Genomic DNA, 144,179 nt, shown 5'->3' with positions numbered 1-144,179 from the left:
TATGTTTGTTCTCTCCTTCTGTCCAATGAGGGGATTCTTATCTGGGCTGGCTGGAGGAGTGAGAGACAGCCAGGCATTGAAATTCACTCCATCCAAGCCATCAGAATGCACTGCAGATGCCTAGAATTTCCTCACTGCTAATCTCATTGGGAGAAAGGAGCTGAGGCTGCAGACTGCATGTTCAGTCACGCGTCCCTTGGTCACAGGGACACATTCTGAGAAATGTCGCCAGGTGATCCTGTTGCTGTGCGTGCATCACAGAGGAGACTTACACAGACCTAGAAGGCAAGCCCTACTACACATCTAGGCTATGGGGGACAGTGGATTGTGCCTAAGTTACCCACCTGCACACTGCGCTACATAGCAGGCAACTGTAACACAATGTGTATCGAAACCTAGAGAAAGCACAGAAAAGACACTTGATGATCCCATATAAATTGTTCAGTCCCATTACAATCTGATAGGATCACTGTCACCTATGTGGTTGATCGTCATTATGTGCTGCCTGACTACATAGAGACTACTGTTAATAAAATAAGTAAGAAGGGCCAGTGCTGTGTCATAGTATGTTAAACCCCCATCTACAATGCCGTCATCCCATGTGGGCACCAGTTCAAGTCCCGGCTGCTTCACTTCTGATTCAGCTCCCTACTGATGGCCTGGGAAAGCAGTAGAAGATGGCCCAAGTCCTTGGGCCCCTGCACCCAAGTGGGAGACCCAGAAGAAGCTCCTGGCTCCTGGCTTCGGATTGGCCCAGCTCGGGCCTTTGCAGCCATTTAAGGAGTGAATCAGCGAATAGAAGACCTCTCTCTCTCTCTCTCTCTCTCTCTCTCTCTTGCTCTCTCTGTCTGTAACTCTGCTTCTCAGATAAATGAATAAATCTTTAAAAAAAATATAAGCAAGGATAATAGCAGTAAATGTTTCTAGAGGGCTTATTATATATCAGGCATGTAGTAAATGTCTTGCCCTCATTCTTCTTCTTCTTTTTTTTTTTAATGAAAAATAAAGCATCTTGGAGAGCAGACAGAGCGTATGTGGAAAGCGCTGATGGCCCTTGCTGGCTTTAACGCCAGAGTAACCCTGACTTCTAGGGTCTTGGTTATAACAACAGTTTCAATGGCGATTGAAAAGGGAGCCAGGAGGTTGATTCTGGAGAGCTTGAGAGTCACAATAACAAAGCTAATTTTCCCTAGAGGTGTCCTCAGAGTAAAGATGTTTTTACGGCTGGGAGTTCATGGCCATAAAGCCTAAACGTCACCAGCTCCTGTGGTGTCAGATCATATGGCCTCCTCCTTATCGCCAGCAGCTCCGACACTGGCACAAAGCATCTTATGCAACTTTTTTTTATCCTTTTTATCGCTTTTCCCAGCCAGTATTATGATAAGGTATCTCAAACAAAGCCAATGTTACAGCTTCAAAGCTTTTCACCTTTCGTCCTTGTGGTTTTCTTGGGGGGGGGGGGGAGGTGAGGTGGGGAGCTGGAAGGTCAGTAGCAGATCATAAATGATCTACTGGGGTATGTCCAGTTTGCTTGATGACCCCTCCCACCGCAGAAGCAGAGCGCATGGTTAGAGCACCCACGTTCTCCATGAGCTTCCTGGCAGCCCTATCACAGAGTGAAATTCTGCAGCCCTCTTTTTGGAAAGGAGAAGACGGACCTTCTGAGCACTGGGACTCTGGCTTGGCTCGTTGGAAGTAGGGCACTACCAGGGCTGGCGCTGCGGCGGAGCGGTAAAGCCACCGCCTGCAGTACCAGCATCCCATATGGGCGCCGTTTCAAGTCCTGGCTGCTCCTCTTCCGATCCAGCTCTCTGCTATGGCCTGGGATAGCAGTAGAAGGTGGCCCAAGTCCTTGGGCCCCTGCACCCACGTGGGAGACCCAGAAGAAGCTCCTGGCTCCTGGCATCCGATCAGCATAGCTCTGTCTGTTGTGGTCATCTGGGGAGTGAACCAGCTCTCTGCCTCTGCCTCTCTGTAACTCTGCCTTTCAAATAATAATTTTAAAAAATGCTCAAAGTAGGGATGAATATATAATATCTTAAAAAAATAGAAGAAGGGCACTACAGCCATGGGCTGTGTGGTTGCTGCTCAAACCCTTTGGCCGGAGCTTCTGTGGGGTGAACATGGGAGCTGCCTCCCCCACTCTGTGCATTAGCCCCACCATGTGCCAGGTTCAACCCACCAGTGTGGATTCCACGCAGCAGCTCGCAGACTCTTGAGATGAATCCTGTTGAGGCAGGCAGTGAGATGCTCCTGCAGCTGCCCAGGCACTCTTGGACGAGGGCACCGGCTGTAAGAATGGGGCAAGTTTGGGACACATGTGAAGACCAAGTTGCTAGGACTTGTGGCTGGCTTGAGAGTAGGCAGGGAGGGAGCAGCAGGTGTCCAGAATGACTTCCAGGCTCCTGGCCTGAGTACGCCAGGTGAAGAAGGACTGTCTATGTGGGGATCCTCCAAGAGCCGGACCGTGAGGGCGGAACCTGGAAGAGGACCAAGAATGGTCCCGTGAGAGCCAAGGCTGGAGTTCCTGCCCAGGCAGCCAGAGCCTCCGCCCACAGAGCATTCAGGACCAGCCCTGAGATAACAATCCCCTCTGCCCAGAGCCTTCCGGGAAGGCCAGCTAGCCAGGCCCCTGCTGCAGCCGGGGTACTGCACTTTCTAGATTGGGTTCCTGGAAAAACTGTTCAATTATTGATAAGGCGCCCTCCTGACATCATTGCAAGACGAGGAGGCTGTCTCCTCGCTGCCCTGCAGATCTGAGCCCTCCAGCTGGGCGGCTGCCGGGCGGGGGAGGGGATGTGCAGTCACAAGAAAACACTCCGTTCAGGAGAATAACAAGAAAACGTCATAACTCACATCCCTCAACACTCGCCACGGTGCCAGGCAGGGCGCCTAGCGACCGTGCTCTTCTTAAAGAACGCTGAGAGAGGGCCTACCGTGACTCCCACTTCACAGGTAAGAACACTGAGGCAGAGAAGGCTGCCCCAGGTCTCCCGGCTTGGAAATGGCAAGACGAGATGTGAACCCCAGGGGTGTGGTCCCAGAGCCCGTGGTGTCCCTGCTCTGCTGACTACCTCCCGGTGTTAGCCCAGCTGGGTAGCAGGGTGACACCCCCTTTTCTAGCTTAAAATAAAGTCGTTAAATAGGACCATGTGGGAGACATTGAATGAAGCCATTAGAAGCTGAGAGCCCCCACTCTCCTTGATTTACTAACCCGCTGTGAAATGAGGAAGCTTGTCATGTCTATTTTATAGGTGAGAAAATTGAAGTCGAGAGACATGAGAGGTTTTACCTGAGCTGTTTGGAAAACAACAGACCCGGAATTTGAACCTTGGTCATTTACCTTCAAGGACACTGACTTCTCCAATTCCACTGCATACCGTGTGAGAAGTCTTCAAAACATTCATGGAAAATGAAAATTATCTTTTCAATGCTTTAAAAAAGTTTTTATGAGAAACAGAGAGAGAAAGAGCTCTCCTGTCCACTGGCTCCCTCCCCAGATGGCCACAATAGCCAGGGCTGAACCAGGCCAAAGCCAGGAGCCCACAATGCAATCCAGGCCTCCCACATGGGTGGCTAGGATCCAAGCACTTGAGCTGTCACCTGCTGCCTTCCAAGATGTGCATGAACAGGAAGCCAGAATTGAAAATGTAGCCGGTGGGGCTGGTGCTGTGACATGGCAGATAAAGCTGCCATCTGCAGAGCCAGCATCCCATATGGGCTCCGATTCAAGTCCCAGCTGCTCCACTTCTGATCCAGCTCCCTGCTAATGCACATTGGAAAGCAGCAGAAGACGGCCCAAGTGCTTGGGCTCACGTACCCACTTAGGAGACCCAAAAGAAGCTCCTAGCTTCTGTCTTTAAACAGGCCCAGCTCCAGCCATTGGGGAGTGAACCACCAGTGGTTGGAAGACATCTCTCCCTCTCTCTCTGTAACTCTGCCTTTCAAATAAATAAATAAATCGTATAAAAAGAAGAAGAGCCAGGACCTGAACCCAGTGAGTGTCCCAAGTGGTATCTTAACTGCTGTGCCAAACACCCATTTTACAAATTGTCTCTTTTTATAAGGTTTATTTTATGCATTTGAAAGGCAGAGTTACAGACAGAGGGAGAAACAGAAAGATCTTCCACCCACTGGTTCAGTCCCCAAATGGCCACAAGGGCCTGGGCTGGGCCAGACCAAAGTCAGGAGCCAGGAGCTTCTTGCAGTCTCTCACGGGGGTACAGGGGCCCAATTGCTTGGGCCATTTTTCACTGATTTCCCGGGCACATTAGTAGAAAGCTGGATCTGAAGTGGAGCAGCCAGGACTCAAATCGGCACCAGTATGGGATACTAGCATTGCAGGCAGGGGCTTTACTCGCTATATCACAAGACCAGCCCCTGCAAATTATCTTTAAATTCCAGTTTTCCACAAGCTTTTTGAAATGTCCTCACCAATATGGATTTCCCAAGTTCACTGCAAAGAATATTACCACTTCAAAACAGGAGTCACATGCTACACCGTGCACCTGATGTAGGGACCTCCATCTGAGGGTTTTTAACCCCATGGAAGGCCCAGTGAAAGATCCACTCTGCAGACAGAACATAGACTGCTTTTTAAAAAGATTTATTTATTTATTTGAAAGGAAGAGTTACAGAGAGGCAGAGGTAGGGGAAGAGAGAGAGAGGGAGAGAGAGGTCTTCCATCTGCTGGTTCACTCCTTAGATGGCCACAATGGCCAGAGCTGCTCCAAACTGAAGCCAGGAGCCAAGAGCTTATTCCCAGTCTCCCACATGGGTATAGGGGCCCAAGGACTTGGGCCATCTTCCATTGCTTTCCCAGGCCACAGCAGAGAGCTGGATCGGAAATGGAGCAGCCTGGACTTGAACTGGCACCCATATGGGATGCTGGCACTGCAGGCAGTGGCCTCACCCACCTCTTTTGTGTTCCTCGTTCTCCCATCCTGAGTATGTGTCTTTCTTTTTGTGACTTTAGAAGACACGAACTTAGACCTTAGAGCCATTTCTCTGGCCTTCTGTCAGTTTACTGCCTTGCGAGATTCCATCGCTTCTCCTGGTTTTGCTGTCTTCGATGTTCTTTCTTTATTCTTCCTCCATTGCTTCTCGGCCTTTTGGCTAAGATCAAGTGTAGTATCATTCTTCCTCCATCTCCTCCTTGCTTTTTTCTTTTTTCATGCAACCCATGGTTATGGAGCACCTCCTACACACTGCAAGGCTGCAGAAAGACCAGCACAGTGGAACAAAACAGGCACCTGTTCAAATCCCAGCTCCGATTCTTACTGGCTGTGCATCCTTGGGCAAATCGCTTCACACACACACACACACACACAGCCTCTGCCACCTCCCTAACACTACCACCTAACCTATGTGTGGTATGGACTCAGAACTGTGAAAATGCATCATAGCACACCGTCGGCGCTCAGGTGGGAGAAGCAAGCAGGATGAGACACAGCCCCTGCCCCTCAGTGTCTCCCAGCCTGGAAAGGGCAATCGGGCCGAAATAAACAGAGCAGCCTGTGACCATGGTCACAGCCTGAGGACCAACGGGAAGGAGAAAAAAAATGCCACAAAAGTGCCTTGGGTTATAGAGAACAGCCTAGAAACACATTCTGTCTCTCTCTTGGAGGGGTCAGGAAGATGTTTTTCTAGGCCAGATCCAAACCTGCCCTGAATCTGCAGTAAAATAGAGCAGAAGGTGACGGACAGGAATTGAGGCGGAACCACCTGTGATGGAGGCCACTCAGAAGCAGTGGCAGGCACCCTAGGGCTGCTGCTCCCTACCACGAGCAAGAGCCAGCCATCCAGGTCAGCCCCGAGTCCCAGCCCTGCCACCTTTGGCTGCGTGACTTTTGGAACGGTGCCGCATCCGCCTAAAGCCTCGGGCCCATTGTCTGTAACACACAGCCAACAAAAGGGCCTATCATCAGAGCTGCTCTGAAGATGAATTCAAAGAATCATATGCACGATCAAGGCGCAGGGAATACGTATCCGAAGGACGACCTTTTAGCTTTTGTTGTCTTTCGGTAAGCATGGGTATGTCTGTGGCCCCTCCTAAGAAAGGAAGATTTTATTGGGCAACTTGAATTTTGGGAGCTCCTGAAGGGAAGGCATTTGACAATTTTATGCTTTCATTGTTCAACAGAGGCACCTGTCAGAACTCCGGATGTTCTGAATCCATGGATGCCAGCCAGATCTGAGAGAGCCAGGCCTCTTGTATCCAACAGAGTCAAGTTCAGGGACGGCGTCCACCTGACCCAATCTCGTGCCAATCTTGCTTGGTGGGTTCAAGGCAGATTTCACAGGGAGACGATCCATGAGTGCTGTCGTTGGTAGCAGACATCAGAGGAGGAGGAGCACCCCGGACGACAGGCTCAGAGCTTCACAAAGCACACACACATGCATGCACACACACACGCACGCACACACACACACATGCACAGAAGCTCTGCTGGGCTCATTCATGCGGTCAGCCCATGCATATGCATGAAGTCAGTGTGCAGTGACCAATCAAGGGCCAGTTTCTGGGCAGGAAAGGAGAGCGCCCTGTTCACACCCACCTTCTGCCTCTCTCACGTCTCTGAGCCTCAGTTTCTTGATTTGTGAGATTGGAGATAAGATAATGAGGGTTGTTAGACATAGGGAATTAGAGAAGGGATATGAAAACAGCCTAACACGGTGCTGTGACAGTGGTAGGGGCTTAGCAAATGCCAGACAAATTGGAATCTGCTGCAGCCTACAGAGACATAAAGACCTAACGAGTATTTATCGGTATTCTGCAACATGCCAGCCTGGTGTCAGGTTCTGGGCATATGGAGATGAATAAAACATGCCCTTTTCAGGGGCTATATTGCAGGTCCACGCACTCTGCCCTCCACATCTCTGGGTTCCACATCCATGAATCCCACACCAAGCCTGGAGTGAAAATATTAAAAATAACCATCATAATCTGTACTGAACATGTACAGACATTTTTTCCTGTCATTATTCCCTGAACAATATGAGGATACTTCACAAAGTTTGTGGAAAAGTGGGGTTAAAAACTAAGTTTATTTTGGTGCCAACTTTTTTTGAAATCCATGCAGAGTCTTCATAATACACGTTTCTAAGAACTTTTATGAAGACCCCTCACTCAATGCAAATATTTACCTAGTATTTACATTGTATTAAGGATTATTATATAATCTAGAGATGATTTGAACTAGACGGGAGGTTAAGTGTAGATTATAGGCAAATATGTCATCATTTTATGCCTGAGATTGGAGCATCCACATATTTGGGCATCTGAAGGGGGTCCTTGGATCGTTCCCCCATGGATACTACAAGAAGACTCAGTTTTACTTTATGTGTATGGGGGGGGGCAGACATACACAAACATCAAGGAAGACTTCACAGAAGTGAAACTTAAATCAAGCTTGAAGAGGTTTGCAATCATTTACTCCTAAGCTAATAATGTCCCCTTTGGCTATTTCTTGTATTTGTAAGAGCATGACTTTAGAGAAAACTTAGATTCAGTGCTCCATTGCCACCTTAATGAGTTAAAAGACCCCAACCCAAGGGTAGAGGGATGAAGGGCAATGTGAGGTTTCCAGCTCGGCCGACACAAACCTGGTCACACCACATCTGTTCCTCTCCGTGATCCCCGCAGCTGGTTACTATCTCTGAAACCCCAAGCTGCACTTGGCCTTCAACTCTCCAGGCCCAGGGGGAAGGCAGCCTCTCTGAGCATCCAGTTAAGAAGCCATGTTCCAGAAGTTCTCCCTTTGCCTGTGCAGACCCCCATGCTAGCGTCTTGCACCCATGTGGACAGAATCTGCGGTGTGCTCCTTTATCCCCTGGTTCCTGGTTGAGCTCAAGCAATGGGGGGACCAGGCAGGAGACGAGGGGTTAAATGAGGTTGGGGTATTTCTCCTGCCTCCTCTTTGCAGCTCCCACCAGAGTGTCCCCGTAGCGTTTTCCGTCTCAGGGTCCAGGTCAGTACTCCACGGCTCTCTCAGTCACAGGGGAGGTGATGGTAGCTGGCTATTAACAGCCCAAGGGAGCTGTATTCTATCTTGTGGGTGCCCCACACCTTTGAAAATAGCTGCTTTTTTTAACTCCTCAAATCGCCTAATTTGAGCGTGCCATCTGTTTCCTCTCTGTCTCCGACTGACACCTCCAGGTTCTCAGCCTGGAGACGGCTTTGCTCGGTGCATATATTTTTCTGGACCAGTGGAAAATAAGGCTGGAAATTTGGCTGTGGCAAGGTTGTCATTTCAAAGCTTTGTACTTCCTGTTTACTATTTACGGGTTCTTGGGCAAAGTGGCTTTTCAGGCCTAATTTGCGATCAGGAGCCTCGGGGGGGTATGTGCACAGAATTCACATGAACCATCACGACCTATTTATCTACCACACACAGTGATTCTCTGGACAAACTTGAATGACACATGCCAAGGCCACAGGACAACACCTGGCACACAGGAAATGCTCTTATCTACTCCGCCCACTGGACTGACTCTGTTCTTTAATGATCCCCAGACACCCCCTCAGCTCGGTAGCCTTGTCCATTTATGATGCTTATAATGCGTAGAACCGTCATTCACACGTTTTTGAGCTTGTGCTGTGTGCACGGTGCGTTAGTGTCCGTTTGGTACAGTGAATAGCCGTTTGGCCTGCTCCTCCATGCGCTCCTCACCTTACCCCTTCCTAGTCTGCAGCCTTGAACCTGTTGCTCTTGGAGCACGGAATAGGTGTGTCATTCAAGTCACTTCCGGCTTTGTTCCCTCACGAGCTTGTCGTCCTGAACCTGCTGCGGTTGGAACACGCGTGGTGCTCTGCTCACTCCCACCTTACTCCCTCACTATCTGCAGCCTTCACTCAGTTCCTCACACCCCTGTTAATGCCTTGGCTTCCCCATCTGTACAATGCATCTAAGAATACTGCCTTCCTCTTAGAGCCACTGTGAGGGTTTAACGTGCAGGATGTGTACAGCGCTTTAACACATGTATTGTCATTATACCCACGACCCCATGTAAGCCTCATAACAGCCCCAGAGCTGTATGTGATTGTCACAGCGTTGCAGGGCTGACGACAAAGCCTGGCTTGAGCACACTGTCACAATAGCCAAGGAAGAGTACTGGGGGACAGAATTCGAGAAGGGTGTTACAAATCTGTTAACAATGGCTGCTGTGTAGCAGGTTGTTACTATGTGCCAAGAGCCATGACATTATCCTCGCTTCAACCCAGGAGGATGAAGTGGGGAAACCATGGGAAACTGGAGCACCAAGGGTTAAGTTACCCGCCCAGGTTCATGCTTAGAAAATGGTTGAGGCAGGATTAAATTCTGATCTGCCCCACAGCCATTCATGCTCTGAAAAGACAAGAGTAGCACACTTGGCAAGTGATAGAACTCAGAGACCTGCAAGAGAACTGTCTAAGGGCTTCAGCTTCGGGAGCTCCACTCTGATACAAACCAGGCTGGCAGCCCGCGCCGCAGTCGTGAGCGAGTACTTAGCGCTGAGCCTGGCAAATGCAGCATCTGATGTAATCTAGTCCATTACTGGATGCGCAGTAGCTCGTGTTTAAAAAAAAAAAAAAAAAAAGGAAAAAAGAAAAGGCCTATAAAATAGGCAGGGAGGTGGCAGCTGCTTTACCAAAGCACATCAGGAAGCCAGCGGGGAGAATGACCTGTCCTGGTCACCGCCAATCCCAGTCCCCAGGAAGAGGATGAGGGACTCTGACAATGCCTGTTACCAGCCGTGCCTAGCTGGACAAAGCATCATCACATGGCCTCAGGGAAGCCCATCTGGGTGCCATGTCCCCCCTGGCTCTGCCTGCCCTGCCATGGGGCAGCAGGAGACGCCCCCACCCCCACCTCACCCCGTTTCCTTCTCTCAAAGGTTCACTCAGGAAAGAGAGAAGGAGGAAAAGCAAGCGGGGGGGGGGGGGGGGGACGGACATGGGCCTCAGATATCTGACACCAAACAGGGTGGGATAGAGACCCTGTGAAAGAGAGTGGGGGCAAGGCTAATGAGGTGGGGGCCCTCCAGGTGGAGCAGCCACCAGGACCATGGCACAGCCAGCTCCATACGCTGAACTCTGGCTCGCGCGCCTTCCGGGACGCGCAGCCCTGGATCCCACTCTTCGTTCAGTCCCAGGGACCAGCCTGTGGCCACTATGGCTGTGCCCTGGGGCCCCGCCCCAGGGCACTGATGATTGGGCCAGGAGAAGCGATCAGCTGACCCGGAATGGACCAATCAGAATCTTGCAAGAAGGAACGGGACCTCCCAGAAGGGCAGGCTTTTTCTTTCTTTCTCCCTTTTATTCTATTTCCTGCACGGCTGTATCCCAGATTCTTAAAATAAAGCCTGGCATTTAGTAGGTGCTCATGGTATATTTAGCTGCGCCTTTTTCTTCGCATTGAATCAGGATTCAGCCAACTGGTCTCCCTGCAGCTGGCACTGAGGGCCTCTTTACCTGGGAGATGATGGGCAGTTCCATTCTGCAAAATGGGCTGAGAGCCCGCAGAAGGGAAAGAGTGGGAGTCCGAGTCAGGAGAGGCGCGGAGGCGAGGGGGCCGGGACAGGCTGCCGGGACGCATCCCACTGCGCTTGTGGCAATGCTCGTCTCCTGTGAGCTGCCTTGAGTAGCTCACTATACGCGGAACCAAGGCTTTCTAATCAAAGTAACACGTCTCTCTCCGGAAGGACTGGTGAAAATCCCTGTGGACTCCTGGGGTTTCGTCGGCTGAAGGGACTGGGAGCACGAAGGACAACCGTAGTCCATCTCCAGATACCTTGGCTGACTCGCCGAGTGAGACGCACTCTCTCTGGGACCGTGGTGTGGGGGCCAGCTCGGGGGTCTGCCGGCCCGGCTCCCCGTCTTGGCTCTGTCTCATTTTCCCTACAGCCTGACAAGCTATTAGCCTTTTCTGAACCTCAGTTTCTTCCTCTACAAGTGGAGATTATAACAGCCCCCATCCTCATACCTGGAAAATACCCAGCCTTTTGTACAGTTCTTAGCAACTCGTCTGTCCTGGAGAGTCATGCATTGAACAGACAGGACTCATGATGGTTGCTGTGTCCCATTTCCTTTTTTTTTTGTTTTTTGTTTTGTTTTTTTGTTTTTGACAGGCAGAGTGGACAGTGAGAGAGAGAGGCAGAGAGAAAGGTGTTCCTTTGCCGTTGGTTCACCCCCCCCCCCCCAAATGGCCGCCACAGCTGGCATGCTGCTCTGATCCGAAGCCAGGAGCCAGGTGCTTCCTCCTGGTCTCCCATGTGGGTGCAGGGCCCAAGGACTTGGACCATCCTCCACTGCACTCCTGGGCCACAGCAGAGAGCTGGACTGGAAGAGGAGCAACCGGGACAGAATCTGGAGCCCCAACTGGGACTAGAACCCGGGGTGCTGGTGCTGCAGGTGGAGAATTAGCCTATTGAGTCACGGCGTTGGGCCCATTTCCTTTTAAAATGATTCATTGTGTGCAGTCTGTCCCTGGCTCCACAACGAGAACATGGACAGATCCACGAATTTCCTAATCACTGTGAGGTAGGCAAAGGTCCTGTGGTCACTCCAAACCGGGGACACTGCCTCCATTCATCATTTCTGTCTTTTTCCTTCTTCCACTAGAGCCTCAGCCAGCAGGAGCCTGCACGTCTGACGTGTCCTCTCCTTCCCTAGCTTGCTAACCTAGTTTCTGGTCCCTCCAAGAATCACATGAGGAAGAGGAAGCGGGACAAGGAGAGGAGTCGGCTGGGGCTGTCACGGGCTGGCTTTGCCCTCTGCTAACCTGAGAGATATTTTCACCTGACAGTTTCCCTCCTGGGTGCTCCCAGGGAGTTCTGCAGAGAGCCCTGCGATTGCAATTCCCTTCCTGCCGGGAGGCTTTTCACTGGGCTACAGGCTCCCCACCTCCCTTCTTGCTTCGCCTTCCAAGAACGTCCTTCTGGATAGAATCCCTTTCACAGTGACTCCAGGCTGAATTTCCTATGGCTGTCCCAAGTGCGACCTCCGCTCCCATGTCCTCTGTCGTGGCTGGCTCTGACCTGCCCTCAAGGTCATGACTGTCTTTGCTCTCCACAGCCACCAGCCACTGTAGGTTCCTTGAGCTTGCGTCAGACCACGCCCACAATCTCTTCACCCCTCCCCCCACCTCTGCAAAGCCCTCTGAGAGTCCTTTTGGCCCTGGGCTTGAGGGCGGAAGCACAAACTCCTTTCCCGAAGCAGTCTTTACGGGAGTCTGCCCTCCATGCCCGCAACCCAGCCCTCTGCCACCCTCTGGGGAGGTGAAGAGCTTTCAGAGGGGTGCCGCTGCTTCGGGCAATTTTCTTGAACAAATTCTGCACTTGCCCAACAGGTGTGAGACCACAGCTTCTGTACCTTGGTGTCTCAATTAAAGCTTCCACGTCAACCTCCTGTTCCATTAATAATAAACTGACTCGTGCAAGCAGCCTTCCAGCTCCCAAAACGTTGCCGTGTGCATGCTCTCGACTATTCAGCACAGCCATTCTACTGGGGGGACTGTCACTGCTTTCCCGCTGTTTGTGGCACAGGGAGGTCCCTGCCCAAGATCACAGAGCTGGGAACTTTTTGCATCCATGCCTGCTTGCCTCCTTTTCCCAGCAGCTTCCCAAGAAGGGAGCCATCTGAGGGCTCTGTCACCTTGCTCTGTGTGGTCTGGCCCCCGGGGCCTTTCCTGGCCTCGGGGCATTCCTTCTTCAGGGGATGTCCCGGGGGCCTGCCTGGAAAGGCGGCAGCCTCCTCAGTGCAGAGCTAAAACACAGACGTGACACTTCCTTGAAGCGGATTGCATTGCGGCAGCCAGCCCTGTGACTGGCAGCTGGGCCCAGAGAAGCAGCCAAAGAAAAGGCTCGCTTCCTTTGCACATAAAGCATCCATTCTCAGCCATGCACACTGGCACAGACACTCACAGCCCAGAGTCTCAAAGAACCCAACAATAAAACAACACAGACAAGAACAAGGGATTTTTTTTTTCTTTCTAATTGCAAGACGCAGATGATGCTCAATACCTAGATATAATTTTCAGAAAGAATGAAATTTTTATAGAAAAGGCCGATATTCCTTGTGCTGGCTTTTGGGGGCAGGTGGCGACGATTGGGGGAGGAGGGATAGGGACAGCGTCAATAAAGACAGCTTTATAGGCTGTGGCTGCTTCCGCATGGACTGGAAATGCCCCAGCCCCTTCACCCCCTGTTTCTCATCCTCCACCCCTCTTATCTCTCCCTCTGTCCATCATTGATATCTTGTAGTGGCCAGCCCTGGGCTAGTCAGTGAGATGAGTGGCATTTAAACCTCCCTTCCAGGGGCTTCTAACAGAGAGGAGACAGGCCACAAAAGCCAAATAGGAAAACACGGGATAATAGAGCGAAGATGGAAATATACAGAGAGAGCCGTGGGACCAAGATTGGGCAGGGACATCCGAGGTGGCTTTCCAGATATTTTACTTCAGGGAGCTGAACCATCAGAACAAAGTCTATGTTCCACAGGGAATGGGGTGAATAAGCTCACCAGGGAAAGACAGAGAGCTGCCTGGAGGAGGTAGGCTCCTTAGGCAGTCATTCCTGCAGGGGAGACAACTCCAGGCCAGGGGAGCGGTGAAGGCAGAGAGAGAGTGTGTGAAGGGCACTGGTAGGACCTGCTCATCGCTGATCCCTTCGAGCCCCAGAGTGGTTATAGATATCTCCTGGATTAATGAAAGAAGGATGAAGGCATAAGGGAGGCAGGGAGATGGGAGATGAGTGTGAAGAGCAGCCATGAAGCAGGACTACACTCCCATCCATTGCTGTCTACACAGTGTCAGGCCTTTACACAGATCGTATGACTCAATCCTTCCTGCCAGAGGGAGAGAAATGGCCAGGATTCGAGAAGTGAAGAGATTGTTCTAGAAAACACCTAGAACATGGGCTGGCGCTGTGGCACAGTGGGTTAATACCCTGGCCTGAAGCGCCGACATTCCATATGGGCGCCGGTTCGAGTCCCAGCTGCTCCTCTTCTGATCCAGCTCTCTGCTATGGCCTGGGAAGGCAGTGGAGGATGGCCCACATGCTTGGGCCCCTGCACCCGCATGGGAGACCCAGAAGAAGCTCCTGGCTCCTGGCTTCGGATCGGAGCAGCTCCAGCTGTTGCGGCCATCTGGGGAGTGAACCAGCAGATGGAAGGACCCCCCCCCCCCGTAACTCTGTCTCTCAAAAAAATAGATAAAATCTGAAAATTTGAAACTCAGAGAAATTAAATAGGCCACTTCGTGACTTCCACATGTGTGCATGAAAGCATGGGCCTCTCACCGCAATCCCCTGACCTGTGCCAGGGAGAAAACATGGGACTGAAGCCTGAACCTGCGCTGCTGTCCCTGACTTTTCTGTGTTCCTGTGAGTCTTGTGCAGCCAAAGCGTCTTCTTGGTGTGCACGTGGCTCTGGCACGGCGAAGTGTCCAAATGCACACCTACCACTTCATTCAGGGCTCAAAGACACAGTGATGTACCCGGTCCAACAATGAACATTCCTCCATCTCACTCAAGCGTGAGACACAAGCGTGCCTGAAGGGTCAAGGTAAGGGCTTTTCAAGGTAAGGGCTTTTCAAAGGCCGTGTTTACAGTATGCTGTCATCCAAGCTGTCTTGGGAATGTAATGACCCCCAAAAGGTGCAGCTGTGCTGAGTTCTGCCAGCCTGCTTGGGACGGGTCCGTTGCTGGCCTGTGCAGTAATGGTACCTGGTGTGCCGTCAGCTTGGCGTCCTTTTGTCCTTGGAGCACCTGAGGTCTCCTGTCAGTGGCCAAAGCATCCAGATTTTATCTGAAACCCCCACCCCCACCCCACAAAACGAAAGAAAAATGTAGTAAGCCTCACTCTGGTTTTGTAGATACCGCCTGCAGGTCCTCCACCACTCTGGTCTTTTCACAAGGGACCTTTGAGCTCCAGAAGTGGTGGCTCCGTTGCAGAACTGGAACGTTCTCTCCGGGACAAAGGCAGCTTCAGAGCTGAGGTCTTTCTCTTGACAACCCGAACGTCCATGCTCAGTGGAATATAACAACCATGGCTTGGATGCCCTGGTCCCAGCCTGACAAGGCGCTAAATAACACCCAAACATTATCCACCACATGGAGAAAGAAAGCTGGGAAAACCAGACCCCGTCATCCTTTGTCTCTCGTGAACACATCTTCCTGTAAGAGAGTAATCTGGGGAGGACCCAGGACTTGGCATTTGTGTGCATTCGTTAAGCCTCCAACCTGGAAGCACATCCCGGGACTAATTATTTTTTAACTAACTAATCAGCATGTTTCATTCATAAATTGGGATTTATCAGTATAGCACATGAAAGGAGAGAACATATTATTATTTTAATTTGGTTAATATGCAAAACGCACTGTGTTTGTAATGACCTGCTTTCGCTGAACACAGGCTGGCTGGAAATAGTAGCAGCTTTCTCTAATGAGGGTGCTGGCTCCCGGCCCCAGCTGCTCAGCACTAGACACTTGGTTTGTTCCCCATGACCTATCAACGCACGTGCTCCTCCCTGAAAAACCAAGGGCCTTGTGTTTGTTCTGCTGATAGAACCAGTTACACCCGCTTTGTGAGTGGGGAGAAAAAGCCTGGGGGCTGGGGAGACAGTGGCACTGGTGAGAGGGGATTCTTTGTTGCCGGTTACAACACACACACACACACACACACTCACATACACACCCTGAACCTGTCAAGAGTAAAGGCCAACGCCATTAATGGGAGATTCCACAGTAATCTAGGGACTCTTGTCTCACTCCAATGCGCCTGCTGTCCCGTGTGCAGCTTGTCTGAAATGCAAATAAGTCCTCTGTCCTGAAGTCCCCTGATAAAGGGATTTGTTCATCAGTCTGACCTGTGTATCCCATTTGCTTCTTGCCTTGGAACTGCTCTCGCACTCCCTGATTCAGTCACCGAGCCAGGGCCCTGGCTTCCCCTAGTCTGGCAGGAGCCTGGAGGATCTCCCCAGCTCCTCCAGACCTAGGTAGGGTCCAGCTTCAAAGCAGAAGCCTCTGCCCCTGTAGCCTACAGAACTGGCCGGGCCTCACCCAGGCGGCAGTGTGGGGAGGGCGGGAGCAGGAGCCACCGATGGCCTTTCCATGACACAGGGAGCAGGGTCCAGCCGCATTCCTTCTGTGCAGCCCTGGAGCCAGCCTGCCGAGGCCTACGCCCAGGGACATCCTGATGTGGCACATTCTAGAGCCAGGCGCTGCTTTTGTGTTTCAAAGAAGGACATTTCCTCTTCTGGGTGGTTTTTGTTTTTGTTTTTTTTTCTTTTTCTTAAATTTTCACTAGCGGAATTATTTGTAAGTTACAACAGGAAGACACATATTCATTGGAGAAAATTTAGAGAGAGCTGAACACTATCCATGAGAAGTAGATCTGCAATCCCACACACAGGAGACAAGTGACAGGCACACTGAGGCGTGGGGCGCTTCCTCCCAGCTCCCTGTGCACAGCCGTTGACAGCAGCCTGGGCGTCCTCTTTCTGTGCAGTTCCAGATAGGAAGCAAGACTAAAGCGGAGTGGGAAACAAAATCACTCTGTGTTTTCAACGTGTTCATACCATCATCGGTGTCAGATGACAAAAGGCCAAAGGCAGTGCCTGTGACGCTGTGGCTCTTGGAGAGCATCCTGCGATTATTTGGATCACTGCATTCAGAAATCACGACAGAAGTCTAAATCCGTGCACCTGAGGCCTGCTCAAATGGCTCTCCTGACTCCCTAGCCCTTACTACACCCAGGGGCCTTGTACATGCACGCCCTGCTTCTGTCATGCTGAGATCATGAGATCACGCTACCTTCACATTGTGTATTCTGACTTAATGTTCTTTTGTTGGCCTTCTTACAAATCAATAAGAATTCTTCCCCAACAAGATTTTTAATGGCTTCCTAGCAAGCTACAACTTAACCATTTAAACTTATATCCATTCTTGAACATTTTAGATAGTTCTGGTTTCTCTTTCTCTCTTTCTTTCTTTCTTTCTTTCTTTCTTTCTTTCTTTCTTTCTTTCTTTCTTTCTTTCTTTCTTTCTTTTTTTTTACCAATATGAACAACATGACACCAAACATCTTTCTGGGTGAATCTTTGTGATTATCTGAGGTTATTTCTTTTGGATGAATTCCTAAAAGGAAAATTACTAGGCCACAGGGTAAGGACATTTCAAGTTGCTCAATTTGTTTCCAAAGAAGTGGTTCTGATGTACCCTGAAAAAACACTTTCATTGTTTTACTTAATATTTAATTGCACAAGTAATTCATGGAATGTAGTCTCTTTGTAAGCAATTTTTAAAAAGTAAGGCCTTACATCTCTCAATCACCTCCTCCAAGCTCTGAGCACCTGGGAGGAAGACCGCTTTCAGTGTAGCAGAAGTCCTCTAGCAAAGAATTTACTTTGTTGTCTGTATTCTTATATAAGATTGTTTATGAACTAATGAAAATTTGCATGTCTTTTGCTATAGAAAACCTGGTGTTTTTGTGAGTGGATTTTCTTTTGCATGTTGCATATGTGTCATGTGACTTGTTAATTTCCTTCAGCTCTCTCTGTCTTGCAGCTTTTCCTATATGCATATAAATCTACCTCATTGTTCTAACTCTATACATTTCCATTGAATAGAGATAACTCATTTACTTAGCTGTTTTCTCTATGCCTCCCTCTTTGAACCTTCCAGATTTTTAAAAATCTTTTTCCGGAAGATTTATTTATTTATTTGAAAGGCAAAGAGAGAGAGTGAAAGAGGAAGGGAGGAAAAGAGAGAAAGACTTTTCATCTACTGGTTCACTCCTCAAATGGTTGCAACAGCTGGGGCAGGGCCAGGCTGAAGTCTGGAGCCAGGAATTCCATCCGGGTCTCCCATTTGGGTGGCAGGGAGTCAAGCACTTGGGGCATCTTCTGCTGCTTTCCCAGGAGAGTTAGCAGGGAGCTGGATGGGAAGCTGAGTGTATAGGACTCCCAGCACTCCAACTTTGGGATGAGTTGTCACAAGGGGCAGCCTAACTTACTGTGCCACCACACGAGCTGGTAAGTAGGATGTCCCCCAAAGGTCTGTTTTCCGTATTCATTCATTAGCTCATTCACCTGTTTCTCCTCTGGAGCCAGTGTACTCCCTGACCCATAGTGCATAGTCCACGAGTGTGGATTAGATGAGCTCCACTGCCCCAGCTCCGCCCTCTCGGGGCCTCAGCCCGCGACACCTGATTCCCTTCAGCACCTGCCAACCGTGCTCATCTTTCCAGCTAGTGCTCACATGTCCACTCTTCTTGGAAACCCTCCCCGGGGCTGAGTGAGGCAGCCTCTCTTCAGTGTCCCCATGGCACCCTCTTTATCAGTTTCCCGTGCTTGTTGCCATTTGAGATTGAGCCAGCTCGCTCCTGTTACAGTGAACAGTCTCTGGCTCTCCATGGAGCATTTGTGTGTCACCTGACAAATGTTTGCGGACGACTCACTGAATGACAAATACACAGGGATGTCGGTCTGTCAGCTTCCAAAGGGAATGGCCCAAGGGCATGCAGCTTCCCGGGTAGACAGCTCAGTAGAAAAGGCCATAAAAAATCAGATGGGTAATAATCGACTCTCAAAGGCGATCCGATAAGAATGATGAATGGCTGATAAGCAAATCGTAAACTCTCACCTGCACAAAAAAGTTAGAACCACGTTGACCTTCCTGGGAAGTGTTCAATATTTCTTCAGGAGATCCAGAAGCTGTTTATGTCCATTTATCTTTCTAAATGCGTCCCTGGAGAGGACAAACAGTGGCAAGAAAGTTGCTCAAATATCTGGAACATGGTGACTTTATTGTCATAAGTCTCTGGGTAGGATCTCAACTATGAAAAGAAATTATGGAAAAAATACTGGAAATAAACATATCGAGATGTTAAGAATGATTGTGTCAGTGGAGTTGGGATGATATGTGAATTTTTTTTCTTCTTTTTTTACTTTTATAAGCTTTTTTGCATCATTTTACCATATATATAAATTCATTTTTAATCAGAAAAATAGATATAGCTAAAAGAAATTTTGGCAAGTACTCCAAGTCTCTACAGAGGAAAAAGTAAATATTCTGATATGCATAGACATATGACAGGAGAAAATAATTTTGACAGAAATAACACAAACTATCGGGGCTCAGCTTAGAAGGTCACTCATTCAATATTACTTGCATGCCCTGTGATGAGCCAGAGACTGTACTTAGAGCAGAAGATACCCAGAGTGGTAAACAAGGCAGGTACACGTCCCACCCTACGTCCAGTCTAGTAAGAACCAGTAACGTCCAGTCTAGTAAGAGCCACAGATTCAAGCACTGCCTGGAGCCAGACAGCAAAGAGAAAAGAGCGAAATTCACCAGCAGACCCACTCCCGACACTTGCTAGCATTTGTAGGCTCAAGGGAAAAGTGTGCAGGGAAGCCCACCTACCATATATCTAAATACTTAAAAGTTACAAATCAATTTTAATCAAATTTAAGTAACTCCTAGTCTCTTAGCTTGACAAAATATATTTTCATAATGATCTGGAAGTTCAAGTTCAAATTTAGAATTATCAGATGCCTAGGGCTTCCTTGCCTCATGATAATGATGTAGGGAGAACTGGTTCCCAGCCCAAGGTCCCCACCCCCAACATACCATCTGTTCTCTTTCCTTGCTTGGCTGAAGTTCACACAGCAAGAGGCTTCGTGCAAGTGGATGGACACCCTGGCCTGCATATCCAGTCTCATTCTTCCCTCACCTATGCACAAACAATTCGTTTCCATGACCATTCTTTGAGCCTTGGCTTTGTACCTTGGCAGTGCTCTTTGCCCAGAGAGAACTAACGGGGGTGGGGGGGGTGGGGTGAGGGGTGGGAGTGGGGGTGGGAGGGCGGTGCTGTGGCTCAGTGGATAAAGCCACCCCCTGCAATGCTGGATCCTACATGAGTGCTAGTTCAAATCCCAGCTGCTCCACTTCCAAACCAGCTCACTGCTAATGCATCTGGGAAGGCAACAGAAGATGATCCAAATCCTTGGGCCCCTGCCATTCATGTGGGAGACCTGGATGAGGCTTCCGTCTGATCCAGCCCCAGCCATTGAGGCCATCTGGGGAATGAACCAATGAATGGACGATCTCTCTCTCTCTGTAATTCTGCCTTTCAAATAAATCAACCAATCTTTAAAAAAAAAAAAAAGAAATTAACTAAAATTGAGGTCTCTGAAGGCTCTGGAATCAGGCTCAGGACAGCAGAGCACAGAATTCCAGGCTCTCGTGGTCCTAGCAACAAGGCCCAGAAGGAGCAAGGCGGGAATTCCTTGGCACACAGAATCCTTGCTACAAGAGGAAGGCACATTTGGAAGAGTCAGTGTGCAGCTCTCAGAAGTGGGAGGTCAAGGGCAGAGGCCATGCTCACAGGGGTCTTTGGACAATACGATCAGCTGGCCAGGGAGGGACCATGACCAACTGGAGAGCAAATGACCCACCTTATGACAGCAACAGCTGCTCAATTCTAGCCCCAAATTATCATTCATGGGAATAGAGACCCAGATGGCTACATCTTCCACCTTTCTAAGAGAGGACTCAAATCTGGATTTTCATGTGAAATCACATGATTTTTACATGTTAACAAATGATCATAATCATAACAACGTTAACTAATGTCCATAATAATAACAACAAATTATTCTGCAGGCCAAACTAAAAACATGCTAGCCTTCATATCTGTGGAGGATTGGTTTCAAGACCCCCTGCAAATACCAAACCTCATATGTTTACATGCTGGTGCCTTCTAGGAAGTGTCATAGTATCTCTACAGAACCCATGGACATCCTTCCGAAAACACAGTATCTTCTCTGGGTGACTTATAATACCTAATGCATTGTAAGCACTATGTAAATAGTCATGAAACTGCATGGTTCATAGAATAATGGCAAGGACAAAAGTGTGTACATGCTCTATATAGACATCATTCTTTTCCTGAATATTTTCAAAACACGGTTGGTTGAACCCACAGATATGGCGGGTCGGATGTATCTGAACCATCGGTGTGTGAGTTCTTTGGCATAAAGGAAAATTAAAATTCTATTTACATGTTGCTTGATCACTGTTTTGTTTTTCTAAAAGGATATGGTCTGATTCATTCATGCCTCTTGAGCCCTGTAAGTAAGTGGCAATAGGTCTCCGGGCTAGTATATGCATTGGAATTTCACGCATCTTTTATTGCCCAACAGAAAGGCAATTTCCTTGCCAGTCCTGCCGGGAACATCCCCATAAGACCCCGGGAAAGACCTGATGGATGGAGCTGCACGTTTTCACTCCTCTTCTCTGACCTGCCGTCTTAGCCTCAGCCCACAGCTCTCACTGTGCTGCACATGCACTGCTGTCATTGTCCCCTCACATAGCTGTCACTCGGAAAATTATCTCCGTGTCCGCAGAGCCTATTGCAGAGCCTGCGTGTGTAGACATCTAGCACATTTTGTTTGCTTGGTCCTCTGTGGTGACGCACATCTCCCCGGTCACGAATGAATAATAATCAGAGCTGATGTAGCTTGGACATTTGCTGTGGGCTGGCAGCTAGGCTAATAGCATTACGCGTATGACCTCATTAGAATGCTCTCAACCCACTCCTTGGCCATTCTTCTCCTCGCTTTCCAGATGTAGAAACTGAGGCTCAGAGAGACAGAGACCTGCTCACAAGTCCCTGATGGCAAATGGCAGAGGTGGGACTTGAAGCATCCTGTCTGATTTGAAAGGCCTGTGTCCCTTACCAATAAGTTGGTGCTTCACTGCCTGTCTTGGAGTCACTTCAGTATAGCATGTAGAGGGACGGCCTCTTATTTGGTTCCTAGGCATTTGATGGACTCAAAAGAACCCCATTTATTTTAGCATGTAGAAGGGAAAGAGTTAATGACAGCATTTGTTTATATCATGTCCCATTGATTTTTTTATTTACATTGGTGACACAAACTTTTCCTTTTAGCCTATGAAAGTAGAAAAAACTGAGTATTTACAAATAATGTTGGGTGAATAATAAAGTAGTATAACAATACAACAAAATCATGTATCTGAGTATATAATAAATACCAGAATTTGGACAACATTGCCTCAGAAGCTACTACATATGGATTAAAAAGAAATACACACACAGAGAGAAATTAATTTCTAACTCTCACCATGTACCTCAAAGTTTGTAGAACCTTGCTTCAAACATATTATCTGGGCTCTGCCTAATGAAGACTCCAAGCAGTTGCTAAACGTCTTCATTTGACGTGTGTTTATTTCATTTTCCCCTTTCTATTTTTGGAACCTAAATGGTTGAATGGATTAAAAAAACTGCCTCTAAATAAAAAATGAGCCAGGGGCCTGGCGCTTTCCTCTGCCTCATTTCGACTCCGAGCAAATGGTGAATTACAGCAGCCCTGGACGCAGTGGTTTCTAACTACCAAGCTGCCAGGCTTTTAAATAATGGCAGTGCAGAAGTGTGCTCACAACGCTACCTATTTCCCTTGCTAAATTATTTATGCATTGATTATATTTTACATGGGCTGTTGAACGCCAAGGTACGTCTGGGGGGCTAGGTCATTTCAAGAAACCCTTTCTTGAGCATCAACTCAACTATATTAGAAATGGGCACACTCAATTATGTGTGACGCTGCTCATTCATGGTGTATAATTACTGCCTCTACAGTTGTTTTTGGGTGGGGCAAACTTTATATGTAAATGTGTGTGTGTGTGTGTGTATGCACGGAGTGTTCAACGGCTTGAAGGCCAGCCACTTCATTAAGAAGCTGTTTAGCATTGACGGTATATCAATAAAGACTAGCTTAATGCAATCGTGGAACGATACCTAAGATGACTTGGCCAAACGAAGCTATTACCCCGTATAATGTGTTTTACACAAGATTGAAATGGTTTACAGAGTTTATAAAATCACTCTCCTGGATTTACACTGACTGATTTGCCAGGAGATTGGCCGTGCAGAAGCGTTATGCCAGTAGTAACTTCACATACGCTATTAGGTGTGGGAGGCGACAACAGCCCAAGAGCACAATAACACCCAGAGTACTATTTGTAAAATGCTCCAAAACATTGGAACAGTTGTGACTTGTTGCTAAATCCAACCCAAAATGTATTACTTTGGATCTACTGATGACTTGTATAGGAAAAAGAAAATAATGATGAATTCAATCTTAGTTTGACAAACACTCATTAAAGGCCTACTGTGTGCTAAGCATAATGCCAGCCATAGGGGACAGACAAAAGTCAACAGTTCCTGACCTGGGCAAGCAACTCTAGTGGGTGGGGCCTCAATAATGAATTAGGTGGTCAAGTGCCTGCCCCAACCTAGGAGAAGACACCCTCCTTGGCTGTGGGTCGTGGAAGACCACTGAGGGAAGGACATTTGCATAGGCAAACAGAGCAGGTGTCTTTGGCAAATAGACCTCAAGTCATTGTGCAATAAGGATGGGAGAGGCTTGTCAGCCCCTCCAAAGACTTTCCCTTCCCTCTTTGCCCACAGAATCCCAACCTTTGTTGATGGTTTGGGTTGGGATTGTTCAGTTGCTGGGAAGGCAGGCCCAGGTCTAGTCTAGACTGAGGCATGTGGCCCAGGTAGATACACCAAGATACACCAGGAAGTTATGTTAGCAGGACTTTGGAAAAGACTTTCCCTCCCTGATCACAGGACAGCTCAGGATGAGAAACTCCAGGCTCCTGGCAGCTCTCTGCGTCTTGCTTCTGAGGGCACTGTGGAAGGACTGGAATTGTGGCAGGCATCGTGAGACCCTGAAGAGAAGGCCAAGAACATCCGGAGAGTCCACCCCAGAGCCCTGACGCCCTTGATCTACAAGCACCAGCCACTGCCCAGCCCTGGCCTTCTTGATGTGGGACAAAAATCGCCTCGAACAGATTCAGGCACTGTGGCCTGTGCATTCTGTTACTCATGGCCAATAGCGTTCATAACCGGCAGTGAGTCTGAGGAAGCTCAGGGTTTTCAGAGTGCTTGGAGCAAGACCGCCTGCCGAAGAGCTGCAAGAGATCAGAAGGGAACTCCACCTTGACATCAGGCTACCAAAGGCCCTGAGGCAGTGTTGAGGGCGCCTGGCAGGATTTTCCAAAGGTTTTGGGCCCTTTCTCTGTGGGGTACGTGAGATGACTGCAGGTGGCACACAGGCAGCTCCGTGAATCACACCGTGAGAAATTTAGTCCTGTCCCGTTTCTTTCAGTCCCTCTAATCACATAAAGAAGGCTTTCCAAAACTGGGCTACAAAGTCTATAATGCCTCTGTCCAAGCTTATCAATCTCCCCTTTTGACAAAGAGAAAGGTCTCAGACTCAGGGCCTAGGAGAAATTCAATACCGTTAATTTGTTCCATTGTTTTAGTTTTGGTAATCACCTTTTGGTTATGGAGAGTTGTTAATTTTCCATTTGGAGGTATGAATCAAATTTCCTTGAATGTATACAAGAGTATGTCAAAAAGTTTGTGGAAAACTAGAGTTAAAGGAGAAATTTATTTTTGGCACTCTTTTTTTGGCAACCTATGCATGGTGTTTTTCATAACTTGCATTTCTCATGAACTGTTGAAGACCCCTTACATTTCTCTTACTTTAAAAAAATTATATTTATTCAAAGGGAGAGAGAGAGAGAAATATCATCCATCCATTGGCTCATTCCCTAAATGCCAACAACAGTCAGAACTAGGCCAGGCCAAGGCCAGGAGCCCAGCCCTCAGTTTGGTTCTCCCACATGGGTGGCAGGGATCCAAGTACTTGAACCAGCACCTGCCGCCTCCTAGGATTGTGCATTATCAGATAGCTAGAATCAGAAGGGGATCTGGGCCTTGAACCTGGACACTCTGAGATGGCACATGGGCACCTCAAGTGGCATCTTAACTGCTGTGCTGTACATTTCTTTAAGAAGATGTTCCTTAAGCCGGCGCCACGGCTCACTAGGCTAATCCTCCGCCTTGCGGCGCCGGCACACCGGGTTCAAGTCCCGGTCGGGGCACCAATCCTGTCCCGGTTGCCCCTCTTCCAGGCCAGCTCTCTGCTGTGGCCAGGGAGTGCAGTGGAGGATGGCCCAAGTGCTTGGGCCCTGTACCCCATGGGAGACCAGGAGAAGCACCTGGCTCCTGCCATCGGATCAGCGCGGTGTGCCGGCAGCAGCGCGCCAGCCGCGGCGGCCATTGGAGTGTGAACCAACGGCAAAGGAAGACCTTTCTCTGACTCTCTCTCTCACTGTCCACTCTGCCTGTTAAAAAAAAAAAAAAAAAAAAAAAAAAAAAAGATGTTCTTTGAAGGAAGCCAGTGTGCAGAAAGGTAGTCAACAAGTGACAGTGCAGGAGCTACTCCAATACGGCAAAGATAGTGTTTCTATAATAAACATCACTGAAGTTTGAGAAATAAATACAATTGAGGAAATCGCAGAGCACTCAGAGTATGTAAGCAATGGAGTAATGCGATTAGATTCCCCTCTCAGAAGGATTCCAAAGGCCAAGTATGTACACTGAAGATGGCCTTTGCAAAAGGAAAAAAAAAAAAATCAGGTAAGGAGTGGCCACACTTGAGCCAAGCAGGAGATGGAGAGGAAAAGGGAAAGCTAAAGAGAGAAAACCTGGTCATCTACTACAACAGGATGGAGAAGGAGGAGTCGGAAATGGCCCTAAGTTTGGCTTAGGTGACCAGCAAAATGAATCATGGTACGATTAAATGAGCTAAAAAATGAGGGAGGAGACCTAGGGCTGGGAGGGAACAGGATGGGTCCAGTTGGTCACATTGAACTGAAGGCCCCTGGTTAAGCCCAGACAAGGATGCCCTGTGGATCACTGGTTTTCCAAGTGTGTTCATCAAACAACAGCATCAGCATCACCTGGCAACTTGTTAGAAATGAAAAATTCTGGCTCCACGCCAGACCACTTGAGTCAGAGTCTCTTCTGGTTTAACTAGTCCTCCACGTGACTCTGATTCACGCTATAATTCAAGAACCACTGGGCAAGGGAAAGAGCTCTATGTTAAGATACCTGGACAAAACATTTATGTTCATTTATTTCATTTTTTTAAAAGGTTTATTTTATTTATTTCAAAGACAGAGTTACATAGAGAGGCAGAGACAGAGAGAGAAAGAGAGGTCTTCCATCTGCTGGTTCACTCCCCAAATGGCCGCAACTGCCAGAGCTGAGCCAATCCGAAGCCAGGAGCCAGGAGTTTCTTCCAGGTCTCCCACGCAGATGCAGGGGCCCAGCGACTTGGCCATCTTCCTCTGCTTTTCCAGGCCGTTAGCAGGGAGCTGGATCAGAAGTAGAGCAGCCAGGAAATGAACTGGTGGCCATATGAGATGCGGGCACTACAGGCTGGGGCTTTATCCCATTGTGCCATGGTGCCAGCCCATTTATTTATTTTAAAGATTTATTTATTTATCTGAAATGCAGAGTTACAGAGAGAGAAAGGGAAAGACAGAGCGAGAGATCTTCTATTCACTGGTTCACTCCCTAAACAGCTGTTATAGCTAGGGTTGGGCTAGGAAAAAGCCAGGCAGCTAGGACTATGAGTGGCAGGGGCCTAAGAACTTGGGCCATCTTCCGCTGTTTTCCCAGGAACATTAGCAGGGAGTTCCATCAGAAGTGGAACAGCCAGGACTCAAATGAGTGTTCATATGAGATGTTGGCTTAACTTGCTACACCACACCAGCTCCTGGATTATTTCATTTTAAAGATTTATTATTTGTTTATTAGAAATATACAGTTACAGAGAAAGAGAGAAGGAGAAACAGAGAGAGGGGGGTCTTCCATCTGCTGCTTTACTCCCCAAATGGCCACAACAGCCAGGACTGGGCCTGAACAAAGCCAAGAACCAGAAGCTTCTTCCAGGTCTCCCACGTGAGTGCAGAGGCTCAAGAATTTGGACCATCCTCTGCTACTTTTCCAGGCACATTAGCAGGGAGCTGTATTGGAAGTGGAGCAACTGGGACTCGAACAAGAGCCTACAGAGGATGCCGGTGCCCCAGGCAGCAGCTTAACCCACTGCACCACAGCACCAGCCCCTCCTGGGTTATTTTAGAGCAGGCCTTTACTTCAGCCTGTTTCTTCGGCTGTGACATGAAGACGTTGAGTTGGCAACAAAGACCTCTAGTAAGTCACTAAACCTAGCTGAGTTTCAGCCCCCAGCCCCCAAACAGCATCTTGCCCTTCCCCACAGTGATGGAACCCTGGTTTTTAATGAAGTACCTGGGACTCCAGAATAAAGGCCGTACTATCCAACGTCTTTTGCCACCAGTGTGGCCACATGGCCAAGGTGTGGCCAATGACAGCAGAATGGAAGTGATCGGTGTTGTCTTCTGAAAAGTTTCTTCAAAGAGAAGAATTGCATCCCTCTTCATCTTTTCCTCCATCCTTTGGTCTGGAATGCAGATACGATGGCTGGAGCTTGTTTAGCCATTGTGGATTTCGATGTCGCATTTTGAGGAAGGAAGAGCAAAGGGACACAAGGAAGCTGGGTTTCTCAGGACTCCCTGAAACCAGCCACCAGCTCTATAATGACTCACATTGTTTTTTCACATGAGATAGGAACTTCTGATTTTAGCCATTCTTATTTTTTTTTCCTGTGCTCTCTCATTCTTTTATCTGATGATTTTATGAGAAAACAGAATCAGAGTATCTTGGGACGTGGCCTGGGACTCTGGATTTGATAAGCTCCCCTAGAGACAGATACACTCGAAGTTTGTAGTGGGGTGCTGACAAGTCAACTTTTATCATTGTGCTCTAGGAACGTATATACTCTAATAGCAAGACATTTAGACACAATGGGAAAGGATTATTTTTAGTTTTTTTTTTTAAACACACAGAGATGGTTTTCTTAGCTGTTTTTAATTTTTCTTAAGGGTTCAGAATTGAAAACCTTTTTGTAACACAAATTCTTGCCATAAGGAAATGGTCAGACACACTGGGCCTATGTCTGTGGGTTCACAGCTCTGCTGGGGCTAGAAGTTTGATGTCTGACTCCAGGCTCTCCGACCTCCAGCCTCCCCAGCTTCTCTGCAGGCTCTGGAAAGCTATTCTTTGCCCAGCGTGACAGGTGCAAATCCTCCAGCCTAGGTACAGAGTGTGAGACGGCAGCTGTTGGGCAGCATGGCCCTGGGTTTGATACAGGAAGCCACGTGTGCCTATTCCAAACGGCAAGGGGTAATCTGGGTCAGCAGTCTGGCCACATAGGTGGCGGGAGCCACGGAAGCATCCAAGTCAGCCCATGTGACGCAGGCCACAGTTCGGAAGGTCAGCCTCCCGTACCAGCTCGCCTCCATCTTTGCCAAGACAGGGCTATTTCGAGAGAAGCCTTTCTGAAGTCTGGGACTTTTCCAAACCAGTTATTCAACAACAATGCTTCGGAAGAACTGGATTCACCACTCTCCACAAAATGGCTTGTTAACATGGACTCTGTGTTAATGATCAGACCTTGAATAGGAAGGCGTGGAAAACAGTGGTTAAAATACAGAGGGCTTACACAGGTTGCAAAACAACAAACAAAAGGAGACAACACAACTCAGCAATTAGTTGTTTACAAAAAAAATGGTACTTTCTAAGTAAGCATGCACACTTTCCAGGTTAGAAACAGGGTGAAGTTCAGAGGTAGAATTTAATAAAATCTGCTTTTAGGGCCTTGATTTGATTTCTGCCCAGCTTGCTTTATAGCAGTGAGCTTGCAGGTATGAGGACATTGCAAAAGTTATGCCATCCTTCTCTCTCCTACCTTTGCAGGACCTGCCTTTGAATATTATTTTTTAAGATTCATTAAAATATATATTGCACCACTACATTAGAATGCTTATGAATGTTGCCAGGCAAAATAACTGCTGGTATTAATCTCTTGAGGGACTGAACCATATACCTGCCCAGACTTGTCCTCATTACAGCTCCCCAACCAAAACCAACATCAAGGACACCGTGTCCTTCAATTCAATTACAGAGAGCTCCTGGGCCACTAATTCTGATAGGATCAACTGCTTCAAATACTTCTACATTCAACGAGCATATACTCAGGAACTTGACAGTAGTACCTGGTGGATTTTGCAAAAACATTTTTGTATACTGTGTCCATGTCTCACAGAAATGAAGTGAAGCCAGCAGCTGTGTTGGACCACTCCAGGGGGTGGCATTCACATGCCACATGTGCGTGGCACCTTATGGAGTTGACAGTGCACACCCAGGTGGTGGCCCTGATCATTGAGGTCATTAGACAGGCTCTGGGGAGCTTGGGTGTAGACTGTTGGGAGAAGGCTGACACTGTCGAGGGCATGTACATCTACCTAGGCTGGTAGAAGACATTAAGGCTGAGTTCATCCTGTGTGATTATGGGGTGAGATTTATAGCTACTGCCAAGGCTACTGAAGGCGATACTAAGATCCTGCTTCCTGGGAGGCTCCACGTTTGAGGTGTGGTTGACCTCAAAACCCAGAGGGGACTGGGTAGTAGCCAGCCAGGTATGGGAATTCCCTAGCCTAAGACATCTCCACCAGGAAGTGTCCATCTTTGCTGCATTAGACAGGAAGGGAGTTTTCCTTTTAGTTTAATTTTTAAAAAAATTTTTTAAAAATCTGGTAGCATCTCAGTGTTTGGGTAGAGCTTGCTTTCCCTGCAGCCTGAAAGCTTCCTGGGGAACACGTTTCACGGGAAGGGCTCTCTTCTGCCAGCAGAGTGTTCAAGCCAGCACTCATCTGCAGCCGTAGATGCCTTTGGAGAGCCTAAATGGAGCTGCTGAATTGTTGTCATGGATACCGCAGGACAGTTGCTGAAACCAGAATGTTTTCAAGGAGGGCAGCCCTGGGTTGGGTATCCTAGGTTTCTAAGTAGGCAACTGACCCAAGAGAATTGATTTTCCCCTTCCTTCTCTGTCCCTGGTCCCCAAGCAGGAACCAGCAATCCTCCTAATTTCAGTCCAGCCCAAACCTACTGCCAGCAGTTGATGGTGCCTTCAAAGATTAGACTGACCCGGCAGCACCAGACGGTGGCTCTGGGTGTGCCTTCTACAAACCAAGACAGGTTCCTGGATTCCTTTGTGCATACAGCTGCTTCTAGGCAAAAGACGCTTGTGATGCAATTCTCTGCCCTTAGTATGTTAAGAAACTAATACTGTGAACTCCTCCTAGGAGTTCAGCCCTTACCTGTAGCTCCTGCAATTCACAAATCTAGAGAGGGAGGAAATCTCACACACATTTCATCCCTAGGAAACCCATGGCTTGCAAAGATAATGCCTGGGGCCGTACAACTAGGAAGCAGCAGGACTGGGATTCAAACCTAGGGCTACTTGGTTCCGCTAAGCTGTGGCTGCCATTTTAGTCACTGAGAAAAACTGATAGTTCCAAGAAAACTTCAACTGTCTACTGGAAATGGCACATTCATACATTCATTCAATAAACACATCCCGAGTTGGTTCTGTCTCAGACTCTCTGTGGGCCGCTAGGGACAGAGAGCAGGGACAAACCCAGCCTAAAGACACCAACCCACCGATAACCCGCAATAATTAAAAGAGAAGAATCTATGAGATGCTACAAGGAGGGACAGTCAGAGAAACCATCCTGGGGGAAATGACTTCATCTAACTGGAACAGCTATAGCTCAAGGCATGTCCTGCTGTGGAGAACAAACAAGAGTAAGCCCCAAGCCTTGTGCTCAAGAACTCAGAGCTACAGAGAGGAGGCTTATGCTCATGATGATTAAGGGCCCATGGCAGTGCTGGAGCATTGAGAGATTTAGGCAGGAGAATTCAGAACCATTAGCAGGGGGCTCTCGGGGTGAACTGGAAGCCATCTTTGCTCATAAGATTCTTTGTTACTCCCTCTATCTTTTTCCGGTGTTTTGCTCTGGTCACTTTCAGCTCTATGTTGATTTTTTTTTTCCCATTTCTCACTAAAGTAAAACAGTCAACACCTTTAAAATTTGAGCTGAGAGCAAGGCATTATCCTAGGCTTCCATGGTCCTCACAGTGGTGGAAAAACACAAAGCTGAAACAAGGTGGAACCCTCGAGCAGCAAACAAAGAACCTAAATGATGACAGAGATGTGAGCGCCAAACCAAATGGTGTAAAGGACTAAATAATTCAGGCTTGGCAATGGGGGGTGGTCCTCTGGGAAAGTTCTCATTGTTGCCCATTTGTTCATTCATGGCTTCAGGATTCATTCACTGATGCCTCTTATCTATCCCCGGTTACTCCTCAAAGAGTCCAGAGTGGCACACTGCTCTGGGAGAAACACCCAACTGTGACAAGATAGTGTGATAAGCAAAAGCAAGATACAAACGGGCGTAGACACTTTTAGAAGAAGGAATTCAGAAGACAGAGTTGGTAGCTTTTGAACTGATTTCTCAAACTATAGAATTTATCGGATGTCGAAGAGAAGGGCATGGAAAAACATACTGGCAGTTTGAGGGTATTTCAAAATGTTCGTGGAAAAATGGACTTAGAGGACAAGTTTTAGAGGACAAGTTTATTTTGGTGCAGAACATTTTTTGCAGTTCAAGCATAGTGTTGTTTTTGTTTGTTTTGTTTTTAGATCACGCACTGACCATAACCCTTTCGAAGACATCTCATATGCAGCAAATCCTTTTTTTTTTTTTTTTGCATTACTTTTTGGAACTCCCCCTGTATGTCTGAAGGGAGATGAGGCACTAAGATGCATTGGGAACAAGGTGGAAAACCTTGAACGCCAGGCTAAGGAGCATGGCCATTATCCTCTCGGCGGTAGGCAGCCACAGAAGAGAGCTGAACACGCGGAGGCCTAGGATAAAATTGTCTCCTGGTGGATGGAGGTGGGAGCTGAGCCGCTGACGCCCACGAGCGCTACATCTCTGTGCCTGGGAGACTGCATCAAAGGCGAACCTAAGACAGGCTGGGGACACGGGGGTGCGGGTGCGGAAACGGAAAGTGACGGGAGGAGAGTCCCTCGTGAGGTCTGCGTTCTGGGCAAGGGCATACGCAGTTCTAGGCACCGCACAGCTGCTGGCAACACTGCCTCCCCTTCCAGATCCCTCTGGGGCGGAGCTCAGGCCAGAGCACGTGATGCCTGGGGCACCACCTTTACTGAGGGCAGGCCTCTCGTTCATCCGCGGTTTCACGGGTTACCACGTTTATTCCTAACACTTTAACCTCATGCCATAGTGTGTGAGGAGTCCATTCTCTTCAGCGCGTCCCTCTTCGATCTTTCGGCAAAGCCCTATTGGCGAAAGTAATCGTCGAAGGAATCCTTTGCCCACACAAAAGATGGCGACCAGCTGCGCTCGCTTTGGGTGGGGGCAGCGGGCTCCAGACGCCGGGCCTCACTGGGCGAGGCGCAGACGGAAGGGGCGTTTCTCGGGCTCCCTTTTCGACCTTCCTGGGAGGGGCACTGAGCTTTGGAGGCGTGGTCCCCTTGGAATTCTAGCAGACGATTGGTCTTTAGGCAGGGGTGGGCGGGGCATCCGAGTTACCCCACCCCTCCCTCTTCGAACCGGAAGTGTCTCTCGGTCTTTCCAGCTGGTTGTCATTTCACTCGGCTCGGTCCTGAGGAGAAGGACTCAGCCGCGGCTGCGGGACCCGGGCACCGGGAGGCGGTGGCGGCGGCGGCGGCGGTGGCAGCGGCCACAGCAGAGGGGGACGAGGAGGAAGAAGGAAAGAAAAAGAAGAGCCAGGCGGAGCCCGCAGCCACGACAGCGCGGACTGCGGGACCGGGGTAAAGAGGCGGCGGCGGCGGCGGCGGCCCAGCAACCGTGAGGAGAAACAAAAGCCTTCTAAATTATAGTTTAAAAAAAAAGATCCGGGAGAAAAGAGAGAGAGAGCCAAGGGGGGAGGCCTTTCTCCTTTAGAGTAACTACGGTAGTGGGTTTTTACTTTTTTTCCCTCTTTGTTTTTTCCCCCCCGTGCGGAGAATCGAACTGAGAGAACTGAACAAACCGCCCCTGGGTCCCATGAGGGAAAAAAACCCCGGAGCCGCAGAGAGGGGAAGAGGCAGAAACCGCAGGACCTTCCAGGTCGCCCGCTGGGTCCCCGCACCCCCAGGCCGCCAGCTCGCCCTCGTCGCGTCTCGCTAATCCCTCCCGATCACGCTCCCTCCCCACCCCCGCCGAGGGAGAGCCCGGTGTTTCCAGCCCCTTTCATGGGGGAGAGGAGGCCGGGGGGAGCCCAGGGACGACGACCGCAGCAGGATCTGCACCCGGAGCCTCAGGAGCAGCCCCAGAGGCCACAGCTGCGCCCTGCGAAAGAGCAGAAGCAGGACCAGGAACAGCAGAGAGCTCCGTGCGATCATCTTTCCATTAGTCCATGCTGACTTCCTCTCCCGCAACCAGGAGTTCACCCCCCCTTCCAGCCCCAGATAACCTAATATAATCTATCTATATAAATATATAATATATAATGTTCTTAAATTATTCCTGATTTTTTTTAACCAAGCTGCCAAGAAAAGAACATATTCTCCCCTTAGCCCTATTCTAATTTTTATGTGAGTGAATCTAAACTGCTGGGGAAGATCTTATGTGATTGTTAAATTATATATATATATAAATATATTTTTACTCTGCTCAATGCTTATTCTTCTACATCCATAGATGCTTGAGAAGCCGTGTTTTTGTCATTCATGTACATTTTCCTTTGGAAAAAGAAAGCGCCTATTTTACTAACCAAAGACTTGATTTTTACCCTCTCCATTTTTATTCCCTCCTAGAAAGAAGCCCAATTGGATTCATGTCAGTGTTTTAAGAGATTTTTTTTTTTTTTTGTAGTTGTGAATTTTTTTTTCTTTCAGAGACCAGAATTCTAAATCAGAACTCCTTAGGGTGATAAGCTGCAGTCATTGGGCTAGCTATACATCAGATTTCAAGCGAGCAAACAACTGAAATTTTGAATAGAGAGGTGGGGGCAAAAAGAGACGGGAGACATCAGGTTGTCATTTTTGGCTGAGCAGATTCTGATCCTAAAAATAATAAATGGGGGATTACGGGTTTGGAGTGCTAGTGCAAAGCAATACTGGGAACAAATCTGCTTTTCCAGTTAGATTCCATCCGCACCTGCAGCCTCCACACCATCACCAAAATGCCACCCCCAGCCCTGCTGCTTTTATAAATAATAACACAGCTGCCAACGGCAGCAGCGCTGGCTCAGCCTGGCTCTTTCCTGCTCCCGCTACCCACAACATTCAGGATGAGATCTTGGGGTCAGAAAAAGCAAAAAGTCAGCAGCAGGAACAGCAAGACCCCTTAGAGAAGCAGCAGCTCTCCCCCAGTCCAGGCCAAGAAACTGGAATACTGCCTGAAGCGGAGAAGGCGAAGTCGGAAGAAAATCAAGGGGACAATTCTTCGGAAAATGGCAATGGGAAGGAGAAGATAAGAATCGAATCACCAGTGTTGACAGGCTTCGATTACCAGGAGGCCACGGGGCTAGGTACTTCGACCCAACCCTTGACATCCAGTGCGTCCTCTCTCAGCGGCTTCAGTAACTGGTCAGCAGCGATAGCGCCTTCTTCTTCCACCATAATCAATGAAGATGCAAGTTTTTTCCATCAGGGAGGGGTCCCTGCTGCGTCGGCTAATAACGGTGCTCTGTTGTTTCAAAATTTTCCCCATCATGTCAGCCCAGGCTTTGGAGGCAGCTTCTCCCCTCAGCTCGGGCCTCTTTCGCAGCACCACCCTCATCACCCTCATTTCCAGCATCATCACAGCCAGCATCAGCAGCAGAGGAGATCTCCTGCCAGCCCCCATCCCCCACCCTTCACACATAGAAGTGCTGCTTTTAACCAGCTCCCTCATTTGGCGAATAATCTTAACAAACCCCCTTCTCCGTGGAGCAGCTACCAGAGCCCCTCTCCAACCCCATCTTCTTCCTGGAGCCCCGGAGGTGGCGGATATGGTGGCTGGGGAGGTTCCCAAGGCCGAGATCACCGCAGAGGGCTGAATGGTGGAATAACACCCCTGAACTCCATCTCGCCTTTGAAGAAGAATTTTGCAAGCAATCATATTCAGCTCCAGAAGTATGCTCGCCCCAGCTCTGCCTTTGCTCCTAAATCCTGGATGGAAGATAGCTTGAACAGGGCTGACAACATTTTTCCTTTCCCGGTAAGCTTATGTTTCACTAATAGATTAAGATGAATTAGAAAATAGTATGGTGCATATCTGTGTAGCTACATGGTTTGAAGTGTCTGTAGTCACATCAGGGTTCTTTTTAGATAGAAAATGAACCCATCCCCAGACCTTAATTTAACAGAAGACGGTGATTCGGAACAAAATATTCAGCTGTTTCTTTGGCAGTTTTCTAATTGTAGCCTCAGTCTTTCCATAGATAATTATGAACACCAGGTAGCTAGTAGTGTCCTAATTATTAATTATCATGCTTTTCTTGACTGACAAGGGAATCAGGGTCAGTTTTTCCCTGCTTATTTAGGTGAGATTAATAATATGTGGGTGCAAATACGTTGCCCTGTGGAAACTAATGAATGCTTTCTGCCCATATGAAGTGACTGTATAACGAAAAAAATTCAGTACTTTTGGCATGGTAAAGTTGTGATTCATTGAAAACCAACTATTTATTAAATCACAGTTTTCTCAGTGGTTACATTTCAAACCTGGACCCTTGCAATCTTGTAATTGGAACAGTGTGAATTGATAATTCAACAATTCTTCTTAAACTTCTTTGCAAATCCTGGCCTGCTTTGTGTCAGTGAGGACTACTAGTGAACGAGAAGTAATCTAATGTTTCTTCAATCCCGTTCGCTTTTGAGTGCTATTATGAAACTGTTAATCTCAGAGTGACCCCCCCCCCTTTTTTTTTTTTGGTGATGCCTTTCACCCGTTTGTTTATTTTCCAGTGTTAACACTAGGGGTGAAAATAATTAAACCATTCCTAAAAATAGATCCAGGCAAAGAGCGCATGTCTTTCTTGCTACCAGTATATCCTTTTTTTTTGGCAAGAGTCACATTGTTTGATGTTTTAAAATTAATGAGCAGCTAATTTAGTTGATAGAAACAAGATAAAGGAAATTTCATAGTTGACTATGAGATGCTCCACTGATCGTTTACGCGTTTAGAAAATGTATAGCAGGTGATAAGGCGACTCTGAATCAGTCCTCATAACCACAACAACCCACAAGGGTAAGTTCTGTTATCTCCATTTCATAGGTGAAAGAATTGAATATCAGAAATATATAACTTGCCCAAGAATACACAGCTGATAGAAGTTCAAATTTGAGGTTAAAAAATGATTAAAAATATGTACCTATTTATGTCCACATACATGTGTGCTACACCTAGACAATTATTTTTGAGATCTCTCTGCAGGGGCTAAAACAGATTATAAAAGAGTTGCAGCATTCCCAAATATGATGTTAGCCCAAACAAAGCGATCTGTTTTAATTAATGATTTGCTTAGGGGGAAAGGGTGTTTGTTAAGAGAAACATTCAAGGAGTTAAGTATCTATTCCTTCCCTAAGAATTCAGATGAAATGTATCTTAAAAGATTTGGTTAAATTTCCTTTCAGTTTTGTAAGAAGTGTTTTGTCTGTTAAAAAACTATTGGCACTTGATTTTAGAGTTTTTACTCTAACCTGAAGAACTTAGCTGTATTTTAGTGAGCAGGTAAAAGCCTGAATAAGACGTTGACAGTTCTATGAAGTTTATTTTTTAGGAAGTTACTTTTTGATATTACTTTGAACACAAATTTAAAAAGGATATGGGATGCAGAGGTAACTTTTATGAACTATATTGATAATTTCAAAAGCTTAGATGGTATTCTATACAGTTTAAATAGATTAAGATTTGACTCAAAATTGAATACACTTTTCTTTCTTATTTTGCTCATACATACTGATGAACTTATGTGAGCTCATGGCATGTTTCCTAATGTCAGCTTATTGACTTTTGATAAAGATTCTCTACGTGAAACATGAAAAGTTCAGAAATGAATAAAATATGCAGATATGCTTGTCAGTATTTTTTTCACATTGGGCTAATGGAATGTATCTTTTTAAAAATCAGTTTCTTTGATGATTAAGTTAATCTGTGAAGTAGAATAACATGAAATTGATACTAACAGATATTGTTAGAAACCAGCTCTTCCCTTAGAGTTATGTTGTGGATGCTTAAGGTACCTTAAATATGGTAGGAGTAGAATGTAAATAGATAACTGATTTCTGCTGCCCATTCGCACTATTTTTAGAGAGAGGTGGAGAAAGAGGGGAAGTGGGGTGGTTTGAAAGTCACAAGAGAGTAATTGGACAAAAATTTTTATGGCTAGAAACTCTTAATTGGGTTTTGAAAAAAAATCATAGGTAGTAAACTGACTACAGTAGAATATAATTCTTTTTGTGTGTTTTTTAAAAACAATAATTGTTTTGATTTGTATGTTGGGGCAGGAGGGGGTAAAGTACTCTTCTGAGTTGATGTAAACTACTTGGTTAAATTTGATTTGAAAGGAACATTTATTTGACAAACAGCTCAGAAAACTAGGTTTCAGTCTTGGTTCTATCAACATCATCATTTGGGAGCCTCGCTTTCTTCATAAAATTTCTAGGATGACCTAGATGATCCCTGAAATTTCTTATGACTCTAAATTATACTACTGTGAAATTTAGTTAAACTGATACAACTGCAATCTATGTTTTTCTTTCTAAACATTCCTTATTTAAATTTCTAACTTTAGCACTATTAATGTTAGGAAATGCATTTTATAGACATTAGCAATTCAGTTTCATTTGCAGTTAAAAATAATTCCTTAGGTGTTACAGAGAGATCTTGAAATACACCACAGAAAAGTTCCAGGAAAAAGCTTCCATGGGATAGAATGCTTCCATGATTGTTATTCAATCAAAAAACAGCGGGGTGTTATTATATTAAAAGAAATAACTTATCTGAAATGTAATTGATACTGGACAATATTTTAATTTGGAATGAACCCAGAATGAATTTTATATTTGTTAACTACAGGTTTAAGTACCTACAGTGAATTAAAATTAATGATAAGCTTATTTATTTTTGTCTAATCTCAACATTTCTTTTGCCCATGTTTATGGAGCGTGAGTAGAGATTCCAAGTATTTGAATAACCCTCCAAATCAGTAATATAGGAGAGCATTTTAATTTGTTTTAAAATTTGTTTCTAAGTTAGTTTTTGCTTAAAGCATCATTATGTGAATTCAGATAGCATGCCTCAAATCCTGTTTTTTTTACAAACTACAAGCATTTCATAATGGCTAATATGCCTACTACCTTTTAAGTGTCTGACATGTATTAACTCATTTAATTTTTCAACAAACCTGTGAGATAGAAGTTATTAATCTTGGTTAAGGTATGACTATTAACCATTATCCTACAGTGTTTCTTCAAACAGTCATAATTCAGTTGGGGAGATGGGGTAGGGAGAATGCTTTCTGAAGTATAGAAGATGAGAAGAAAAATTTATGGTGATACATGGTAATGAAAAGATGATTGATCATAAATAGAATTTTGAAGGTAGAAAATAATAAATAACAGAATATCTTTGTTTATCAACTTTAAATGTTAAATTTAGATAAAATTCAAATCAATACTTTTTAAAAAAATTTTGAGTATATAGTATATAACCAGCAGTGGACTAGGTGATTTTATAAATGTTATTTCATTTCCTAGGTAGGATTTCTCAATCCTGTGCCTTTTGATTTTATTGTTTTAATTTCTTTTTTTTTTAAGATTTATTTATTTATTTGAAAGTCAGAGTTATACACAGAGAGAAGGAGAGACAGAGAGAGAGAGATCTTACATCTGCTGGTTCACTCCCCAACTGGCTGCAATGGCTGCAGCTGCACCGATCCATAGCCAGGAGTTTCTTCCAGGTCTCCCACGTGGTGCAGGGGCCCAAGGACTTGGTCCATCTTCCACTGCTATCCCAGGCCACAGCAGAGAGCTGGATTGGAAGTGGAGCAGCAGAGTCTTGAACCAGCGCCCATGTGGGATGCTGGCACTGCAGGAAGCGTCTTTACCTGCTATGCCACAGCGCCTGCTTCTGTTCTGATTTCAAAATGAATAAACAAGGCTCATATTCATCGATACAGGCATGATTTGATTCATAGATAAGGGAAAAAAAATCCCACCTGTCCTGCTGAATACATCCTATAATTTTGATTTCCATATCAAATGTTTTGGGGTATCTGCCAATAATTTTATTTGAATATAGCATGTGTTTGCAGGGATGCTTAGCTCTTTTGTCCTTATAAGAAAGGAAAGGAGAATCCCTTGGTGTATGTGCTGACACCCTCTTATCTATAGCTCGATTATGTTCCCAGCTCTGTAAGCTAAGAACCAGGAGATAGGGAGGAAAAAGACAAAATCTGTCATTATGTCACAAACACTATTCTAAAACTTAACTGATAGGGAAACACTTTAGCATTTAGAACCCATTTGCTTTTACTTTAGATATAAACATTGCAAATGTGTTAAATTGTTTAACAGGCAAATAATTCAAGTCACTTTCAAAACTCTGTGATGTCAGTTTATAGATCCTTAAAATTATATACTGCATCTTATATTTGTAAACAGAAAGTTGGGACAGTGCTTTGGTTCTGAAAGTCATTGTGAATTATTAACATTGTTTAACATGCAACCTATTGCATTTTCTTGTTTCTTAAAACAGTCCCAAGAGGGATCTTTGCCTAGAAAACATTGACTTTGATTTAGAAGGTGAAAAAATAATTATATTTTATTTATTGAGAGGGAGAGAGTGGGAGAGTTCTCATCTGCTAGTTCACTCCCCAATGCCTTACAGTGGTTGAAGCTGGGAGCTGGGAATGCAATCTAGGCCTTCCACGTGGGAGGCAGGAACTTAATTACTTGAACAGTCACTTCTAGTACCTAGGGACCATGTTGGCAGGAAGCTGGTCAAGAGCCATACCCAGGAATCAAAACCAGGCTCTCTGATATGGGATGTGAGCATCTGAACTGCTAGGCTCAATGCCCACTTCTGAGAAATTAATTTTTTTTTAACTGTAAACTATGGGTTGGCTGCTTCTAACTAGGGAAGAACTGAGATACTGGAAAAGCTTTATGAAAAGCCTATCAGATACAGTTCTCTGCATCTTTGTAGAAGGCCTTTTAACTCGGTTTAATTGTTATACTGATAGAAAATTTTCTAGTTCTGGAGTAGGGTGTTTTGGTTATTGTTGGTTTTAGGAAAGTCATATAATATGTTGCTCCAACATCTTTCAGGAAAACTTGTGTATTAAAAGCATAATGAATGTGGTCATTGCTAGGTGCAACTAGAAAGATACTTAGTTCATGCGTTTAAGATTTTTGAAAGTAATCTTTGTTGGTGTTCATGAGAAAGAAGTGGAAAAGATAGTTTTAAAGATAGTTTTAAAATTGAGGTTGGCAGGTGTTTGCCACAATAGTTAAGCTGCTGTGCAGGATAAATACATCTGAATTGATAAATTCAGAGCAATATTTCTGTATATTTGAATTCAAATTTAGTGTATATTCTCATCAAATTTCTCATTTTTTATGTTATTTAAACAGTGAGTTTTTTTTTTAAAGATTATTTGAAAAGCAGAATTATAGAGAAGTAGATTTTACGCAGAGAGAGCGAGGTCTTCCATCTGCTGGTTCACTCCCAAATGGCTGCAATGGCAGGAGCTGCTCCAATCTGAAGCCAGGAGCATCTTCCCTGTCTCTCACACGGGTGCAGGAACCCAAGTACTTGGGCCATCATTCTGCTGCTTCCCAGGCACATTAATAGGAAGCTGGATTTGAAGTGCAGAGTAGTTGGGACTTGAAACAGGCACTCCAATACAGAATGTCAGCATTCCAAGCAGTGTCTTAACCTATGTCACCGTTCCCACCCTGGTACTACTAACTTGATGAGACACTTTCTTTCCAAATTCAAGAGACTTACTCAGGGTCACACTACTAATTAACAGTTTAGAGTCAAACTTCCACAGTCTATGTGTCCCTCTACTACGTTTTCAGCTTCAGATAATAACCTTTCACACTAATTATTCGTGTTTCATCTTCAGAAACTGATTAATAAGATCTACATCTGTATCTTTCTATCCACAAAGTATTTTTTCTTTAAAAATAGAACTAGGGGCCAGTGCTGTGGCATAGTGAGTAAAGCTGCTCCTGAGGCGCCAACATCCCATGTCAGCACCAGTTTGCGTCCAGGCTGCTCCACTTCTGACCCAGCTCTCTGCTGTGGCCTGTGAAAGCAGTAGAAGATGGCATTTTCCATGTAGGAAACCCAGATGGAGTTCCTGGTTCTTGTTTTGGTCTGGCCTTGTCCCGATTGTTGATCACATTTGGTCAGTAAACCAGCCAATGGAAGCTCGCTCTCTCACTCTCTCACTCTCTCACTCTCGCTCTGTCTCATCCTCTCTGTCATAATGCCTTTCAAATAAAGCAATAAATAATTTTTAATAAAAATTTTAAAAAGCTAGTATCTCACAATGAAGGGTTATGGGGGTACTTTAAATATGTGCCTATATTTGGTACCTTAAGTTTTTTAAAGTTTCAAATATAGCTGTCTAATATTGAGTAAAATCATGACATTAAAGTGATCACAAATATAGCTTGAGTACCTATGAAAAATTTGAAGCAGTTCTCAGTATTGTCTATCTTAGTGTATATGCTTAATTTCTCAGAGTACTCTTTTAATAAACTATCAGTACAGTCCAGGGCAGTTAAAACTTTTAGCAGAATTACCAACTTTCTTAAAGAGAAACTTAATAATTGCACATATACTTAAAACTTTCCTTATTTTTAACAGCTTTTGTCATTTAATATTTTGAAAGAGTTTGCCTATAGTTTTATTAAGGAATTTTAGAGCATATGATGACTGCTTTTATATATAGTAAAGGAGATAACTTTTTTTTTTTCTTTTGACAGGCAGAGTGGATAGTGAGAGAGAGAGAGACAGAGAGGAAGGTCTTCCTTTTTGCCGTTGGTTCACTCTCCAATGGCCGCTGCGGCCAGCGCATCTCGCTGATCCGAAGCCAGGAGCCAGGTGCTTCTCCTGGTCTCCCTTGCGGGTGCAGGGCCCAAGTACTTGGGCCATCCTCCACTGCCTTCCCGGGCCATAGCAGAGAGCTGGCCTGGAAGAGGGGCAACCGGGATAGGGTCCGGCGCCCCAACTGGGACTAGAACCCGGTGTGCCAGCCCAGTGTGCCAGCGCCGCAAGGCAGAGGATTAGCCTGTTAAGGCACGGCGCCAGCCAGGAGATAACATTTTAATGTAAACTTTGTGATATTTTGGTTATCTTTTATGAAAAGGAAAAAGAATATATATTTGAATTGTTTAATTTGAATTGTTTAATTTGACTTTTACTTGGAAATTAAGTTTTGTTTTTTTAATATACTAATAAGTATATTAAACACATGTTGAGCACCTGCCATTTTATAAACTAGGCACAAGACTCATAAAAATGAATGATTTGATAATATATTTTTATTGTATTTCTGACCTGTGCTAATCTTTTAGTGATACTGAATATGCATTTTTCCTCTTAAACACTGCAGATGACTTATCAACTAGTCCACGATAGTTCATTTCATTTTATTCTTTGAACTGTTTAAACTTTAAGGCAAACTAACGTCTTCAAATTAAGTCTAGCAAAAACAACATGTAAGTGGTGTTTCTAAATATCTTACAAGTAGGGCTGTTAATAAAATATTTTGAAGTTTCCAGAAACATTTGGGAATTCATAAACATACCCCTGTATAAGATACCTTGTACACTTGTGCACAACTCGCTTATTTACATTCTGTGACAAAATGGTACTGCAAAAGGCAAACTATAACCTATAGATACCAGAATTTCAGATCCCAGGATACATGTCAAAGAGGAACTTTATCAGCTTTCTCCTGTTTACCAGCTGAGTTATTAAAAATTTAAAACCTTAAGTTGTACATGTACTTTCCATATTGTAGGGTATTTAGGATGGACAATTTCTATTTGCTGAATATTTGTTAGCTATGTCCTAATAATTTTTAATAGATCCCAAGTAAACTATAGTTAATCCTTAATAGCAAAGTCATATTTATATTTTAAAATATGTAACATTTTTTGATAATAGTTTTTCTCCGTGTTTTTGAGGAATGCGTCTAGTCAGTATAATCATGGCACTAGGCAATAAAGTAGGTGCTGCATTTTACTGTCGGTAAGACCTTAAAAACAACAGTAAAACTCAGCATAAGAGCATTGCTACTTAGAAAAAAAAAATATCTTAGTTATGATAAGGGAAAGTCAGATCTGAGTTCCAACTGAGGCCCTAATGGTTGCTAGCTGTGTTTTCTGGCATAAGTTACTACTATTTCCTAATCCTTCATTTTCTCATTGCTTTTCTTTTTTTTCCCTTTTTTTTTTTTTCTTAAAGACTTGTTTATTTATTTGAAACAGAGAGAAAGAGAGAGAGAGAGATCTTACATCTGCTGGTTCACTGCCCAAATGGCCACAGAGGCCAGGTCTGGGCCAGACCGAAGCCAGGAGCCTGGAGCTCCATCTGGGTCTCCTACGTGGATGGTTGGGGCTTTAGGAGGGAACTGGATCAGAAGTAGAGTGGCCAGGACTGGAACTGGTGCTCATATAAGGTGCTGTGGCAGGCAGCATCTTAACCTACTGCGTCGCAAAGCTGGCCCCTTCTCATTTCTTTTGTCTGGTCTTTTTGAGGATAAATTGAGATGCTGTATGTCTAATATTTGGATTCTAAAATATTCTGTTATAAGAAAATAAGCCACTGAATAGAAATATTAATTCAGAGTCTTAACAAATAGGGGCTGGCATTGTGGCATAGCGAGTAAAGATGCTTGTGATGCTGGCATCCCATATGGGCACCAGTTGGAGACCCAGCTGCTCTACTTTGATCCATCTCCCTCTGTCGTGCCCAGGAAGGCAGGGGAGGATGGCCCAAGTCCTTCACTCCTTGTCTCCACATGGGAGATCTGAAAGAGACTCCCAGCTCCTGGCTTTGGCCTGACCCAACCCGGGCTGTTGCAGCCATTTGGGGAATGAACCAGAAGATGGAAGACTACCTCTCTCTCTCTGTAAATCTGACTTTCAAATAAATAAGTAAATCTTTTTTTTAAAAGTCTTATGAATAGCACAGTTCCTCCTTCCCTTTGTTTTCTTTGATTCTTTCAACAGGTAGATAAGCTATGTCAACCACACTGGAGAGGGATTGATTTTTAATTTGTTTCTTAGAAAAAGAGAGAGAGGGAGAGAGAGTGCGCTGCTGTCTGCTTGTTCACTCTAGTGCCCCCCGTGGTCAGGGCTGGATTGGGGCTGAATCCAGGAGTCAGGAACTCATTCCAGGTCTCCCACAAGGGTGGCAGGAATCCAATTGTTTGAGCCATCACTGCTACCTCTCAGGGTCTATATATTGACAGGAAGCTGGAGTCAAGAGCTAGAGGCAGGTATTGAACCAAAGGCACTTACATATGGGACATGAGCATCTTAACTACTAGGCTAAATGCCTGCTCCCAGCACAGTTTCCTAGGATATGAAAATCAGTGTGTAATTGATGTGTGATAACACAGTGATCAACTGGTGATTTTTTTTTTTTCTCTTTTGGTATTTTTGTTTTCCTCATGTCTTTTTGATTTTCTTATAATGAAAAAATTTAAATGTATTCAGTAGTAGACAAAACTATATAATGAACTTGCATGTACATTTATGTGGCTTCAACAATTAGCAGCTCCTTGACAATTCACTTTCATCTATCTTTAACCCTCTTTCTACCCTTTCCTATTATTTTGAAGAAATTCCTACATATATCATTTTATCTGTAAAAGGTTCAGTATGTGTCTCTAAAAGATCAGCCTTTTTCAAAATTTTTTTAAAGATTTATTTTTATTTGTTTGAAATACAGAATTAGAGAGAGGTCTTCTGTCTGCTGGTTCACTCCCTAAATGCCCACAACGCCCAGAGCTGAGCCGATCTGAAGTCAGGAGCCAGGAACTTCTTCCAGGTCTCCCACATGGGTGCAGGGACCATCTTTACTGCTTTCCCAGGCCATAGTAGAGAGCTGGATCGGAAGAGGAGCAGCTGGGACTAGAACTGGCGCCCATATGGAATGCTGGTGCTTCAGGCTGAGGCTTTAACCCTCTGCGCCACAGTCTTGGCTCAAGAAGCCTTTTTAAACAAAACATAAATGATATTTTTCAAGTTATTTTTTAAAGAAAGTGAGAGTAAAGCCCACATTTCTAGTGTACCTGCTTACCCTGTTTTCACTTCAACCTCATGCCAGTCTCTAAGGACACCAGTATTGGTCTTACCCAGCTAAAGCATAATGACATCATCTGGGGACCAGAAATCTGGGAGCAGACTGTGTCATATTCTCTCTCATCTCTGCATTGCTCTGGTCAGGCTTGTGTAGACTAGTGGCCAGGCTCTCTGGAAAAAAAAAAAAAATAAGAACAGTGTAGGACTGGGCTTTTTGGCTTGTATCTTTGTTTGTTGTTTTAAGGGGAATGTAGAAATTTCAGGTCTTTGGGAGGCAGTTGGCATCAAGCCTTTTCGTTTCTTTCAAGTGCACAAATGTTTGAAGTTTCTGGGGGACTGTGAGAAGGGAGTACTGAACCATGACAAGTGTGACCCTTCTCTTCATGAAGTGTGTAGTTTGATCGTCTCCTATTTTGTGCTTCAGTGTTGAGGAATGTCATCTGCCCAGGAGACTCTGGAGAGCTGCGGATGTAGAAGTGAGAGCTGTGAGGGCCTAAAAAGGTGGAGACCAGGCACAGGTTGCTTTAGGAGATCACTGTACAGGTTCATCAAAGAGAAGAAATGTCAAGCATTGCAGGACACAGGCCTCAGTTTCAGGAAAAAAAAATGGTGTGCTTTTTTGCATGGGCTATTCTCTATGCTTATGCTGGACCCTGATTAGAGTTCACAGACATGAAGAAGCTGGAGAGGAACCTTGATAGTCAATTCACGGCCTCATTCCTTAAAACTGAGTTTTATTACAATTTTCCTGATTTCCTTAAGCTAAAAGCCTCTTAAACAGCTGTTTAGGTAGGAGAAATCATGTACTAATATTTTTGGGTTCAGGGATTTTGGCTTATTTCCTGTGGTCTATAGGAAATAGCACAGAACAGCCAAGTTATTCAGATAAAGCCAATACATCATTTAAAATGTGAGTTTCAGGCTGTTTTCCATTGCAGCAGAGAGAGAGGGACAGAGGGGATGTTTATTGAAAGGATCTGTCAACTGCCAGAAATTGTGCTTATGCTTGCTCGTTTGCTCTTCACTGCGGTTTTATTAAAGAGTAATTATCCTCATTCTGCAGATGAGGTCAAGGTTCAATGATATTTCAGTGTTAAGATCACTTGCCCAGTAAGTGGTGATTTGAACTCAGGCCTTGGAATAGATTTTGATTATTTCTCTTTGACAGGCAAGGTTAAATGAAGTCAAGAAGGGAGTCTGTTGGTCTAGGAACTGACTGAACTTAGAATGCCAGTTGGTTTTTTAATATAAAAAAATAGTCACATGAAATGTTTGTTTCTTTCAGGATTTCTAGTGCTTAAAATGAATCTAGTTATTTAGTAAAGGTGGAATAAAAGAAAATTTTCTCAAAGGCTTTCTGGAGAGATCTTACCCATCAGTTCACATGGAAACCAAATGGAGCTGTTGATTCAATCAATGCAATGCACTGAAGATGTTTATGATTCTGCTAGGGAACATTGGTAGCCTAAGATCTCTAAGGTAGGCTGTTTGCCATCACTAAAGAGGTCATGATGGAAAAGTACTGATTAAAGAGGCAATGTGCTAAGTGTGACATGCTGTTGAATGTCGTTTCTCCTACTTTACATCATTACCTCTTTGAGTTCAGTCTCCAACACTTCTTGTCTGTATTTAGACCATCTATGGACAAAGAAGGATTTCATACATTACAGTTGTCAATAGAATGAAAACGCTGGGTTATGGCACGGCTTGTTTTAAAGGGCTACTACTTTGAGTTTTTGCTGTGGAATCAGATTCTGCCACTTACTGTGTGACTTTGAGGACAATTGATTAATTTTCTTATCATTCCAGTTGCCTAAAATGGAGATAGTAAGAGTAGTGAATACATATGATGGTTTTAAGGAACTAATATATGTAAATGATATGTAATTCTTAAAACACGCACAACACAGAGCCAGGAGGAGCATGTTAACCTCTTTCTGTATTGGGATGATTGATTTACAGCATTCTACCCATATGCTACCATCTGTGGGAAGCCTGCAGAGAGAATAGTCCTAACAGAGTTTGTCAGTATCATGTGAGATGTCAATGTGCCAGAGGGAAACAAGGGAAAAGAAACTTGCTGCCTGCACAGGAATGTGAGGGGTCTTTAGAAGTAGAATCTTGAGAGTTGACTATATAGTCAGCTGTTGGTGTGTAGGCTTAAATATGAATTTAAGAGGAATGTTTAAATTTTTGTGAAATCTTGGATTAAAACTCCCATAGTTTCCTTTGATTAATTATGGTCTCAGCTGGCATCGCAAACTTCCTGTTTATTTTGGCAGCTGACATACTGGCATAGACCTTCCTTTCAAACAAAAGTATTTTCCTTTCCCTTCTTCATCAGGGAAAATTTAAGCTAGAAAGAGAAACATGTACATTCTGATATGGATACGTAGCGATCTGAGAAGTGGTGATCACAGTAATACATATTTTTATTGAAAGAGGATGAGTAAAGGGGGTAGCTGAATTTTGGCTTTGATTCTTAATTGGTTAATTCAATTAATTACCTTTTGTGTTTCAGACTCAGTCTAGTTACACCAGAGTACAGTAACTCAATATAAATCTAAGAGTTGGGTAGGAGTGGGTAGCAGGGGGTATATTTCATTGAGAAAATTTAGTCTGAAGACAGTTAATACCTCTGAGCACAAAACTTAGTGTGAATATGCCAACATCTCACACAAAGTGAAACATGATAGGCTGTGCAGCTGTAATTCTCATTCAAGTAGGCATACTTTTAAAACAGGAGTGAAACCTTTTTGAGAGAAATTTGTCTTGTGCATCTTTAATCATGGGGTATTGACATACATAATGAATTTTCCTTTGATGAGAGATTTTACAGATGTTTAACAAATGAGAGATACTATGATATCCTACTTATTAAAATCTAAGATCATACTGTTGAGACAATTCTATTAAGGCAAATCAGTAGGGACCAATATATTATATAGTTTTATGATGACTATGACTTGATAAATAGAATGCTAAGGAATGAGTAATTAGCATATCCTTTGTTTAACTGTTTGTTTTGAATAGAACTACCTTATCAGACATCTGACCAACAGTTTTGGGAGAGAAGAAACATATCATTAGTAAATACCTGAACAGCAGGTATTGTTAGATAAAAAAGAGTCACATGCTTAAGATACAGATACATATACAGGTACTTCAAAGAGTTCATGGAAAGTAGACTTAAAAGGTGATTTTATATTTCTTTGAAAGGCAGAGAAAGAGAGTGGGGTTGGTTCACTCCCTAAACACCTGCAGCTCTTAGAGCTGGGCCATCCTGAAGCCAGGATCCAGGAACTCCATCAGGTCTGCCATGGTGGATGGCAGGAGACCATCATCTGTAGCTTCCCAAATGCTTTAGCAGCAAGCTGAATCTGAAGCACAAAGTAGCCAGCACTTGAACCAGGCACTCCGTATGGGATGTAGGCATCCCAAATGATGGCTTAACCTGCTGTGCCACAATGGCCACCCTGCAAAAAGTTTTGAAATCTGTGCATACAAGGGCTCTTCAAAGCATTTTTGGAAAATGCATATTTTGAAAAAAGTATACATGGATTTTGAATTTTTTTGCACTGAATATGCTTATCTTTTAATTTCATTTTTTCACAAACTTCTTGAAGTACCTTTGTAGATGCCAAAGGCAACATTTTATTCTGGAAATGTAAGCACCAGATTTATATTTTGCTTTTAATAGTGATTCACTTACCTCTCTGGGCTTTTTCTCAAGGAGCAGCTCTATATTATTGAAATTGAACTTGTGACCTTTTCCCAAGGTATGCACCTTATAAATTGAAAGAAAGTTTCAGATTTTAAGACTGAGGTCTTCCACCTTGCGGCGCTGGCACACCGGGTTCTAGTCCCGGTCGGGGCGCCAGATTCTGTCCCGGTTGCCCCTCTTCCAGGCCAGCTCTCTGCTGTGGCCTGGGAGTGCAGTGGAGGATGGCCCAAGTGTTTGGGCCCTGCAGCTCATGGGAGACCAGGATAAGCACCTGGCTCCTGCCTTCGGATCAGCGCGCTAAGCTGGCCGCAGAGCGCCGGCCATGGCAGCCATTGGAGGGTGCACCAACGGCAAAGGAAGACCTCTCTCTCTCTCTCTCACTATCCACTCTGCCTGTCAAAAATAAAAAAATAAAATAAAAATAAATAAAAAGAATGAGGTCTTCTTCATAAGGAAACGCTAAAGTGGTTCCTCCAGAACATTTAAGCAGGACTGCCTCACAGCTGCTCAACCAGGATGTAAGTTACAAATCACATCCTAAGGAACCTACTGAAGTTACTCTTTTGAGTGGAATTGCTTAATTCTTTGGTTCTCAAAGTGTGGTCCCTGACATCACTCACAAACTTATCAGAAATGTGAATTCTTAGGTCATATCTGGACCTATTGAATGGGAAAATCTAGATAGACATGGTAAAATGTATTTTAACAAGACCTCCAGGAATTTCTGATATACTCTCAAAAAATGTGAAAGCCCATCTAGATTTTTAAAGAGAAATTGCCATGAATAATAATTTTGGCTTGTGGCGTAATTATAGTTTAGTAGATCTTCCTGATAGTAATAGACAAACAGGTACATTTATTTCTTGTGGCTACTTCTGGGAAGTCATGAAAGGTCTTGTCATCAGTTAGTTGCTGATGTAGGTCTTCCTATTTTGCTATGTCAGACAGGATTATCTATGTGTATTTTACAAAGATGAGTCCTGTTCTTTGAAATATTTATTTTGTTTTTTCAGAAAGCTATTTTTATTTTATTAACTTTGATCTTTCATAGTGATATTATATAGCTTTTCCTTTAGAAATTGTCTTGTGAAGTAGAGATGATAGAAACAAACAGTTATATACAACTCAGTAAATTAAATATAATAAAATTAAAAAATCAAGAGATCTAAATATTATAATGAAGTTTGCTTTGCTGAACCTTAGAAATAATTGATACATTTTGATTTCTATTAATGATTATAAAACTCACATATTCAGGAGGCTTGGGTTCAAATTCAAGCTCCTCAACTTGCCTGACATTTACAAAGTTATTTAATCAATCTAAACTTCAATTTCTTCATCTGTGAAATTAGATAATATAGCTAATTCTATGTTTTGTGAGGAATAAGTAAGATTACACATGTCACACGTAAAGATTGCAAGCTGGTGATACTGTTTTTGCTATTATTACCATTTCTTCTGTGGTAAGCCATAGATAACCTAGAGGTACGTTTTTGATAGGTCTCTAATTCGCATGCCACATGGGTCATCCCAATGGGGAGAAGGAAGATAAGGCTTCTCATTCTCTAATGATTTATGACATCTGTGGTAGCATCCTCTACTACTCTTTATATTTTGTTTGTTCTTTCATTCATTTATTAAAAATAGTTGTGCCTGCTGTTTGCCAGGCATTAGTCATCGCATTCATGTCCCCAGAGCCCTTAAAGAAGAGTGCCAAGACCATTTTAACTGCCAAGACCATTACCTTACCCAAGGAAACATCACCTGCTTTGGAGTGAGACTTGGGCTTGAATCTTTGCTGTGTTGCTAAACTATGCAGTAAATTTACCTATGCAACATAAACTGGACAGATTTTTCTTAGTCTTGGTTTTCATTTTTATTGAGATTTATTTATGCATGTTTGTTTAGAAAGATGGAGAGAATGAGAGAGAGAGAGAGAGAGAGAGAGAGAGAGGTTTTTCATCTGCTGGTTTACTCCCCAAATGTCAGCAGGCCAGGCCATAGCCAGGAGCCAGGAACTCCATCCTAGTCTCCTAAATGGGTCTCAGGCACCCGGGTACTTAGACCATCTTTCTGCTGCCTTTCCAGGCACATTAGCAGGAAAAATAATTTTAAGCAGAGCAGCCATAACATGAACCAGCACTCTGATGGATGTGACATCCCAAATGGCAGCTTAACCCACAGTGTCACCATGCCAGCAGCAAAGTGGTGAACTTTGGATGAGAATAGTTATTCTCATCCATATTTTTGGTTTCTGCCATAATTGTCATCATAATTGTAATTTATAAACTATGAATCTTGGAAGAGCACACACATCTTAGGATATCAGAATGCTAGAATACAAACATGTTGGAGATAGGAAAGGAACATTAGTGAGCCAATCAAACCCTTTCATCTCATAGATCAGGAATTAGTTTTAGAGGCTACAAGTGCCCAAGTTCACATAATTTGCCAGGCAGAGTTGAGGCTTCCTAGTGTTAGATAATGCTGATTCCATTATTTGATGCAGTGTTCATATATTCATTATGAGATTACATTCAGTCAAGAAGAGCTGTTATTTAACAAGATTTCTAGGAAATAGATCCTAGAAAAGATAGATCCTAGAAAATATGCCAGTGGTTATTTTTTGTTACCAGTCTCAGGGTGGGGAGAGTTATGAAGAACTTTGCTAAATTCTAGTACCACATTCAGAAACTTATAAGTAAAAAGGAGGCTTCAGGGATGGCATCCCATATGAGGGCTTGTTTGAGTCCTAACTGCCACACTTCCCTTCCAGCTTCCTGCTAATGCACCTGGGAAAGCAACAGAAGATGGCCCAAATGCTTGGACCCTGTCGTCCATGTGGGAGACTAGGATAGAGTTCTAGGCTCCTGGCTTTGCCTAGTCCAGCTCTAATTGTTGTGGTCATTTGGGGAGTGACCTAGCACTTAAAAGATTTCTCTCTCTTCTGGACTCTTCTCTCTGTAACTCTGCCTTTCAGATAAATAATTACTTTTTTTTAAAGAAGCTTCTTTCTGGAAACAGCTCCTATAAAACAAGCCAAACAAAAACAGTATATTGTATTCTTTACCAGCTGTTCACTTCCATGCTTTTCATTCAGTGATTGGCAAAATGCAAATTTTAGAAATCTACAAGATTGCTTACTACTTTAGTTGCATGCAAAAGAATAATAAACAGATTTTCTCAACTCCCTTTAGCTATTTTTGCAAAAGAAAACATTCAGTGCTACACAGGGAAAGAAGAAATATGAAAAATGAATCTTAAGGAAGTAGAAGAAATATTTTAAATGTTTAAAAGTTACTCAAAAGAATTCATCCCTTTGTTTTAGGAAACATGTGCTGTCTGCTTGCCAGGATTCATGTGAAGCATAATGATGGAGAAATGTCGAAGTGCTTCTCAGCGTGTTTCACGCCATGGCACATGTAGACAGTGATAGTAATAGACACCTTCTACTAGGGATCTCTTGCAGCCTTAGGTCCTTCTGGGCAGTCCTGTAGATGCTTGTGAGGTAGATACACTGGAACGTGTGATACAAGGCATGATTACTGCCTTTGAGAAGCTCACTGGCAGAGATTACAACCAAGTGAACAGACATTGAGAGTTATAGCTTCCAAAACTGGTTTTTATTGGAGATAAAAATAGTTCATGATGAGTTTCATAGATTACTGAAGAAGACAAATCCATTGACTACAGAAAAAGATAGTGTAACTTTGTATTATCTTCTAAATCTCAAGTTATACCTTGAATCTACCTTACTTCCAGGAGAACATGCAGTAAAAGCTTTGACTTAGCTCAGTGTTTGGCATAGTCTCTCCCTTTTGTGAGTACTAACCTGTAGAGATTCTGATTCTGGCCATGTGTCCTTTGTCTCTCTCTAGACTACATTGAGGAGTTGAAGATGATGAGGAAATAACCAGGAGAAAAGGTTGGGGAGCATGTTCTGGAGCGAGTCATGCCAGTTTAGAGCAGAGCAGCATGTTAAGGCGATGACCCCCATCCCACGGTTGCCCCTAGACTCTTCAGGTTGCACAGATAAAATATGTGTATTATAAAATGATTTATTCCCTGAACATTGCTTATTATCTCTGCTGGGCTGGGGTCCAGAGAAGTGGTCCCTCTGTCAGGGAAGCTCAATTATCATATGTGTGATAACAAGTGTTACAGAAGCACAGAGGAGAAATTCCAGTTGATCAGAAAGTGCTCTTGTGTGAAGGACATCTCTTATCAGCTGCAGAGTTTCTAGAAGTTAGGAAGGTGGAAAAGTGAGGCCCCCGCAAGATAAAAGGAAAATGATAAAATTAGGTTAATTTTTTTAAAAGTCAAAATTTTGATTTAAAAAGGACTATAAGAGAAAATATAACGGAAGATTATGGAATCCTCCTTGTATTCATTTGGAAGCCTTTTTTTCCTTCAAGTACTCTTGCAGTGGTCTTTGTATATACATTTTTTAAAATATTTATTTATTTACGGGATTGGCGCTGTGGCACAGCAGGTTAATGCCCTGGCCTGAAGTGCCAGTATCCCATATAGGTGCTGGTTTGAGACCCGGTTGCTCCACTTCTGATCCAGCTCTCTGCTATGGCCTGGGAAAGCAGTAGAAGATGGCCCAAGTCCTTGGGCCCCTGCACCCATGTGGGAGACCCTGAAGAAGCTCCTGGCTCCTGGCTTTGGATCAGCACAGCTCCAGCCATTGCAGCCAATTGGGGAGTGAACCATCGGATGGTTCTCTCTGTGTAACTCTGACTTTCAAATAAATAAATAAATCTTTAAAAAAATATTTATTTATTTACTTGAGACATAGAGTTACAGACAGAGGGAGGGAGGGACATAGAGAAAGATCTTCCATCCGTTGATTCACTCCCCAAATGGCCACAATGTCTGGAGCTTTCCCAATCCGAAGCCATGAGCCAGGAGCTTCTTCAGGGTCTCCCATGTGGGTGCAGGGGCCCAAGGACTTGGGCCATCTTCTGCTTTACCAGGCCATAGCAGAGAGCTGGATCAGAAGAGGAGAGCCAGGACTAGAACTGGTGCACATATGGATGCTGGTGCTAGAAGTAGAGGCTTAGCCTACTATGCCACAGTGCCAGCTCCCCCTACATTTATTCTCAAGGTATGTCAGTGGCAAGTATTATTGGTTCCTCTCAGTTTATAAAGTTTCTCCATCTCCTCCTCTTATCAAACTAAATTTTAATTTTAGTTATCTCTAGTACCCTTTATTCCAAAGAATGCCAGAGCAGGTGGAACTCTTTGTATTTTAGGGTTCCTCACCCACTTTTGAAATGCACTTGTTCAAGCCAGGGTTTTAGACCAGGCGAGTACTCCATACCCTGACTTCCCCTTAATTTTTTTTTTTAAACTTATTTGACAGAGTTAGACAGTGAGAGAGACAGAGAGAAAGGTCTTCCTTCCATTGGTTCACCCCCCAGATGGCCGCCATGGACAGAGCCCTTAATTTTAATGTCAGCAAAACCTTGCCTAACTGCAAGTTGAGATAATAAGTATGAAGATATGGTTGGTTTGTTTTCATCAAGATTGTAACTCTGATCCAGAGTCCAAAATTTTATCCTTCATTCATCAGAGGTAATGACTGGGTTGTCTGGGGACCCTAGTTGTTGCATTGGGGCGTGGAGAAGGACAAAAGTAGTTGCATACTGCTCCATTACTGTCTCAGAGAAGATGTCCTCACAGTTATGAGAACAGTTCTTGCAATTTATTATTCAATGTTTATTTTTATATTAGGGAAGGAGAGCTTCTACCAAAATAATTTTTTGAGGAGGGGAAGGCAAGGAAATTTTGTCTCCTTTCCATATGGAATGTTAGTTGTAAAAATAAATCTGGGGCTGGTGCTGTGGCACAGGAGGTTAATCCTCTGCCTGCAGTGCCAGCATCCCGTATGGGTGCCAGTTTGTTTCCCCATTGCTCCTCTTACTCCAGCTCTCTACTGTGGCCTGGGAAAGCAGTGGAAGATGGCTCAGGCGCTTGGGTCCCTAGACCCATGTGGGAGACCTGGAGAAGCTCTTGGTTTCAGATTGGTGCAGCTCCAGCCGTTGCGGCCAGTTAGGGAGTGAAGCAGTGGATTGAAGACCTCACTCTGTGTCTCTCCCTCTTACTGTCTGTCTGTAACTCTACCTCTCAAATAAATAAATAAAATCTTTAAAAAAAAAATCCTTGGGAAAGGCAAATTGCTAACATTAGTACATCCTGGGTAAGGTATAAGTGGACAACTCAATCATATTGAATTTTTTTTCCTTAAGATTTATTTATTTGAAAGAGTTAGAGAAAGAGAGGCAGAGAGAGAGAGGTAGGTCTTCTAACTGCTGGTTCACTCCCCAAATGGCTGCAACGGCCAGAGCTGGACCAAACTGAAGCGAGGAGCCAGGAATTTCTTCTGGGTCTCCTACACGGGTACAGGGGCCCAAGGACTTCAGCCATCTTCTGCTTTTCCAGGCCATGGCAGAGAGCTGGATCAGAAGTGGAACAGCTGGGACTCGAACTGGCACCCACGTGGCATGTCAGCACTGCAGGCTGCAACTTTACCTGCTACAACACAGTGCCCTCCCCCCAAATTACTATTATTATTTTAGAATAAGGGTATTGTTTATCTTCTCTTTATTTTTCTAATTATTTATTTTGGAATACTTTGGTATTTAGTGATCTTACAGATATTTGATGAGTATTTTCAAGACTTGGCTTATGAGAAAATATAGCTTTTTAAAACAGAACATATAGGTGCCAATTTAGTAGATAATTACCTGGAGCAAGTTTGGAATGCTTTGCCATGTTATTGTAGTCTTAAGTGGTGGAGAAAATTAAGAAATAAATATTAATCTTCTTAATATGGAAATTAGTTTTAGTGGTTTTTGGTTTATGAATAAAAGTGTTACTTTTGTTGAAATTGTTGTTCGAAATCAAAGGGCTCTTTGCTGAGTCCTGTGTACTTCATTTTTGTGTTTTTTGCTATTTATAAGTATTAATAATAATGTTTAGTAATAATGTACCTTACACACAGAGGGATTAAAATTGCTATTTTTATTTTATGATCTATGTCCCATGAAATGCAACTTCCTATCTTCTTTTATATCTAAATACCATTTTAAAAAGTATTTTGTGGCTGTTTGTTTACAGGATCGCCCCAGGACATTTGACATGCACTCACTGGAGAGTTCACTCATTGATATAATGAGAGCTGAAAATGATTCCATTAAAGGTAAGTTTAGAAATGTTTCATTTTAGTAAATGGCTAAATGTGTATTATCTACTTAATCTGAAGAACAATATGGCAATTATGAGAAAACTATCATAAAATATTTTTCTTCACGAAAGTAAAAGTTTATTAGGAAGATTTATTTATTTTAAAGATTTATTAATTTGAAAGGCAAAATTATAGAGGAAGAGGAAGAAACAGAGAAGGAAAGAGAGCATCCATCTGCTGGTTCACTTCCCAAATTGCCACAACAGCTGGAGCTGGGGCAGGCCGAAGCCAGGAGCCTCCTGTGTAGGTAGCCATCTGCAGGGAGCTGTATCGTAAGTGTCTTGAGCATATTAAATGAACCTGGTGTGTATTGTAAGTGGCTTGAGCATATTAAATGAACCTGGTGTGTTTTTCCCTTCAGAGAGCAATAAAAAATCCAGATATGAGGGCCTGATCCTAAAATGTACGATTATAGTTATTTTATTTTTTTTTTCCTTTTATGCCAAGATCATGATCTTTGAATCATTAGAGTCTACCACCATCAACATGTAGTTTTGCGCAGGGGAATACTTTATTTCTTGTCAAACTCTTATTTAGACATTTTGGGAATACTACGCTTGATTTTACTGTGGCTGTATTGTGAGATTTTGTTTAAAGGTGATAGTAAAATTTGAATACCTTAAAAAAAAAACACTGTCCTTTTACAATAAACATCTAAAAACCTGCCAGTCCATTTTGAAAATAAATAAATACCTCTTCTAGTACTCTGCCTCCTTAGAAAATAGAAAATTGTCATTACCTGCATCATACTTGTAGAGAACAGTATACTTCTCAGAAAAAATACAAAAATTCAATTAAAATGAATAGTTTAAGAGTAGTTTTAAAAAGAATCTTCCGTATGGAGGCAGAATTTGCATTTGGTCTCATTTTAAAAATAATTTTGTGAAACATTATAAATGACCTCATTTATTGATCTTTAATTTGCAGTTCCTCCTAGATAATGCAATTGTGTGTTTAAATAATGAAGCCTAAAACTGAAGTAAGAGCTGCAAGTCAAATGTATTGGTGTGGCTACATTATTAATTTTTTTAAAAAGCCAGAAAACTGAATTTGTATTTTGCATTTGGGAAAAAAAAATCTCTTTTGATGTATTTGGGTCTACAATTTTATTTTTGCCATCAACAAAGTGCTTAATATGCCTAGGAACTTCCAAATATAGTTTTTGAATTTCTTTATGAATGTGTTGTTGACTGCAGTTGGTTTGGTGGAAACTTTCTTTTTTTAAAACAAATATTCAAAAGGAGTACTTAACCTTTATTTCATATTAGCGTTTTAAAAATTTGCTTTTCTAAGAATTTTAAAGCTGCTGCCATTTTCTGCGTGTGCAGGATCTTCGCTCTTTGGAGAGGAAAAGGGTCCTCCCTATTCCTTATCTCTGTTCTTTTCTGGTCAACCGGCAAGTCTGTATGTTATTTTTATCCACGCAATTTTGTATTGCCTACTCCATAACCAATGCCTGTGACGGTCCACAGAAGCTCTTCCCCAGAGACTGATTTCATTTTCTTTACTGCACACCCAGTGTCCTAAGAGCCTGAGCTTCAGACCTATTTTGAAATTTGATCTCTCAGTTGGCAGCTTGTACATTTCTACATATTATTGGGCTTATCAAAAATTTCCTTACCTGGACAGGAAAATATTTTACTATGCAGATGCCCAGATGATTATTTGGGGAATATTGTATCTCACTGCTATTCTGCCTTTTTCTCACCTGTGATACTGGTACATCCTATTTTAAATGGAGCAGCATGAACTAGATTAAACCACATTCAAGTACATCTGTTTTCAGTCTTCTGAAAGCTTGAGTAGAACACCATGAAAGAAACATTCATGAGGCACTGTTAAATTCAGTGTGTGGTAGCAGAGACTGCTGAAAATTCAGGAGCCTTTCTTCCCCCTGTGTATGCAGGGAGATAACAGATTTGGGTATATACCAAGAAGTAGTAGTTCATGGAATGGGAACAGAGGAAGGCAGCACTGGAATGAGACAAAAAAAAATAGTGCTTGAAGATGAACAGGCTTCAGGCAGAATATCAGACAATTATACAAAATTCACTATTTCATGATAGTGGTTGAGTATTTTAAATCTGGTGTGAAAACACTTTAAAATACAGTTTGTTTCATTTTACTAGAAAGCCAAAATGAGATAAGAACAAAGGCAATCTATAATTGTCAAAAAATTATACTTGTTCTTCAGGTACTAATTTACTAAATTACGAGTCAGAACAGCATCATATTTTTCCTTTGAATATTGTGAAAATGGAGTCTTTTTCTCCTCATACTGTTTTACAATATCTTGCTTTCAATTTTTGGAAGGGAGGACTCAACATATCTACCACAATTCCTTTGAATTTCAGGCATTTGCAGTACTTTGTTTGGAAGTAAGCAGCAATGATTGCATTCAGAAAGGCAAGTTGTTTAACTTGCCAGTCTTTTACATGTCTCCATGGTGCCCAGGAAACCTATTGCATATGTAGAGATAAGTAGGAGGAGTGTATTATACAGTTAACTACATTACTGCCTCTCTTGCTTCATGTGTTCATTTAATCAGGATTTATTTTAAAGGCTGTAGATCTATTCCCAAAGTGCTTTGTATTTAAATCCTGACTACCAAAGGCAATGTGACCTTGCATTTCAAAACATTTTTAATATTTTTTTACATATTCAATTTAGAGCCCTTTTCTATTTTTTATTCTTATAAATTTGAAACAAAGACTTAAATGAGTGGGCAAGTGATGATTCCATCTGTGCTTCATTGCTAAGCAGAAGAATTTATAATGTTCTCTTTAGAAGAAAATCATAAAATGCAGATGAAAGTTTAGTACACAAAACTTGATTCATTAATTTCATTTGAGTTTTTTTATGTCACTATAAGAATAATTGTTAGAACAGATATTTAAGTTCTTTGCAATAGGTAGAGAAAGAATTTAGAACTACTTAAAAAATAATATAAATAACAGCCAGGAAACTAAGATTTTTGTGGTACACAATTCTCTTAATATTCCAGCATTCTAAATTACAGTCACTTAATTCTGTATTTTAGAATACAGATGTTGTATGCTGGTAGAGATGTGTTAGAACAGATATTTATGTGGATCCTGACTTTATGTAGACTACGATAGCTCTAGAAACCTGTTTTGCAAGTTGCTGAATATAAGACTAAATTTTGACACTCCTTTATTATTATTATTTTTTTAAGGCAGAGTGACAGAGAAAGAGGGGGAGAGACAGAGAGAAGGAGAGTCTACTAGTTCACTCTCCCAGTTCTGGCAAAAGCACAGGCTGAAGCCAGGAGGCAGAAGTGGCAAGGCCTGATGTTGAGCCATCATTCACTGTCTTCCTAGGTACATTAGCAGGAAGCTGGATGGGAAGTGGAGTAGTGAGGCACTTTGACAGGGAATTTAAGTATACCAAGTGGTAGATTCACCTGCTACATCATAACGCCTTTCCCAGTTTTGTCATTTATTTCATGTCATACATTATAATTTTGAGATAATTGGGGATAGATAAAATGTTAAAGAAATCTCTGCTGAAACAGTTTAATATTAGAAATGATTTCTTTCACATAAGAATAATGTAGGAGAGTATAATTTCTTAAGGTATTCAACCTTTTTCCTATTTAAACCAGTAGTTGTGCTTGTGACATTTTGAGAGATTACTTTATACCTTAACCCCTTCATCCCCCAACATTTTAAAGAGATGGACGTTTTCCTTTAAGGGACATTTAATGGGATATGACGCAAAGTACCACAATGAAGAAATGGATAATGCCAACTAACTAATTTTACTTGGATTCATAATCAAATTTCTCCTTCCCAAAGCCATTACTAGTGTGTAGTATTAAATGTCTTGGGTCGATTTGGAGAATCTTTAACTGTTAGATGTCTCTAGGCTTAAAAAGCAGCTGCCCTGCATGCCTGACTAGAGCTTTCCTGACCTTGGCTGGTTCTTTTTATACTCTGGGATGATACTGAGTAATTAAAGCAAGGTAGCAGATTAGTGGTTGATGTCTCCTGAGAGTAGAAAATTGCATCACTAGGGGCCAGCTCTGTGGTATAGTGGGCTAAGTCTCTGCCTGCAGCACTGGCATCCCATATGGGCACTGGTTCGATTCATTGCTGCTCCTCTCCTGATCCAGCTCCCTGCTAATGGCCTGGGAAAGCAGTGGAGGATGGCCCAAGTGCTTGGGTCCTAGCACTCATGTGGGAGCTCCAGAAGAAGCCTCTGGCTTTGATCTGGCCCAGCCCTTGTGGCCATTTGGGGAGTAAACCAGCGGATGGAAGACCTCTCTGTCTCTAACTCTGCCTTTCAAATAAAATAAACAAATCTTTTTTAAAAATTGCATTTCTTCTAGAAGCCTCATGAGTAATGGAGTAAGATACAAGGAAGAAGAGTACAGTTTAAACTGGTCTGTAGTCAACTTTGTGTGTGGCTGTGTAGAACTGGATGAAACGTATCTCTTCCCTTTCTGCACTCTCACTTTCTTGACTGCAGAGACAGAACATCTTGAACAGTCTTTTTCTTGCCTTGGCTTAGTTGTGCCAGAGGATGGGTCCTGGGTTTCTGTGTTGGGGTAACTTCTGTTGACATGAAGAGGGCAAGGTTGTGTGGTATGGTTTTCTTTTGATAGTATTGATGTATTGACATAGAACCTATTAATTTTGAGCAATTGCCTGTTTTCTGGTTTACTTTTAATCCAGATTTAATGGATTGCTCATGGCCCCTTTTAGGCAGAATTTATAAAGTTACGGATTTTGAACAGCAGGACTATACCTTGTTCAGATTTGGGGGTGCAGTTGTTTTTGTCTTTTTTTTTTTTTTTTAAGGGGAGGAAGGAAAGGGGAAATGCCTAGGAGAGGGAAAAAAAAAAAAAAAAAACCTGTTGTGAGTGAACACTGAGAGGCTCACAAGATTGGTTTGAGGTCTTTCTCACACTGGCCCCTGGACCGAAACCAACTCAGTTCATACTGAAAGCAGCTTGTGTGTTGGCCAGATCCTCATTTGTCATATTTACTTACATACACATACTGGTAAACCAAAAGTAGTGATCTTTGCTCTGTATCCTCTATGCAATTATGATACAATGTTTGACCTTTGTTTTTATTTGTTCTGATAACCATGTAAGTAGTTGTCACAAAGGGAGAATTTGGCTATGTCATCCATGATGTGGTCCACAGTTACTTAGGCAGTCCCTTGTGTTAATCCTCAGCACTGAGCCCGGGCACTCCTATTTGGGATCCATGAAAATTGAACAGGCATCTTAAAACATTGAGGCTCTGATTTTACCTGGGTGAGCGGGGAGAGTAAGGGAGAGCAGGGGGAAAGTAAAAGTAAGCTTTTTATCATATTAGAAGGATGAAGATTCTAAACCTTTCTTCAAACTAAGGTCTCTCATAGTGTTTGGCTGTTGTGACTTAAATTTGTTAGACAAGCATTCAAAGTTAGAGAGTATAGGTTTTACCATGTGATCAGACAGAAAGTTATATTCTCCATTCTGACATGAAATCTGAATGACTTTAAGTAGTAAGGTTTGCATACTTTGTCAGCAATTTTTCAATGATAAGTATTTGGGATTGCTTTACTTTATAAAAGAAAAGAGAGTTCCAAACATCTGTAGAGAATCCAGGTTGTTCATTTTCCTGTCCAAATTAATATAAACATTTGTATACTTTTTGATAGTGTCACTATTTTTTTGTTTTTTTTCTTCCAAAAATTTCTGTAAAACCATATAGAGAGCTTGTACTGTCTCATTCTCTGACAGCTACTAAAACAACTCTATCTGCTTAATGGAAATCCTTTGTTATGTATGAATGTCTTAAGACCTTGCTTGATCCTATTATGTAATCCTGGACTATATTACTTGATGACTTTGGGGGAGAGGAAAACAATGCCACCTGATTCATAACTGTCATAAAAAATATCCGAGTTTTCTTTGCACTCAAGTTTAACAACAGGAAGGAGGGAACAGTTCACAATTGTGCCACAAAATTATTACTTCCTGATAAGCTTGGACCTTCTACTGAATATTGTATGCAGTTGATCCGTTTATCAGCTGTCTGTGCCTAATTTGTGAATTTCTTTTTCCCCCCTCATGTTGCCACATCTTGACTACTAAAGCTGAGAGAAATCTTAGTGAATCTGTTGCTATTTAGCAGTACAATTTGTAAAAGCCATATTTTTTAACTAAATTGAAGCTGGTCACTACATTTTGAATAAAATGTTGAGATGGCCAGGGTACTGTTGGACTTCATTATTTTTGTCTAATTGACTGATTCTGAATTCAGTCCTATACCAGTGCACTCAGTTCTAAAAGCAAGGCTTTGTTTTATTCCGGGCATTACCTGGTAACCAGTCAATTAAGAACATTAATGGAACTCTGAAGGGAAAGCAATTCTACATCTCTTTGGAATCCAGTTGGGCAGATGCCAGTCACTGTACTTTGGGGAAAGAGAAGGTGGAATCAACCAATTAGGGGACCCTTTTTAGTGCTTGAGGAACCAAGTGCAAATCTTAATTCTGGAGAACAGCTGTGATTAATTGAAGTATAAAGAACCTAAAACAGAAAATCTAACTTGTACTGGCTGTAGTAAGTGTCTGGCATTTGTTGACTAGAGATATTTAAATCAGCCACTTGATCTCTTCATTCTAATAATCATAAGTTGTTAGCACATAGCAAACTTCCCCAAAATTAAAAAATAGAAAGAAAAATATTTAGAATAATTTAGGATCGTGTTCAGTCCTGGCTCTGCTATTAGCAGTTATGTGGTTTTAGGCTGGTCACTTCTTGTGAGATCTCTTGTTTCCTCACCTATAAACAGGAGGGTAGAACTTTATGATCTTTAAATTACTACTAGAAATTCTTTATAGTCGTAAATTACAAAATTGAAAGTTTTATGGTTTAATGACTGAAAGCACATGAATATGTTCTGTATCTGGGTCTGGCAGTATTTAATATTGAGTGGCTTGTAGAAGGCATATAACCAGAAATCAGACATAGTTAGTTGAGTGAAGACTTTGCTTGTGAATTGCAAATTTTTTTTGTGAGCGGCCTAAAAATACTATATTTATGAAACAGTGGTTTAAACTTAACCTTGTTAAATGTTTCTGTTCATCAGTTGTAGACCAAGGAGCCTGTGGACCCCTTAGTGATCAAACATTCCAGTTATGTATGCATGACTATCTATGATTATCTTCCAAAAGCATGTGCATGCTGATGCAGTGCAATTAAAATACATTTAAAGGTGCTGTTGAGTTCATAGGGTTTTTTGGTTATTGTTTTGCTTATAATATTTCCTGGGTTTTGAGTTGAGGGTGGGAGTCTTTAATTGCTATCCTAGAGTAAAGCCTCTGTGACACATTTTGATCAAGTCTTATTTATTTTTATTTGAAAGGCAGAATTAGAGAGAGGGAGAGAGATTCCATCTGCTGGCTTACTCCCCAAGTGCCCACAATGGCCAGGGCAGGGCCAGGCTGAAGCCAGGAGCCAGGAGCTTTATCCTGGCCTCCCACATGGGTGCAGGGGCCTATTTGGGACATCTTCCACTGCTTTCCCAGGTGCATTAGTGGGGCACTGGATTCAAAGTGGAGTAGCCAGGACACTAACCAGTTCCTAAATGGGATACAGGTGGTGGCTTAACGCTATACCACAATGCTGGCCCCTCAAACTAGATCTTAATAGATAAAAACTTAGGGAACACCATTCTAGAGAGCTTCTCTAATTGATCTTGTTTAAACTCTGCTATTAGAATGTTCCTTCTTATTAAAAACAAAATGACATGGAAAGCAATTTAATAGAGGAAATGGTGACAAGGAGGACAGAAAGAAGTGAGAAGGTCACTTCCCTATTGTAGATGGTCATCTCCACCAAATAGCATTGTGGAGATATCTTTTTGCCCTTTCAGGTAGGGCTAAGAGTATGGGCTGTGGAGGGTACATCCTGTACAATGCTAGGCACAGCAGGAGCTGTGTGACAAGAGGGGTGCACCTGGCATTGTATAGCATGACAGTTCTTGTACTACTAAAGCCTAAAGCCACAAGATTTGTAAGTAGCTTACATGTTAGCTTCTGTTTAGATTCCTGCTCCACAACATATGAGCAACATATTCCATGTACCTAGTAGCTTGAAGGACTCTTTTGATGCTGGACTGTGATTTCATTTTTGAGGTAGACCTCAACATTCTGTATAGAAAGTAGTATTAACAAGTTTCAAGTGAAAAGGCTCTTAGTTCTCACAGGTTTCTATGTTTTTTTTTTTTTTAGTTAGTGCCTGTTTTGAAAATTATCTCTAAGCTAAATCCTTACATTAACCTTTTATCTCTAACTTTTAAATTCTTATAATAACCTCCTGTGAGTTTAGTGATCTCCATATTATATTTGAAAAAGTTGAAGTTTAGAGAGATATAATAGCTTCTGTAAAGTCACACAACTTACTAGTACCCAGAGGATTAAGATAGGAACACCTAGCCTCTGGCTCTGGTTCAATGGCTTAGGTATTTATTGTGTGACCTCTTAAGAGGGAAACAGAAGGAAACTTAAGTAAGTTTTATTTTAGTATGCTTTGGCAAAGGGTAGTTACTGACTTTTTAAAATTTCAGTTTAAGAGCCTGGATACCAAAGTTTAAATCTGTATTTTAGCATCATCTTCTGTGAAAAATCTGTATCTTAAACTTGCTGTTTTCATATTGAAGATTGCTTTATTGGATGTGGAGATAAGAATCACTGAGGGAACTTTTCCAAGCTGCCTTGTTCTCTTCATTGATTGTGTTTGACAAGGGCTGTCATGGGATTTAAGCATGTCTTTTCCCCAAGTGACTCAAATGCAGTGTTATCCCTTTCCAGCCCACCTTCATTCTGCCTTTGATATAGTATATGTGAAGTCCAAAGCTGTCTGAGGCCATTCGTATAACAGGTAGACCTCAAGCACCTACTACACACCAGGAACTAAAAACAAAGTCTGTTAGTCTCATGGAGCCTTTTTATCGTTTAGTTGGGTAGGCCAGTAAATAAGAGGATGACTGTAGATCCTTGAGTATCCCTAGGAGAAATAGGGACTGGACCTTCTGAGAAATTAAAAAAGGAGGAATTCCTTTTTTTTTTTTTTTTTTTTGACAGGCAGAGTGACAGTGAGAGAGAGAGAGAGAAAAGGAGGAATTCTTAAATCAGATATGAAATCCAGTATATTCTTCAGTAAGGTTCAAAAAGGTCATCAGAACTTATATTAGATAGGTTGTTAGCTTTGATGACAGGGCTGTATGCAGAAAGCTGCCCAGTGACTTTGCTGATTGCTTTTTGGGTTTTGGGTTTCAGTAACCAATTTTAAAGGCAGTGGTTCATCAGTGTGTGTTTTATCAGAGTTGTATTTATAAAATAATGATTATAAATAAGGAAATCATGCTCAATTTCTCTTAGCTTCTGTGGTTAGAGAAAAATCTAATTAGACTTTTTATTCTTCTCTCTAAAGTTCACAATCATTTACAGCTACCTAGTTTGGGTCCCTATATATAGGATATACCTAGTTTGGGTATATCCTAAGTGTATCTTGATTTTTTTTTTTTTTAATGTTCATGTCACTACGGAGAGACATTCCTCAAAAATCACTTTTACCTTGGGGACAGTTCTATACTTGTTTATGTTTATTTATTTATCTAAAAATGCGCCTGTGGTTATGACACATGTTTCTCTTAAGCTTTTTACAAAATAAGAGTATTTTAATTTACTGCCTTAGTCTTTTTTTTTTCTAATTACTTTTAAAGCTTTCTAGTATTGTTGGTCTATTTTTCTACTTTTCTTTCCGTTATATCACCCACTTTTTTTCTTTTTTTTTTTTTAAGCTGGCTCAGGCTGATCTAGTTTGGATAAAAACTGCCTAGTGTTTTAGAGCTTAAAAAAAATCATCATTAATCACGGGTATCATAACATCCTCTTAAGGCAAGTTATCTTGTTGCTCTGTCCTCTAAATGTAGCATCCAGAGTCAGAAGGCTTCTGGCAGGGATAAAAATAGCCTTCCTGCTCACTGGTTTGTTGTTAGCTTTACTGGCAGTAGGAAATCTTTTGAATTCCTTAATTGGGTCAGCTCCTTTTTAGTTTCTCTCTAGACATTCCCTTATGCCTGGATTTCTTAGATGCTTTTAGATTCTGCAACTATGCACCTGCCCTGAGTTATAATCAAAGCAATCCCTCCTTGACATGAAACCTTCCCGAAATGTAGTAACATATACCATGGACTTACCTTGTAGGTAAATTTACAATTTTATTGCCACTATTACAGTCTGTTTTTCAGCTGTCCTATCACAACAACAACAACAAAAAACCAAACTTGAGTTTTGGGTGCAAAAGGAAAAAAATTAAGTTAAATTTTCAGAGCTTTTTTTTTCATTTCCTGAAATCCTTCTACTAGCCAGTCTGGCTATGAGAAAAGTAAGGAATTAAGTTATTTTCTTTTCTCTCACAGAGAAGGATCCCTGTTTGTAACCAAGGATACTAGCAAACTTACTACTCTGAAAGCAAAAATCCTCCCAGATTGCCACTCCCTTCTTTGACATTCCAGTTTGAGACTTACTGGCCAAAAGAAATCTCTCTTTCCTTCTCTCACAAGTGAAGAATTGTTTGTTATATCTGGCTTATAGTTAGGAAGGGGGAAGGGACTAATATTAATTAAGCACCTACTTCATATAGAGTTCATACACACACACATATATATAGTCCTTTAGTCCTTTCTTGACATTCATTATCTCAAGAATGTCTAACAACAGCTTTGTGAAGTATATGAAGATAGCTCTGTTTTTCTGAGGTTCCGTAAAGCTAAATAATTTGACCCAGGTTACAAAATAAAATTGGCTTGACTCTCCCCTTTTCATTGCATTTCCCAGGGCAGAGAGACCACTGGTTGCTGGCTTAGCTAATGAATTAATGAATAAAATTGTTATTGAACTTTCTCTTCCCCAGGCTCTGGGATGCAAGACCTATAATCTGTCCTCAAATTTCTTGTTGCCTTAGAGGAAGAGATAGCTCAAAATAGGTAACTTAAGTGCAGCATAATGGCTATAAAGGGTGCTGTATGGAGCATACAAGGTTATCTGAATGAGAGAGAGGGTGGCTTGGGACAGGAAAGATTTCATACAATATATAAGGCCTAGAGGGGAGCACTTGGACCAAAAAGTGGCGTCTTGTGTGGTGAGACATTTGGGAGCCGAGAGGAAGACATTCAGAAGCCAGCAGTAAGGGGCCAGTAGTTCTGAATGACTGGAGTGCATAGTGTGGAAAGGGAGATGGCCATGTGAAGGGATAGAAAAGGACATGGATTTAAGGATTTTTATAAACCCTGGCTTTTAAACTGAAAGCCAAATCTCTCCCAGAGAGGGATTGTGTTTAGCTTACATTCTGTTGAATGAATTTTAAATGGTGCTGGAAGGGAGCAAGTAAACTCTCCTGTTGATACTAGTTCTAGCCAGCTTCTTCTTCATGAATTTGGCCTGGAAATGTCTTTATTAGAAGTTGATTGTAGTATAGATAGGTAAGGAGAATAGAATAAAGTAACTGGTTTTGATTTGGGGAGTTATTTTTAGATTACTAGGTTGAATTAATAATTGTCTATAAAATTATAGAATGTGTTGAATAAATTTTATTAGTTTATATTGACATGTGTTCTGCATTTGTAGACCCTTTGAACTTATTTCACATTTCTTGAGCCTTGCTGTGCATTGTCCAAGGGTCACCTCAGTGCCATCTTGCTGCAAGTAACAGTGTTGATTGGTAAGAATAGAAGATGTACAGGTGGAGTACCTCCTTTAGAAGTTTATTTATGACAGTATAGCTTTTATTTACTCAGACACAAATGAAATAAAATGAGCAGAAGCAAAGGTGGGGTTATCTTTGATTAAACAACTAGTGTATGTATGTGTGTATATACATATATGTGTTCAACAGTTTTTAAAGGTTTTCACCGAAGATTCCTTCCCACCCCACCTCCATGCCCCCTTTCCTTTAGTGTATGTAAGTTTTTATGGTGTGAGTCAATAAAAAACCCAATTAACTTAGAATTTCATTGTGTGTGTCACTTTATAGGACTACATGACTTTGTTTTGGACAAAAAAATGGTTATTCCCTATTATTGTTCCTTGGCCTATACCATGTCAACAACAATGCTAGTATGTCTGAAAAAGAGAAGGTCATAGCAGGAAATCTAATAGTATTGTAGAACATTTGATATTTTTCAGTGTGTTTGTGTTTGAAATGACAGCATTTTTTCTATTATTTCCTGATGAATCAGCAGCAGCAATAACTGGGTTATTCTTTGAAAAGTAACTTTTACTTCATCTAATTATGAAAGTAATTACTACTGATATGACTGTTTTCTTCTAGTCTTTGCTCCTTTCATGGTTTTGACCAGGTTGGTTTAGTTAGAGGCTTAAAAGAATATAGAACATACTGTTCTTTTGAGTACCTCCTCCCCTACACCTAATCTTAAATCATTCTGTTTGGTAAATATTGGTTCTGTCCAGCTCACAAATGCTCAACATATAATTGGCCTAGTTAGTGTTCGGATGTTTTCTAGGCTGTAGAATTTGGTAGTATGTTTCCCCAGAGTAACACTGTATCAGTTGCCTATATTTGGCTAAGTTGAGTCATGTCACCAAATATAGCCTATGCCTTCTGCATGATGTATGCCAGACTCCTGGCTCAAAATGCCACAGCTGGCCTCTAGAGACAACTACTTTTCTTGTCATAACATCCCTTAAAATTAAGGCTGCTGATAAGGCAGTATTTTGATTTTTATATTTCTAACAATCAGTTCTAAGAGCCTTTAAAGATTGAATTTTACCCACCAAATAGATTACTTTGTCCAAAATCCTAATACCCTCCTCCCTTGAGGAATTCAAAAGGCCAGATCTGGGTTATGTTTATATATGGATGAGTTATCAAAAAATGAGCCAAACAAAATGATAGGCACTGAGTTATATTCACATTCAGATATATCAGTTATTTTTATTTTACTATATTCATTTGTGAAATGCTGCCGTTTTAACTTAAGTAGAATGAAATTATTGAATGCTCATTTGGTGCCCAAGCAGGAAAATCAAGATGCCTAGGTTCAAAAACTAAAACAAAAACAAACCCCTAGTTCCTAAAGGCTGTTTATGTGTGTTGGGGGGAGCCTTTTATGTGAGATATATGTAAATTGATTGGATGTTGCTGTGTAGCGAGAAATAAAATTTAATTTAAAAAGAGGCTTCATTTTTTGGAAAGGTGTCCTGGTGGAAGACAAACCTTAATTTTTTTAATAAAACCCTCCAGAAAACTATGTCCACATAAAAATCTGCATAATGATATTTACGGTAGTCTTATCATAACTGTCAAAACTTGGAAACAGGCAAGATGCTCCTCACTAGGTTAATGGATAAACAAACTGTGGTCCATCCAGTCAAACGGAGTATTCTTATTTATTTATTTATTTTGACAGGCAGAGTGGACAGTGAGAGAGAGAGAGACAAAGGTCTTCCTTTGCTGTTGGTTCACCCTCCAATGGCTGCCACGGCCAGCGTACTGCGGCCGGTGCACCACGCTGATCCGAAGGCAGGAGCCAGGTGCTTCTCCTGGTCTCCCATGGGGTGCAGGGCCCAAGCACTTGGGCCATCCTCCACTGCCCTCCCGGGCCATAGCAGAGAGCTGGCCTGGAAGAGGGGCAACCGGGACAGAATCCGGAGCCCCGACCGGGACTAGAACCTGGTGTGCAGGCGCCACTAGGCAGAGGATTAGCCTGTTGAGCCACGGTGCCGGCCCAAACGGAGTATTCTTAAGCATTAAAAACAAGTGAGCTATCACGCCACAAAAAGAAATGGAGAAAATATAAATGCATGTTACTGAATGGAAGAAGTCAATCAGAAAAGGCTGCTTATACTTGCAACTATATGACATTCTGGAAAAGACAAACATATGGAGACAATAAAAAGATTAGGGGTTGGTCTGGGGGTAGGGAGGGAAGAATAGGTGGAACATAGAGAATATTTAGGATAGTGGAACTAGAACTTCTCTGTATGATACTTTAATAGTGGCTATAGTTATATGTCCATAAATACTTATCCAGTTCTGTAGAATTTACAGTATCAATTGATGAAGTGATACTGTAAATGATGTGATAATGGTGTGTCAGTGTAAGTTATAACAAATGAACCACTCTGGTGAGGGATATTGATAATGGGGAGATTATTCATGTGTGAGTGCAAGGGTAATATGGGCCATTTCTATATCTTTCTCTCGATTCTGTTGTGATCCTAAAATTCTAAAAAAGTGAGTCTTTATAAATACTACACACAAAAACACCCATTGGGAACATGAAATGAGGGCCACTGCCTCAGCTGTAGGTGGTTGTCAGAAGCCAGCCATGGAATAGAAAGATGCAGAAATGTCCATGTAAGTTGGCATTCACTGAGCGGAAAAGACATTAGAACAGAAATAAAAGAGGGGAGTGCAAGGAGAGAGAAAGGCTTGTAGAAGACTTCAAACTCTTGTGGCATTTAAAATGGGAGCTTTTGGGAGATTTCCAGAAAGGTTATCAAATATCACTGTTTTATTTTAAAATTGAAGCAGAAAAATATTACTGATTAACAAAGTGTCACAAATGTATTTGCCACTCAGAGACCCAAATTGATTTCAGCCTGACATGTATCTTAACCCAAGGTCAGGTCAAAAAATTAAAAACAAGTATCACTTCATTGTTCAGTGACTCTTCAGTGTCATATTGTATCTTAACTGAAGGGTAAAATTACTGTATTCAGAAAGGTAAGAAGTAGAAAAGTGTCCAAGGTTACCTGCCTTAGGAGCTATCTTCAGGAGGTGTACAATGTGGCAGACTCTCAGCCGAGTTACAGAATATTTTTGTGCTTGTCAAGTTAAAATAGTCATGTGCATGCTGGTTCGATGGCTCTCTCTCTCTCTCTCTCTCTCTCTCTCTTTTTTTTTTTTTTTTGACAGAGTGGACAGTGAGAGAGACAGAGAGAGAAAGATCTTCCTTTTTGCCGTTGGTTCACCTTCCAATGGCCGTCGCGGCCGGCGCACCGCGCTGATCCGAAGGCAGGAGCCAGGTGCTTATCCTGGTCTCTCATGTGGGTGCAGGGCCCAAGCATTTGGGCCATCCTCCACTGCCTTCCCGGGCCACAGCAGAGAGCTGGACTGGAGGAGGGGCAACCGGGACAGAATCCGGCGCCCTGACCGGGACTAGAACCCCGTGTGCCGGCGCCGTAAGGCGGAGGATTAGCCTAGTAGCCGCAGCACCAGCTTCACTCTCTCTCTCAAGATGAGTTTCTGATAAGGTGGAACTTCATTTGTTAAACTGGGCTAGCCAGTTTGATAATTTGTCTTTTTTTTTTTTGTCACTGTTAATTATCCTTCTATGGCATAAGAGGCACTGTCATTTTTATATAACAGTCATGCTTTCAATTGGAATGTTAGCATTTACAAAATTAGAAATAATAAAACATTTCTCCTTAGAAATAAAAGCACATTTCCTTTTAATCCTTAACACTAATTAATATAATTAAATATTTTTGTTTCTGAATTGGCATATGTCATCTTCTTAAAATGTTTTACGATCAATGAAAGTAGAATGTGTGACCATTCAGCATAATGTGGAAGGCCAAAAACCAAACCCATTGGTGACAGTGACATCAGATAAGGGGGACATAGAGGGAACATGTAGCAGAGTTCACTTTTTATTGTACTAGAGTTTTACAGTTATAAATTTTATGCATATGAGTGGTGTTCAGAAAGGCCATGGAGAATGCATATTATAAAACAAAAAAGCATGACTTTTTTTGGTACCAAAATAAACTTATCTTTAATTCCATTTCCCCATGAATGTTTTGAAGCACTCTCATTTGTTCCTGTGTAAAAACTCAACTGCTACCTTGAGTGATGTGATTCAGAAATGGTACTCCCCTCTCCACCAACTGTTCAGCAGTTAAGGTCATATTCTTGTTCCTACACTCTCAAATCTGCACGCCTCCCCTTTTTAATACTCTTATGACAAGTCATAAGATCCAGGCTTTCATTAAAACAGTTCTGATGGCATTCACTACATTTGGATACTTGGCTATATACATTGCCATTAAAGAAGATCAATTTTAGGAAGATACTGAAATATCAGAGTTAATTTTTGCCTTCTTTTCCATTTTTACCCCTACTATTACTCCTTAAATAGGAAGAAAGCTGCAATTTCAAGTGCAACAATTAACTATACACACACACACACACTTAAACACACATATATACATATGTATGTATATATAGTGAGAGATTTTAAAAGATCATTTTTGGTTTTAAAAATTATAAGAAAGTTATAAAGATCTGATTTTGTTTCAGATTAGACTCCTTGTTTTAGAGGTAGTTGAAAGTTGCTGACAACAGAGGAGAATTTTTTTCATTATCATGACATGAATTCATTTCTGTGAAGACTATTTCAAAGAAATAAGATTGTAAGACATTGAAGCCCTAAAGTTCCTTTCTAAGCAGTTGTTAATGTGTGGCTGTTGGACTGATGGGACTGCCTGTTAACTCGGGATTCCAGAGTGTTCAGTGGAACTAAGTAGAGTCTTGTTGACATCTTGGAAGGTTTGCCCCAGCGTCAAGGTGTGGGAGAACCTCTGCTCATCTGTGTTTCCATTGCCTTTGAGAGTTATGGCTTTGTGAGGTCAGAATTAAGGCTGGTGTTTCCTAAAGGAATGTTTGTAGTTCTGAGTCTGTTTGAAATTCTGCCACTACTCCTGATTTATTTGGAATGCTGGACAATTGACAGTCAAGTTCCTGTATCCATTCCCTAGATGAGCAAGATTTGTTGAGGGCTCCCTGCTCTTCTAAAGGTGGTTGGATAAGTATGTGGAGTATAGAGACTTAAAGGTGTTGCCGTAATGGTTTTTATAAGTCAGCATAGAACTACATGGTCCAGATACATACAGAAATTCTTCCACACAGAAATGTAATTCCTTAAGTATGCAAAAATTCAAGCTCCATTTTTCAGCAAACAAAAATTTTGGTATCTTTAAAAATTCTTTCTTGAGGGATTCCTTGGATGTCCACTTAGGCACAAAACTACATTTTGAGCCATTTTAAAATTGGAAGGAAAGTAACTCATGAGTTGTTGAGTGCCTGCTGCCTTCTGGCTACTGTGCTGTGGGCTTTTGGTAGTTTCCATCATGTGTGAGTCCAATGAAATGTCCTTCTTTACCTTTGATATCTATTTCCCGAAAATTGAATTAAGCCTGCTGGCATGTCTTGTACAGGTAGCCACAAACCTGGCACTTTTGTTAGGAGCCACATAGAAAAATGTTACTATATATAAGATACTTTTTAAAAGAACAAGACTACCCAAATGAACAAAAATTTCACACTGATGGGGCAAAAATGTGAAGATTGCTATTATGAGTTGATGTGAGAACTTAATGGTCTAAAGGAAATTGCTATGGATGGGGATTTGGAAATTAGAATGACCTAGTAGTCCAATATGAAGGATATTATTTTCCCACTATCAAACTTTCCTTTTTTGAATTTTGGTGAACATGCTAATTGATTCATTGTGTTCATTAGTACAACAGCTTTATCCCATCAACAGCTTTTTAAATACTTTGCCTATTAAAAGCACTCAGTTCAGCTCTGTCATTGAATAAATTTAAAACATCTATGAAAAAAATTAATTTAGTAACGGCCTTCTTTTACCTTCAGGTCGTCTAAACTATTCATATCCAGGATCCGATAGCTCTCTGCTTATTAATGGTAAGTGATAATTGATTTACCCTAGTGAAGTTCACATAGCTGAAATAAATTACTAGGTGAGAAAATACAATAGTTGCGCCTGAATAAGTGGAGAAATGGCATTAGTTTGTTCTATAATGATAATTCCAAGTTATTATTAATCCATCAGCTATTTTAAGAATAATTCTTTTCCCTCAAAATTGTGTCAGACTTTTTTTTTAAAATTTGAGAGCCAACTGATACCTGTCCTGAAATTGGTGATGATGATAATAAACAATAATCCCATACAGAAATATAAAGATCCAACATAATCTAACATTAGCTTCCATATAGTAACTTTTGCAATGTCAACATAAAAGCCATTCCCATGTAGCTGAAAAAATCTCCCAGAAGGAGAGGTTAGTCAGAGATCTGAAACCAGAGAGACGCAGCTAAGATCACAGTACTTGATGTTGCAAAGTACAAGGTCATTTACTGTTTGTTGTCTAAGGAGAACAAGAAAAATGAAGTTGTATTAACTTCTACAGTAGCATTGGTAGGTTCTCCTTAGCTGTTCGAAATATTAGTAATGTGCTGTTAAATTATCTTACGTGTATATGCTGAAGCAAGCTAAGCTTCTCAGGAAACGGGGGACATCTGCTCACAGAAAGAAAGTGGTTTTTTTTTTCCGTTTTTTTAATTTTAGTGTTACAAAGTAACTGAGTGAACCTTATGCTGGTTTACTACTGAACACGGGTTTCACATTTTTGTGTGTTTATCATGCCTTCTGTTTGCCGCAGCCCATTTTAAGACCCACAACCTCTAAGAAGTGTTCTTCACTAAATAGCTATATTTTCTTCATTCCCAAAACACACAAAAAGAAACAAAAAACCCCTTTTATTCCTTGTCTCTGACATGTTGTGAATGAGGAATTAAAAATTATTTCTATGACTGAACTCCTTTTGATTAGTTTTGAAACCAGTGCCCCGTGGAACATAGAGTTGTTGAGCCAGAAAGTCTGAAAGAGTTGCCAGGTGCATCCGATCTTCTGGAAACTATTAGTTCATACAAACCTCACTTATTCATCAGACTTTGATCTTTTTATGCTATAATGCCATAAATCATACCAAATATGATATTCCAGCATAATGTAGAAGGCCAAAAACCAAACCCAGTGGTGACAGTGATATCAGATAAGGGGGACATAGAGGGAACATATAGCAGAGTTTACTTTTTATTGTGAAACTAGTCCTGGAGTCAGATCAGCATACTGGAAATAAACCAGGATTTGAGAAACTGCTGTGTGATTTTTAGGAAAAGTGGTCACCTCATGTTTGTCCCCATTTTTCTCAGGAAGTTGTTCAGATGGATCATTTGCCTCTGGGCCCTAACTCTGTTGAGGTGAGGGAAGTAAACTGTCTAGTGGGCTTTCCTTAAAGCTACATTTACCTAATTTTTTTACTTTTTTTTTTTTTTTTTTAATTTTTGACAGGCAGAGTGGACAGTGAGAGAGAGAGAGAAAGGTCTTCCTTTTGCCATTGGTTCACCCTCCAATGGCCGCCGCACCGCGCTGATCCGATGGCAGGAGCCAGGTGCTTCTCCTGGTCTCCCATGGGGTGCAGGGCCCAAGCACTTGGGCCATCCTCCACTGCCTTCCCGGGCCACAGCAGAGAGCTGGCCTGGAAGAGGGGCAACCGGGACAGGATCGGTGCCCCGACCGGGACTAGAAGCTGGTGTGCCAGCGCCGCAAGGCGGAGGATTAGCCTAGTGAGCCGCGGCGCCGGCTTACATTTACCTAATTTTTTTAAAAAAAGACTATTTCAATGAGATTACTGTTCCTTTTTTTTCTCCCTCCTTTAATATCCATTATTCTTTTTTTGGCCCTTACTTGGCAAAGAAAGATAGAAAGATAATGTTTCCCTGAAATATTTGTTTGGCATTTTACTCTTCCTTAACCTCTAGAAAGGGATGAGAGATGATTATTTTCACTGTTGCATATATGGAAATTTTGTTTATTTAGTAATGTTGTCTTAAACTAAAATATATGAAAATAAATAAAGAAAAAAAAATGACCAAGAAGGGAAACTTGCTGTCTCCTGAAGCAAAATCCAGTAATGTAAGGTTATGACTGCCATGATCTCACATCGAATATTCAGCTTGTGGACCCCAAAAATTGATTTTGTGAAATTTGATCTAGTATTAGTTTGTTTTTTTGTTTGTTTGTTTGTTTTTTTGTTTTTTGACAGGCAGAGTTAGTGAGAGAGAGAGAGACAGAGAGAAAGGTCTTCCTTCCGTTGGTTCACCCCCCCCAAATGGCCACCACGGAAACCAGGAGCCAGGTGCCTCCTCCTGGTCTCCCATGCGAGTGCAGGGCCCAAGCACTTGGGCCATCCTCCACTGCCTTCCTTCTCTGCTGTGGCAGTGAGCTGAACTGGAAGAGGAGCGACCAGGACAGGATCCGGCGCCCCAACCGGAACTAGAACCCGGAGTGCTGGCGCCGCAGGCGGAGGATTAGCCTAGTGAGCCGCAGCACCGGCCTAGTGTTAGTTTTAATTTCCAAATAACTAGGATCAGTTTATTCATGTCACTTTATTCATTTATAATGAAGAATCCAAACTTCCAGGTAGACCAGGTATTAAGGTTGACCCATTCTCTCTCCACTGGTAAAGTACAGATTACAGTACAACATTACTTGAAAGTCATATTAGAACTAAAGAAGGCAGGAGGGGTATGTATAAATTCTTAGGCACCTTGATTTAGGCAGAAGCATTTTCTGTTTTTGCAGTCTTCTTTGTGAAACATATTCTGGAGTGATTGATAAATATTCTATAGATAAATAAATCTCATTCAAGTGTTGATTCTTGGTAGCTTAGTTCTCACTTTAGCTCAGGTTTTGGGGGAGGTCTTTATTGTAAATACAGTCTGGTGATTTAAGTGTGCTTAATGCTTATTGAAGACAAACTTGAGGATTAGAAATGCTACCCATCTCAAGGGTTTTGGTAAGGTTAAATATATGTAAATCACTTAACAGAACACCTGGCACACAGTATGTCAAAATAGAATAAGCAGAATAAGTAATTTTGGGGGGCCAATGCTGTGGCATAGTGGGTGGACCACCACCTGCAGCACCAGCATCCCATGTGGATGCCGGTTTGAGTCCCGGCAGCTCCACGTCTGATCCAGCTCTCTGCTGTGGCCTGGGATAATAGTAGAAGATGGCCTAAGTCCTTGGGCCCCTGCACCCTTGTGGGAGACCCAAAAGAAGCTCCTGGATTCGGATTGGTGCAGCTCTGGACTTTGCAGCCAGTTGGGGAGTGAACCAGCAGATGGAAGACCTCTCTCTCTGCCTCTCCTCCTCTCTCTGTGTAACTCTGACTTTCAAATAAATAAATAAATCTTTTAAAAAAAGTAATTTTTGGTAAGGAATATTAGTGCTAAAGCTTTATAAGAAAATATATAAAACAGGGATTATTTTTGTAAAAATTATCTATAATTGAACTTTTTTTGTCTATTAAGATAGATAATCTAAAACTATTCACTTTCAAATGCAGTCCTTCATATGTTATATCCATACAACCTTTATTTTTTTTTAAAGATTTTGTTTATTTATTTGAGAGGTAGAGTTATAGACAGTGAGAGAGAGAGAGGAGACAGAGAAAGGTCTTTCCCAGGCCATAGCAGAGAGCTGGATTGGAAGAGGAGCAGCTGGAACTAGAACCAGTGCCCATATGGAATGCAGGTGGAGGATTAACCTACTGCGTCACAGTGCTGACCCCCATACAACCTTTTCTTAACACTAAACCATAGAAACCTCATACCTTATGTCACTTGCTAGTCATTGTTTCACTTTAAGTCTGAATGGAACTATAAGGAGCTCCATTTCCCTGTCCTCCATAAGTGGTGTATTCAGGCTTTACAAAGCCTCTGGGAAGGTGATTATATAACCATTCTACTTTGTTTCAGTTGTAACTTTCAGAGTCTTTTCTGCCAAGTTATCTGTGGAATGACATTTCTTGTTTTATGTGGATAAAATGTAGAAGCACTATTTATCCTCTAGCTCAAGTGAACATTTTAACATGAACATACGAACTTATGTGATTTATTTTTTTTATTGTGAACTTGTTTTGAAATTTTGAAGCAGTCTCGAAGGTTTTTGAAAAGAAGTGTAATTTAAAGCCCAAATAAATGAAAAGAAAAAAAAGCCAAGTTATCTACCAGTTTTCGGCAGTGTATGTTGGAATTACATTGGAATTTACTTAAACAGAGATACAAGGGACTTAGTTACCCATGAGTCATATTATTACTTCTTCTTCTTTGGCTACACTCAGTCAACAGTTTTCATACTGTGTGATGACCTCCTTATGTTACTTATCACTTTTATAACATAACATATGCTGGTATAATTCAACAAATAATGATTGATAACTGAGCTAAAAATATTGTAGTGTACATTCTAGGGAATTATGCACACTATATCAGTGTTATATTTTGCAAAGATGTTTTTGGGGGTCAATCTTGGGGAAATTCTTGGATTCTGGATGTATAAAAAACTCAAGTTTCTCTCTAGCTGCTTTTTGTATGCTGTATTAATTTGCTAGGGATGCTGTAATAAGTACAATCTGTATGGTTTAAAAAGAAATTTTTCTCGCATCTGGAGTCTAGAAGTCAGATCAAGCAGTCATTGAGATTGATTTCTTCTGAGGCCTCTCCTTTGCATATAGACAGCTGTCTTCACATGGTTTTCCCTCTGGTCATATCTGTCGTAAGGACACTAGTCACTTTTGAATTAGTGCCTACCTCAATGACCTCAGTTAACCTGAATTACCTCTTTAAAAACCCTGCCTTCACATTCTGAGGTACTGAAAGTTATGACGTCAACATAGGAATAGAGGGGAATAAATTCAACCCATAACAGAGGTCTTTTGCTAGTTCATTTCATGTAATGAGAATATAGTTAGAAGATCTATTTTATGGTTATGGAAAGCATGGTTTCTTTTGGTTAAGTCAGAAGGAGTACTAAACATCAGCTAGATTTACCTCAAATTCTTCCGATGTATAGTATCTTGGTTTATCTCTGAGTTACACATGGATTGAAATATTTATTTTTTCTTTTACCTAACTTGAAGTTTTTTTGCTTCTATTTTTAAAGATTTGTTTATTTATTTGAAAGGCAGAATTACAGAGAGGCAGAGGCAGAGAGAGGGGGAGAGAGAGAGGTCTTCCATCCTCTGGTTCACTCCTCAACTGGCCACAATGGTTGGAGCTGGGCCAATCCAAAGCCAGGAGCTTCTTCTGGGTCTCCTATACAAGTGCAGGGGCCCAAGGACTTGGGCCATCTTCTACTGCTTTCCCAGGCCACAGCAGAGAGCTGGATTGGAAGTGGAGCAGCTGGGACTAGAACCAGTGCCCACATGGCATGCTGGCATTGCAGGTGGCAGCTTTACCCACTACACCACAGCACTGGCCCCTAGTTTTTTGTTTGTTTTTTTTTTTTCTTAACCTGAGAGAAGCAACATATGAGAGGAGTCTTCAACAAATTCATGAAAAATGCATGTGATAAAAATTATGTATAGATTTCAAATTTTATACACCAAAATAAACTTTTTCATTTTCTAACAAATTTTTAAAGTACCCCTGTACAACCCACTCTAATAAAGTGCTTATGTGTTGGACTTTTTTATTTTTTCAAATTTCTATTCCACTGCTTTTAGCCCTTAGAATTAACTGCTCCAAAAATGAAATGTGCAGCAGGGGAAAATTGTAGAACAATAATAACAAAGAATGTTGATTTTAACCAACTCATATGTATATTTCCTTTCTTGTGAGGATATTTGTTCACTTAGAAGCAACAGCTAAATATTCGCTTACCTCAGAGGAGGGGATTAGTAAGAGATCTTAAAAAAGTTAGAATAACCTCTCTTAATTATAGTTCTTTGGAATAAAAGGAGGAAGATTGTTTAATTGGAGAGAGGGGCAGATACCTGTCAAGTAGGAAGGTGTAATTTATCCAAGAGAAATTTACATTATAGTCACCTACTGAAAATATGTATAATATGGTTCTATTTACTACAGTAAGAAGTAAGTTGAAAGATCCTTTCATGAAAAAGATCATATGGAAACATTATTACATATGACCTTGTAGTTAGTAATGAAAAGCTGAGAAAAATTGTTGAAGATCAGGCTGACTATGCACATACAAATTTACTGTTGTACTTTTATTATTCTCATTTGCTCCCTATAAGGAAACTAAGGGTTAGGGGTATACAGAAACTAGAGTTGTATTTTTAAATCTTCTCTAAGAACTCTTACAAACTGTTACATTTTTATATCTTAGGAATGTTATTTGAATATTGTTGTCCCAATAAACCAGTATAAACATGAGATAGTATGACATGGGAAATTCTAAATATTAAGCATGCATATAAATTGATTTTGTATGGTAAGTCTGTTGATCTATAAAATCATTGAAAATAACTCTTTGTATATTTATTGAAATTTATGCTTTGGCCATTTAATGATTTTATCTGTTTTTTGGTTCTGCTACCTTAACTCTTTTTTTTAAGATTTATTTATTTATTCAAAAGTCAGAGCCACACAGAGGAGAGGCAAGGTGGGGGGGCGTCTTTCATCCTTTGGTTCACTCCCCAATTGGCTGCAACGGCTGGAGCTGTGCCATTCTGGAGCCAGGGGCTTCCTCCGGGTCTTCCACATGGGTGCAGGGGCCCAAGGCCTTGAGCCATCTTGTACTGCTTTCCCAGGCCACAGCAGAGAGCTGGATTGGAAGTGAAGCAGCCGGGTCTCAAACTGGTGTCCATATGGGATGCTGGCGCTTCAGGCCAGGGTGTTAACCCGCTGGGTCACAGCGCCGGCCCTTACCTTAATTCTATCTAGCTTTGAGGCTTTGATTTGTATCTTTTTAGCTGATTTTATCTTTGAGGACCTGAAGTCCTATTCTTTACAAGAATTGATAAGATATTCTCATGTCAGAAAGGATGCTTTCTTTAATATTTCCTCTGTACCAAGAAGAAAATCAAAAAGGGTCCATTATCAAATATACTAATATAACATATACAAAAATAAGAAATCCAAGTAGTTCAAGAAGGGAAAAAGGGAGAAGTAAAAGCCATCTTTTTTAAATCTCAGTTTCTCTCTACAAAGTTATTATTATTTATAGAAAAAGGATGTATGCATACTTCTAAATATGAATAGCTATTTCTTATTTTTAAACTTATATCATATGTAGGTAGACATGCATGTAAACCGTTGGAATAAATAAGGAAAGGACACATTATTTTGAGAGTGAAGTAATACTTCATTTTAATAATGAAATGTGTATATATATATGGAGGGGGAAGTCCTAATGATCTTTTAGTTGTACCTTCTTTGCAAAATAGCACCATAGAGTAATGGAATATTTTACTAGAGGAAATTCATTGATGAATATAGGGCTAACAATAAGGAAAGTATTTGTAAGCAATCCTGTAAAGATATTTTAGAAATAAAATATTTACTAATAGATTTAGTAACATGTTTCCAGAAGTTATAAAAACTTATGGCCATAATATTTCAAGCCCATTTTAACATTCATGAATTCCATTGTCCTGATTATAAAATTATAGACTTTATAAATCAAAACTAGGAAATAAAAATAAAAATGGAGAAACATTCATGAAAATAGTATTCATCTGACAGGAAGATTTTTGTTCAGTGGCAATGGTGTCTCTTTTAAAAATTCTTGTAACAGTATGCTCTTTGGTAAAGGAAAATTCTTAACAGAGCTTATTTCAGCTGACTTAGCTAAAACTTCCAAAACATAGGTTTCTTTCAACATAATTAAAGCCATTTTTGTACTTGTCACTTCCTCGGATGTTTGAAAAACATCAGATAATAAACAACACTTGAGAGTCACAAGACTGGAAATCTGATATTTATTCTCAGGAAAAGGATGAGAATCTGTGTTGCAAGTATTTCATCATAATGTTTGTGCCAAGTATTATTTGAAATAAATGAGAAAAAGGTATTTTATTATAACTTTTGTATAAATTGGCACTACTTGGCATTCTTTTAATGTGTGGGTTCTGGTTACATTAATGTGGACACCTGTGGAAAAGACATTGAACTGTGGTTTATTTACTTTTCTGTATATGTCATATGTCAAAATTTACAGTAAAAATAATGTATAGGGGCCAGCATTGTGTTGCAGTAGGTTAAGCTGCCTCTTAGAATGCTGACATTCCATATCAGAGTGCCATTCAAGTCCCAGCTGCTCTGCTTCCAGTTCAGCTCCCTGCTAATGTATCTGGGGCAGCAGTGATATTTGGGCTCCGGGCACCCTTGTGGGAGACCTGGATAGACTTTCTGGCCCCTGGCTTCAGCCTGGCCCAACCTGGCTTGTTGTAGCCCTTTGGGGAGTGAACCAGCAGATGGAAGATCTCTCTCTCTTTGCCTCTCTCTGTCTCTGTCACTGTGCCTTTTAGATAATAAATAAAATCTTTTAAAAAATAAAATAAGGGGGCTGGTATTTTGGTGTAGCAGATTAAGCAGCCACGTGGACATAGGCATCCCATACGGTTGTCGGTTCGAGTCCTGGCTGCTCCAGTTCTGATCCTTCTCCCTGCTAATGCACGTAGGAAAGCAGTGGGTGATGGCCCAAATGTTTGGACCCCTACCCCCATGTGGGAGACCCAGATGAACCTCTTGGCTTTGGCTTGTCCTAGTCTGGCGTTGCAGCCATTCTGGGGAGTGAACCAGCAGATGGAAGGTTCTTCTCTTTTTGTAACTCTGCCTTTTAAATAAAATAAATCTTTAAAAAATGTATAAATGATTATAAGTGGCAATAAAAATTTATACATCTTAATTTTGCATGTTCCAGGAGGTCATTGTTAATATTTAAGTATTACTTTACTTAGTTTCCATAGCTGGAGTTTTTGTGTAAGCATTGTATAGTTATAGCTTATTTTGCCATATAGTTTTCAAAATTTAACCATGGATTCTTTTTACATGAACAGTTTCATTTTCCAATATGTAACCAAAGTTTGTACACATTTGAAGATTTTGAGGTTATTTATTTTTAGCTTTTGATTCACAGCTTTTGCTCTCCCTGGGACTATATTTTTGAAGTAATGGACACTATTGCAGCTTTCTTGTTAACTTTCTAGCCTTTAAAAGCCTACTATTTTAAAATATCTGAGTTTTTTTTTTTTTTTTTTTTTTTTAGTAATTCAGGCATCATCAATCAGCTTTAAGACTGACAGAATGAGGATTTTCAGATTATTAGTTTCTTCAAACTCCCTTGTCTTTGAAGCAGTTGTATAAGTAGGATGTTCTTAAACATGTGCTTTTCTGAATATCATGTGTCTTTCTAGGTTCTATCTGATTGACTGTCAGAAAGTATCTTTCCCTTATAAACTTTCCTTACTGCTTGAGGGAGGTTTTTGTGTTATTTTAGTCCATTTGCTCATGTACTTGGGTGAAAAATCTAGTAATGGGAGAAATACATTTTTAGACGAGATGTAGTTTGATTTTTGAAAATATTCTCATGGTATTTCTGAGTTATACTTGTTTAGCATTTATCTAGAAGGCTAGTAATAAGAACCCTGACTAGTTTGTGTAGTGATTCCTGTCCTCTCCCCTCCCCTCCCCATTCATAATATTTATTTGAAAGGCAGAGTTTCACAGAGAGGGAGAGATAGATCTTCCATCCTCTGGTCTACTCCCCAAATGTCACAATGGCTGGGGCTGAGCCAAGCAGCTGGATTGGAATTAGAGCAGCTGGGACACAAACAGATGCCCATATGGGATGCCGACATTGTAGGCAGCGACTTAACCTGTTAGGCCACAACACTGGTCCGTGTAGTGATTTCTTAAAGGTACTATATCTTCTAAATCAAATTCCAGCTTCTTGTTTAAAACCTTATCCCCAGCCGAGTCCCTGCTTGTTCCATCTGCTTCTGTTCTAGCCTTTTACTGAAAAGTACAGCACCTCCACCTGTGGCATTGCCAGAGTTCAGATGCCCTTTGTTGTCTCCTTTAAGGCCTACCTCATATGCCACCCTTGCTCTTTAATCGGAAACAGTTGCTGCTCCCCCTTTGTCCCTGTGGCACCTACCATATTACCAGTATACCAGTGGGCTTGTTCCATTATCATTGTGTGTGTGCCTCTGTGGCTCTCTGTCATCTAACCTTTCTGGTTCATTGAGGTCAAGGTCATGTGCTATTTATCCATAATGCTTAGCAAGATCAGGCATTCAAGAAATGTTTGTTGAGTGGAATTGAAACATTTGATCAGACTGGACTTGTAAGTGCTAATTTGTTTCATGAAGGACTTTCCTTTTTTAAAGTTTTCTGATTTAAGGTTTATATTGTTGTTTCCTGAGAATTCAGGCGTATCTTCTGGAATAATAATTGCCTTCTCATTTATCTGTGGTTACAACCTACTTGGCAATAAAATGCCACACCTTTTTATTTTTCAATATTTGAAACTTGGCAGAAGATTTGATTAGGGAAAAGAAACTTCTGACTAAAAAAGAAGTTTATAAATTGCCTAAGTATTTCATTTGTTATGATTTTCATTTATTAGAGATTAACTGAGAAATAATAAAATTAATGTTTATTCAGTAGTGGTGAAAAATTCATGAATTAAATATTGCCATACCTACTAAATTGCTAGTTAGTAGAGAATTGTGAGAGAAAATATGATGAATATGGTAGTAATTTGTTTATATCTTGTTACATACTGCCTTAGTTTCCTAATAATTTGGACCCTTGGCAACAATTACAACAAAAAGCTTCACTTAAAGCAAACAAGATTCAATAAAGCTTAATCTAGTGTCTTTGAAGGATGTTAAAAAAAATGCATTAAATTGACCCCTCACCATTCAATTCCTGTTTTTGAAGCCAGGAAATGAAGAATGTAGCCCGATTTTTTCACTTTCAAAAGCTAGTAGATGAAATCACAATTGATTCTTTTGACAATGTTTGAAAGGTTGTTGTTGTTTTTTTTTTCTCATTTGACATGCAGCAAGGACATATGGGCGAAGGAGAGGTAACCTTATTGTTTCTAATTTTTGAATATATCAGTTGTATTTGGAGAAGACCCAGGCCTGCTCAGTTTCTAACCTTTGTGGGGAAAGAAGAAGGAAAATGAAGCACAGCTTTGAAACGTTATGTAGTTTCTGTGTTGTAGTTAACGTCTGATTCTAATTTGAAGGAGATAATGAGCTCTAGACAAATTACCAGAGTGGTAGGATTAGGATTTGAATACAAATGATTTCCATATATTATATTAGAAATTTAACTTACTTACAGCTGATGAGTTGCTTCCTTTTTCTTTCTGAAAGGATTTTCTTAGGGGAAAAGTTAACAATCTTTAACAGGGAAACTAGTCAGATTAGTCTCAAAATATCTTACTATCTTGGAGGTTCAATTATACCTAACTACCTTATGTCTGCTTTTTTAATACTGGGCATAATACATTTGGTTTAAATGAGTTGAACTAAATAAACAACTTATCTTACAAATTTTAACATTGGGGAATAAAGCTTTAGAAGTTTTAGGGAATTTCAAAGAGTCATTTCCTAATGGTACCTGAGTAAACCTTATTTTTGCTAGCTATAAGTTTTGCCTTTTGATAAGAAAGTAAGACAGTTAAATAGCTTAGATTTAAAATGTAAGTGTTTTATGAAGATCATTCAGGAAATAACTTCCAATTCTATAATCATTTTGTCTTCATTTGACATAGTATTATAGGATATATTTGTAATAAATAGTTATTATTTGCATTTGATAATGAAATTTGAGAGACCACGTGTGTCCACAGAAGGACATTGGAATGTTTCAATTGTGGAAGAACACTTGAGATGCATGTGCAGAGGATCCATTAGCAAATGCCTTATGTAGTACCTAGGTGTAAATTTGCAGCCTGGAAAGTGATAAAACAGTGCTTGAGAGATTCTGTAGTTATTTGTATTACTCTCTTTTGCTTATGATTTAAAAATTTGTATTTTACTGTCGGGTAAATATGGGAAAACTGTTATACACATTGACATCTCTGATCTTTCCACTTGTATTTTCTAGATGGTATGATTTTTAGACAGCAAATTTAATCACCAACTACCCAGCTAAAAATAACTCTATCTTTAGCATGCCTCTGGATTTTAGAATCTGTAAGACTAGATAATGCTGGATAACAGCACTAAGTGGATTTTGATTATTTCCCATTAGTTAAGGTAAACTAAACTGAGTAGTCACTTTAGAAATGGACATGTTCACTTTAAGTACTTTCTTAGGGGAAACTATGCAGGTTATATATAGTGTTTGATCTTTTAAAGAAATTTAAGTGATCCAGTACCTTATAGCCAAATTTGATACTTAATGTATGTGTCTAGGCCAGTGGCCATGGGGCCCTGCCAAAGTGGTGCAGTGTGCTGCCAACTGCTTGGAGAAGAATGCTCTCTCCTACTGTACTTCATTTCACCTTGCTGAAGTCTGGATCCCAGTGGGATACTTGAGCAGCCCTCTATTTAACCATATGCTTTCTTTCTGACTCAGTTGGGACTTTAAGTTGATAGGAATTCAAGAGCATATCTGAATGATCCTGTTACTCAGTGAGAAAAGTAAAAGCAGCAGTTTTATTCAGTCTGCCATTTTCCTTGTTTCTTATGCATGATAATCAGTGGCAAGGAACATTTATTGTTAATTTTTTTCTGGTTTTCTGTTCCAGGTCAGTCTTCACTGTTTCCAATGGAAGATGGATTTTTGGATGATGGCCGTGGGGATCAACCTCTGCATAGCGGCCTGGGTTCACCTCACTGCTTCACTCACCAGAATGGGGAAAGAGTGGAACGGTATTCTCGCAAGGTGTTTGTGGGCGGATTGCCTCCTGACATTGATGAAGGTATGTTTACAAAGATGTATTCCTAACAGGGTGCCCACAGCTACTCTCACACGTGCAGAACTTAGAGATAGTGGTGGTGGTTATTATAGTAACAGTCTTTTCGAGCTCCAGGGATTCAGTCATGATTGTGTTGTTCTCTTGCCTTAGTTCACAAAAGGAAAGGAAGCAGGGCTGTGGGAACCAGCTGAAGCAAGGGATTGGACTAAATGAAAAAAAATAAAGTCCACTGGAAAAACTGTCCAAGGATTCCTTTGTTGTGGGCAAACATAGGTGCTAACTGTCTTTTTGTCTGTGTAAGATACCTTGGCCAAATTCACTTATGTATTTTCTATTTCTTTCCCACCTTTTACAAGTACTCCATAAACATATAGTTCATTGTTTCATAGTTTAAACTCTTAGATTAAGCATGAACTTTTGAGAAATATAGCCTATGGTTGTACTTTAAGAAAGAGATTCTTGTTACATAATTTTATATTTTTTCACGCAGCAAATACTTCTATGTTTTCTAAACACCATGTTCTGTTCTCGGGCTTGTTTACAGTATGAAACAAGATAGAAGGTCCCCGTTTGCATTCTATCTCATAAGAAAATGTGTAAACGTGCAAGGAAATATCAGACAGGAGGTATTGAAGGACAAACAGGGTGATGTTATGTAGAATTATAGGGAGTCTGAAGCCGGCATTGGGGTGTAGCAAGTTAAGCTGCTACCTGCAATGCCAGCATACCATATGGGTGCTCACATGGGATTCCCAGAAGCAGCTCTGGGCCCTGACCATTGTGTCTATTTGGAGAATGAACCAGCAGATGGAAGATTGATCTCTCTCTGTCTCTCTGTCTCTGTAATTCTGCCTCTCAAATAAATGGTAAATAAATCTTTTTTTAAAAAAAGAAATATAAGGAGTCTTACTTGACTGGGTGATTAAGGAAAGCTTCTTTGAGGAAATGATATTTGAGCTGAAACCAGAATGTAGAGGCAGCCAAGCAAACATGTGGGAAGACCAGTTGTCCAGGAACATACTGTTCATTGATGGTGCTAAGTGACCCTAACAAAAATCGAACTAACAGACCTTCTAGCAATCACATATTTTGTTGCTTTCTTTCCTTATTTCTTTTGTCTGGCTTCTTGAATGGAAATGTAAATAAACTAATGTTATGGAGAATAGAATAGATTTCTCTAAAAATATAATCACAATTTTTAATAACTTTCTACATAGACAAGGATTAAATTCATTGAGCCACTTCACTTTCCTTAAGACGATCAATCTTCTTAGAAGGTTGAGGCAAAAATGGTTCCCAAATCAAAGATTGAAATAAGCATAGCATTGTTTTTCTGCTTTGTTTTGTTCTTTAGTCTGCAGTAAAATATCTTGGAGGAAGCTGTGGTGAAATTCCATCTAGTTTAAATCAATTTCTGCCCTGTCTTCAAAGAGCATAACTTGAAGACTATTGTGTTCTGCAGAATTGTGCACTAAAAATTACCCAGTCTATGGGGAAAATAGGGTTAGATACAGATCATTTAAAACCGAGTGATTTTGTACCTGAGGTTAACAAAAAGAATTAGTACCTTGGAAATAACTTGGGCAGTTCAGGCAAGTAGCTCAGCATGCTTGGGGCTGCCTCAAGGATTATTGAAATACACAAAACCAATAGAGCAGAAATGCTGACTTGCAAGCGTGAAGGCAGCACAGATGGAAGAGGGCTTCTGAGCACCTGAGGAGGTACAGACCGCCAGGAGCTAGGAAGCCTGCAAGGCTGGGAGTACATCCTTCTGCCAAGAGAGCCTTGGTTGCTACAATCATTTTAAATTTTAGTATGGAGCTGGCTGTGCTGCCTGTGCATTAGACAAGCTAGGGGCTTTTTCCTTTCCTGATTATGGTAATTCTGTTCTCACTATGCTAACTCACCTTAGCTAGGAAAAATCATTTATGAACGAGTACAACTTCATATTACACTGACAGCATTCCTCTGTGTGCCAGTCTCACATGAGCCAGACTGCATCATAAAAACAGATTTCATAGAAGAATAGACTACTGTTTCCCAATCTAGGAGAGGTGATAATAGTTCTACAAGATGAGAATTTTAATATATACTGGCTCCATCTCTTGTGTTCCTCTGTCCTGACTTATCTATACATGCTTGCCTGTTCTTCCCAGAAGTCTTTTGAAAATTTATTTTCCTATAATCTAATTAGTTATTCAAATATATAAATAAAAATATATAAAAACATAAAATAATTTTATCTTTTAAATTAATGGCGAAGTATGATCCGACCATCCCTTCAGTGCATATCTTCTTTCCTGCCTCTCTTTCCCTCCAGCCTCAAAATATTGTTGTCCAAGACAGTGAAATGGTGAGGGGGAAGAGGGTAGCTAGTGGAGGAGTCTGTTTAGATATGCCATGCGACTGCTGAGTAGTATGCCTGGTATCTAAGAAATTGGAACAATAAAATCTAGGGTACAAGCTGGAGGCTAGCAAGGTAGATAAAAGATTGGTTATTCTGAGCAAGTAAGTAAATACATCATAGATCATGGGAGCTTCTTTTCTCACCATGAAAGGAGAATTTAAAAAACTCAGGGAGGTAGCAAGTATGGTGGAATAGTGCATTGAACTGCTACTTGGGACACCTCATCCCATATCCGAATACCTGCAATTGGATCCTGTTTCTATTTCTGACCCAGCATTTCTACTAATGAGCCTGAAAGGCAGCAGATGATAGCCCAACTTCTTGGGTTCCTGCTACCCATGTTGGAGATCCGGATGGAATTCCTGGCTCCTTGCTTCAGCCTAACTCAGCCTCTGCTGTTGGCAGGCATTTGAGGAGTGAACCAACAGATGGAAGATCTCTCTCTGCCTCTCCCTCTGTCACTCTGAGTTTCAAATGAGAAAGTAAATAAATCTAAAAAAGAAAAGAAAAAAAAACCTAAGATGTTGTAATGGAATTGGAAATATCAATATGAACTGATTTACTTTTATAAACACACAGACTCAGAAATAGTTCTATATTAGTCTTTCATACTTAAACTAAAATACCTAAAAGGAACTTCTTAGGAAGGAAGAAGGTTCAGTTCAAAGGTTCACAGTATTGAGTTCTGGTATCTGGTGGAGCTAAAGGATGGTGGAGGGGCGATTGTATGGCCAACCAAAAAATCAGAAACAGCACACTCCTACCATCTATATAGTTTCCTTCTAATACCGTGAATCAACTTGTGCTGACAACATAATGTAATCCAGTCACTTTCCAGAAACACTGCTTTCAGGCATCATAATTAGGTCAAGTCTCTGCCCTTAATCTATCAACCATTAATATTAATTCATTAGATGTTAACATAAGACTTTGGGATTTAAACATCTACATGAGTTTGGAAAGCTAACTCCTGTTTCAACCATACCAAGTTAAAAATGTATGTTTGTATTCATTTATGTTTTAGTTTTGAGAAGACTTAGAGATAATGAATACCATTAGCAATGACTTTATGGAGCACCTGAATCTCAGTTTCTAGAAAACCTTTGCCATTGAAAGGAACCAATACATCTTGATAAAAATGACTGATGGTAGGACTGGGGCAAGGAGAGAACGAGAGGAACGTGGAGTATCTTCTTGGGCCAGAAAGTATAAAAATGCTTAAAGAATGATGGAGATAGATCAGAAGATTCCACTGGCCAAATTGAGCATCAAAATAAATGAAGAGAAAGTTAGATTACAACTCATTGAATAAATAGGTTCATATTGATATAAATAAAAGAAACAGAAGAGAACGCTCTTCCTTAGTACATAATAGTAACTAGTAAATGTCGAAGGAATGGTGAAAATAGAAATCAGCATTTGACGACCATCACTGTAGTTGATGTAGGCAGGAATTTTCAGTGGATGCCAAGGTTGATGAGAGAAGAGGATTTTGGTGATTGTTAACACAGTGTCCCCCTGCAAAATGCTAAACAGATACAAAAGGAAAAATGGTTTACTTTTGGTAGAGAAACCATCAAGATTAACATGCCCAGTGGTGTGGTGGGGCAGCATTGTATCATTATAATGGTATTCCTGTTTGGAATGCCAGGCATGAGTCTGGTCATGGGGAAGCAGTGCACATCTCTCTCTCTCTCTAAAGCCCACACGTGATCCATCCTGCGGGTAGTAGACATTTACATTACTTCCCTGGTTTTGCTCTTTTTAAAAAAAAAAAAAAAAGATTTATTTACTTATTCGAAGGTCAGAGTTGTACAAAGAGAGTAGGAGAGATAGAGAGCAAGAGATAAAGAGATTTCCATTCGCTGGTTCACTCCCCAACTGGCCACAACAGCTGGAGCTGCGCTGATCTGAAGCCAGGAGCCAGGAGTTTTTTCTAGGTCTCCCACGTGGGTGTAGGGACCCAAGGACTTGGGCCATCTTCTACTGCTTTCCCAGGCCATAGCAGAGAGCTGGATCAGAAGTGGAGCAGCCGGGACCTGAACCAGTGCCCATCTGGGATGCTGGCATTGCAGGCGGCAGCTGTACCTGCTACGCCACGACGTATAGATCTCAACTGAGGGCCATTATTATCTTAAGTCAATCTGAGCTACTCTGACAAAATACCATAGAGTGGGTTGTTTATAAACAAAATAATTTTCTCAATGTTCTGGAGACTGGGAAATCCAAGATCAAGGTGCAGCAGAGTCATTGTCTGGTGAGCGCCTTCCTTGTAGATGACTGTCTTTTCACTGTAATAGCATATGGGCCTTTTCTTCTATAAGGACACTAAGTCCATTGGTGAGGGCTCTACTCCTGAACCTGATCACGTACTAACCCCTCTCACCCCTCAAACACCTCTTACTGAGGGTTAGGCTCCAGCACCAAGAGTCAGACCATAATAGTCATTCTGCAGAGTGAATATGAAAGGTAGGAAGGAATGAGGAGCTGTGCAAATTCAAAAAGCCTGATGCTCCAGGAATATAACCTGTAAATATAACATTTTCTGGGTAGGATTCTGGATCACAAAGGAAAAAAGATATATTTGGGTAGTTTGAAATGTAAATTGGGCAGTAGTATTATATCAGTGTTGATTTCCTGATTAAGAGGTTGATGCTTTATAAAGACCTGACCTTGCTTTAAGCAGGGATCAACAGTTCTGTTTTGGTGGTACCAAGAATCATGTCAAAAAGATAATGGATGAATGGCTAGATTTGCATACAGATAGGAAGAGGAAAGGGAAGGTAGCAGGAAGAGAGTGAAGGCAAATGTGCAAAGTATCAATGAAGGGGATGCAGATGTTCTTCTGTTCTTGGATAGTATGGATTTAAACCTTTTTAAAGAAACTATTTCCAAAAAATTATCATAAAAATATTTAACTCTAATGTTTGTGGTTTGTTGTTCATTAGATGAAATCACAGCTAGTTTTCGTCGCTTTGGCCCTTTGATTGTGGACTGGCCTCATAAAGCAGAGAGCAAATCCTATTTTCCTCCTAAAGGTAATTCTCAAGATTCAACTTATATGTACAGTTTTTCCTTCTGTTCCATTTATTTCATAAAAGTTTACCATAACTTGAAAATTTTTCATCGCTGAACTTGCATATCTCCAAATTCATCTTTAAAATTTTTGCCTGATATACTTTTAATTCAAATTTATTCTAAAAGATATTTGAAGGTATTGTCAAAATAGTATATGTTGTTAATATTCAGGCTGTTAGTATGAATGTTTTGTTTTTCCCCACTTTCTGCTTCTCTCTTACTTAGTTTATGCTCCCTTTCCCCTGAGGAATTACAAAAAAGGAAAAAAAAAAAAAAGAAACATAAACTGCCTCTTTCTTTTTCCTTCAGGCTATGCATTCCTGCTGTTTCAAGATGAAAGCTCTGTTCAGGCTCTCATTGATGCATGTATTGAAGAAGATGGTAAACTCTACCTGTGTGTATCAAGTCCCACTATCAAGGATAAGCCAGTAAGTGTGGTGTAGCCTAAAATAGCTTTTTGTTCTTGTCTGTACTGTTGTCTCCATAGACATCTTGATTTGTATGTTGTACTTAATTGACTTGTTTGTAAATAGAATCTAAATTTTAAAAAAGTTATTTGGTTGTTAAGCTCCTAGTATTGACAATGTGTTTATCTGTGCATGTTATTTTGAAATTGGATTTTTTGTTAGTTGACATATTATTGAGTCTTTACTAGTGAAAGACTTCACTTGGTAATGCATTTGATAAAAATAAAGTAGCTGAATTTCCTCAGTAATTAATAGAAGTCAAATCACAAATATATGTATGTCTTTTTCCTTCCTCTCTTTGGTCCAGATTTTGCCCAGTACTGTCCTTAACTTTTTGCATATGATACAGCCCCATAGTAAAATGGATCATGTGTATATGTAGCTATATATAGACAGGTACACTGCATAATGTCTTTTTCTTTATCATAAAAAAGTCTTCAAGAAGAATAGCAACTGGCTGATTCTTATGGATCTGGCAATCAACAATTTATTAACACTCAGTACCTAGTGTATTGAGTACAGTGTAAAATAAAGTCATTAATGGGCCCAGAACAAGTAAAAATTTGGGGAGCTTCCCTTGTTTTTTGAGATTTTCTAGGTAAGGACCATTCTTCTACGGTCTGTGGCTTGGACTGTTTCTGCTTGACTTATTTAGGTTCCCTGCCAATCCCTGTAGGAATTTGAATTTGGGATCTCTAGCACAGGACTTTGTTTGAATGCAAGTTCAGGAATACCTAGCTGTCAACCCATAGCCTTTGATGTGGACATTTAGCAGTTCATAAATGAAAACAATTTTAAATGAGGCACAGGATTATTGACCTATTGGACATACTGAAGTGATTTTTATTAAAAATTTTATTGCAAATATCAATATTTGTACTTTGAAAGGCTTTTTGAGATGAGATTGTTAATATCAGAAGTGGTTTCCATTTCCTAGTCATACCCTGGGTGTACAATCCTAGTCTGATTGCCATGGGGATACCGTGCTAAATTTAAATTATGTAGATATTATGGGGGTTGGGTTTACTAAAGGCCTACTTAAACTGAAAAACAGCTAATCCACTTATAGGCAATTAAGGATATGTTAAATGATTTGGCTTATCGTAGCCCTTAAATTGAACTTAACACCTTGGTTCCATTTACTCTAAAAAATGAAGGGTTGGTATACACTCTTTTTAAAAGGTCTTCTTGTTTTACAGCTTTTTGTTTGTGATGACATGGATTATCACTTTTAAAAATATATCTGCAGTAACTTTAAACTCTTTCTCGTGTAAATTGCCTGGATTAAGAATGAAACATTTTGGTTTGCACACTTCTTAGGTACAGATTCGGCCATGGAATCTCAGTGACAGTGACTTTGTGATGGATGGTTCACAGCCACTGGACCCACGGAAAACTATCTTTGTTGGCGGTGTTCCTCGACCATTACGAGCTGGTATGATTAAACAGACCAGAAACCTCTATGCTCTAACATAAGAAATATATAGATTTTCAGAATAAATTTTCCATAAGCATTTGAGTTAATGTGTAAGAGTGAGAGTTTTGTGTCAAAGTGTCTAGGTGTGGATTTAAGTGACCCTTTCCTGGGGTCATTAATGACCCCTTTCCTGGGTCACTTAAATAATACTTGAGTAACCTTGGACAAATTATGCAGTTTCTCTTAGAATTCTCAGTTTTCTCACCTGTCAAATGCAGTGAAAAGTGTAAGTACTTTTAGAACTCGGCACAGTACTTAGTGTAATGCCTCACAGTGCTCGTCGTTATTACTCTCATCATCATCTGAAGAAAGGAACGCCTTCAAGAACAGATTATGGATCAAGGTAGTCAGCATTTGTTTCTCATGTCCTCATATGCTCAGCAGCTGCTTACTGAGTTCTGAAACAGAATAGGGTTCTCGGCCATGTGTCACGTGTTTAAGATTAGTACTTGCAGAGATTATATTCTCAATTTCAAATAATTTGAGATTTAACAGTATGAATAAGATTTTTAAAAACCATAAAATGAATGCAAATGCAGTTTTATTCTAAATATTTATATGAAAAAAATGTGTCTAGACTCTAGGGAAAGGTAAACAGGATTTGGATGGAGATAGGTTAGGAGGGCCATAAACAGAGTCTCCCAATTTGTTTTCTAGAGTTAATGTAATTATTATGGTGAGCAGTACATTGTTAACTGGTAAATATAGGCAGAAACATAGTACAGAGCAGATAAACCTGGGGCACCAAGTCCAGTGCTGTCACTGAGCTGTCTGTGGCCTTGGACGGACTGAACACCCTCTGTGACTCAGTTTCCTCAGGAAACAACTGTTCACCTCATAGGAGGGTCGTGAAGAATAACAGGGAACATAAACTGTTGCTCATAGTTTAAACATTAAATGTTAACACAGTGGACAACTAGTTGTAGTAATAATTTTGGGTTTAATAAGTATAATAATGATGTGAGTTCAGAGTACAGATGAACTACTTTTGATGAAATCATTGGTGTGCCAGATGAATTTTCCAGATTTAAAATACTCCTTTTGCTCATTTCTTACTTAGTGGAACTTGCGATGATAATGGATCGGCTATATGGAGGTGTGTGCTATGCTGGGATTGATACCGACCCTGAGCTAAAATACCCAAAAGGAGCTGGGCGAGTTGCGTTCTCTAATCAACAGAGTTACATAGCTGCTATCAGTGCCCGCTTTGTTCAGCTGCAGCATGGAGAGATAGATAAACGGGTAAGATCTAAACTACATTCTGAGAAGTCCTAGAAATTGACTTCTAAATATGTCAACTAATATTTGAATGGGGGAACTTTTAAAATTTTATTTATTTATTTGAATATCAGAGAGAGGGAGAGACAGAGAGGTCTTCCATCCTCCGGTCCACTCCCCAAATGGCTGCAGCGGCTGGAACTGGGCCAGTCCAAAGCCAGGAACCAGCAGCCTCCTCCTGGTCTCCCACATGGGTGCAGGGGCCCAAGGACTTGGGCCATCATCCATTGCTTTCCCAGGCACATCAGCAGGGAGCTGAATTGGAAGTGGGGCAGCACTGCAGAAGGGGGCTTAACCTGCTGTACCACAGCAGCCATTGCTGGCCCTGGGAAACCTTTTTTGTTTGTTTGTTTTAATGATTTATTTATTTATTTGAAAGTCAGAGTTACATAGAGAGGAGAGACAGAGAGAGAGACGTCTTCCATCCGATGGTTCACTTCCCAATTGGCCGCACTGGCCGAAGCTGCGCACATCTGAAGCCAGGAGCCAGGAGCTTCCTCCAGGTCTCCCACGCAGGTGCAGGGGCCCAAGGACTTGGGCCATCCTCTACTGCATTCCCAGGCCATAGCAGAGAGCTGGATCAGAAGTGGAGCAGCCGGGTCTCGAACCGGCGTCCATATGGGATGCTGGCGCTTCAGGCCAGGGCGTTAACCTGCTGTGCCACAGCACTGGCTCCTAGGGAAACCTTTTTTGAATGATTAACTGAATGAATGATTGGATGGGTGGATGGAGGTAACAGTTTAGGAAAGATTAACTGAAGTAAACTAATTATATTTTCTGGTTAGGGTACTCAAAAAGCTGAGAGAAGCAATTTGAAGAAAATTTTTGTATGTACTGTACAGCATACCTTTAGTTGACCCAATAGGAATAACTGATGGCTATCAATTTAACATCACATAAAGTTCTCCCATTCTGGGGCTGGCACTGTGACATAGTAGGCTAAGCATCTGCCTGCGGCCCTGTCATCCATATGGTGCTGGTTCATGTCTTGGCTGCTTCTTTTCTGATTTAGCTCTCTGCTTATGGCCTCAGAAAGCAGTGGATTTGGCCAGGCTCAGCCTTGGCCATTGTGGCCATTTGGGGAGTGAACCAGCAGATGGAAGATCTTTCTCTGTCTCTGCTTCTCTCTCTCTCACCCTGCCTTTAAAAAAAAAAAAAAAAAAAATCCCAAATTCCCTTTACTGTGTTATACCATGAATAACACAATACTGTGTTGTAACAATACTATGTTATTCATGTATGAACATGAATGTGCTTGAGATTCCCTGACCTTTTTTCAATCTTGGTACATCATGAATACTCCAGAAATCTCTATTTCTCAAACATTTGATGGAATAAATTTGATGGAATAAATTTACTTGCAAGACTGCTTCTATTAGAAATCTTTCATCATAAAAGATAAAGTCAAATAAATTATCTTTTCATTTGTAGTCTAATTTTCCACCTGGAATTGGGTCATAACTATTTAGCATTATTTTCAGCACTTTTTAAATTCCCCTTTGGTGAGTTTACTTCTCAGAATCCCAAGGCTGGGGAAAAACTGAAAACGACTTCTTTCCAATGTATAATATTTAAAAATCTTTGTTTAAAGTGTCCTGTTTCTTTGTGTTCACAGAGTTATTTCTGTGTTTCATGAATTGAACACATGTTTTAGTGTCCAGGACAGGAAATCTCTGTCCTCATGAGTTAATGTTCTTGTAGAACTGTGCTCTATACCAATACTAGTCAAAGTATGGTCTGTAAAGCAATTGCCAATCTGCAAACTATTATTAGTTTGTAAGAAGACAGGACTTTACATCAGAATACGCATCAACTGCATTGCTAAACACAATGTTTATTGAGTTCAGTTGATGATTTCTCATAGAAACATCTTCTGGATGAAGAAAGCAATATGTTGATTTATATTCTGGTGTAAACTCTTTATTTCATGGTAGACTGGCGCTTTCATGAGTACTGCCATTGATATCCAACACTCTGAAGCGTTGGCTCAAAAAAACTCTTAGTGATTGATTTTATTGTGCTGTTCTCAATTCATAATGTAGAAACTGTCAAGTCAATAGTGGTTTATACTTGCTGTTTGGTTACATGCGTGTAGATTATATTTCAGTGGCAGTAACAAATGTAAGTTAATAATGGTCATCCTGCAATACACTGAATATATAAAAGAGAAAGGGGGAAGGAGACAATATTAGTTGCAGTATATGTTAATATGTGCTTACTTGTTTTTTATCCCCCCTAAAAAATATCTACATCTCACCCTTGCTTCTAACACAGGCTTCAGAGTTGTGAGGTTAGTCATTAGAAATTTAGACTTAATTTTTTCTGCAGTGACACTCTTTGCTGAGTGTTCTTTACACTCCAGAGATGTGTAGGGAACCGTCTCAGGGCCAGAAGTGGAATGCTGCAGTTACGCATGCCCTTCCTCCTTCCGTGGCACTCTTCTCCTTTGTCCGTGGCTCTCCTTTGTCAGGATTCCTTGTCAGAACTGTGTGGAACCAATGATGGTGACAGGCTGGTGGAAGGGGCTCGCATCCACGCGTTTCTCCAAAGCTAAACATAGTCGGCCCTCTTCTAGCTGGTGAATTAATCGCTGGGTTATTTTTAATACTTGAGAGGCTCAGATGACGAGCTGACCTGTTGCACACTGCAAGAGGCCCAGTTAGACTTGAATAAACCATTGTTTTTGACAGAGAACAAAAGCAAGCTTTTGCATCTTGATGAGGGCTGGAGTTCTAGATCTGTGATTGTAACATTGTAAACAGACCTTGAACCAGGCCTACTGACGGCTCAGAAGCTGGTGATGCAAAGTGGCGCATCTTCCCGCGGACCTGAGTATTGGAAGTGCTCTGGGCGGAACTTGGAAGCTCTTAGTTGGCCTTTTTAAAATTATCATTTCAGGGCCCGTGCTTGCAGCGCTGGCACACCGGGTTCTAGTCCCGGTTGGGGCGCCGGATTCTATCCCGGTTGCCCCTCTTCCAGGCCAGCTCTCTGCTGTGGCCTGGGAAGGCAGTGGAGGATGGCCCAAATGCTTGGGCCCTGCACCCGCATGGGAGACCAGGAGAAGCACCTGGCTCCTGGCTTTGGATCAGCACGATGCGCCAGCCGCAGCGGCCATTGGATGGTGAACCAGCGGCAAAAAGGAAGACCTTTCTCTCTGTTTCTCTCTCTCACTATCCACTCTGCCTGTCAAAAAAAAAAAAAAAATTATCATTTCAGATAGGACAAAAATCAAGATCTGATTAAAATAAGGGTTTATGTCTATGAAAAATCTGTGGTTTTAGTCTCATGATGTTCTCAACTCTTTAGGCTTTACTTTATGATTTCTGGTGAAGTTATTTTTTTTTCCTTTGAAAGGTGTTTGTTTAGAAAAACTTAAATGTACAGTGATAGGTATAAAAGCCTGACCAGTCTCTTAAAAGATACACTGTCTTTAGTTTCTCTAAGTGAATCACTGGCACTTTCTTCTTGGACACGTTGGCACAGATTAATTCAGACAGTGTATGCAAATGTGCATGTTTGGTAAGAGCTGCCTGGTTCAGTCACTGGAAAAGGTAAACTCTCTTTTATTTTTGCTTGCAGGTGGAAGTTAAGCCATATGTCTTGGATGATCAGCTGTGTGATGAATGTCAGGGGGCCCGTTGCGGGGGAAAGTTTGCTCCATTTTTCTGTGCTAATGTTACCTGTCTGCAGTATTACTGTGAATATTGCTGGGCTGCTATTCATTCTCGTGCTGGCAGGGAATTCCACAAGCCCCTGGTGAAGGAAGGCGGTGACCGCCCTCGGCATATTTCATTCCGCTGGAACTAAAGGATAACTAACTACAGTGCTCATTTTCAGGCCTCAGAATAAGTGCACTCTTCTGTTAATTGTGGCCCCTTCCTCACCCTCCTCACGCGGCATGTCCTTTTGTAGCAGTCTGTAACTTAACAATAGTATAATGAGAAGAATGACCTATAATATAGGTGTTTTGTAGATTCTTGTGTCACTGCAAACAATACATATGAACTCCTTTTTCTTATTGACATCAGGTTGCATGGAAGTTTTAATCTCTTGTTCTGCCGGAGACCAAGAGGATCCAAACTTCCTGCAACATTTTCTTAGAGGAGAGAAAGAATTATTAAAAGAGAAATTAAACAATAGAGTATTTTGGGTTTTTAATTAAATTATTGTTAATAATATAACATATAAGAATACTTTTATTAAAATAACCATGCAACAGTAACACTATCGGTCTATCCTGACACAACTTTTCCCCCAGGAAAGTGCTTTTGCCTTTTCCTTTCCTTTCTTTCATCTTTTTTGTCTCTCTTTTTTTCATCCCCTTTTTATTCTTTTAACAGCAATGGAGGAAGTTAACAATTATTAACAGGAAAGAGCATGTTAAAGCAAACAAATGCATGAGCAAGACTGAGCAGCATTATAATTAATTTTAAGGGTTTTGAGGCTGACTATAATTTTATTATGTCTCAAAGTTACTACCACATCAGAAAAAAAATAGTGAAGTAGGCAGAGCTATGTTTATTTTCTTTTAAGAGCTTTTAAAAGTCAGAATGTAGAATTGGGTAAATTTACTACTGAGGGGAGTGCACTTATTTAACTTACTTATCTGGTCACAGCCCCAGGAAACCTACCAAAGCTAGAGTGAATGACAACTGGTGGGAAAACTAGCATTTCCTCTCCTGAAGAACAAATGTATACATTTTATTTTTGATGTTATATATAAACTCTATATCCTAATTTACTAACACACATCAGGTGTCAGCCTTTGCTCTCCATTTTGACGTTTTTTTTTTTAAAAAAAACAGCAACAACAACAGATCTAGAGATACCTCAAGGACATCATTTTTTTATTTGTATTATAGTACACCTGTCACCGAAACTGGAAGACAAAAACAGTATACAAATTGGCTGCTGATTGGCTTACTTTTAGAGTTAAAGTTACTTTAAATATCCTGTAATTTAGTTGTAACATAGAAAAATGAAAAAAAAAGTAGTTGCAAAGTGTTCTGCACTGTTGAACTAAGTAACTGTGTAAATCTGTGCAAAGGTCCGTATGTTTATCCTACTCTTCCTATAAAATAAAATAACATTACAGTTTCAGAACTTAGCATGGGACATAGTCAGTGTTTGAAGTGCCAACTTCATCAAGTAATGCATGCTTTATTATAAATACAATTCTAGCTTTGAAAGACGTTATTATGTGTTGAACGGTATGCTTCAGGGGTAAATTTAAGATGGTCTCTTGAAGCCCTAGTCATGGAGGTAACTTTTATTTTAATTGACATTCTTTTATTAAATGCCCTATCCACCATCAAAAGGATTATTATCAGTGTGCAAAACATTGAAAACAAAACATCTGATGGCAGTCTTGCTAGTTGTGCTACCTAACAGTACCATCTTAGATCCTTCAAAACCAAAGACTTGCCCCAGCACTGCTGTGGAACCACCTGGCTGATGACCCCTACTGATTATCTTAAGGAAAAGCAGTCCTTTAGTTTGAATACAGGCTTTAATGAACTATACCTGTTAAGTTCCAAAGGTCAAAATGGAGGCATTTGCTGTCTGATAGTCAAGCATAGAAAGGGAGCTGCTTTTAAAAAATTCCCCGCCAATAGTGAGAGCCAAGTCATGCGAATGGAGGGTGCTCTTGTGTAGCTGGTCAGGGACTTTTTTCTTTTCTCCTGAACTACATAATTCTAATTGGAATGTTCATTTGCCTCTTTTTTATTTTTTTAATTGCTTGTAGGTAGGTGGCTTGGGGTGTGCTATTGTGCTGTTCCTACTCAGTAAACAGGTGTGATGAGTTAACAAGAAATAACACTGTTTGAGAACTAGCTTTGAATAATAATTTTCCCTTTGTACATGACCTGCTGAATTTCGGTACAGTGTTTTTGTAGCTAACTTATTTTGTCATGCACATAATGTATATTTGTTATGCACTACTTTTGTATATCTTGTTTTTCCAACAGTGAACATTTTTAGGCACACTTTTCACTGACGGGATATCTCTTTATGCAATACCTCAATTTTTCATATTGCAAAGAGTAGCTTTTTGTACTTTTATTACTGAGAGATCTTCATATACTTCATTTTTTAATATAAATAATTTTAATAAATTTTATTTTCTTATATTCTGCTTTTTATACATTTCAGTGCTCTGCATACATTTTAAATTATGAATGTTGTGCACTGGCAATGCTATTTTAGAGTCTGCAGAGAAGAGAAAGCATGTTGCTTAAACATCCTTCCCCAGCACCAGCTATTGGTGTACCGATAATTTAAGAAATAGTCTATGTAAAGTCACAAATTAATGAAAAAAAAATGCGCATGAAAATGACAGATAACACTGTAGTTCCTTAAAAAAAAAGTTAAATGCATAAGCATAGGGTAGAAATTTAAAATAACAAAGTTGTCTACAGCTTCTTACTAAGTTTTTAAAATTATTCATAAAATGCAGACACTTTTGGTGAATGTTTAGCCATTTTTAATATTAATAAATTGATGTTAAGTGTTTGATTCAGAGATGTCTGCTCTTTTAAATTATATATAAGAAAAAAAAATAGCCTGCCGTGGGACAGGTGTGTAATGTTAGTATGCATGACTAATGTAAGAAATCGTTATTCTACTAATACTTACTTGTGATTGTGTGACAAGCGTGTTTACAGATTATTTGGTTACACTTCAATTTACAGGGCATAAACAATGATTATCTATTACTCTGAACTTTATTGATTACATGTCCTTCAGATTACATGGGATTGTAGTGGGAGTTACCATGTAACTCAGACATAATTAACATGTAATTAGTTTACAGATTTTAGGGTATCACTTCAATTTACCAAGCATGTAGTTCTAGGCACTAGCATGGCACCAGCCATGTACTTACAATGTAGTTACAGAGTAATTACATGGTTATTTTTGCAATGTAAAATAAAGTGTTTCTGATTATTTTCTATGTAAAGGAACCCTCTCCTCTCCCCTTCTGGTCCCCACGCTTTGGTATAATATATATACTTCTCCATACACAGACCTCTGCAGAATGCAAAATAAAACTTGCAGTGAATGACTTTAGCATTTTATGAGAGTGCTGTTGGAAAGACTTGATAATTCACCCCTTTTGTTTTGAAGAGTTGAATCTTCTGTTAAAAGGTGATTTAAAACTTGAATGTGATGAATTGTGGCAAGTTAACTTCAAGTTATGTGCAATACTTATTTCAAACTTTTGAAAGATCTTTGCAGTGTAATTCTTTGTTTTTAATTGCAGACATTTAAAAATGTCATTTTCTACTGTTAAGAGTAATCCTCTTTCTTGCTGGTGTTTCTAAAGAAAAGAATCAGAAATCAATCTTTCTACTAATGTAAATTTGAGATTATTTTTAAAAATGGAATAAAAGAAGTTTTGGTCATTTGCTTTATTTTATTATCTTATTTTAAAGCTACTGTGATTGATAGCATTGTAAGAATTGGGACAATATTGTATTCAACTGTTTTATTTTTTATATTTTTAAAATTTAAAGTATAATTAGTTTTTATAATTTTCATCAGATTTTTGTTATATTTTTTGGAAGTGAAACTTTTAGCAAGTGGGTGTCTAGTTTTTACTAATCCCTAATTTTTTTTTCCCGTGTATTGCTCATATTATCAGAAGGAAAAGTTATTTAAGTATGTCAGTTAATTGTACTACTTGGCTGAATTTCCATATAGTTTTTACTGTGTATGGGGAGGTTGTAGTATTTATTATAGCATTTTAAATAAGGGTAATTCATTTTTTATTAAAGTCATTTTCACGTTAAGTTCCTATTTTTGTATGTTCTACTCTTAAGTTATATAACACAGTTCCTTTTTTTAAAAGAGTTCATTTGTTGAAGTGCTAGTGAAAAATTAATGTTATTAAATAGTTTGCAAATGACTATTTATACCAGTATGCATATAATTTTTAAATATTTGTAATGTGAGATGTTGAATGAATAAAACTTTTAACTCAGATTTATTTTAATATATTTATTTCATTTCAATAAAAGTAGAGTATGCTTCCATGGTTGGGACTATAACCGTTTTAAAATGTTAGGAATGTACTGTGCGGGACCAAGGCAGAACAAAGCAATATGGAAAATGCTCATTCCTGTGAGGACTCGTGCCAGTGGCACTGTTTGTGCAAACCTGTAGCTCGGCGGTCCCCATGTCTTTGGCCTGTACTGTTGTCTCACATGCTGCCCTGAAGGGTTCTGTTCTTCTGTAGCCTTCACTGTGTATGTGGGGTGTCAGCCCAGGAGTGGTCCGTCACCTGCCAAAGGCCAAATGTTCAATCAAAATAAAAAATGTTGAACAGTGAAAATAAATATGTGGGGAGGTTTAATTTTGAGTTTTTATTAATGAAGAGCCTCAATTTCGGGCCACTCTACAAGAGGGCTTGAAAAACAAGTCTTTCAAATTCCAGTTTCCACTTGCTCTAGATTTCAGTGTCATAGGGTATAGTTTCTGAGAGTAGTGTGTAGATTGGACATGCTGTCTTTGATTGGATCCATTGATCATGTCGACTACAAGTATTGTAGAATGTTTATATTTTAACCTACACTTTCAAACTTCTAAGGTTAGGATTTATCATAACAAAGTTTAACATCTGAGAATAGTCTGTTTTGTCAAATTTAGTATCTACTCTTTCTTGAGTGTAGTGCTCTCAGGACTAGAAGAAGCAATTTTTATCTTGAAAGAAACAGACTATGAAACATTTTGCTTCTAAATTCTTTTCCGATGTGCAACTCCGTAAAAAAGCAAAGATTTATTTATTTTAAAGAGTTAGAGAGGGAGAGATACAGAGATTTTCCATCTGCTGGTTCACTCCCCAGATGGCCACAAAAGCCAGGGCTGACTCAGGCTGAAGCTAGGAGCTTTATTCGAATCTCCCAGGTGTGTACAGGGACCCAAGCACTTGACTGTCTTCCACTGCTTTACCAGGCATTAGCAGAGAGCTGGATTGAAAGTGGAGCACCTGAGGCAGAAACTGGTGCCCATATGAGATGCTGGTGTCACAACCCAAGGCTTTGTGTGCTGCGCCATAGCACCAGCCCCCTAGTATGTGACCCTCAGCTATAGGGATTCCCGAGGGAGAGGGCTGGACCAGCATTGCTTAGGATGCTCCTGCAGTACCAGGTCACAGAGCTGTGACTGGACAGCTTTCCCTTTCTCTTACCAATCAATACCACAACTTGTGTTCAGAGTTGCATGAAGGGCACTGAGGAAGCCCTAGGTCTGGCCACATGGGTTGCCACCTCTATAGTATCCTTAGATACCATGGGATGGTTTTCAGCATCTTAAGAGGAAGGCGTGGACATGAGTATATGTAGTTTCTTTTAGGAAATATTTGAAGCCAAGTGATAACTTAGTAATATAGTGATTCTTAGCTTGAAATAATATGTAAGTGCAATGCTTATGGTGTTTTAAATCATAGAATAGTGAGCCTGGGAAGGCTGTGACAGGCTACCTGGGCTGCATTTCCTCCTTCACTGGTGGTTCACCTACAACTATCCCACAAAGAAAATGCTCTACCTTGTTCTTAACAATTCATTTTTTAACCTCTTTTGATAGTGGGAGGGTGTCCACGCCCAGTTCAGGAAAAAAAATTTTTTAAGCTTCAGAAATACTTAGTTTGATTTAAGAAAACAAAATAGTCAGTTACAGGGAAAGTTAGTTCCTAATTTTAAAAATTAAGCAATATTGAAGGTGCCAATGAAATGAATTAAAAATCTTTCCAGAGTAATGTTTTTCTGAAGTTTTTGAGAATAATAAGCAAGAAGAATCTCCAGTGTTTGTCTCCTGTATTGTGAGCTTCAGAGGACCTAGAGTAGCGTTTGCCACAAGAAAAGGACAGAAAAAAATTGTCATGAAATACGCTTACAGATGAGGCTTCCTGTTTCTAGGAAAGTCAAAGTAGTGTGCTTTAGTTTACTGAGGCTTTGAGAAGCTCTACAATGAGGAAGCATTGATTCTGTTGAAAGTAGCGCCCCCATCCTAGGCCCAGTTGTCGAGAACAGACTGTATTTGCAGGTAACCTGGCTCTCATGGAACATAGTTCACAATATACCATTCTAACATTTGGAAAACCCCTTCTTGTTTTTTGTCATCCATAATGTGTCTAAGGACGCTTGACCCTGGCCTGTAGTCATATCCACAGCTGTGTCCTTTGTTGACACTTCCCTGGGGTTCCCAGTGCTTGCCCTAGCTTCTAACCCCTCGGCCGTGGCCAGTTTACCTCCTTAAAGCCCTCCTCCTCCTCCTCCTCCCTCCCCGGAAAGAAGAAAGGAAAAGCAGGTACTCTGCTAGCGCACCTGCATCTTGTGGAGCTGTGTGACTATGCTGCACCTGTGCCCAGCCCGCGTCTGTTTTTCCTAAGGGCCACAAACACCGCTTCAGACAAGAAGCCTGTGCTTTCAGTCTGCCATTTCGTGATACGCCGTCTGCCTGGCTGCTCATCCATTTCCTCCTTCAGAATCTTTGCAGATTCCCTCTGCACTCCCCTCTGTCCATGCTCAGAGAACAGGGGCCACTGGCTTTGGACTGACTCTTTAAGAATTCTGAAAATGAACATTTGTGCCCCACTGTATGTGTTTTATCTAGTGATGCCAGTTCGGTTTCTCTTATTAGAGAACAGTTTGTTTTGGCACGCCTTGAGTCCTCACAGGATATTTTAAGTTCTCATCTTTAGTCAAAGTGGGTGTCATTGTTGGGTGTCTGGAAAAACTGTCTTAATGTGATTCAGCGTGGTGACCAGAGCTGGAAAAGTACAGTTTGTTTCAAGGAAGTTAAAAATGAGCAGCAGTGTCCAAATCCAGAGTGAACAAACCACCAGTGTTTTGTATCGCGTGTAATCTGATTAAGTGGTAGAGAAAACCCGCTTGTGGGGAGACGGGCGTGGAGGGTGGTGATCAATGAATGCAGATGCCAAAAGCTGAGCTTGAGCTTTTCCTCATCCTTTGCATTGGAGCTCTATTTCAGAAAACAGAGCTTTGAGCCCCTAAAAATGGCAATGTGATCAAGCAAATGTCACCACTCGAAGGAGATATTTTCAACTTTTCTCCCACCCCCTTGCAACACCAAAAGAGAGGAGAAGATCCAAACACCCAGGAATGACTCGCCAGAACCCACTAGAGGCAATAAGGCATTTGAAATTTGTTCTGAAAGAAGTTGCCCAAGAAGAGAACTGGAAGGCATGGTGGTCACTAATGCTGTGAAGCCTTATACAGGGCTTTAGATGGGATCCAGCAAAGACATGAAGCCTCCTTGCTTGAAGGGGTGGAGTTGAAACTCACTTCTCATATTTGAGGGACCAGCGATGCTGCCCGTGGGTGTTTAACTGTTGGTTGAAGGCCCGATTCCAGTGCCCTGCTGGGGGGCGGGGGAGTGTGGGAGGGAATGTGGACTAGTCTCATCTGTCAGATGACTCTCAGCCCTCCTGATTCTGCTGTGACTTCCACATACGCGCTGGTCATTGCTCATCGCCTGTTGTGTTCCTGTGGTGGGCGCTTAATGTACATTAGCAAGGGTCACACCCCAGGGAGGTTTGGGAACAGAACATGAGCTGTCTCAGGGAGCAGGTGGGTGACTCGGCCAAAGCTACCCAGCTAGGACACAAGTCTAGATTGATTCCAATTTTATTCACTAAATCCCAATTGCTTCTCCTTAAACTTTACTGCTACTGGATTAGCAGTGGACAAAATAAGAGGGACTTTTTTTTTTTAAGATGTATTTATTTATTTGAAAGAGTTACACAGAGAAGGAGAGGCAGAGACAGGTCTTCTATCCACTTGTTCACTTGAGGGATTTTTGTGCGTGTCGTTTTAATTTGGGATTTTTTTTTAAGATTTACTTATTTATTATTTGAAAGGCAGAGTTACAGAGAGGCAGAGACGGAGAGAGAGGTCTTCTGTCTGCTGGTTCACTCCCCAGATGACCGCAACAGCCAGAGCTGTGCTGATCTGAAGCCAGGAGCCAGTAGCTTCTTCTGGGTCTTCCCACACTGGTGCAGGTGCCCAAGGACTTGGGCCATCTTCTGCTGCTTTCCCAGGCCATCACAGAGAGCTGGATTGGAAGTGGAGCATCTGGGACTCGAACCAGCTCCATAAAGGATGCCGGACTGCAGGTGGTGGCTTTACCTGCTATGCTATAGCACCAGCCCCAGGATTAGTTTTCAAAACAAGTTCATTTCTAAACCTAATCTGGGTGCAAATGCCATAATTGAACGCATAAGGATAGGATGATAAAACCAAAGTTAAATGAGTGAGTTTTGATGGTTAAGTCCTTAAAGTAAGTCACTTCCTCCCTACAAGCTGACTCTGAGTTGAGAGATTGGCTCAAAGTCATGTCATTAGTTAGTGGGAGTCAGGTCAGGAGGCTGCGTCAAAGTCCGTGAGCTCTGTCAAGCACAGGTGACTGAGATCCACCTCTGCCATCTTCTCTGCCTTACTGGCTTCTCTTAAACCAGCACCTATGGTCCAGTGGCCAGAATGAGGTGTACATTTTTAGAGGTAGGAGCAAAGCTAAGATATTTCTATTCACTTTGAGGAAGTACAGGCTTTTTAATGCATATTTTTAAAAATTTATTTTATTTGTGATGCAGAGTTACATAGAGAGAGAGAGAAAGAGAGGGAGAGAGAGGTCTTCCATCCACTGGTTGACTCCCCAAATGGCTGCAATGGCCAGAGCTGAGACAATCCAAAGCCAGGAGCCAGGAGCTTCTTCTGGGTCTTCTACAAGGGTGCAGAGGCCTAAGCACTTGGACCATCTTCCACTGCTTTCCCAGGCACATTAGCAGGGAGCTGGATTGGAAATGGAGCAGCCAGGACTTGAACCAGTGCCCATATGGGATGCCAGCACCGCAAGCAGAGGCATAACCTGCTTCGTCATAGCGTCAGTCCCAGTGTGTATTCATTCCCTTCGATTCAGCTATCAAGGAAAGACACATAAGTTTGGGGTAGGAAACAAGGAAGAAAGGCCTTTTTCTCTAGTAGTGTGAACCCAAGATTTCCAGAAACACAAGCAGTTCTGGGGTAAGAATGACAACAAGTAGCCATGATGGAGTGCTTCCCAAGTGCCAGGCTCTGTGCTGCAGGTGTCTCTTTCCAACCTCTGTGCAGCCCTTTAGGATGGTACAGTTATTGTGCTCGTTGCAAGGTGACCAAGGGTCAGGAAAGTTGACCAGTCTACAAAGCTACCAGGACTCGGGCCCAGGCACACACATTTTAGGTCCTGTTTCACCTTACCCCTTATATTTCCAAATGAAGAAGGGGAAATTTTATTACAATTTTATGTCTCCACTACATTGACTAAGAGATCACTGAGAAGTTACACTAAAAGTATGCATCGCATTTCACAAGCCCAACTAAAGTCTATTGGCCTTTTATTTTGATACCTTTAGCAACAATGCAATGACCGCCTTTTCTCATAGATATGTCATCCTGTAAACTGGCAGGGGACTTAGAAGCAGCCCCATAATCTGGGGGGAAAAGCACAATTGCCAAGAAAATGTATATAACAGATTGGATGGATGGGTAGGCAGGTGGGTAGGTAAGTACGTTAATAGATGATAGATAGATACAGATTCACATTTTTATATATTGGATTTTTTTTTTTAGATCAAAGAAAATTCCACCAAGGAGAAAGGGTTTTCACATCTTTCCATAGAGCCCTGATTGAAGAGCATATTCTGTGTAGAAAATCAAGCCTTCTTGTAGGCATCTCATCCTTTGCTACTCAGCATAGTCCCGTTAATCTCACAAAATCAGCCCTGAAATGCAAATAAATGAGGGAGGCGCTTTCCCTGATGTGTCCTTGGGAATTTTAAAATAGCATTTGAACATTTTGCTTCTGGATGGGGATGTTGGAAGCATCAAAATAGCTTTCTGCAGAGAATTTATATTTCTGATTTTATAGATATTTATGAAAGAGAGAAAGCATTGCCATTGTTGGAGCACCGGAGCTCCAGGATGCACGGCTTTGACGCTGGCTGCAGTCTGAACAGCTGTGCTTGAACAGCTGTGATGCTACAGAGCCTGGAAGAACCAACTGAGAATGTTTGAACCTCGCTTGGCAGCAAGACTCCCTTCTGAGTGAGACGTGCAGACCGTGGCCGCATTCAATCCTTAGCAATTTCCTTTGTGATGCTATGCCCCAAATTCCAATCTTTAGACCAAACACAAAATTCTAAAATGGGAGAGGATACCCATGGGGGCTGAGATTTAGTCCAATACCTGTCCTAATTAAGTCAGATCAGCAGCCCTTCCTAAGGGGCGTCAGAGAATGGTGGTGGTGGGCGGGGGCGGGGTGGGGGAAGCTAAGGTGCGGAGCAAGGAGAAGGGGGAAGACTGGAAGAGAAAGGAAGTAGAATTCTATTATCAAGTACAATAGTACCCGACCACCACACACACACACACACACACACACCCCGTGATGGTATCTACGGCCTTCCACACTCCTGACCATGATCTTGTCTCCCAGGGGGAGGCAGTTTTGTAGTGCTCTAAGCACCATCCATGGGACCGCGAGTTTTTCTCAGCTTTCCTTACACCGATGTCCTATTTCCACATTCTTTGCTTTGAATCCCTTGTGGAAGTTGGGCTAACATCTGATTCTGAGAGCAGTGAGTGCTGTGTCTAGCACAGAGTAAGCACTCAATACATGTTCAGTCTTAGTGTTATCACGATCGTTGTTTTTGCTGTTACTACCCATCTACGTCCACGGAGCCAGTCCTGGTGCTGGTCTGACGGAACAGGTAGGCGGCATGGTCACCACGCCAGGCAGCAGATAGGAACCCTTGGATGCCTGTCTCCTTCATTGGTTGTCTCCTGTGAATTCTCGGGTTCCCACCCAATCCAAATGACAAGTTGCCATGGTGACGGAAGGCACTGACACTGCGTGCCCAGCTCTTTTTGTCTACAGCGTGAGGACGCCTCCCACGCCACACGTGGGGAATCAAACCCCGCAGTAGTGGGTGTCGCTTCTGTTCCCAAATTGGATGTAAACTGCAGAGGGGCTGCGCCTGGCACTCGGCTTTTCTGGACACGTAGCTGAGCCCAGAGTCGTTCTCTTCAGGGAGAGAAGCAGGAAGGGGGGAGGGAGGGCTGGAAATGAGTGCCTTGTGTCCCTCAGCTGACAGCTCAATGACCACTGCCTAGAGGAAATAGGATTGTTAGTTCCTCGGTTACGAATATTTCCCCTTTGCCCTTGCAATGGCAAAGTGTGGGTGACGGTGGGTGCCGGCGCCGTGTGGACATTAGGCACAGTTAGGCTCATATCCCAAACGGATCTTTGTGGTTAGGGACTGGGTTCTGGGGTGAGGCCGCTGGGGCATCTGTTCCCGTGCCACCCCTTGACTGACCCAGTGACCCTGGCCACATCAGGTGGCTTCTGAGAACTGTCTTTTCTCGTGGGTCCGGAGGGGCAAATAACATCTCCATCTTCCAGTTGGGGTGAGGATTAAATCAGATGAACACAAGAAAAGCACCCCGACCATAAATTTGAGGGGCTCCCACTGTAGCTGCACTGTCCCAGACCTGACAGGTGTTGGCCGCAACCTCCATGGGGTGGGGGGGGAGTCCCGCCTCCACTCTGATTAGTACTTGCACTCGCTGGCCCTGCCGCCAGAGGGCAATAGAAATCTGCACAAGACCCTTCCGCCAGCATCCCATTGCCCCCAGAGATAAAATCTACCCATTTCCCTGTGCCCCGAGGCCTCGAAGGGTATGGCCCTGACCTCCACCAACGTCCTCTCCAAGAGTACTCCCTCTTGACCACGTGTCCAGCTGCTCTGCCCTGGGCCTCTTTGCATCCTGGGAATGCAGGCCTCCTTGTCTGATCAAGCTCAGTGCGGAATCCTCGGCGCAGCCCAGTTCTGCCCCCCCCCCCCCCCCCCGCAGCTCCACAGGGCACTGCAGCACTCTCCTCCGCAGCCCTGCCGACTTACCCGAGACACCCCTGCATCTTCCGACTTCGCTCTCTAAAGATCCTTGTCTTAGCCCATTCTTGTGTGCTGTAACAGACAAACCACAGACTGGCTAGATGACCCCTCACAGATCGGGCTCCGCCTTCCGGAGGCTGAGGTCCGAGAGCGTGGCGATGGCATCTGGTGAGGACCTCTTGCTGCACCCCAACATGGCGGGGGGCAGGTGAGCATGTGTGAGAGGAGGCCAAACATAACAAACCCGCTCTCGCAATAGCTAAGCCGCTCCAAGGATTCAGCCTCGGCTCACTACGATGGCAGTGAAATTCCAACGTGAGTTTTGCAAGGGCGTTAATTCCTGGTTATGAATATTTCCCTTCACCCTTACCATGGCAAAGTGCCGGTGAAGGCGGGCACCACGGCACCCTGCCCCCTTCATCACCTTTGTTTATCAGGATCACTCTCTCTTACTAGCATTTTTCTCCCAGTGGGTAATTATCACTCTATTTGTTTACCTTTGGGGGGATATTACGTGGCTCATATCTGTGCCCACAGGAGCCGTCAAGTGTCTTTCCTCGCAGTAAGTACTGAATAAACATTTGTTGACTGAGTGACCAAGAGGGCTGTATGGTTGCTTCCCTTTCTTGGGCCTGCTCTCGGAATTCCCGAGTTGAGGACGTCTGTGCTGCAGGAGGAAGGCCCGGAGGCTCATGGGAGCCCCCAGAGCCTAGACATTTCCCAAGGAGATCAGAGATCGGAATTCCCGATAAAGGTGGCTTGAGTCACTCAGTCTTCACCAGGCGCAAGTTCGCCCTGGGATACCGGTAAGATGCGGGCTCTGATTCGTAGCCCTGGGGCCCAGGGCTCTGCCTTCCTAGCCAGCTGCCGGGCCAAGTCCACGCTGCAGCTGCTCGGTAGCAAGGACTTTGTTCTTTGAGCAAAGCCTTGGCACTTCTGGACCTTGGAATAAGGTGGACAGGGTGAGTGTAGGTCCCAGGGGAGCTCTGCCTGTAGGCAAAATCTCTGTGCATTTGGCATTTCCACTCCAGAGATGAGGCCTAGACTTGAGCTTGTGTGTGTGTGTGTGTGTGTATGTGATCATGACTCTGACTTCGGTGAGTCATTTCAGCTCTCTCAACTTTAGTGAATTACTATGTTCACACCCAACATGGGCAGCTCCTGGGAAGATTTCAGGAGATAACGCCTTGCAGAAATCCAGCATTACATCCCTTCCCATTAAACAGGGGATCGGTTCCAGCCTCCTCCACCCGCCAACAGGAAAACCAAACTCCACTGGTGCTCAAGCCCCTTACATAAAATGGTGTGGTATTTAGGGGGCCTGTGCCTGCCATGCCAGCATCTCATATGGGCACCAGTTCGAGTCCCAGCTGTTCCACTCCCGCTCCAGCTCCCTGCCAATGCGCCTGGGAAGGCAGCGGAGGACGGCCAAGTGCCTGGGCCCCTGCACCCTCATGGGAGAAGCAGAAGAAGCTCCAGGCTCCTGGCTTCAGCCTGGCATAGCCCCAGCCATTGCAGCCATTTGAGGAGTGAGCCGACAATGGGTGATCTTTTCCTCCCTCTCTCTCTTTCTCTCAATCTGTCTTTCAAATAAATAAATAAATCTTTTTAAAAAGGTGCAGTATTTATATCTAACCTACACAAATCCTTCCATGTAATTCATATAATCACCAGATCATTTGCAATGTTTAATACAATGTAAAATCTGTGTAAATCGTTGTTACACTGTATTGTTATTAGGATATAAGGACAAAGAATAGGGTGTACGTTTGCCACGCGTGATTGGCTGAATCCATGGTTACGGAAGCTATAAATACAGAGGGCCAAGTTTACTGCTACTTGCCGAACTCCTAGCCTGAGTCTTGAACTTGATAACTCTCAGCCAAAGTGGTCCATCTGCAAAGGAGAATTGCATGGGGGGTTTCCTGCTCTCTCGGTCATCCATCGAACCAGGATTCGTACTGCCCTCGGCTCTGGTTACGTTGTGGAGACCAAACCGGCCAAGGCCCCATTCTTCTTGGCATTTACATTCTGAAAGGAGACATCAGACAGCCAACAGGTAAACACAGGCGTAAACAAGGAAATACTCGTGCTGGGTGTGTGAAGAAAAGATTTCTGAACCTCCGTGGGAACGCCCCACGGCTCATGGGGCCCTGGAACTTGGACATAGCCCAAGGAGAACAGAGATAAAAATTCTGGGGGGGACTCGGAAGGAGGGGGCTATTTTCACTGGGAGGTGACAGAAGGTCTCTGTGACCTGAGATTTGAGTTCAGCTCTGAATGATGAGCCAAACAGATGCTGACCACTGAGGGAAAAGTATTCTGGGCGGCGGAAATAACACAGGAGGGAGTCCCACGGCGAGGCTGAGCTTGATAAGGATTCAGGGAGGAGCCGCGGGGCAGGGCATGGCCAGCCAGGGAGCGAGGGGCAGCAGCTGAGCTCAGAGGGCGGCGACCTCTCAGGCAGGTGGCAACTTCCGATTTGTAGTTGATTTTTAATTTTGGGGGGGGAACCTTCAGGCTGTTTTCTACAGTGGCTGTAGTACTTTGCATTCCCACGGACAATGTGAAGGGTCCCCTTTTCCGCCACATCCTCACCAACACTGCTGCTTTTTGTGTTTTGGTAACAGCCATTCCACCTGGACAGAGGTGACAGCTCAGCCCGGCTTTGGTTTCCAGTGTCCGGATGCCTAGTGCTATTGAGCATCTTTTTCAACGCTGGCTTTGCATGCGGCTGTCTTCTTTTGAGAACTGTCCTTTGATTGGATTGCTTGTGCTTTTGCTATTGCGTTGTTTGGCTACTTCCGTATGCTGCATGTCAGCCCCTTGTGGCAGGCGGGCTTCGCACACTCCCACGCTTCCGTTGTCTGACTCTCCACTCTGTTGACTGGTACCTTTGCCGGGCAGAAGTTTCCCAGTTTGATAAAAACCCAATGCATCTCGTTTCATTTCTGTTGCCTGCGTTTTGGGATCTTATTCAAAAACATGCTTGCCCAGTCCAGTGTCACGAAAACTGTTTTTTTCTCTGTTTCCATCTTGCAGTCTCACAGTTTGGGAGCTTACATGAACGTCTTCCAGAGATTTTATTTTAAATTAGAGGGAGAGCCAATACGGAGGAGCTACAGGGGAGGGATGCGAACTGAATTGTGATCACCCTGGCAACGGCGGGCGCAGGAACAGATTGTATGGGAGCAGAGGAACCATTTTGTTTTTTAAGATTTATTTATTTTTTTGTTGGAAAGGCAGAGTTACAGAGAGAGAGGGTGAGACACAGAGACCGAGAGATCCTCCATCCACTGGTTCACTCCCCAAATGGTAGCAACAGTCAAATCTGGTTCAGGCAGAAGCCAGGAGCCAGGAGCTCCATCTATGTCTCCCTTGTGGGTGGCAGGGGCCCAAGCACGTGGGCCATCTGCTGCTGCTTTCCCAGGCACATTAACAGGAAGCTGGATCAGAAGTGGAACAGCTAGGACTCCAACCAGCTCCCACATGGGATGCTGGTGTTGCAGGCGGTGGCTTAACCCATTGCACCACCATGCCGGCCCCAGAAGAATCATTTAAGATAGGCTAGCAGTGGTCTTAGAGGGCAACAGTGGGTGGTGTTGGTGGATGTCTGTGCGTGACGGTGGCTTGGACTAGGGTGATGGAGCCCACACGAGGATACACGATGGAGGAAGTGTGGGCAGCACGGATGGCACATGTGCACGCTTTGAGTGTTGCCAGGAGCCCAGATGCTCCACTATTTTTGGACCTAACAAACACAATTTACAATGCATTACTAATCCTTTAACCTTGGAACCCTTCAGCAAAGGCAAAATGGTCACCAAGCAAGACAGATTCACAGAATCCAATCTGGGTCACCATCTTTGGGGAACGGACAAGCTTTACCCGTGTGCCCGGCTGGCACGAAGACAGGGGTGAAGCACAAACCTCCCTCCCCATGCAGGGCTCTGCAGGATGTTTTATGGGGCCAGGAAAGAGAGGCAGGGGAGTGGACAAGCGGATGGGGACAATCTCTGACGTGCAGTGAGCATTTGCGATCTGCGGGTCCTCTCGCTTCCAAAGCTCACCCGGCTCTTCTGGGCCCACTCAGCGCCCAATTCTGGCTTTGTGGACAGGGCAAGGGGTGCAATTTGGGTTCCGGGCGTCCTGTGTAGGGCCTGATCCTCCATTCTGCGCATGCGTGGCTCAGTGGCTCAGCGGCTCCGGGCTCCATGGAGTTGAGACCTGATTTAGGCCAGCTTAATAAATAATACAGCCAGTAACCTGACTTTTCTGGCTGTAACCTGTTAAGGAACAAGCTGGGAAGGTGTTGGGGGAAGGAAGAGGAGACACAGCAAGGGGACTTTTAGTTTCAGGGGTCTCAAGAGACGAAGGGAGCAGCAACCACAAGTTTCGAGGTCTTGGGCAGACACAAGCGGAGACCCAGAGAGCCTGCCAGAGGAGAGCGCTCGTTACCATGGGAGATTTCTCCCCCAGACCCCGTCTGTCCTCGGAAATCTCACCGAATTTCCCTGCTTGTTTGCAAGTACAGACGCCCCTGCTTTCACAAGCGATGTGCAGTGTTTTGGTGCGTGGCACAGACCCCAGCTCTGAGGGAGCGTTATTCTAATTTGGAGAGGGGTGATGGAAGGAACACGAGACAGCAGCGATGGCGCAGGCAGTTGAATTAATTCAGAGACAGGGCTCAAAACCCAGGAGACAAGGTGTGTGTCTGTGTTGGTTTAGTGGTGGTGGGGGATGGCAGGGCAGCAAAGGATGCTCAGTTCTCCCACAACTAGGTCTAGAGAGCTACCGCGCAATCCCCCTCCCCCGGAGCGCTGGGGTCCTCCCACCCATTTAGTCCCAACAAGCTCAGCGTGGGGCTAAGTCCCCCGGGGCCCATGGTGCTTTCATTCTCAAAGAGCTGAAAGTGGAGACAGGGACGGCACCTGGAGGTTAAACAATAGCATGGAAGTGCGCTGGCTGCAAGGAGCAGCAAGGAGCCATCAGACGCCCGGAACATGGGCACCCTTATCCCACCCGACACCGGAATGCAAATTTCTCTAGGCAGGCAGGCATGCTACTGTGTGGGGTTAACAGCATCTTTTTAACACAACCATTTCAACTATGGAATCATTTCTTCATTTTAAAAAATATCCTTGGGGCACAGCAGGTTAAACCACTGCCTGCAGCATCACTGGCACACCCTGTCAGAAGCCGGTTCTGAGGCCTGGATGCTCTGCTTCCGATCTAGCTCCCGGTTAGTGTGCCTGGGAGAGGAGCAGGTGACGGCTCAAGTGCTCAGGGCCCTGCCACTGGTGCTGAACAACCCCCACAAAGCAGTTGGAGGTGTCGTTATAGAAGCCCCAAGCCTAGGTCTACTCACCCGCTGTGCAGAACGCTGGTCATTGACATCAGGGTGGGGGAGGAACGTAGGTCTTTATTGCCAAGTGCACAGCAAGGAACCAGGCAGCTCTTGTTTCATTTTCGGACTCTTGAGAAGTGAGGGGTGAAAGTTCTCCCAAGTTGAAACTGGGGCTGAGAGGTGCATGGTCAGCTCGTGTCCGAGTTCCTGGTTGGTCAGCGGTGCTCGTGCCCTTCCGTTGATTGGTCAGTGGGGCCATGCGCGTTAGGGAATTTCTGATGGCTGGGTGGGCTCCCGCTGGTCTGGGGGCTACATGGAAGTGGTGGTTCCCTCTGCCCCAGACCTGGAATTTCCCTCCCCGGACCTGGAATTCCCCTACACAAGCCCCTCCGGACAGCGCTGGCCAGCAGGGTTCGACCTGTCGGAGAGGCAGAGGACTTTTTGGGTCCGGTGATTAGAATCTCATAGGGTTGGCTCCACACTCTCTCAGTTCAGCCAATTCCATTTGGTATAGGACAGGGAGACAGATGAGACACCGGGTCCTTCCTTTACGGTATACGGGTTTCCTCTCGCCACCCATGTGGGAGACCCAGATGGCGCTTCTGGCTCCTGGCTTCGGCCTGGCCCAGCCCTGGCAGTTGTGGCCGAATGGGGAATGAGCCAGGGGATGGAAGATCTCTCTCTCTCTCTCTCTTTCCTTCGAATTGTATGTGTGCACGTGCATGTGTGTGTGTGTGTGTGTGTGTGAGTGGCCCTCCTTCTTGCCTCTAGCCCTCCCGTGGACTGGCCTGGGCCTCCGTCCTTCCCAGGGAAGTCCTGGGTTAGCTTCCTGATTGTTGGCGTGGCTCAGGGGCACGTTCCTGAGTAGCTCCCCCTCTGCCCCCAGGAACACAGTAGAAGCTTCCAGAAACTTGTGGCAGAACCAGCAGAGCGTGAAGGGACAGCACTGCAGGTGCATATGAGGTAGGAAGGCCTTCGGACCGCCATTCACGGCTCACTCCCGGGGGACTCCCTGCTCCTGTTCCTGTTGCTAGCCAAGTGGATTCATGACCAGGAATATATGTATTCTCTGGTTTTCCTCTCAACTCCTGCAGCTGTCTGTGAGGCGTGGGGGGAGGGAGGAGCGAATCAGCTTTTTCGTGGGCTGAAATTACATCTTTCTCCATCCTGCCTGCGTTCTGTGCTGTGCTTATCTGGGCAACAGGCTGCCTCGACTCTCATCCCATGGTGCACGTGGAGTGGACGTGCACTTCTCCTAAGTGCTGTCTTCTGAAAGCTCAATTGAAGAATTAGGTGTTGAATTCAGGATAATAACTTCTTGGTATTGATAGAAATTGCATTCTTTCTTAAAGGAGGAAAGGAAGGAAAAAAAAAAAAAAGGTGGAGACTATTTGGGAGCTGTGACTGCCCCCTGGTGGATGAAGTTAGCAGAGCGGCTACAGGATTCCGGATTTTCGGAGTCAGCTATTGATTCGTTTCTTCCTTCTTCTGTTCAAACGTTTCTGTTGCCGGGAGCGCAGTTGGTGGTAGCGGGGTGTCAAGGAGGACACAGAGTGATGGGCATGATGGGGACAGGCTTGAGGAAGGATTAGGGGTGAGGGCACTGGAGCCAGATTGCTAATCTTTTGACCTAACTTCTCCCTGGCCTCCTCCTCTTTATCTGTAACATGGCGTTGATTTTGGTTCCTACCTCTGCAGTCACATTGATATGAGCGAGGCACGGAGTCAGAAAGGGGTAAGGAGCCACGGATGCCAACACCCAAGCCATGGGCACCTTCCAGACGCCGGCGTCATCTGTGCCAATTCAACATGGCTGAAGACCCCGCACACCCGAGCCTCATCATGCAGCAAAGTCTCACTTTCCGCCATGCTCCAGACACCACGGCACCTGCTTGGAGACCACCATGGTGCTGCAGCCGCACCTCAAACCCTGTCTCCTTTGTATTTTTAAAATTTATTTATATGCAGATAGAGTTAGACAATGAGAGAGACAGAGGGAAAGATCTTCCTTCCATTGGTTCACCCCCCAACTGGCCGCCATGGCCAGAACTATGCTGATCTGAAGCCAGGAGCCAGGTGCTTCTCCTGGTCTCCCATGCAGGTGCAGGGGCCCAAGCACTTGGGCCATCCTCCACTGCCCTCCCAGGCCACAGCAGAGAGCTGGACTGGAAGAGGAGCAACCGGGACTAGAACCCGGCGCCCATATGGGATGCTGGCGCTGCAGGCAGAGGATTAACCAAGTGAGCCACGGCAGCGCTGGCCCCATCAATGTCTCCTTTGGATCGCCAACCAGGCCTGGCCCTGAGCCCCACCCCCATCCTAGAAAAAATACGATCCTAGCTTGGGTGGGGGCCGTTCTCTCTCTCTAGGTTACCCGGAGTATGTTTCTGCCTTTCCATAAATCCTGCTCTTCTGTTCACTGCCATCCACGTCTCCCACTTGTGTCCTTGCACCCAGGAGGTCAAGGTCCTGGACTAAGCCTAGCTGGAGTCTGTCCTGGCCCAGTCAGGGCTCTTGATGCCCACACCAGCAGTACCTACCTCACAGACAGCCCTGAAGGTTCAGAGACACGGACCCGGGAGTGTTCAGCACATTAGTTGGTGGTGTAGGGGAAAGGCTGGGCCATGGGGCCTTTGAACCTACTCTGGGTCAGGTGCTCTGCTGTGCGTCAGGGACGTAGCACTCCTGACCTCACCATGCTCGTTATCTGGTGAGAGAGACAGGCGTGAACAAGTCAACACATGGACCATGAACAAAAAAGGACGTGGCCCTCATTCCCACAGTCTGGTTGGGGAAGGCAGACATGTAAATGGGTCATTATGATTTCTTTTTTATTCTTTCTTTTTTTAAATATATGTTTTCTGTAACGTTTTTATAAAGATTTTATTGATTTATTTGAGAGGTACAGGTACAGACAGAGGGAGAGACAGAGAGAAGTCTTCCATCCATTGGCTCACTCTCTAGATGGCCACAATGGCCAGAGCTGGGCCCATCCAAAGCCAGGAGGCAGGAGCTTCTTCCAGGTCATCCACATGGGCACAAGAGCCCAAGCACTAGGGCCATCCACTACTGCTTTCCCAGGCCACAGCAGAGAGCTGGGTTGGAGTGGAGCAGCTGAGACCTGAACCGGCGCCCATATAGGATACCAGCGCTGGAAGTGGAGACTTAGCCCACTATGCCACAGCGCAGGCCCCATGGTCATGACTTCTCATAAGCTTATTCTGGGTGGTCCTAGCCCATGTGGGGCAGGGGGCAGACTGGGTGGGCAGAGTGCAAGGGTGACGAGTCCATCAGTGGAGGCAAGGTCCTGGCAAGTAGAGACTCCTGGGTGAAATCAGACCTCACCTTTGAGGAACTGAAGGCAGCTCTGTCCGCTGGGAGATAAAGCTGAGATACAAAGAAGCGGGCAGGGGCGGGTCCGCAAGAACTCTCCAAGGTCAGTCAAGAGCAGTGCACAGCGTCCTCAGAGCAGTGGGGGGCAAAGGAGGGGGGACAAGGACCCCACGCGGAGAATGACCTTATCATGTCAGCTGAGCCGTGGAGGTGGCGCGTTCTGGTATTGAGAGTTGACTCCACGCTATAGCTGGAAGGAAATGTTGGCCATGGGAAGTCCTGAGTTGAACAAGCTTCTCCCTTTTATCAAAAGGCCAGAATCAGAGATGGCCGGGGGGAGCTGATGTGAAGAAGCCGGAATCACTGTTAGAAACACGGAGGGCATCGCAGGGAGTTTGTTTTGAAGTGGCTCCGAGAGGGTGGGATGGAGGTGGACGAGGACTGTGCTGAAAGGCCTGGCCCAAGTGATGTTCACAGGAGGAATAACCCGTGTCCTAGCCCACTTTGTGTTGCTAAGAACAAGACAGCACGGTCCGGATGAGTTATAAAGGAAAGAGGTTTAAGGGGTTTCTCTCTTATCTGCAGTTCTGCAGGTCCAAGGTCAAGGGCCTACATCTTGCTAATGGCCTTGATGGAGAGCAAAAGGCAGCCCAGGGCCCCACATGGTGTGAGACAGGGAGCATGCATGTGTGTGCTCCCTCTGGGCCCCCTCCCTCATCCAAGGACACCTCCCCTGCCCACTGCGCGCTCAGCACAGCAGCTCCACCCTCATGGCCTCTACTCCCTGTCACCTCCAAGCCTCATGGTCACATGAAGCCTCTGTCCTCTCAGTAGCTCACAATGGGGACTAAACCCCACTGCTGAATTTCAGGGGGACAAACGGCAAACCATAGCACACAGCTTTTTCTCCACGGGGTGCCTGCCCTGCACACAGCCAAGGAAGATGCATGGTTGTCTTAGTGAGGCAACTGAGTCCAGGTACAGGAAAGCAGCAGGGCTGCGAGACCACACGGAGGGGGGACGCTCACACTCAGCCCCCTCCCGGGACTCCAGTGCGACCTCCTCCCTCCCTGTCTCCAGCAGCCAGGGCAGAGCAGAAAAGGCCACTCACTGCCCCCTGCAGACACCAAAGGCACTGTTTAGGTTCCCGATAAGGAACGGGAAAAGCCAAGCTTTCTGAGACACGTGGGGAGGGGAAGGACGCTGGGCTAAGAGAAAGGCCTAGGACGAGACGGCCTGCGCTCTTTGCAAAGGTCTCGCGTGGACCGGATGCTCGTCCTGGGATTCTTTCACTTTAATCCTTCTGTACTCTTGCAATCTGATCATTCACGTGGTTATTTGTTCATGTAGACAAATCCATGTGGAAGGCCTGTGTGAGGCAGGTGCTATGTTAGGTGCCCGGGGACACGCGATGGTTTCCAAAGACGACAGAGACAACGCATGAGGGAGGGACTTTGCACGGAGCTGCTTTGGAGATAGGGTGCAGGGTGGCTGCTCCCAGGAGGCCTTTGACTCAGCTCCACGCTGTGAGAAGAGGGCTGCAAATCCTCTCCCTAAAATGTACTCAATATGTTATATGTGGGCAAATTGTTGAAACCTATGATTAGCTTAGGGTTGGTCCTCTGTATATAACGTCATACTAAAAATGATCCATAATGAAGGAGATGGGAGAGAGAATGGGAGGTGGGATGGGAGTGGGGTGGGGGGCATGGGGGAGAGAACCACTGTATTCCTAAAGTTGTATCTATGTAAAAATGCAACCATTAAATAAAAAAAAAAAAAAAAGAAGAAGAAGAGGGGATGGCTATGAGGCCCTCCACCCACCATGCTCTCCGGTCCTGGTCCCCCTGCTGGGCGTCCTATGCAGCCACCCATGCTGACACAGAGCACAGGGTTGGCCCGGCAGATGGGGATGGTGAGACAGCCCTGCGGCTGTTCCACATGGGTGAGCCAAACTTGCGGCTTCTCAGCTTCCTACATTTCCTCCCTGTCTGTTCTCTGCGCCAGGGAGAACCAGTGTGTCTCTCTTGTCAAGATAAAATAAAAACACTGAGCTAAAAAGGAAAAAAAACCACAAAAACCCTAGTATTCAAAAGGATTGGAGAGCTACCGAGGTGGCAAGTCCTTGAGGGGACCAAGCACAGAGGTTATGCGATTTTCAGAGTAGCATTGCCCTCCTCTCTCCTCGCCCCTGCAACCAGCCATGGGCTGATCCGTGCAGGCAGCCCAAGCGAAGAGAATCTGAGCAGAGCTTTAGGCAGTCTCATGAGGCTTAAGAGAGAAAAATGAATTCTGGGCTTGCTAAAGAGGCCCCAGGAAACGCAGCAGACACATGAAGAGCTGTAGGCTAAGAATAAGGCCAGGGGCCGGCACTGTGGACTAGTGGGTAAAGCCATAGCCTGCAGCACCTGCATCCCATATGGGTGCCAGTTCATGTCCTTGCTGCTCTACTTCCAATCCAGCTCTCTGCTGTGGCCTGGGAAAGCGGTGGAGGATGGCCCAATTCCTTGGGCCCCTGCACCTGTGTGGGAGACCCAGAAGCAGCTCCTGGCTCCTGGCTTCAGATCGGCACAACTCCGGCCGTTGTGGCCAACTGGAGAGTGAATCAGTGGATGGAAGACCTCTCTCTCTCTCTGCCTCTTCTCTGTGTAACTCTGACTTTCAAATAAATAAATAAATAAATAAATAAAAAGAAGAAGGCCAACCAAGATCCACACTGGCCTTTATAAAGCCCTATACATGGCCGGTGCCGTGGCTCAATAGGCTAATCCTCCGCCTTGCGGCGCCGGCACACCAGGTTCTAGTCCCAGTCGGGGTGCCGGATTCTGTCCCGGTTACCCCTCTTCCAGGCCAGCTCTCTGCTATGGCCCGGGAAGGCAGTGGAGGATGGCCCAAGTGCTTGGGCCCTGCACCCCATGGGAGACCAGGAGAAGCACCTGGCTCCTGCCTTCGGATCAGCGCGGTGCGTCGGCCGCAGCGCGCCGGCCATGGTGGCTGTTGGAGGGTGAACCAACGGCAAAGGAAGACCTTTCTCTCTGTCTCTCTCTCTCTTACTGTCCACTCTGCCTGTCAAAAATAAAAAAAAATAAAAAGCCCTATATATCAGCCCAATCCTAGATAAGGTTAGGATGAACTTCCCCTCCCTTAAGTGCCTGCTTCTCTCTGGAGCAAGACAGCATCATCTGGAGCCCCAGATGATCTCTAGAGTTTTCATTACACAATATCTGGTATTCAAAAAAAAAAAAAAATCTCCTAGCACACAGGATTCAAAACTCAATGACTTCCTGTTTCCTAAAAGAGGGACAAAAAAAACCTGCTTCATTATCCCGATAGCATTGAAAATAACTGACTTACACATTCTAGCAAACATCCTGAAGAAATTCTGGAGAAGAAAGCTCAGCAGAATGGCAATGGAAAGTTCCAGAAATGAAAAACCTAACTGGAATTAAGAACCTCATGGAGGGATTTACAGCAGATGAGACAGCACTGAAGAGGGAGCAGATAACCAGACAGAAGCAGTCAGAGGAAAAAGCACAGATGTTCCAGCGCACAGAGACACGTGAGGCAAGACCACAAGATGTGACCTACGTGTAGTGGAGCCCCAGAACAGAAGGAGTGGGGCAGAGATGACAGCTGGAGGCTTAAGAGCCTAGAATTTACCAAAACGTGACTGATGATATAAAGTCACACATCTCAGAAGCACTACAATGCCCAAGCAGATCACACCCAGTCACAGTAGAATTGCTGAAAGGTAAAGTAACAAAGATAATCTGAAGAATCAGGCAAAAGAAAAAGATGGATCACTTGGAAAAGTGCAGTAATGACGGACAGCTGACTTTTCAAAGGAACAACAGTCTCTGACTCATGATGTGTTGACTTGTGATTTCTTTCTTTTTTTTTTTTTTTTTTTTTACTTCATAATGATGTGAAAGCAATAAGCTTTCAGTAGACTGCTTTGAAAAAGAAAGAGAGGGAGAGACCGAGTTCTTCCATCCACTGGTTCATTTCTCAGATTGGCCACAACAACCAGGGCTAGGCCAGGCCTAAGTCAGAAGCCAGGAGCCAGGAGCTTCTTCCAGGTCTCCCATGTGGGTGCAGGGGCTGAAGCACTTGGACCATCTTATGCTTTCCCAGGCCATAGCAGAGAGCTGGATCGACAGAAGAGCAGCTGGGACACAAGCCAGCGCCGATATGGGATGCTGGCACTGCAGGCAGAGGCTTAACTTATTATACCACAGCACCGGCCCCGACCATGTATTATACTGGAGTACCTAGGTTCAATTCTCAGCTCTGGCTCCCGACTCCAGCTTCCTGTGAGAGTGGACCCTGACTGGCAGCAGTGATGGTTCAATAACTGGGCTCCTGCCACTCGTGTGGGAGACCTGGATTGTGGTCCTGGCTCCTAGCTTTGGGCCTGGTCCAGCCCTGGCTGTTAAAGGTATCTGGATAGTGAACCAGAGGATGGGAGCTCTTTGTTTCCCTGCCTCTCTGATAAATAAAATTGGAAAGGTTTAAAAACACATATTGGAGCCGGTGCCGTGGCTTAACAGGCTAATCCTCCACCTTGTGGTGCCGGCACACTGGGTTCTAGTCCTGGTCGGGGCACCGGATTCTATCCCGGTTGCCCCTCTTCCAGGCCAGCTCTCTGCTATGGCCCGGGAAGGCAGTGGAGGATGGCCCAGGTCCTTGGGCCCTGCACCCGCATGGGAGACCAGGAGAAGCACCTGGCTCCTGCCTTCGGATCAGTGAGATGCGCCGGCTGCAGCGGCCATTGGAGAGTGAACCAACGGCAAAAGGAAGACCTTTCTCTCTGTCTCTCTCTCTCACTATCCACTCTGCCTGTCAAAAATAAATAAATAAATAAATATTAAAAAAAACACATATTGGATTAAAACTAAGAGACTTCATCACCAGTAGAACCAAACTAAATAAAAACTAAAGATTGCTCTTGAGGCAGAGGCAGAATGATCCTTCTTGGAAACATGGATATCTAAAAATGAATGCAAGCAATGGAAAGGGTAAGTGTATCAGTGAGCCCAAATGTACATTTTTCTAAGATTTATTTATTTATTTGAAAGGCAGAGTTACAAAGAGGCAGAGTCAGAGAGAGAGAGAGAGAGAGAGAGAGGTCTTCCATCTGCTGGTTCACTCCCCAAATGGCCGCAATGGCCACAGCTGGGCTGATCTGAAGCCAGGAGCCTGGAGCTACTTCCCGGTCTCTCACGCAGGTGTAGGGGCCCAAGGACTTGGGCCATCCTGTACTGCTTTCTCAGCAGAGAGCGGGACTGGAAGTGGAGTAGCCAGGACTGGAATCAGCTCCCATATGGGACGCCAGATCTGCAGGTGGTGGCTTTACTGGCTATGCCACAGTGGCAGCCCCTCAAATGTACATTGACTATAAAATAATATGAATATCTCATGGTGCTTAAAATATACTTTAGAATTCCAAAATATCCAATTGCTGCTTATAGCAGACATCATACACCAAGGATGAAAAAAAGACTCGAAAGTAAAAGAATGAAAAAAACAGACCATAAAACACCAACCACAAAAACACACGCAGGAAACATCACTAGAGATAAGAAGCATTTCTTTTTTTATTTTATTTTATTTTTTAAATTTTTTGACAGGCAGAGTTAGACAGTGAGAGACAGAGACAGAGAGAAAGGTCTTCCTTTTTGCCTTTGGTTCACCCTCCAATGGCTGCTGCGGCCAGCGCACTGCGCTGATCTGAAGCCAGGAGCCAGGTGCTTCTCCTGGTCTCCCATGTGGGTGCAGGGCCCAAGCACTTGGGCCATCCTCCACTGCACTCCCGGGGCCACAGCAGAGAGCTGGATAGGAAGAGGAGCAACTGGGACAGAATCCGTTGCCCCGACTAGAACCCCGTGCGCTGGCGCCGCAGGCAGAGGATTAGCCTAGTGAGCCGCGGCGCTGGCCAATAAGAAGCATTTCTTAAAGATAAAAGGGTCAGGGCCAGTGTTGTGGCAAACAAGCAAAGCCGCTGCCTGCCAACCCTGGCATCCCATTTGGGTGCCATTTCATGTCCTAGATGGATCCAGCTACAGATCCAGCTCTCTGCTGTGGCCTGGGAAAAGCAGCAGAAGATGGCCCAAGTCCTTGGGCCCCTGCTATCTACATGGGAGACCTGGAAGAAGCTCCTGGCCCCTGGCTCCTGGCTCCTGGCTTTGGCCTAGCCCAGTCCCGGGCATTGCAGCAATCTGGGGAGTGAACTAGCGAATGGAAGATTCTCTCTCTCTCTCTTTTTTTTTTTTTCTTCTGATTTGCAAGTAAATAGATTTTAAAAGATGAACGTGTTGAGGTACCAGAATATATAACAATTCAACATATGTAAGCATCTAGCAGCTGTTAGAGGCATATAAAGCAAATTCGGAGAAATGCAGCAATTCACAGCTGTAGTGGAAGATTTTTAGCACACTCCTCTCAGTAACTGATGGGACATGCTGACATCATTTAACTGACAGCGTGAAGAGACCAAAACACTCAGTAAGGATACATGCTGGCCAGCGCCGTGGCTTAACAGGCTAATCCTCCGCCTTGCGGCGCCGGCACACCGGGTTCTAGTCCCGGTCGGGGCGCTGGATTCTGTCCCGGTTGCCCCTCTTCCAGGCCAGCTCTCTGCTATGGCCCAGGAAGGCAGTGGAGGATGGCCCAGGTCCTTGGGCCCTGCACCCGCATGGGAGACCAGGAGAAGCACCTGGCTCCTGGCTTCGGATCAGCGAGATGCGCCGGCCGCAGCGGCCATTGGAGGGTGAACCAACGGCAAAAAAGGAAGACCTTCCTCTCTGTCTCTCTCTCTCACTATCCACTCTGCCTGTCAAAAAAAAGAAAAAAAGAAAAAAAGGATGCATGCCTTCAGAGGTGTCGATATGGCCTGACGCAGCTTTGACCTAATCGGCAAGTACAGTTTACTGGATCACAAACTTTCGCAGATGACTGGTCTGCCTTCCTTCTCAACCAAGCACCAAGCATCTTCCCGCTCCCTCTACCCTCCCTCTTGCTTCAGCCTCCCAGCTCCCCAGACGCCACAGAGCGGCGGGCTCCCTGGGCCCTCCGCTGTCCTCCTTCCTCGCCCATCCCCAGGTCCCTGCCTGGCCGCACGGTGGCCCGCTCTAGCTCTTGGCACCATTTCCGAGGTGGGACCCTGGTGGGACCTCTCGGTGCGCACCGCACTGCCCCCAGCTCACAGCAGCCCCCCTGGCCGCCCACTCAACAGCTCAGCACCCCCCTATACGCGCAGTGGTCTCACTCCGACACACAGCACCCCCCCCCCACACACAATGGTCCAGCCCTGCACCCCCCTCCACGGCCGCTGACAGAACCCACCATGGCGGCCAAAGGCCGGCGGCAGAGGCAGGGCCAGGAGCGGGCGCGCTTCGTCTGCGTGACCCGCTTCGGCTCGCACCAGTGTGGCAGCGTCGTGCCGCTGGGCGGCCGCCAGTCGCAGGGGGTTTCGTGCCCGGGGCTGGAGGCGCACGACGACCACAACGAGGAGGAGCCGCTGGCACCGGAAGGCGCGATGGCGGCCCCGGGCCTGGGCGCGGAGGCCTCCACCTCCTCCCAGGGGCCGGCGCTGCGCGCGCGGAGGAGCCGCGGGCCGCGGGCGCGTGCAGGTGGCCGGGGCACCGTGGTGGGGCGGGCCGGCCCTCTTGTCCCGGCGTCTGAGGCCCAGGGCCTGGCGTCGGGCGGGTTCTCAGGCCGCGGCTGCCCGCCCGTCCGTGAGGAGGCCCCAGGCTGCGGGTGGCCGGCAAAGCCCTTAATTCCCTTGCGAGGCTGCTCCGCAAAATGGCGGCCGCGGTGGAGACGAAGGGCCTGTGAGGCGACGTGATGGAGCGGAAGCCGCTGAGGTCCGCCAGGGTTTTGAGGCCTGGGCTGCACTTGGCTCCTTTGAAGTTGTGAATCAGCTCACCAGGGAGGACTGGCATGCGCAGGGCGTTGTCAGCCCGTGTGAAAGCAGCCAGTGCCTTTCCACTCCTCCTCTCTGCTCTGGTGTCGTTCAGGAAGGCTTTACATTTTAAGACTTGTCTCCTTACAGTAAACTTACAGAGTTTACTAAATTACTATTTATTTCTATGAATTTGATCTAGTTTTGCTGTTGTCCATAAGAGTTCCTGGTCCGTGATGCCCTCTGTTTGTGTACGGAAAACATACTGCTCAAAAAGATGAATAAGTAAAATCAGTTTTGTTTAAGATTACGTTGTGCATGGGGCCTGCATTGTAGTGCGGTGGGTTAAGGCCCTGACCTGCAGCACCAGCATCCCATAGGAGCGCTGGTTCAAGTCCGGGCTGCTCCGCTTCTGCTCTGGCTCTCTGCTATGGCCTGGAAAAGCAGTGGAAGGTGCTTGGGTCCCTGCACCCTCTTGGGAGACCTGGAAGATGCTCCTGGCTTTGGATCTACTCATCTCTGGCTGTTGCAGCCATTTGGGGAGTGAACCAGCAGATGGAAGACCAATTCTCTCTCTGTCTCTCTCTCTAACTCTGTCTTTCAAATAAATAAATCTTTAAAAAAAAAAGATTACAATGTGCAGCTGGTTAAGCTACTGCCTATAATGTGGAGTCCCTGCCACTCCACTTCCCATCCAGCTTCCTGTTAAGGTGTCAAGTGCGTGGCTCTCTGCCCCCCAAGTGAGAGACCCTGAAGACGAGTTAGTGGCTCCTGGCTGCAGCCTGGGGCCGTGTGATGAGGGAACCAGCAAATGGAAGAGCTCTGTCTTTGTCTTTCTCTCTGCTCCCTACACTCTCTTGCTCTGTTACTCTGCCTTTCAGATAAATCTGAAAAAATATGTATGTTTTGAGAAGGCTTGACAAATTAACATGTTCTAGTCATTACCCCCATGTGGAGATGTGGAACATTCCCATCACCGCAGGAGCTCCTTACTTTCTGAGAGCCTTTTCCTCTACTTGCACCATTGTTTTTTTTTTTAAACAGGTTAACTGAGATGTCATTCACAATGCATGCAGTTCAACTACTTAAAGTACACAATTTTGTAGTTTTTGCCTATTCACAGAATTGTGTAGCCATCACTATAATCTATTTTAGAGCCCTGTACAGATTTAGCGGTCACACACCATTCCTCTCACCTCCACTAACCCCAAATTCCAGCCCTGAACTAGCACTTGCCTACTTTGTGTCTCCATAGATTTCCTTCTTTGAAGATTTCATTTAAATGGAATTATCCAGTGTGCAGGCTTTTGTAACTTCTGTCACTTAGCCTATTGAGTTTCGTGTGTTACTTTTAGATCCTATAAATTCACCAAATTATCTTGTTATTAGAATTTTATCCTTGATTCTCCTAATTTTCCAGGCACATTTTATTTATACATAAAAATCATCTTATTTCTCTTTTACCCATTCTTAGGTCTACAATAGATTTATTTTACATAATTGTGTTAGATAATGAGTACAAGAATGAACAGTATTGGAGATGGTGGACATCCTTAATTTGTTCTTCTTGTTCTTAGTGGAAATGCCTCTACTGTTGCCCTATTAAATAACACATTGGCTTTGGAACCAAAACATGTATTTATTTAAACTATTAAAAAATTCCTCAATATTAAAATTATTTATTTTTTTCATCATGAGCCAGTGTTGAATTTTGTCACAAGCTTTCTCAGCTCTATGAAGATGATCCTATTTTTCCTTAGATATATTAATATGTAATATGATATAAATGGATTTCCTGGTATCAGGTCAACATCGCTTTGTTTGCTAATAACTTGGTTAGATTTTTTGGATGAGATACTGCTCTGTAGTTTTCCTTTCTTTATGCTTGTTCACCTGGCTTAGGTATCAGGGTTATTCTTTATAAAAATATTTATGGATTTTTTTCCTTGTGTTTCAATACTCTGGAATAACTTATGGAACACTGGAAAGCCTGGTAAAATTCTTATAGGAAACAATTTGGTCTAATACTTTTTGTGGGATAATTCCTTGATAACTTTTTTCTATCGTCTATGGAAATTGGTCTGTAAAATTCTGATGGGTCAGTTTTGGTAATCTGTGTTTCCTTAGGCAATTATCTATTTTATCTTATCCATTTCATCTAAGTTTAATGTCTTTGCATAGAGACCTGAAAGTAGTAGCTTAAGCTTTTAACAAATTTTCTTGTGTTTAATGGTTATTTTCTTCCTTGTCATTTTTATTGATTTATCTGTGCTTTGTCACTTTTCCTTGATCAAATCAGGCAATGTTTTGCTCATTTTGTTAATTTAAACAAAACCAAGATTTTGATTGATTTAAAATTTATTTGAAATGCGGAGAGAAGAGAGGCCTAAATGGCTCTCCCCTAAATGCCCACAACAGCCAGGTCTGGGCAAGGCTGAGAGAGAGATAGAGACCCACCCTCTGCTGGTGAGCTTTCCATTAGCTGTGGCTGGGCCAGGCTAAAGCCAGGAGCTGGGCACTCAATCCAGATCTCCCATGTAGAGCAGGAACCCACTTACTTGAGCCATTGCCACTGCCTTCCTGAGTCTGCATTAGTAGGAAACTAGAATCAGGAGCCAGAGGAGCACTTGGGCCATCCTCCATTGCTTTCCCAGGCCATAGTAGAGAGCTAGATCAGAAGTGGAGGAGCTGGGACTTGAACCAGCACTCATATGGGATGCCGGCACTGTAGGTGGGGCCTAGCCCATTATGCCACAGCGCCAGCCCCATGAATTAACTTTTCACCACTACTTGAAGTAAATCTCATGGATTCTGATATGTAGTGTTTTTTATTATCACTATTTGTTTTAAAATTCTGTAATTTTCAATGTGGCAACCGGAGTTGATTAGCAGATTTAACATTTTTCACATTTCCAAGGTTTTTCTACTTTTTGTTTTTGCTGGTAAACTCTAGTTCCATTGTGTTGTGACCAGAAAGTGTTGAATGTGTCTACTTTATAGATTACTAGTGTTTTCTTTGTGACCTAATTTAGGGCGCTTCCTTTTTCTTTTCCTCCTCCAGAAACCATGCCATTGGAAGACTGTCCCTTTAAATCTTGATTGCCTCCTTTAAACTGAGTTTTTCCCACCAGATTGCATGCTTGCTACATGTGGTGTCTGGTCCTTTAAATTGCATACTGAAATCTCTACCCTGTCGTCTGTGCTCTGACCTTCCTGGTTATTGTCTAGTATCTGCAGATTGAGGGTGAGTTTAATCTGTCTTTGTGGCCAGATCAGAGGCCAGAGACGGGTTACAAGGAACTGCAGCAGTCCAGAGGAAAGACGAAGTAAGGCATTGGCAGTGGAGGCAGAGTGGGCAGGATCACACAACTACGTGAGGGAGAGAAGGAGGAGTTGATATCAGGGCTGAAGTCTCTGTGTTGGGCAGCTGTGGGGAATGGTGGAGACATTGACTTCAGTGCTTGTGAAATCAGGAATACACACACAGTCAAGTGAAGGGGGTTCTGGGAAGGACATTTGAATCAAGCCCAAAATTGCCTTTGTCCTTAGATTTTATGCAGTTTTGAATATTTTTAATGTAGATATTCATTACATACTTATGCCTGGCTTTCTATGGGGAATAAAGGTGAATTAGCCGTCCTACAATGTTCATTTAACACGCACCACATTGTGAGTACTACAGCAGATGCTAGCCACCCAAATGTATCAGACAAATATTCTGCTCTCAGGGGGTTTATATGTGAATAGTGGGGATATAAGCTTGTAGGAGAGAGTCTTGTAAGAGAGGCTTGAGGAAGGGCTTTGATAATTAAGTTCAGACAAAGAAACATAGAGGCAGGAAACCAGGGGACGTGAGTAGAGAGAGGGCTGGTAGAACAACAGAGATCATCAAGGGCATCGGCTGTGAAAGCATAAAGACATTATCTTGGCTCTGTCATCTATTAGCATGCAATGTGGACTGTGGACCATGTTAGTTAACTGCTCTGATTCTCAATTTTCTTATCTATAAAATGAGACTAGTACTTCCTACCCTAAAGGGTTTCTGTGAAGATTAAATGATGCAGAGCCTAACATAGTGTTTGGCACATTGAGTAGAGTTTTTTTTTTTTTTTTAATTTTTTTTAAAGGCTTGAAGGGTGGAGTGCAGTTATCAGAGATAGGTTCACTTCTGGAAGATAAACTCAAGCTGTTTGTAAGATGTGCTGGAGTTTAGATACCCAGGAGCAAGTCTGAGTGATGAGGCTGGCTTCCTGTTCCCGTGGAACTTGGGAGGTTTAGTCATAATTTATGTATAATATAGGGTGATGAATGCTATCGTGGAGGTACAAATGGATGCTTTGAAAGTGGTGAGTAAGTTGGAGATGAGAGAATCAGGGAAGGTTTCCTAGTGGTAGAATCACAATAAGATTTATATCTGGGCTGAGGCAGGAGGGAATTCTAGCTGGGCAAAACCTCTGAGCAGAGCACAGCGCATGGATCAGGGATGGACAGTGGTGAGTGAAGAACTACAAGTACTGTTGGACTTGGTCAGTGTGTGTGGAAAGAGGGCTAGAGAAAAAAATGTGTCGGGACCAAATATGCTAGAACTAGTGTCAGTGAAGAAATGGAAAAATAATTTAGTCTTTCTTCTTTTTCATATTCTCTATACTTCTTGACAGATTTTAGATCTCTAAGTAATTAAAGGTAGACTTGATGGCTCTTATTTTATCCTTAAGGAATACAGGTCCAGGTTAGGTAAGATTTAAAAACAGCATTTGGGAATGATGCAAGTACAGTTAGCATTTCCATGATTGTCCGTATTTAGAGGGAAGGAAGCATCCGGGTATAAGGAGATGAGGGTTTCCTAAACTTGTTTTCTTATGTCGTATCTGTGTATCATCTGTATTGTCATTTACTTTATACATTTATTTAAATAGGTGCATTTTCTCTCTTAACTGAACTTCTTCTAAGAGTACTTTACATCATTACCTCAGTGGAACATCTCCACCATTTGCCATAAATAGAAATAAGCCAAATCTAATAAAGGCAAAACAGTATTATTACATTCTAGCTAAATAGGTTGTCTGCAGAAGATTGTCTGCAACCAGAAAGGGAGATTAGCATCTCAGGGAAGTCTAAATGATACAGTGGTACCATACTCACATTTTCTCCTTGATGCAATCAGAAGATTGAAAAGAATAGGCCAGGGAATGAGTTTCTTACCATGTGATTTTCTCACCATGTGTTCCTTTAGTGCTAGGTCTGTACCTCACCGAGAATCAGTGGCATGCTTCTCACAAACTGGGAAATTCCATTTTAGAGCATATTCTAGTTCATTCAGCAGGTGAAACAACCCACTGTACGTATAATATCTATAGATTTAAACAGAGGATCTCTAGTGAAAAAAAACTCGTACTCCAGGGCCGGCACTGTGGTATAATGGATAAAGCTACCGTCTGTGTCGCTGGGATCCCATGTGTCCCGGCTGCTCCCCTTCTGATCCAGCTCCCTGCTGATGGCCTGGGAAAGCAAGAGAAGATCGCCCAAGTGCTTGAGCCCCTGCCACCCACAAGGGAGACCCGGATGAAGCTCCTGGCTCCTGGCTTCAGTCTGGCCCAATCCTGGTCCTTGTGGCTATTTGAGGAGTGAACCAGCAATTAGATCTATCTTTGTGTCTCTCCCTCCCTCTTTCTCTGTAACTCTGACTTTCAAAATAAGTAAATCTTAAAAAAAAAAAAAGTCATAAATCATACTTCTCAAGTGAACAATGTGATAAATCCTATCACCGAGCATAGGATCCTTTTTGAGATCAGAGAAGGCTCCCTGGAAAGCTAGCTACTGAAGAATGGAAGAAAGCCAGTTGTATGGTGGTCACAGGGCAGAAAAGAGGTGGGGAAGGGCTGAGTGGGGGAGTGTTCCAGACGCAAGGAGATGATGTGTAGAGGCTTTCAGGGAATGCATGCTCATTATTTCATAATTTGTCTTTGGACTTGCAAACCTTACAGTTTTTTTTTTATTATTATTTTAAAAACATTACACAAGTGTCTCTTAGGTCTGTCTGTGTGTCTCTGTCTTCCTTTAAAAAAAGATTTATTTATTTGAAAAACAGTTATAGAGCGAGCCAGGAACAGCATTGGGAAGGCATTGAAGGCAGTGGCTCACCTTGCGGCGGCACACGCCGCACGTCTAACCCTTATAAAGCAGCATGGTTAGTGAGTAGAGTCAGGAAATTTATTCACTCTGAAAAACCTTTATTAGTACTAAGGTGTGTCTGGTAGTAGTGTGAATAGGACATAGACGGCCATTGCCCACCAGGTCACAGCTTAGGGGAGGAGACAGCCAAGTGCTGGGAAGAAAGTGTTCTGTGAGTCAGTGCTGCATGTGCTTGAAGGAAGACGTTGGAGAGGAGATGACATGTGAGCTGTCCTTTTCTGTTTGTTTTTCTAAATGAGCTGGTGTTGAACAAATGGAGAGTTTCCTGACAGTGTACAGGTGTATGTATGGATACAGGCACACATAATGTTGTAGCCAGAGAGAGCAGCATGTGCAGAGGCTGCCAGGGATAATAAAACAAAGGAGGGCACTTCAAAAAGCTGGTGGAAAATAGAATTAAGAGATAAAATCATGTGAACAAAAAACAATTTTGAAATCCATACACTTGCCCCATGATTAACATTTTCCATGAACCTGAAGAATCTAGTATATACGTAACTACCAGGTGTTTTGTGTAGTTCAAAGTATAATAATATATTTGGAGAAAACTGATATATATATTGAGAAAACTGGAGACTACAGAGCTACCCTGGGGCAATATGTGGTTTCTGGCATTTATTTGTTACTCTGTTGCTGACTTTTTGGAACTCACAAATTAGAAAAGAGACTGAACTAGGTGGATGATTTCCTGGGTACTTAAAATGTTGTTTGTCTCTAGTTTTCTTGGTTGTTTTCAGAATATTAGCTAATTGGTAAACAAGCCTTACCTAGACTTCAGAAAAACACTAAGTGTAAAATCCTGAAAGAGAATTCAAGAGCCATTTCTACAGTCTTTATTCTCAGTGTAGTAAACCCTTAAAAAATACAGGCTGATGTTGATATTTTACCATTTCACTCCATTTTTTAAAAATTAGGTTTAATCCGGAAGGATGCAGATGGAAAGTTCGATTTCCCCATACCATTGAATGAAGCTTCCAAAATCCTGAAGAAAAAGAAAAAGGTATACTGTTGTCAAGTGAGCAGTGTTTGAGTTTTAGATCATCCTCTCTAAATACAAATGTGTGAAAATATTCAAGACAGTGGAAGTAGCTGTATCTTTTGAATAATTTAATTTTCTAAAGTGAGGAAACTGAAGTAATGTAGTAGAAATCCATCTGGTTTTGGAAGTATTTATTAACCATAAAGAATGATCTTTTCAATGTTTAAAGATATCAAATATTTTGTAATCAAAATGTAACCCACTGGGAGATTTTGAAAAGTATATATATATCATCCATAGACTATAACAAATTGTGATAGATAATGTAGTTTAGGAAAAAAATAATGGCTTTCATAGAAAAGAATCATGTATCTATATTGCTGTAATGTTGCTTTTTTTTAAAAGACAAAGAATGCATATTAAGTTTCTGGTAGGAAATCTGACAAAGATGAACCTTTATTGCCAAAACATTCTCACCACTGGTTATCCAAGTGTCACGGTAGCTTGAGTGTTTTAAACATATTAAAGTTATATGTTTACTAATTTCTAATTGACACCATATATTTTATACTTTAAAGAAATTGTTAATTGATAATAACACAAAAATTATGGTATTTCTGAGCTTGGAGGTTTTTTTTTTTTTTTTACTTTATTAAAATACTGAGTTTGTTTCACATGTATATTTGTCTCCCCACCATTTCTATGTCTGACCACTGCTACTTCTGTGTCCTATTGTTATAGTCCATACATACTTAAAACCAAGTGAAGGGTAGAGGTCCATCTTTAAAAACTAAACAAGCATTTTGGACAACACATTCTTGGCAATGGAACCTGAACAACAGTTATCAAACACGGTAGGGAAAGTTCTCACTCTGCATTATAAAAAGGACAGCCAGATATCAACTGTTACAGAAATGGAATCAACTGAAAATTTTGACAAAACGTTTAAACTATTTTCTTTCTTTTTTTTTTTTTTTTTAAATTTTTGACAGGCAGAGTGGACAGTAGAGGGAGACAGAGAGAAAGGTCTTCCTTTTGCCGTTGGTTCACCCTCCAATGGCCGCCGCGGTTGGTGCACTGCGGCTGGCGCACCGTGCTGTTCCGATGGCAGGAGCCAGGTGCTTCTCCTGGTCTCCCATGGGGTGCAGGGCCCAAGGACTTGGGCCATCCTCCACTGCACTCCCTGGCCACAGCAGAGAGCTGGCCTGGAAGAGGGGCAACCGGGACAGGATCGGTGCCCCGACCGGGACTAGAACCCAGTGTGCCGGTGCCGCAAGGTGGAGGATTAGCCTGTTAAGCCATGGCACCGGCCTTAAACTATTTTCTTAATGAGACTTCCTCCACTCCCAAAGATCTTGAATAGCCTCCTAGTCAGACATCTGGAAGCAGTACTTCACATAATTGATGAATTTGGCTTCCACTTCTGGAAGAGAACCACCTTTTCTATACTTGCTTGCATTTTTGCTTCAACGTCTTATCCAGAACCAGATCCTTTTGGTGTTTTAGGAATTGTTTTTTTTTTTTCTTCTGTTTTTTGAAGGGTTCTTGACCTTTTGATCTTAGTGTTGATGGTTTTGAGTCTTTCCCATTCTGGTTTGATTTTTGTACATTTTTGGCTGGGGTAGCTCACTTAGATTTCTTCAATGGAGCTGTTTCTTCAGTTTCCTCATCCTCTTCATCATCATCATCATCTCCATCATCTCCATCAGCAGCAAGCTTTACTTTTTCCTGTGGTACCTTGCTGCCGCCTCTGGGGCAGACCGCTTTGCAGGTACACTTAATAGCTTCACATCCTCTTCCTATTCGCCTTCTGACTCTGCATCTTCCTCCACAGCTACTGAGTGCTGTCCGCTGATATGCACAGGCCCTGAACCACACTTCAACCTTACGACCACAGTGGTGGTATTTCAAAGCCTCCAACGGAACCTTTGGCTGTCCATTTTCAAAGTTGCCAGTGTTACCTGACTTGGACTGCCTTCCTCATTCGTTGTCTCTGCTTCAGCAATGTGCAGTTCATCCTTTGCCTCAGCGCCTAAACTGACCATCCTTAAAGATAACTCATGCAAATTTTCGTTTGTCCACTTCAGAGTGATACTCTTTGTCGACCTTTAGTTCACAACCAAAAAGATAGTTCTGGGGCCTCAGTGGGGCGAATCTTCCATGAAGTGGAGGGACAAACTTAGGTGGGAGAGAAGGAAGATGGAGATAAGGCGCCCACTACTGCAAAGAACAGCCGTGCAGGGCGGAATCACACCAGGCAGAGGTTGTTTGATTTATAATTCATGTACAGTGAAAAATAGCAGTCCAAAGTGACTAACCTTGTACTGAATGTATTTTGAGTGAGTATCTAATTTTCCTGCTGAACTAAGAAATATTTCTACCAAGAGCTTTTGGGCAGGGAGAAAGAGCATTAGCCAGTATTTACTTTTAACCACATTGTACCAGGCACTGGAATTAGTACTTTGTGTACATATTTTTCAGTAATTCTAATAACCTAATGCTTTAAGCCATTCCTAGTGAAGAATAAAATACTTTCCCAATGTCAAATAATTGGTAAGTAGCAAGGCTAGTGTTTGGGTCTAGATCTATCTGTTTGGAGTCGTAGTCCTCATTTTTTTCAATTCTTGTGTATTCATGCTCTCTGGTAATTGTGCTAAATTATGTCCTAGGAGAACTATCTAATTTTTAACTGGAATAAAATACATTAAAAAATCAAATCATTGCCCAGTGGTTTAGATATAGGAAAAATTTGCCATTTTTATTACCTTTGGTAATTGAATGTGTTGGAACCATGTAAGTAGGAATTGCTTGACCTTGCTGTCTAAGGAAAGCTCATCCAGGACGGATTCTTTAAATCCTATAGAGAGGAAATTCTAAGAAGTTGGAAGTAAAGATCAGAGATTTCAGTGATTCTGGAGAAACAATTACATTTTAGTTTTGGACCTCTGAGTTCTAATATTGCTTTATAGTGATTATATCCATGGACATGTATCACAGTTGACTCACTCCTAATTGCCGCTATCAAAATGTATTCCTTCTTGTTTGTTCAGCATTCCTTAATTATGCTTATCTTTTTAAGGTTTCAGTATGGAATAATGTATACAAGGTCATCTCCAAAATGCTTGAAGAAAATGAAAAATACAGACTTAGGCTAAAATGCCAAAAATTATCTAATGCAAGTAAGTAAACACAGTTTTTGCTGTATTTAAGGGGACTGGCTTCTATAACAGTTTAGTTATCCTTGAATGATGTTAGACTAGTTGTTTTCTTGCCACATGCAATGTACTTAACTTTTGTGGTTTGGATATTAGTTTGGGTGTTGAATAGTACCTAAGTTCCATGTGTTAAATGCCACCCAAAGTCTTAGGTTAATTATCTGAGATGGTAGAAACTTAATCTGGGGCCGGTGCTGTGGTGCAGTGGGTTAACGCCCTGGCCTACAGTAGTACTCCCATCCCATGTGGGTGCCGGTTCGAGTCCCAGATGCTCCACTTCCTATCTAGCTCTCTGCTATGGCCTGGGAAAGCAGTAGAAGATGGCCCAAGTCTTTGGGCTCCTGCACCCACGTGGGAGACCTGGAAGAAGCTCCTGGCTCCTAGCTTCGGATCGGCACAGCTCCGGCTGTTGCGGCCAGTTGGGAGTGAACCAGCAGATGGAAGACCTCTCTCTCATTCTCTCTCTGCCTCTCCTCTCTCTGTGTAACTCTGACTTTCAATAAATAAATAAATAAATATTTTTTTTTAAAAGAACAATCTAATTTTGATGTTTGAAATGGGGATTTTTAGAGGTGATTGGCTTGGGTTGGGTCCTTCATATGGGTTCACCATGATGAAACCATGTAGACAGATAGACTCAGGTCCCTCTTGTCATGTGGTGCTCTATGCTGTTTTGGGACTCTGACAGTGAAAACGCCACCACAGAGTACAAACCAGTGAGGTCTTCCTAATCTTGGACTGTGAATCTCCAAAACTATGAGCTGAAGTAAGCCTCTCTTTCCTTCAGAACTAGCTTGTCTTAGGATTTCATTGTACAAACAGAAAACTGAATAATACAAGAACTATAGAAATGAGATTACCATGTTCTTATTACTCATCATAACTAAAGGTATGGAATATATTCAAGTAAGAATATAGAGTAGACCACAGGTGTAGAATGAGTGGAGGAGTGCAGGAGGTTACTGAGCAAAGGAATACACTGTTAAGTGTGAATCTTAATGCCAACTGTTAATAAAAATTACAAAACTCACCCATCATTCTGTGTCACTGAATTCATGTGGTCATTTCCTCTCTATGAATACTGCAATCCAGTTTAATGCATTTAACAGAATTTGTCCTTGAGGTATGATCTTGATGTCATTATTTTATTACTGTAAAACAACTCATGTTTTAAACTACTCTAAAGCTGCATCAATACTGAATTGATATTGTGGTCAGAGCAAAATTAGTTGTAATCTACTATGCAAATTAAAATAATTGGAAGTTCTGGATTTTCAAAAAATTAAGTTGACTACAATTTATGTAACTAATAATGGCATATGAATTTACAAATCAAAAGTTATTTCTTTCCTTCGTGTGCATGTCCTAATATACATTCTGTCTTGAGGAATGCTTTGTGGGTTCTGAGTACAGTTACTTGTGACACCTATTTGACAGTCAGTACACCTGTAGTATTTAATTTTGTGAGGAATATTTTCATAAGGTAGTCATTAAAACAGAATGCCATCTTGCAAAAGTGTAACATTAGAAATTTATTACTGCTTAACGAGTATAGTATTGCGTCAATAGTACTATAAATTGTCTGCAAAAATGACAAATGCTAGCATATACATCACACTCAGGTAAGTGATATTCTGTTTAACTTACCTAGTTATTAAGAAGGATGCAGCAGGAGCAGGGGTTAGGATGAAGAAAAATAATCACAGAATCACAGATTTTTTTTTAAGTTTTTTTTTTTTTAACTTATTTGAAGAGCAGAGTAACAGAGGGAAAGACACAGAGAGAAAGAGATCTTCCATCTGCTGGTTCACTCCTCAGATGGCCATGGTGGTGGGTCACCTGGGTCTTCCACGTAGGTGGCAAGTACTAGGACCCTCTTCTGCTTTCCCAGGCACAGTAGCAGGGAGCTAGATGGGAAGCTGAGTGGCTGGGTCTCTATTTTTTATTTTTATTTTTTATTTTTTTTTTTTGACAGGCAGAGTGGATAGTGAGAGAGAGACAGAGAGAAAGGTCTTTCTTTGCCGTTGGTTCACCCTCCAATGGCCACTGCGGCCGGTGCACCGCGCTGATCCGAAGGCAGGAGCCAGGTGCTTCTCCTGGTCTCCCATGGGGTGCAGGGCCCAAGCACTTGGGCCATCCTCCACTGCACTCCCTGGCCACAGCAGAGAGCTGGCCTGGAAGAGGGGCAACCGGGACAGAATCCGGCACCCCAACCGGGACTAGAACCCGGTGTGCCGGCGCCGCAAGGCGGAGGATTAGCCTAGTGAGCCGCATGGCTGGGTCTCTAACCAGTACTCCGATTTGGGATGCCAGTGCGGCAGGCTGCATCTTAACCCGCAGTGCCACAAAGCCAACCCCAGTCACGGCTTTCTTAAAAGGATGTTTAAATAAGTAATGTGTAAAAGGCCTCGTCATTGTTCTGAGTTCTAATCCAGAGCACTGTATAACCTCGAATTTGTCAGGTTCTTTTGTGACTCAGAGGCCTTCTACGAAACATAAAGTCATTTTGTAAGGATTATTTAATAACTTAGAATAATATACTGTGTTTTTCAGAAATAGCTCATAAACAAAAGTTCCCTAGTAATTCATTTTTTGCATTGTAATTTTAAACTAGATTGCAAAAACTTTTTGAAAAAGCTAATAATTGTACTTTAAAAATGTGGGTTTTTTATTCCTTAATATGTGTGTAGTAATGAGAAAAACAGTGCTAACAGCCAACTTGAATTTTCCTTATATTTTGTGTTCCTAGGCTGACATAATACGATGAATCTTCATATCATCTTCTGGTAAGAATCCATTTAGATAATAAAATCGAGATCCTTCCCCCTTCCCTTTTCTATCCTACCTCCTTCAGCCTTTAGTGTAATCCAGTTTTAGCCTGTTTCCTTCCTCAAGTTCACCGTCTGGCACATACGAGTTGGATGTCAGTTATCTGCTGATATGTGAGACATTTAAGCCTCATCCCTGTCGGGCTGTTGAAACTACTCTCTCCATGGTCCGGGTTTTTCCTCTTCCACTTCCTCTTTCTCCTCCTCTTCAGCTTCCTGCACTCCCTCCTCCTCCTCTCCACTAAGCTCTCTTTCTCTTTGAACATGCTGTCACATTTAGCACGAGTTACCACTGCTCCTGTAACTTCGTTTTCTCTTGCAGTGTCTTGCAAGCTGTGATATGGTCTTGTTCTGCCTCTCTGACCATGTTTTCTGTATATTTTTAATCTGTCCTGGTTGCTGCCACCTAATAAATAATGCCATACTAGGAGAAATTGTTGGTGCTCTTCTCTGTTTACATATTTACACAGATATTGTAGCTTCAGTTACTCTCTCCAGGTGTATGATCCTTAAATCTCTATTCAATCCCTGATCTCTTGTCATGTGCTTTTGCTTTCTCTTTAGGCTGCTTTATAGTTACTTTCTAATGCTGCATGCTTTAAATTGAGCATATTATCTTTCCCTTTTCTTTTCAATTGTGCCTCAAATTTACTGATTACCTGGGCTTATTCAGCTTTGAGGGAGAGATTACATTCAGCATGGTGAGATCTAGAAAGTAATAGTGAATAAGGTAGGCCTTGGGAAAGAGAAATTAGACTTTTGTAAGTCAAAGTGTAAGGAGGAGAGTATATGTTAGACAGAAACATGAGCAAATTCATGGGTTCCATGAAAGTGTTTAGGGAATGTAGGATTTGATTAGAGGTTGTTTAAGATTGATTGAAGACAGGCATACAGGTCTACTGAGGCTGTATTTCAAAGGTCTCAGCTAAATGCTGGGCCAAGGGTTTGTAGTAGATTCAGCAAGCTATGAAGAAACATGGAACATTTTCTCATTTTTTTATTCTGGTGGTTTAAAGTGGACAGAAATGTTGTAAAAATAATACAAAGTATTCCAGTGTACCTTTACCCAGATTCAGTGATGTTTAACATCTTGTCGCATTTGCTTCCTCTTTCTCATTCTCTCTTTCCCTGTGTGTACCAAGTATTTCTGATAACACTTTACTGTGTGGCCACAGAACACCAGTGTCTTTTATATAATCCACTACAGTTATCAAATTCGGGAAATTTAACATTGACTTAAAAATTCCATGTAATTTATTTATACTTCAGTTTCTTCCCATTATCTCAGTATTTTTAATGGGATATTTTCTCTGGTACCAGATCCTTTGGTTTTCTCAAATGTGTAATAATTGTTCAGCCTTTCTTTGTCTTTTCACGATACTGACATTTTGAAAGAATGTTGGCCTGTTGGTTTTCAGACCATTCCTCTGGGCTGACTGATACCTTCTCATGCTTTGACTCATGTTAAGCTTTTTGGTTGGAACATTGTACAAAGAATACTTCCTTTTTAGAGTATCATATCTGGAGCCATGTAATCTTCTTTGATCCATTTTCAATAATGTTAACTTGTCCATTTATAAAAGTTACTACTTTTCCTTTCTTAATTAATAAAGATTTTATGGAGAGATAATAAGAGACTATGAAAATATCTTGTTCATCGATATCTAGAACATCAAAATCTAGCACTATAAAATCTGCATTTTAGAAAGATTCATCTGGTTTGTGGAAAGGTTTGGAGTGGAGTTGAAATAGGAGATAAAAAACAAAATCTGGGGGTTGTAATAGCAGTCCAAGTAAAGAGTGAAATGCGGGTAAGTGAGGGTGGCACCAAGGTCAGAGAGGAGACTGCTGATGATGGGTAGTGGATGAGAAAGATGACGTTGAGTTCTGAGAATGAAGAAATAAGAAATAAAGAACTCAGGAGAGGGTCTGTGTTGTGGCACAGTGGGTTAAGCTGCTGCTTGCAACGCCAGCTTCCTGGATGGGCACTGGTCCCTATTCCAACTGCTCCACTTCTGATCCAGCTCCCTGCTAATACTCCTAGGAAAGCAGTGCGATATGGCCTAAGTTCTTGGGCCTCTGCCTCTCATATCAGAGACGTGGATGGAGTTCCAGGCTCCTGGCTTCAGCATGGCCCAACCTTAGCCACTGTGGCCATTTGGAGAGTGAATTGGCAGATGGAAGATCTCTCTCTCTCTCTCTCTCTCTCTCTCTCTGTCTCTCTAATTCTGCCTTTCTAGTAAATAAATAAATATTTTTAAATTTAATTTTAATTAATTTTTAAGAGATTTAATATGATTTGTAGATACGAGTCTAAGAACAATGATATTCCCTTCCTCCGTCCCTGCCACCCTCCTTCCTTCTACTTTTTTTTTTTTTTTAGTTTTTGAGATAACATTTTAAAATTACATTACAGTAAAAAGGCTTCATACTTCATAGAATAAGAAGTTTAACAAGTAAAAAAGCAAAAAGATTCTAGTTTAGTGGGAGTGTAGACAATGGCTACAAACAATAATTGAATATATAAATGACCATTTCACCCATATAGAATTTTTTTGTCAATTAGTCATTCATAATTTCTTTCAATGAAATAGAGCCAATGACAATGTAACATCTATATATTTCCTGTGTGGTTACAACATAATTAAATACATCTTTAAAAGAAGAAGAAGAAGAGCTCATTTTATAAAGGTACCAAGTTTATATTTGGCATGCTGAATTTTAGGTGATAGTGAGGTACCCAGGTAAGCAGTGGGAAGTACTGTACTGGAGCTGGAATGCTAACCTGTAGTGCGTGGAGCTCATGCGTCATTCTCACAGCAGCTGTAGATGAAAACCCCAGTGTGAGGATGCAGAGAACTGAGTGCATAATGTCTAGGGTGAAGAGGAATTTTCGGTTTCAGAGTCTGGAATCCAGGGGCTTAGTCACTGGGTCAGGACTCATGAGAGAGGCGGTTGTAGAGCCACGGAGAGTGGCTAAGGACGCTTGCAATTCAGAGAGGGCC

At 42.8% G+C, this 144,179-nt stretch overlaps 2 protein-coding genes and 2 pseudogenes across 3 annotated transcripts; 3 read left to right on the top strand and 1 right to left on the bottom strand.

Moving 5' to 3' along the window:
- The first annotated feature begins 5,095 nt into the window (after positions 1-5,095).
- Positions 5,096-5,184, top strand: LOC133758890 (U2 spliceosomal RNA; annotated as a pseudogene).
- A 27,304-nt stretch (positions 5,185-32,488) lies between these two features.
- CPEB4 (cytoplasmic polyadenylation element binding protein 4) lies at positions 32,489-100,219 on the top strand. Of its 2 annotated transcripts, XM_062188670.1 has the most exons (9): positions 32,489-35,019; positions 55,984-56,065; positions 73,821-73,871; positions 86,551-86,724; positions 92,077-92,166; positions 92,516-92,634; positions 93,994-94,108; positions 95,211-95,392; positions 99,008-100,219. In XM_062188670.1, exons 1-9 carry the CDS (start codon positions 33,895-33,897, stop codon positions 99,233-99,235), a joined length of 2,166 nt encoding a protein of 721 aa, XP_062044654.1. In that variant the 5' UTR covers positions 32,489-33,894; the 3' UTR covers positions 99,236-100,219. The 2 variants fall into 2 exon arrangements, with proteins under 2 accessions (XP_062044654.1, XP_062044655.1); XM_062188671.1 differs by lacking the exon at positions 73,821-73,871.
- A 27,183-nt stretch (positions 100,220-127,402) lies between these two features.
- Positions 127,403-138,707, top strand: C4H5orf47 (chromosome 4 C5orf47 homolog). The gene is made up of 4 exons (XM_062189909.1): positions 127,403-127,793; positions 135,067-135,152; positions 138,211-138,310; positions 138,635-138,707. Exons 1-4 carry the CDS (start codon positions 127,403-127,405, stop codon positions 138,661-138,663), a joined length of 606 nt encoding a protein of 201 aa, XP_062045893.1. The 3' UTR covers positions 138,664-138,707.
- On the bottom strand, positions 136,449-137,542 carry LOC133758186 (nucleophosmin-like; annotated as a pseudogene).
- Positions 138,708-144,179: the final 5,472 nt, after the last annotated feature.

The sequence above is a fragment of the Lepus europaeus genome, chromosome 4, assembly GCF_033115175.1.
Source record: "Lepus europaeus isolate LE1 chromosome 4, mLepTim1.pri, whole genome shotgun sequence".
Classification (NCBI taxonomy): Eukaryota; Metazoa; Chordata; class Mammalia; order Lagomorpha; family Leporidae; genus Lepus; species Lepus europaeus.
This window is presented reverse-complemented; position numbering and strand designations above follow the sequence as displayed.

Excerpts from the sequence above, each read along its gene's own strand:
- CPEB4 (XM_062188670.1), top strand. The coding sequence starts at position 33,895 with ATGGGGGATTACGGGTTTGGAGTGCTAGTGCAAAGCAATACTGGGAAC. Across the intron at positions 56,066-73,820 it reads TGAAAATGATTCCATTAAAG|GTCGTCTAAACTATTCATAT; the intron begins GTAAGTTTAGAA and ends TTTTACCTTCAG. Across the intron at positions 94,109-95,210 it reads TCCTCGACCATTACGAGCTG|TGGAACTTGCGATGATAATG; the intron begins GTATGATTAAAC and ends TTTCTTACTTAG.
- C4H5orf47 (XM_062189909.1), top strand. The coding sequence starts at position 127,403 with ATGGCGGCCAAAGGCCGGCGGCAGAGGCAGGGCCAGGAGCGGGCGCGC. Across the intron at positions 135,153-138,210 it reads TCCTGAAGAAAAAGAAAAAG|GTTTCAGTATGGAATAATGT; the intron begins GTATACTGTTGT and ends TATCTTTTTAAG. Across the intron at positions 138,311-138,634 it reads CCAAAAATTATCTAATGCAA|CTCTCTGCTATGGCCTGGGA; the intron begins GTAAGTAAACAC and ends CTTCCTATCTAG.